The following is a 144,179-nucleotide window of genomic DNA, read 5'->3' as shown; positions in this document are numbered from 1 at the left end:
TCCTGCTCAAGTGGTTAGAGTTGTTTACTATTGCTTACACCAAAGGCTCCTCATTGCTGCAGATTATCAAGTCATAATTGTCATTGATGCCTGTTTATTTTCAAGAAAAGCAACACACATGGGGCAAGAAAATACCACTGAAAGTAAGAATTACACAATGATAATTTGTTCACCTCACCATTCTCCATCAAAAAAAAAAAAAAACCACAAAAACCTAAGGTCTGTCTATTACAAATTCCATCTGAAAGAAATGAAATCAAATGGCAGTTAAAATTACAGAAAGTATTCAACAAAAGAAAAAGCATAAAACTCATATCAAAAAATTTTGCTGAAAAGGTATGGACAAGACGTTTCTATTCCACACAAATGATTTAAAATCCCCTAATAGCTGAGGCCTTCATATAAATATTTGCCTAATGGCCTGAAAGGCACTGAGAAGAAATGGAATCCCAGTGAGTTGAAACCTTATAGATTACAGTTGGTGGCTCCAAACTGTTTGAGGTTAAGAGGATTTATGATTTATAAAAGACCAGTATTGTTAGCCTTTGCATAAAACAGCTACATCTCTCAGGCTCATTTTTACCAGGAGCAGCTCCCTGGAGTCAAAACGATATACAAAATGGAATGCCAGCTTCTATTCTTTGTTCAAATCCCTTCTCCTTTCAAGCCAAGTTATCTTAAATGAAAAAAAAAAAAAAAAAATCAGTTAGAAACTTGGGAAGTCAACTGGTATTTAATACAATCCCACCAGATTCTTTTCTTTCCCCTGAACTCTTACTCACTGAAGAGGTTTTAATTAAGAAGGCAGGGAATTGGTCTAAATGCATATGCGATGTATTAAATATCTGACAAACTGTTTGCACGCTGACCTCACCAGTGAGCCAGGACGGGGCACAATCCTGTGACCGGGCTCGAGGACAGCTTGAAGCCAAATAATGGCTGCTGTCTTTTTAAAACTCTTGGAGGTTCACATTGTAGGTTTCCTTCCAGTTTCCAGTGGTATGAGAGACACCGCCAGTATAAATCTTGTTGTCACAAAAGAACAAGTTATAGTATATATTCAACCACACACACACAAAAAAACTTTCAAATAACATTAACTTAAACCCACAAAACCAAGGAGAGTCAGAAGCGAAGCTGAAGCCCTGTCCTTAAGTCACCCCCATTGTGTTTAGATCTTGAAGAGCAGCAGACTTATCACAAGTATCACCAGGACTGTGTCTTCGGAATATGGAGACAGTAAGACAAATTGGCTTTTAGAAAGAAAGAGAGAGAGGGAGAGAGAGAGAGAGAGAGAGAGAAAGAAAGAGAGAGGGGGAGGGCAAGGATTGAAAGGGAAGGGAGGGGGGAGGGAGGGAGGGAGGGAGGGAGGGAGGGAGGGAGGGAGGGAGGGAGGGAGGGAGGGAGGAAGGAAGGAAGGAAGGAAGGAAGGAAGGAAGGAAGGAAGGAAGGAAGGAAGGAAGGAAGGAAGGAAGGAAGGAAGTCTTATAGTTCAGGTCAGATTGACAAAGAAAATCAAACCAGTCTCCTTTTGTGAATTTCCATGTCCATGTATGGACCTAAACACCATGACTGACCCCCTGAGAGTATCAAATGCTGAAAGAAGGAGACGATGAAGCTTGGTGCAACTTGGAGATCTCTTCCCAAGCATTTTGGGTTCTCAGTAAAGGTTTTTATAAACAAGTTTTGCTGTTATTTGACTTAACAATGTATATCCTCTCCTGATTGATTCATTAATAAATTTTTCAACTATTGTATTTTTCCATGGTCACTTGATCTAAATCATTAGGATGCCTAGGTATCCTTGGGAACCCGAAGCACCACAAGCACTATCAGATATGAGATGGGCTGCTGTTGGTAAGGCAGTAAAGCTTGGTCGTAAGGGCTAAAGCTTTGTAGCCAGAGACCTGGGTTTCAAACCCAACCCAGCAGTCACTTACCAGCTGTGTGACCTTGGGCAGGGAGCTCACCTCTCTGACTGGTGGATATTTTACCTGTAAAATAAACACCCACCTTACAGGGTTGCCACAGAGGATTAAGTGAGATATTTGTGAAGCCTTTTGCCTGGAGCATGGCAAACCTTCCATAAATGGTGTCTACATCTGTGAGCATCAAACATTTCCAAAGAGGAAAAACAGGAGAAGGGCTCTTTAAGGTCAAGACTGGAGGATGCTGAAGGTTTCTAGAGGCAGAAAGAATTTGCTTTCATCACATGGAAAGTAAATTTCACAGAGGGAAAGACTGCAAAACTGAATCATTCATTCCACAAATATGTCAACTATGTGCCAGGCACTGGGGAATTTGAAGATGAACTAGAGAGAAATGGTCCCTGCCCTCCAGAAAATAACAGTCTAGAGGGCATGCAGACACAGCAACAGGCAATTACAGCAGGGGGTCTGGTCAGGGTCCCACTCTTCCACACAGGGCCCTGATGCCCCCCAAACTCCCCAGAAACCACACCAGGGTCCCTCCCTGTGCTTGTGCCCAACTTCCTACCGATCCAGGGGGAGGACTTGAAATCTGTAACCCAGTCCCTTCTGAGCCATAAGAATTTCATAAGATGAGCAAACTGCTTCCAGCCAGTGACTTAGAACCTGAACTGTCCCAGACTGCTGTTATGAGCTAATATCATGGGCTGAATTGTGTCCCCTCAAAATTTGAATATTGAAGTCCTAACCCCAGTGCCTGAGAATCTGCCTATATGTGAAGATAGGAAGGTTTACAGGGTTGATTAAGTTAAAATGAGGCCAGTCTGACTCGTAGCCTTATTAGAAGAGGAGATGTGGACACAGAACCGATAGGGACACGTATGCACAAAAGGCCATGTGAGGACACAGGGAGAAGGCAGCCATTTCCAAGCCAAGAAGAGAGGCCTCAGGAGAAACCAAACCTGCCAACACCTTGATCATGGACTTCTAGACTCCAGAACTGTGAGAAAGTAGATTTCTGTTGTTTAAGCTCCCAGTCTGTGCTATTTTGTCACGGCGGCCTGAGCTGACCAATGCAGCTGCTTTCCTTAATGAAGCAGGGAAGGCAGCGGAGAAATGGAGCCTCCATGCCCACGAAGGGACAGCAGTGTATCGGGTGAAGGACAAGGGGTGTTGATGATTGCAGACACAGGTGATGCCCGGTGAACTGGGCCATCTCTCTGAAAAGGTCTGCTTGATAAAGGTATTGCCCAACATCATTTTTAACCACATGAGCACCTACTCACACGTAATTGCCAACAATCGGTTGGAATATTTTCCCAGCCAAGTGAGCTCAGCCAGGAAGTGCATAGGATAGTGCTGGGCATATAAAAATAATGGCTTATATTGAGCACATACTACGTGGTGGTCGCTGACCTAAGCTTTACCTGTATTCACAAATGTAATCTTTGTACAACCATATGTACTAGTTTCCCAGGGCTGCCATAACAAGTTACTACAAAGTGGGCTGAAGTCCACAGGCTAAAGGCTAGAAGTCCAAGATCAAGGTATCAGCAGAGCCATGTTCTTTCTGAAATTTGGAGGGGAGAATCCTCCCTTGACTCTTCCAGCCTCTGGTGGTTGCCCACATTCGTTGGTGTACTTGACTTACAACTACATCACTCCAATTTCTGCTTCCATTGTCACATGGTGACCTCCCCTCCATATTTCTGTTTTCTGATAAGGACACTGATTATTGGGTTAAGGCCCACCTTAATCCAGTATGACTTCATCTTAGTTTAACCAATTACATCTGCAAAGACATGATGATTTCCAAATAAGGGTACTTTCTCAGGTTCCAGGTGGACATGAATGTTGAGGGACACTATTCAGGCCAGTAGATAGGTACTGTTATTGTTATATCCGTTTTAGAGATGGGAAAACCTAGGCACAGAGGTGAAATAACTTTCCAAGTTTGCCCAGGTAATGAATGACAGAGCCAAGATATAGCTCAAAGCCCATGTTCTTAACTGCTACACTCTGCTGCCTCTCAAAACATACTTCCTAAATGAATGAATAAATAGTTACAAGTGATCGAATGCCGGCATGCCTGATTTTGTTGCCCTAACTTCGTTCCTCCTGAGTAACATCCGTGCTTTATTTCTGCTTTCTCCTTTCTCAAGTCCGCTCTCCACGTGACAATCAGATGTGTCTTTTCAAAACATATATCCGATCATTTTACAATAGTTCTTAAAAATTCAAAATGTAACTTAGCAGCACAGCCAATATCCTTCACCCACTGGACTAAAAGCTCCATGTGGGCAGGGCTTATATCCATTTTTTCTCACCACTGTATCCTTAACACACACAGGTCCCTAGTGCACAATAAGCCTTAAAAAATCATTAAGAGAATGGAGGAATGAATGAATGCATGAATGAATGCATGATTGAATGGAATGAATGATCTGCGCCATCTCTAGTCTCAGCTCCTCCTGCTGCACTTAGAACTGTTCCACATCTCTTACATCTCACCGTACATTTGCATTTTCAATGCTGTACTCACATGGCAACTCATATCATGAATTAAACTGATGCACCTCGGTGCCTTTGTTTATGCTGTGCCCTATGTCAGGTAAATCCTAATCACCCTTCAGGGCCCAACTCAAATCTCCCCTCCGCAGTAGGTACATGTAGACAACACACACACACACACACACACACACACACACACCTCACATTCATAAATTGCCTCCACTCACAAGGGTACCATAGAACTCCATGATGTCACCAACATTGCATTTAGCTTGCTCCATGACATCTAGTTGTACAAGGTTTCTTCCTGACTCCACTCCTGAGAGGTCTTTGGGAACAGGGGCTATGTCTTCTCCATCTGACACCATCAGCACCTAGCACAGTGCTTATCAGAGAGTGGACACTCGACAAACATTTGCTGGAAAACGACTGAACACAGAATCTAACATCCATGTATACATAAACACAGCTTTTATTTCTATTTTCACTAAGGCCTGACTGTGAATCCAATTCCTAAATGATGAGGCAACTTCTTGGCTTTCAAAACCACCCAAGTGCAGATGTCACACAGCTAAGAGAGGCTAAAGCCAAGTCTTGGTTCAAAAACAGACATCCGAGGGGCAAACACTGAAGTACAGTGGAGCCCCTGCCACTCCCTGAATTCCTGTTTGTCTATGTGGTGGGTAAGTGAGCTGAAGAGATGAAGAAACTGACGGCACGATCCCAGCACTCAGGGTTGTTTTTACACAATTGACACAGTTTCATAGCTTTGTTGTTTCTTAATCACATCTGGAGTCCATTTCACAAATCAATAAGCCTACTTATTCTCTTCCCATTAATATTATTATGGGAGATGAAATGGCACAGAGGTGGAGAGCATGGGCTTTGGAATCAAGAGACACGAAATACACCCTGGCGCCCCCCATCTTTAATAGGCAGGGATGTTGTGTGCTCCGATGTCCCTCACTTGGCCACACGTCCTCCACTTTCTACCACATCATTTCATTCCCATGATCTCCTCCGCAGCAAGGCTCTCTAAAGAGTTGCTGACACGTGTTTGTACACATGCCCCGCTTTCTCACCTGGCGCTCTCTCCAGGGCCCTACTTAGGCTTCTGCCCCCTCCCACTGAGCCCACTCACCCAGATTCAACACTGCCCTCCGTATTGTCACCTCCCTGTCCTTACCTTATTTGACTTTTCAGGAACAGTACACACATAAGGATGATCCCCCTCGCTGGAAGCATGTCTCTCCTCTCTTGGCTGCTGGTAACCCCACCTTGTCTTAGTTGCACCCCTTCCCTGTCATCTCCCAGGCTGTTTCTCCTAATCCTCTATGATTCCTCTTCCTCCCTCTGACCTAGAAATCCTGGCACAAGCAGGGACTCAGGCCATGCTTCCTCTGTCTTTCTGTCTGTCTCTCTGCCATTGGATCCTGTCCAGTCTTCATGCCACATGTATGCCGATGACTCTGACCATCCTGACTTTGTCCCTGGACTTCTCGCTAACAGTTCCTTTGCCAGAGAAAGGCAGTATAGAATAGAATAGAGGGACTTGGGCCTCTTGGAGCCAGAGACCCTGAATCCTTACTCTAGCACTTAATTTGCTTCAGAACTTTGAGAAATTTATGGAACCTATTTCCTCATCTATGAAATGGGAATAATGCCTTATAGGATTATTTTAAAGAGGAAATGGGTTGACATATTTAAGGAATGTATACCAGTGCCAAGAACATGGCAGGCACTCAATAAATGATAGCAATTATTTGACCAGCAGTAGTAATAGAAGCATCTTCTCTTAGTCATTAAAAGGGCATCTCAAAGTTAATGTTCCTGAAACAGAACTCTCTATTCTCCAATTAAAACTCATTTCTACTCTATTATCCTTGTTCCCATTATCATATTGATTTATCTTATTTCTTCATATAACTTACTATTTGAAATGTCCTTATTTATTGTTTTTAATTGTTCATTGTCTGTCCCACCCACAGCTAGGAAGCTAGGACTTAAGCTTCAGGAAGGTAGGGCTGTGTCTCTTGTTCACTGCTGTAATTCTACCACCTCAAACAATAACTTGTATAACGTGTAGTAGGTACTCAACATGCAGCTGTTCAATGAACGGATGGAACGGATGGATGAATGAATGACAAGCTGCCTTGGATTTGGTGCCTACACCCAGCACTTACTAGTTATAAGATATTAGGAAAATAGTTTACCTTTATAAGTCTCAATGGGCTCACCTGTGAAATAGGATAGGAATGCTTCCTTATAAGTTTACTAGGAGATTTAAATGCACTTAACATGCTTTGTACAATGCCTATACCTAAGAAAGGTTTCATTACATGGTAATAAAAATGGAAAATATTCACTCCTATGAACCACAGAATGGTCTTTAAGAGGGATCGGAATCTAAGGAGTGTGAACCAAGATATTGCCAGAAAATTTTAAAAAGTGTCGGTATATAGAATCATGGACTTTTAGAATTGAATAGAACCTTCAAGAAGAAATTTTATTACCCTTTGTGTCTAACACATGTGCAAACTGATGCTTGGAGAACTGGGTGGTTTGTACAACATCAGAGGCTTGACTAGCAATAGAACTAGAATCCAGGCTCCCTAACCCCAAGTCCACTAACCACAACCTATTACTTTATCTTTTCCCAACTATTCTGACTTGGTAATTAATCTACATGAAAGACCCTCATACATGAACTTCAGGTTGAATTATTTTTTATATAAGAATATAGTATATTGTAATTATTTGATGGCAAGATGTGAAAAGATATATAGACATGCCCCATATTTCATCATTCATTTTTTGGTCTCCTGCTATGTGTTTAATGCTGTCCTTGATGTAAAGAAAACAAGTAGAAGACAGTCCTGTCACATTCTGTGCACAGACTAGTAGGAAAAACATATATTTATGTTGGTTACTCAACAATTCAGTTGGTTACTCAACAAATATATGTTGAGCCCCTGCTCTGTGCCAGACACTTTGCTAGGTTCCAGAAATGCAGTGGTGACTTAGGGTGAGGCATGGCTACTATAACAGTGAGAACCCAAATAACTCGGTGGTTTGAAGATTGAAGTGAATTTCTCTCTCACGTACCAATCTGAGGTAAGGCTCAGGTCGGTGGGTAGCTCTACTGCACCTGGCCATGTGAAAACCCAGGTTTCTTCCTTCACCTCCTGCCACTCCATAAGAGGCTTTGCCATCTGTCCTTCATGTGGTGGACACTGGGCCCCAATTGGTTCCAGCTGGGAAGAAGAGGAAGGAGAAATAAGTGGCACCCATCAGTTGTGCCCACATTCTATTTGTAGGAACTTAATCATGTGGCCACACATAACTACAAGGGAGGCAGGGAAATGCAGGTGGCGGGCAGCCATGTGCCTGGCTATAATCTATCACTATGGAAAAGAGGAGAATGCACTTGGACAGACAGCTAGCTGTCTGGGCCTCAGAGAGCAAAGCCTTCAATGCATCTCCACCTTTAAGTGCCCACAATCTAGAGGGGAGGTGGAAAATAATGAAATCCTTATAACTTATGGTAAACAGCATGAAGGCAAAGTATACGGGGTCATGAGAGCATAGTACTGGGAGAGGGACCTGGTCAAGTCCAGAGCACTCAGGAAGCAGGAATAGTCCAGGGAAAGGCCTGGCTGCAGTCGGGGAGGGGCAGTTTAGATGCTCAGACTCCAGCCAGATCCAGGCTTGAATCTTAGCTCGAGAATTTACCAGCTGCATAATCTGGGATGAGTTATTTAACCCCTTTGTGCCTTAGTTTCCTCACTAGTAAAACAATAATAATTATTATTACATATTATAGTAGTTATTATCATCACTATTATATCATAGGTTTCCTTGTTATGAGGATTAATTGTACTACATTACAGAACATACTAAATATGACTAACACTCCATAGGGGTTTGGGGAAACATGCATATCCCGAGGTCAGGAGGTTAGCAAGGAGTAATTTAGGTGGGTTATCTAGTGGTGGTTACTTAGGATTTTCTAGGTAAAGGCACAGGTATCAATTATGCCAAGTAATTCAAGGGTTTCCAAGTTTCTACTTTTAGTCTGTGAAGCACACGCCTGACAATGTGTGCCTGACACACCGCATCAGGGGAAACATCAAGCCTGTAAATCTTTGCGCTGCTGCCCAGAGTAGGTATAGATAATGCTATTGGTACATTCTACATTTGTACAGGAAGGATCAAGGGGTGGCAGGCAGGAACCTCCATCTACATGCTCCAGTGAATGTTCCCACTCCTTCGAGGGCTTCTTTGTGTTTTAAAAGCCAACTAAGTTCAGTTCTAAGTCCCCATTACACTGTGCAGTTGGGGTATTCAACCGGGTCATTTGGGGATTCCCCCCTCACACCTGGCACTCCACAGGTTCCAGGGAGCCCTTCATTCCCCAATCACTATGGAGACTGATTAGCTCTGAATGGTTTTTGTTGTTGTTTTGGGGGTTTTTTAAAGAATTTTTTATTGATTTTAGAGAGAGGAAAGGAGAGGGAGAGCAAAGCATCAATGTGAGAGAGAAACATCAATGTGAGAGCAAAACATCAATCAGCTGCGTCCTGCACAACCCCCACTGGGGATAGAGCCCGCTACCTGGGCATGTGCCCTGACCAGGGATCGAATAGGACGATGCCCAACCCGACGCCCAACCAACTGGGCCACACAAACCAGGGCCCTCTGAATTGTTTTATTCTCTGCTCAATGGGCCCTTCAGGTCATGGGATTGTGAAGTGACTCTGAGGAGTCCTGTATTTATTCTTGGTCTCCTCTGCCACTGTCCCCTCTGGGATCCAGCCACCTCCTTGGAGCACTGCCAGGGAGTGATGGCGGGGAGAGGGACGTTGGTCATTGATCACAGAAACCACAGACCTTTTCCCCCTTCCTACTGTCTGTGAATTATTTTTTTATCCTGGGAAGAATCTCACTCTTTACATTTTCCTCAAGGCCATTCCCTCTCTCCTCAAACTTTCTAGACTGCAGCCTGAGAAAATTTCCTTAATGGCGTGGAATTCTGACCACAAGGGCCAGGAAAGGTCATTGTTTGTATCCTTTGTTCTCTGTCAAAGACCTGATGGACAGGGAAGCAAGATCTCTGGCCTGCTTAACTGAGGGACAGGAAGGAAGGCAGGTGAAAAAATGATCTCCTTACAATTAGCACTGTTTCTGTGCAACCACGGAGCCATTTGCATCAGAATCTCTTCAGAAATTGCTTAAGACATTAGCCTTTTCCTCTCTGCCCCAAGGCATCAGGACACAGACAGGACTCCAGTAGCAGCCGGTACCAGAAAAACAGACAAGAGGCTGAAGTGCAGAGGCCCTCAGATATAGTCTTTGTGTGTGTGTTTTAGTTTGCATTTATTTGTTTTTATTAACAGTTGAATTAGTTATCAATGATCAAAATAAATTCTGAAGTTTTCACATTAAACCAGGATAGCTGGCATTTCTTTTTAAAACAAAAATGGACTTTCAAAATACAGAACCTGTATTCCTAAATGGCAACACCGGAGCTGCATGGTGGCGCCCCCATCAGATTGAGCACTGAGCCCGTGTCCTCTGGTTTCCCACAGAACCCAATACCTCTAGTTCCCTGAAATCCAGTTGTGGTGCCAGATGTCAGGTATTATAGTAACTGTGATGTTGTTTTCTAACTGTAGAGTTAAGAAGAAAATAACTATTTTATGGATGCATGTTTCATGTAGAGAAATGAAAGAGACAAAAGGGCGTTTTTTGCTTTAGGAAAAGTGGGAGTGAGGCCATTTCCTTGTGGAAATGAAAACTATTCCTACATGTTTAATATGCAAATGAAGTGTGTCTGGGTCTAAGAGTACAACTTAAGAGTAGGGTTGCCAGATAAAATACAGCGCATGAGTTAAATTTTAATCTCAGATAAATAAATTTTATTTTAGTGTATGTTCCAAATATTGCACGGGACATACCTATACTAAATCAATTGATCAATCAATCATGGTTTTTCTAAGTTTAAATGTAACTGGGCATCCTGAGTTCTGGGAATTTTTGTTTGCTTGTGTGTTTGTTAAATTCAGCAACTCTACTTAGGATGCTATTAGAAAACAAATCTTTTCCCTCACTTATTTCAAAGAACATGTGCTTATGTTTTCTAAGAACATAACAGTAGAAGAGATTCTCCTGGTGACAGGGTAAGAGTCTCTCCAGTAATTCACATAATTAGAAAAAAAGGAAAAGAGAAATAAGTGGAGAATCTATGACCTAGAATAAATTGAATCTCTCTTCTTAATCAGTTACATATCGATCATTTGTAAGTTTGGTCCTATTTCATTCATTCATTCTTTCATTCATTCATGGAACAAAAATGTATGGACTTGGCATTGGGGCTCTAGGTTCCTCCAGGGAGTGACAAATTGTGAATCCATACTGTTCAATATGTAACACTGTTCTGTCTTTTTTGCCCTCAAATGCTTTCTCCCCACTCTGAACGGTGCCTCAGTGCTCAGCAGTTCTAGAATTCTCTGCCGATCCTTCCCTAGGTTTTTCCTCCCCACCACAGAGCAGACACAAATCCAGTTCACTTTGAAGACTCTCGGGTTGGCTCTGGGATGGGAGTGGGTTTGGATTGGTTGTGTGGCGTGAGCTGCAAAAGATGAGAAATGAGCGTATTGACGTGATCCCATATTAGTCAGGAAAATTCTAAGAAACTGTTCCCAAAGCCAGGCGGTAAGAGGATTTTTTCTCCTCTATTAGACTTATGTAACTCGTAAAATAACAGGCTGCCATTTTAGAATAGTTGGTGTTGGCATGCTGTTATCGTGAAAATTACACGAAACTATTCTTTTTAGAAAATATTACTTCAGGTTTTAGGTTAAAGCTTGATGCCAATGGGTTTACACAATTATCGCCTCTTTCTTAGAAATAAGGGCAAAACCTCAAAACATGCCACAGCAGAAAAGCTATTTCTGTCACTGGCTAACAATTGAAGGACATCCACAAACCTTTGGAAATTAATATCCCTCAGGAAAATCTATTTGACGAAAGTCACAAGGAAGTTATTAACTAGAGTTAAGTCACTGGCAAGAGGTATTATTAATGATCTCATCAAAATTTCAAGTGCATTTAACTATCACATTGCAAGCCTTTATTATTGACGACTCAGAGGATATTAAATTATTCTACAGTAGTTACTTGGCTAGAGATCAAATAAAAAAAAGATGGAAAGATTAAGTTCTAGGTAATTCCATAATTCTCTAGGGTTCATACAATTAAAAAGTCACAATCATTAGCCATTCTGTCTCCCTCTGCCCCAAATCTACCTATGGCTAATACAGTCGGTTTCTTTTCACTGTTCATTGTTCCCTGTTTCTCTTCCAAATGCTGACGCAGGAACCATGAAAGTCGGAGAAATCCTCCAAGTCTTGGTTTTCCAAAAGCAGTTCAGGAAGCTCAGTTTATTTTCAGATTGGAAAAGACACCTTCAAGCACACTGGGCATTGAACTGGCAACCCTCAAAGACGTTTTCCACAGGGAAATGCACTCTCTTTCCCACTCCATTCTCTCCTTCTGAGATTTTGTCCCGACTTTCAGGTGGATGCCAGTTTCAACCCCACCTTTGCCTTTGCTAGTGTCCTCCAAAAATGCTAGAGCTTGAGCAAGCACTGAGGTGGGGTAATAAAATTATATGTACATACATAGAGAGAGAGAACCTTTTCAGAAACAGTATTTTATAAGGCTTTTTGCTAAATTATAAGTTTGTCTGGTTACCTAAGACAATTTTCTCCTCGCTTTAGAGCCCCAAGTTTAACCAACATTCATTGAGTTTCTATTATTTGTGTAGCCCTGTGCCAAGGAGCTGGAGAGATGAAGGTAAATGTGAAAGGGTTCCCAGTGTTCGAGGAGGTCTAGAGATAAAAACAGAGTGTTTAGTACAGTGCAGTAAAGGTGATGTGCATGGTATGCCAGGAAGTCTAGGAAGCAGACAGGAGTGGAGCACCTACCCCGAGGTGGAAGGAGTGCCTGGGAAGTGCAAGGAAAGCATCCCGAGGAGGTGATGCCCTCACTGAACCTGGGGAAATAAGCAGGAATAAGGAAGGAAGAAAACTTGCATTCATCAATGTCTACAAAGTACAGGTGGGTCACACATGGTTTTCTGTGAAATCCTTTTACCTACCCTGGGAAATAGTGTTAGGCTCTCCTATTTCTAGCTAAGGAGACTGAGGCTTAGAGAGAGTATGTAACTTAAGTCAACTTGTAAATGGATCCCAAGCTTCTGCTCATGACCACTGCAGTCTGCCATTTCTGGTGTTAACCTATTTTTGCTCCCCAGGTCCACCATTCTTATCTCCACAAAACTCATAGACAATCTCACTACACACACGGCCTGGGCAAACCACTTGCTATAGTTTGTCTCATCAGTGTGCTGTGCGCCACTGTGGCTGGTGCAGAACATCGAGTGTTTGAGACAGAAGACTCCCTGCAGGCTCAGGCACCTCTCTCTTCCATAATGTCTGGGCATTCAACACATGGACCACATCCTCTGGCACTTTATTAAACCAGGCATCCCTTGCTAATTGGTACATTCATTTGTAATGAGATGAAAGATTCTTTTTCCTGTTTGAGTGGCTGGTCAGAGGATTCTTTCAGAGGAAGGACCATTGTTGATAGGGAAATGACTGAGCAACCATCTTTGGGTAGGTTAGTCCCTGAGAGCTACACATACAAGCTGGTGCCAAAGCTTCAAAGAAAGGGGCTTCACAAATTCATGCAAGACAAAGAGAATTTAGTTGCTCCTGAGACAGTGGAAAATTTAGAAGGGAAAGTAAGGGGGTGAGAAGGGCAAGAGAAACACATGGTGTGATGTAACTTTTCTGGGATCCTCAACTTCCCTGCTGCATCTCTCGTCACACTAAATGCTCAGCTAGATTATTGGACATCTTGTGAAATCCAGTGAAGGAGCAGCTTCTGTCTGCAGAAGCCCAAGCCAGGAGGGTTCCAAAAGATTAACCAGAGTTCCCAGCGAGACAGCCAACAGGCAGAATGCCTTTGATTTTTAGAGGTGTGTGTGCTTTGATTCATCACAGTATTTTTCTCCTATCGTCATTGTTTTTAATCTGAATGAATTTGACAACATTGTAAAATTCAGCAGATCTCACTTTTAAAAACCCAGATGTTCGGGTTTTCTGAAAAAAGAGTAAACAATGTGGCAATTCTGGGTCCAGAATACCACAGGGAAACAACCGAGGGGATGAGGTTGCCCAGTTATATGAGGCACAAACATTCTAGTTGCCACAGTCCCCACCACTCTCTATTACCTATACAACTCAGTGAACCTCACCAGCTTTGAGTTTGTGACCCCTGCTGTAGGCTAAGAAACTATCGCAGATCTCTTAGTGGTGGGAATTGGGGTTTCAGCCAATTTCTTCTTGAAGACAAGAGTTGTTTAGTCATGCTTTGTTTCTACAGCTATAGAACAAGGCCAAGAGCTATCAATTATTAATTATTAAATAGGTACTTTCAGTATATTGAATCTTCTAACCCTCATGAAAACCCTGGTAGGTAAATATCACAATTATCTAAACTTTACAAACAAAGAAACTAAGACTCAAAAAGGGTTAAGTAACTTGGCCAAATCCAGTCTTCTGCAGATGAGAGCTGGGATATGAATCTGGCCCTCCAAGGGCTCCACTCTTTGCTTATCTTAGCCCTTCTCTGGGCTGTGAGATCCCTGTGCCTTTGGTGTTCTTCCACACGGCCCCCAACTCATCACCAGCTGGTCGGACGGTGGTGCCCTTTACTGAAGCAGCCAGTGGCAAATAGTGCAGAATGCTCTGGTCACGCTCAAGTCCTTTGGGGGTGAGACAGCTGGTGCTGGGATCTGGCAAATGCTGGTCCTCTCTCCAGGAGCCCCGCCCTTCTGGCCTATGGCTTGTGCTTCTGCACCCATATTTTTCTGTAACATCCACCGTAGTTCAAATAGTAGCGGACAGCAGGAGGATACGGAGCTTGCGATGAGACTTGGGGAGGTGGCCAGGAGGTCAGCCGCTGGGAGGCTCAGCATTGACAACAATATTGAGAAACAACAGTTGGGGAAAAAATGGAAGAAAGAACAAAAACCAAAAGAGCAGCGAGAGAAGGGAGAAACTACTGGATGAAAACAGGGACAGCATACAAAAGAGAGAGAAGCAGAAAATAAGAGAAGGGGAGGAGGAAACAGGAGCGTGTCCAAGTGACAATCACTCTGCAATAACACAAAACCTCCCTCTGGGGAGTTCAGGAAGAGCCCCTAGGAGAGACTGAGCACTTCTCCGTGGGCCTCGGGCCCTCTCTCCCGACAGCTTCACGTCCTGGCGCTGGGGAAATCCTCTCCTTACCTCACTGAACACACCCAACCCCAAAGGCACTGTGCTCCTCTTTCTAGCCCAGGACTGGATAAATCTCTTCTTTGCCCTTCGTTACAAGACAAGCTTTAGTTTTTTGAAGGAATCTGACTAAGAACCGAGGGGAAACAGAAATATATGAAAGTGTGGCAAAATGGCTAACCATGCCACTGAATTATTCCAAGCTTAAGATTGCTAGATCTACTGTGCAAGGTGCCTGATTCAAACTGACCTCTATCTTTCACTCATTCAACTGATATCTACTGATTGCCTGTTATGTGTCATGCGTTGTTCTAGGTGTGGGTATAAATCAGTGAGCAAGACAGGGAAGTCCCCACGCAGACTCCTCTCTCCTGTCCTATTTTGGCCAGGCATCCCACATGACCAATTCAGCCTTTCTCCTTCTGCCCATACCTGCTTAGAATAATTTCTTTGCAAATGACTGAAACCCAATTCAAACCAACTTAAGCAAAACTGGGAATTTATTGGCTCATATTACTAAAATATCGGCTTCAGGTGTGGCTAGATCTAGCCCCTCAATGCTTTTCTTAAGGAGTCCTCTCTTTCCCCCTCTCAGTTCTCACCTCTTTTTTGCTTCACTTTCAGATGGGCATTCTTCATGTGATGGCAAAATGGTTGCTGTCAGCCCTAAACCTACTGTGTCCTTAGTGTCTGTCCCCAAGAGAAAGAAAAAACGTCTTTATTGATAATTCCAATATAAACCCAGTGGAGATTTCTGATTGGTCTGGCTTAGGTCATCATCCCTGAATGAAACCAATTTCAGTCCCACGTTGTCCTAAGATAAACATACAGCGGCAGTCACAAACAGGAAGCCACAAACAACAATCGTTTCACAATAGATATCCTCAAAGATATTCTTATTTTCTCAATTAACTAGAATCTAAGGATCAGAAATTGTGGAACACCACGTTTGGAAATCAAAGGAGGGAGAGAGTATATTCTTAGACAAGACTAGGTTTAAGGATCGACCCCAAGAAGAACAGGCTCACTGACCCAGCTCCAGCCTCACCTCCCCAACTTTTCAAGGTCTCCTCAGTTGACCTAGATGTGTCTTCTCCATCTTTGCCTCTCCTAAAGAGCACTGCATAGTAATTTGGCTACAGCAGGCACTCCAAAAAGATTGGCTGAATTGTCCTGGTGAATACAGGGGCTGGGGGTGGGAAGAGGAGAGGACAGAGGAAGGGAGCAGGAGGGGAGAAAGGCAGTAGGAAAGCACAGGGAAAGGAGCAAGAAAGACAAGGAAGGAGAAAGGGAGCACAGTGAGGCATTCAGGGACTGTACCCTGACGTCAAACATCCTGCTGTTCAAATCCCACACTGCCATCACCTTGAGAACATGGACAAGGCTTCAGAGACTCCGAGCCTTAATTTCATCATAGTATAATGAACACTATGCTATTCTTACTGGAGTCTTAGGAAAATTATGTGCAATGATGGCTGTAAAGCTCTTTAGCTCAGTCGGTTCCTGGTACATGACATTCATTTAATGATAACTTCTAACATTACCCTTATTTAGGCCCAATGTTACCGTATGGGGGTGGGAGTATAGTGAAGGCCAAGGTGAGGCCCCCCAGAGCCCCACATGCTTCTCAGAGGCCATGAACGGCCCTCAGAAGAGGTTCAAAATACATTCTGGGGGGAAAAAAAAAAGTCTGCAACCAAAAAACTCAGACCGTTTCTAGAACCCAATCCAAACCAAATCTTCTTGAAGGTCATAACGTGTTCTGAGGTTTCATTCCACTATTTTTCACTTATACAGTCCTCAGCCCTGCCAAAGCTGAGCTAGGATTTGAGCTCAATGTAGCCAAATACCACAAGGGGGGGAAAAAGTCCAAGCCCTTTGCCCTGAATGTATTTCCAACCCGACAGAGAACTAAAAGCCCTGGAAAGCACCAGGCAGCTGCGACCCCAGCAGCCACCTCTTCACCGCAGCTTCAGAGCATCATCCTGTGGGCCTTGGGGTATGGACCACAGCCCCCAGCCTCCTCTGTTGCCTCCACAGCCACAGATGCAGACAGGGGTGCTGGCAGTCCTTGAGTTCTGGCAATCTACCCACAGGCTTGGTGAGAAAGGAAGGCTGCCAGAATGGGATAAACTGACTGATTTTTCCAGAAAGTATCTTCCCTCTAGAGAGGCCAGTATTGAATGCAGTCACAGAGCTGATCCATGCCCACTTTCTTTATGGAAAAGAGTTCCCCAGTATTCAGTACACTGCGTGTCTACTAGTTTGCTTCTTGCAAAGATATGGGGGAAAAACTATGGAACATAAGATGTGATGGGTTCATTTAAGAAACGGAGTAAGACAACTGCTCATAGAGAGGGAGGAGGGAGGGGAAGAGAGAGAGAGAGAGAAAGAGAGAGAGAGAGATCAGAACACTAACATCTGTTGAGCTGAAATGAAATACAGTGTGTTGTCCTTTTATACCATGTGCTTTCCAGTGACCCCCATGGATTTTTCTGGAAATGTAGAGAGTACTTGTAGGAAGACTGGGTTCTAGGAAACAGACTTTTTGCACTTAAGATGAAAGGAAGAACAGATGACCTGAAATACAGGGATCTCTTTCTAAGATGTGTAGTAGCCATTGATTAGGCCAACGTTCACATCACTGATAAAACTGTGTGTATGGGGTGGGGAGGGAGAGAGAGAGATAACATTTTTTGTCTACCACTTATTGGCTATGTCACTTTGGGAAAGCTATTTAACCTCACCTCGCTCATCTGAAAAATGGGCATAAACAAGAATCAACTGATAAAGATTATGTGTAACCATATATGTAATGTATGTGGTTCCAGGGACATCATAATCACTCAATAAATAACTGTAACGATAAAATTATTATTAATAAAAAGAGTCTAGAACTCTAAAAAGTTACAGACCACTGATCTGGGTAGTTGTTAAGGCCAATTCAAGTTCTTTTTTAAAATTTTTATTTAACAGAAAGCAAAGGGGAGAGAGAGGGGGGAAAAAAAATCAATGTGCTGTTCCACTTATTTATACATTCATTGGCTGATTCCTGTATGTGCCCTAAGCAGAGATCGAACCCACAACATTGGCGGACCAGGATGATGCTCTAACCAACTGAGCTACCTAGCCAGGGCCCAATTCCAGTTCTAATAGTCTGTGTGCCTTCCTACTCCAACTTCCCTACCTGCTCTCAGCCCAATGTCCTTCCCCCTAACATGGAAGAGGGAAGAGGGAGGAGACCAGAATAGCATGCTCCTCTCCTCTCCAGCTTTCCTCTTTGCATCTCTTTCTTTGAAACCTACACCCATATATGCACACCCCTGACCAATTGCAGCAACTGCAAGAAACATTCATCCCATGTCTGCGCTGGGTACTTGAATCAAAACCATGAGGAAGGTCCCTGTAGTGAGGCAGAATCAGGACAACAGCATGACAGGCATGCTCCATAGAAGTGATTCTCAGAGTCCCCTGAGGGGCTTGGAAAAACACAGATCACAGGTATATACCCTCCCCTCCACCCCCACCCCAAACTGAAAGCAGGGTCTAGAACAGATATTGGTACTCTCCTGTTTCCAGAAGCATTATACACAGTAGCCAAGAGGTAGAAGCACCCTAAGCGTCCACTGACGGATGATGAATGAACAAACAGTGTGACACACATACAGGAATATTATTCAGCCTTAAAAAAGAAGGAAATTCTGACACATGCTACAACATGGTTGAAACTCAAAGACACTACGCTAAGTGAAATAAGCCAGTCACAAAAAGAGAAGCATTGCACGATTCCACTTATTTGAGGTACTTACAGTCATCATATTTATAGAGACAGAGAATAGAATGGTGGCTGCCTGGAACTGCTGGCGGAGGGGAAAAGGAGTTGTATAATGTGTAGAGTGTTAAGATGAAAGTAGTTCTGGAGATTTGTTATACAACAGTGTGGATATACTTATCACGGCAGAGTGGTTAAGGTGGTATAGTTTTATGTTTGTGTACATTTTACCACAATTTATTTTTTTTAAAAGGAAAAACAAAACACAGATCACTAGGCCCCATCCTCAAAGCTCTGAGTGGGGTCCAAGAATCTGCATTGCAAAACAAGTTCCCAGGAGCTACTGATGCTCTGTGTTGGGAACCACACTGAAACCCTACAGTCTAAAGTCTAAAGATCAGAAGCGTTACCCCAGGCAACATTACAGCCACTACTGGGAGTTGGCATCTTAGAACAGGGATCCACTATAATGGAACTGCAGTTGAGGTCCTCTGGCACTCTAGTTCAGACACTGGGTTGGCCCCCAGGCTCCTGAGACACTGGGTAAGAAAGGATAGAGGCAGCTGGCTAACATTTCTAATACATCCCTTCTCTTGGCACTTAGCCTGGAAGGCTCTCAGGACAAGGACTATCTTAAGCTTCCCTAGACCTCCCTTTGATTCTAACATCAGGTTTTTACATAGTAGGTGCTAAGCAAAATTCATCGATTCAATCAGAGAAGGTCACTACCTGCAAACTGGACCACAAAAAGCAAATGCACTCAATAAATATTTATGGAATGTCAACTTGGTACAGGCAAGTTCAAAGGGATCTAACCCCAACTATTATTTATTATTACCACTATTATTGTGCAAAAAGACCTAGAGCAGTGCTTAGCACATAATGAATTCTCAATGAATGTAATTTTCCTCCCACCATCCTGTTTACCAAAAGTGCTATTCCAACCTTCACTGTCTTATTCCAAGTGCCTAGCCCTCTTTTCCTCTTTGGGCAAGTGACTTTTGCTAATACTTTTTTAAAGATTATTATAAAATTTCTGTATCTCCTACCCTACTCCCACAACTACAAATATACTCATCTCTCTAAATATTCTTGCCTCCCCCCCCGCCCCCCGTTTTAAAAGGAGAAATGTCCTTGAAGCCTAATCCTCCCACCTGTCCTTTGTTTACCCTGCCGTTGGTCTACTCCAGCACTTATATCCATCAACCATGCCCCTCTTCCTCCTAACCCTTGAGCCTCTCTTTCTCTCCTCTGATTCCCTTGCCTCAGAAAACAAACCCATTCTTTAAAAAGCAAGCAAACGAGCCAATGAAATGCCCCCTCTCTACCCTCCATCTATGTGTGGTTCCTGCTCTAACCCTCTTCTTCCCCCCCCAGGCAAATTCTTGGAAATCTAGGCCACCCCTTGCTGATTTCATTTCCGCCTTTCCTCACCCATAGCAGTTTCGATTCCAGCCACCTCTCTACTCACTCTTCTGTTGTCAAGGTCATGTTGACCTTTATAGTTACAGGTCTAATGGAGCTCCACTTGCCTCACCCTATTTGACCTTCCTAATTAACGCATTTGGCACTCCTCCATGAAACTTCCTCTTCCATTGAACTTTCTATCCGTTTCCAACTGTCTCTCACATACCTCTGCTGGGTTGTCCCATGGTCACTTCAAGATCTGTGTCCAAACTGAACTCTTTGTCTTTTCCTCCAAACTGAACTATTCTCTTCTGCCTCTCATTCTTGATAACGGCACTTCCATTCATCAGCTTACCCAAACCAGAAACTTGAAGGTCACCCTCAGTTTTTCTTCCTTCATTCTCCATATTCAATAGTTCACTGAATTATCTATAGTCCCTTAACAGCTCTGGGAATCATCTGTGTCACTTCTTTTCACTATTGCTGCCTTTTTTCAGGATATTACAACACTCGCCTAGATTATGTCAATGGTTTCCAAAGTGGTGGAAACATCCCCAGTCACTCTTAACAACAAGCTATCTGCCTTGGAGTAGACGGCAAATAGCAAGGTGGTGAAGGCAATAGACAGCCTCTTCAAATTTAGGCTGAGCCCGTTCCCATCTGTGCGATGCCAAGCAAGTGATTTGCCTTCTCTGTGCCTCAGTTTCCTCAGCCATAAAGTAGGGATGATAGTAATGAATGGTAACCTTCCCTTTAGGGTTCTTGTAATATCAAAGGACTTTAACAGGCTTAGAATAGAGCCTGGCAAAGAGCAAATGTTCATTAGTTATCAGTAATTGTTATTATTACTATGATTTACTGCTGCCAGAGTAAACGTTAAATATTAAAGCTAATTAAGTCATTCCCTCATTTTGAAGTGAACTGATTCTACAACATAGCAGAAAGGGGGTTAGGTTCCCTACCTGGTCCTTCATCTCCATCTCCATTTCTTATGGCTCATGCTCCATACAAATTTACACTCCCTTCTTACAGTGCAAACCACGCACTCTTAAATTCCTGGAACTCTGCACGTTGTTTCCCCGTGCCTGGTATGCTCTAATGCTTCTTATACACCACAAAACTCCTATTCACTCCTCAAATCCGCTATGTTGTCTGTGAAATCAGGTTATTTTCTACCACCTCTAATAAAAAATCACTGATTTCTACATATTATTTCCATAGCTTGCAGGTACTTACATGTAAATACACATACATTATGCTGCATTACATTTGTCTATCTGCACGTCTGTCTCTCCTTCTAGAAGATAAGTTCTTAAAGACAGAAACTATCTTACTGGCCTTCAGGTAGACAGACCTGGCACATAATGTGCCCTTACATTATTGACATTTTACATTCCTCTGTGCTTCGTAATTTACAAAATGATATTTGTAGCAGATTGTCTCCAAAGGTGGCCATAATCAATTTCTCCCCTCATTGCATGGGCACACTGCTTCGTCTAGGGACTTTTTCCTCTCCTCCTGAACCTAGGCTGTCTTGGTCTCTCTGCTTTGACCAAAAGAATGTGGTGCCAAGTCACATTCTGGGACTTTCAAGCCTAGACCTTGAGAGAACTGGCAGCTTCTGCTTCCCCCCTTTTAAAAACAAGCCCAACCACTCAGAGACCCCCATGCTGCAAGGGAGCAAGGGCTGTGAACAACCCCAGAAGGCTGTCTCCTCCCCATCTTCAGCATCGCCACCATCCAGGGGAAAACCCTGCCATGCTTCAGAGCCAGCCTGCTCCCTCCTTTAGGGGGGTTAACCAACTAGCCTGATTTACCTGGAAATTCCGTGATGTTAGCACTGAAAGTTTCATCTCCCAGAAACCCCCTCAGTCTCAGGGAAACCAGGATAGTTCATCCCCCTGGCTTCTGGATGCCCACACTGTTAATCTGCTCTCCTGGATCTCCATTGCCCCCAGAGGTCTCTAGGTTGGAAAAAGATATTTATTACCTCCAAGACCAGTTTCCTCATAGTCCAAAGAATCACCCTCTATTCTATTTCCCATCTCCAGTCGTGCCCAGCCACATGGTTCAGTCGAGCGTGCCAAAGGTTATACAATGAACCCAACTAATACAATGAAGACTATTCCAAAGTTATGTAACAGAAACTCCCTCTAATTATTCAATTCCCGGTGAAATGAAAGCCCAAAAGTTAAACCCCAAACGAAGTCTCTTTTTAAAGCTCAAAATACAAGAAGTTAAATACATAAAATCAAAAAAATCCTCTCCTCTGCAATTTCTGTCTCTGCCTAGCCTCAGCCAAATGGCATTTAGGTTCCTTCCCCATTTCCCGCACCATCATCCTCAAACATGAACAAAGCCCCTCTACCTCCTAAGGTGCACAAGTTCAGCTCTGTCTCTCTCTCTCTCTCTCTCTCTCTCACACACACACACACACACACACACACACACACACACACACACAACCTCCACAAGCAAATCTGAGCACTGTGGCTCTGCTTGCCTAGCACACGGTCTCCTCAGCACCATCCACATAGGTAATTTAGGCCTACAGTGCTTGTTGTCAGCCACAAACCATCACAGAGACATGGTGCAACCTAGGACAGGGTGGAGAGAAAAGAGAAATGGCCCAAGGCCGGAACTTGAAAGGTAGTACTTTCATCCAACTCAAAGAGAGGTGTAAGGAATTATGCCAGGGGTCTAGTCTTAGTTTGTGACTCTCCCATTCCAAAGTCCAGGTAAAAGGATCGCCCTCATTTCCTATTCTTGGAGGTCCTGCTGCCTGTAGTCAGAGGGCCTTGACTAAAACACCATTCTTAAGAAATTAATTATTAGGGAAAGGAATTTTCCCTACACCAAAGAGCCCATCCATTTGGTTCCCTGAATTATCATCTTACACAGTTCGAGGAAGCTATCAATAAAGCACTTTTAAGTACAACGTGAAAATGAGCTCTGAGAAAGTAACTGGATAGATAAGAAGCCTGAGCAGAATTTTTTAAATTTTAATGGTTAAATTGCATTTTTACTCATTTATTAACATTTTAAAATATTAACGCTGTGGGATCCATAACAGCCTTTCTATTTTAGGGGGAAGCTTCCACAGACGTGTATCATGGCATGATTTAGGATTTATGGAACTGCGGAATGCTCAGAAATATATCTACCCAGAAATATAGCCCTTATTATGGTTCCCCAACTGCACACATGTGAAGTAGATGAATATGCAACAGATGGACCGAAGGACATTAGATGCCTTTTAAAATAAAATAAAGCCCTCGACGCTTCGAAGATGCCAGAGAAAAGAGATGCTCCATAGTTGAGTGGGGGTGGGAAAGCTGGATCTTGTAACCAGGATGTTTGTCCCCAAAATTCACCTCCATGAATCTCCCACTAAGAACCATCGGCACAAGTGTGCAAGCCTAAGAAAGTGGAGAGGGGCACTTCTCCCCCGTTTCCCTTTCTGGTCCAAGTGTGGACATGAGCCTTTTCTTCACAGTCTGTAACAGCTCAAGACTGAGGTGGAATGTTTAAACAAGACACTTCTAAAGGCTCAGGAATAGCGAAAGGAAAGAAAGTGCATATGTAAGCTGAAGTCCTCCTGATCCTTTTGTTCTAGAAGAAATTCCTTTAAACCACCTGCTACACCCCCTCCATCACCAATTGCCATAGCCTCAGGTCCTTTCTTCCTAGAGTGTCTTCTTCGCAGACGCGGCTTCTGCATTTACACAGAGTCAGACAATACACAGCAACCAGCATCTGTTTCATCCCTAGAAGAGCACTGTGCACACACGACACTCATACAGACACACAACACAGCACCACACAATCCGGGCTACTAAAGAGTCTACATAGGAGCCCAGGGGAAGCGAGGACTTATATCACACACCAAACAAGTGGAAAATTCCTTCTTGAACATTTGTTACCCCAAAGGCCCCTACCATGTTGGGGCCGCCCTTCTCCACTGCAATGCTGTCTCCTCCACTCATCTCCATCTTACTTCTTGTGGTCTCTCAACCCTTTGTCTCCTCAGGAGCCACAAGAAAAGTTCCTTTTCTCGCCTTATGCAGAGCACTTTAGCAACCACCTTCTGCTATTGGAACATACCCTTGGGATCTCACCCTCCCACCCTAGAAATGGATCAGAGAATTTCTTCCACATATGTTCAGTGCATTTCTAAGAATAATTCTGCTGAATAACACTTTCTGTGTCTTTGTATGGAAATTAAACCCAGAGGATAATATAAAATTAGAGAATCCATTTTACTCATATTATTTGCCTTCAATCGCCATAGACCTGATCCTACCCAAGCTTTAGGCGTGCCTCGATGTGGTGGGTGTCACCGTCATCCAGTGGCACAAGTTCCTTGATGTCTAGATCCAAGGGGCCACACCCAGGACAAAGAAGCTTAGCACCCATTTGTTAGTATCTGGTTTTCTATCTGAGGGTCCATCTATTATTCACTTGGTTGACTCAGGAAATCTTTTTTTGAGAAAACCATGGTTTCTCAAGTGGGCATGGTTTTATCAGTAGACTACACATGGGCACATGGTATTGACAGCACCAGGGCCAGCTTCATGGGTACGTGGCCTGGGCAGTCACACAAGGCCCCATGTTCAGAAGGGCCCCATGCTTGGTTTAATGTTCTGCAGTTACTGTCTTAAAATTCTTGGTTGTCACTGAACAAGGGCCCCTTCTCCACATTTTCACTTTTCAATGGATCCCACACAATGTGTAGCTGGCTTTGCCCAATATTTATATAAGAGGTACACACAGAAAGAACAGGGGGTGGGTCTTTTCCTTCCAATGACTTTAGTAACTGTGGCAGAAATGCTTTTAGTAATCATTACATACGAAGCTTCTTTGTCAGATGAGAAAATGGAATCCCAGAGATTCCACTTGGAAAGCAAATGATCCCAGGTCTCACAGCTCATCGGTGGGAGCACCATTGCTTCGCACAACTCCAGGGCACATCCAGCCTCATTATCTTAAGAGTTGCAGAAGTCACCAACGACCTTATTTGCTGTGAGAATAGTGGTCCTTAGAGATGTGTCACACAATGACTCAGAACTCCCTCTCCAAACCAGCACACTCTCCCCCTCCTACCACCTTAGTTCCAGGGCACATCCCACCCTCTAAAGCTTTTTTTCTCTTTTCTGTGTCCATTTAGGAACATGCACTTGGGCAAGGAGAAGGCAACATTGTAAAAGGACATCTCTAGAAACAGGTGCCCAAAGAACTGAGGAGGATGCTAAATGACGGAAGAAACCAGAAGTTCGTCAAGAAAAGGAGGCCCAGAGAACATTTTTGTTACAAATTAAATTTCATAATGCTGGCAGGGAGATGAAAACACTAGAAAGGCAAAGCTGAAGTGGGTGGCTGACAGCTGTAGGCAGCTGGAGTGGAGAGAGAGAACAGGGAGACCATTAATGCACAGCACTGGGAAAAGGACCTGGAAATAATGAACATAAAACCCTACTGAGGAGCGAGGTGACACAATTAGAGCCAAATAATGGGCCAATAACGCAGTTCCTCTGCTAAAGGAGTTTTAATTTGCTACTAATAATACTGATGTGCTAACATGTGCTGCCCAAGGAAGGGAACACAGTGTTCAAATCTCAAGGTCATCTGAGCCAGGTTTTGGGGTTTCTCCAAATAGGGCATATCTGAGTCCACCTCTGGCACAAGGTTTGATTGAGGCAAGACTTGCCTCAGAGAATAATCCTCATGCATTCGTGTGTAGTCATTGCCTGGCCCCCATGGATGCCTCTGGTGTTTGGGAATTCTCTTTCTGTTGGGAGATTAAAAGAAAATTGTTTAAATTTACAAACTACAATGCAGATTAAAGCTCAGCCCCAGGGGGTAGTAGCAGATGGGAAATATGAATTTCGTGAAAAAGCATCTGAACATTTGGAGTAAATTTGAAAACAGAACCATCTGTTAAATAATCGGATCCAGTAGACTCCACACTTTGCACCACCAGCTGCTGTCAAATAGGAGATTATGAAACCTTGTAATAAATGCTCCACTAAGCCTGTTTTCTTTTTTCAGGGTTAACTTGGGGCAGAGCTGCAAGGCTGCAGGGATGAAATTCTGGAGTCCTTTTATATAAGCATTTTGTCCAGGTGTATGTCTTCATTTCAATTCGGTCATCTGCTGTGGGTGTAGAAGTGACTTCAAGCATGATGTGTAAGGTTGGAAGAGAGGTGTAAGAAGCAAGGTCCACCCTGGCCAGCATGGTTCAGTGGTTGAGCATCAACCTATGATCCAGGAGATCGAGGATCAATTCCCGGTCAGTGCACGTGCCCAGGTTGCAGGCTCAATCCCCAGCAGGGTGCGTGTCGGAGGCAGCTGATCAATGACTCATCATTGATGTTTCTATCTCTGTCTCCCTCTCCCTTCCTCTCTCTGAAATCAATAAAAATGTATTTTTTTAAAAAAAGAAAAACAAAAATAGAAGCAGGGTCCACAATAGCTCTGCTCCTTCTTACTGTAAATTCTGACTTCCTCTCCCATCTCCCCTAGTGTTTCTCCAGTCATTCCCTTCTCTGCTCTTCCATGGCCCACCATAGTGGATTAACCTCAGAAATGACACGGCAAGAGAAATAACAGCCAGGATTGAAATGGATGTAAGGGTCAACATTTGGGGTTTTCTTTTCTTTACTTCTGGTTTTGCCCACAGAAACAAAGGGGAATTAACAAGGCAGAGGAGCAGTCAATAATAATCCCAAAGAAAAGGGAACATTCTTCCCATGCTACTCCACAACTTCTCTTCTTTCTTTAGTCCAGGTCCAGCTCCCAAAATCCTTGTTCTGAGTAGGTCTTGCTCACTTTGATGACGGAATTTTCTGAGTGTTACCAAATAAAAGGTCTCTGTTACCTGCAGTCTCACAAGAGAACTGAGACCTGTGAGAATCTGAAGCAAAGAGTTTGGATTCAAGAGGGTCTCAGGAGTCTTTCTTACCTCCTCTCTTTCTCTCATTGCCCACATCTAATCCATCAACAAGTCCTCTTGCTTCTGTCCTCAAAACATTTCCCAAACTTCTCTCCGCCGCCTCACCTCTGGCCTGGAAGACTGCCTCCTACCTGGTTTGCCTGTCCACACTTGCCCAACCTCAATCCTACCTCCAGCCAGTAGCAATAGGGGTCTTTGAGAAGCTTAACTCAAACCATGTTGTTCTCCCACTTCCAATCCTCCAGTGGCTTCTGTTGCACCTAGAATAAAGTCAGACTCTGCCATGTCCTATATGATCTGGTCTACATGATGTGGTCACTTCAGCTTCATTTATCATCATTCTTCCTGACTCACAACACTGCAGATACTCCAGCCTTCTTGTTTCTTTGATAGGGTAGGCTGGTTCTCAGCTAAAGGCCTTTGCATTGGTCATCTCTATGGCCAGATTCTTTTCCTCCTGACTGTCTCCATAGCTTTCTCCTTCTGGCTCTGACCACCTAAGTAAAGTAGCTGCCACCTCCTGCTCCCCAAGTCCACTCTCTCCTCAGCATCTGGACTGTTTCCTTCATGGTACTTAACACAATCTGAAATTAGGTAGCTTATTTATCTGATCGATTATTTGTGTTTGTTTGTTTGTTTATTACCTGTCTTTCCTCACTAGAATACAACCTCATTAAAGCCTGGGAATGTTTCTGAACTGTTCACTCCTATGCCCTGGTCAATGCTTAAAAATACTTGTGAAATGAATGAATTATTGGCTGGAGATGCTGCAAAGAGATTTAGAACTGAGGACACTTAATACATTCTCTCTTTTAAAGGCTCTACGTTCAGTGATTTAAGAGCATCATTTGAAAATTCAGGCCAATATAGTGCATTTGTTCGACAATTACATTCATGTTTGTCAATGGAAATGATATGTGTGGATGATACACATTCCATGTAGAGTCACCACTGGCATGTAGTTATAATCATAGTGAACCCCTGTGTGTGTGAAATGCCCAACCATTTCAAAGTGCATCCTCCCATTAACTTCCTTCACCCTTTCAATGCAGCCCTCTGTAGTCATACTATTTCACAAGTGGGGAAACTGAGGCTTGGTGACATTAGCTAACTTCCCACAAGGTTCAGAGATAGGTAGGGAGCTTCTGCCCAAGTCCTCTGGTTTCCCACTCAGCTGGGCTGCCTCTCATTATCTCATTTGATGCTCACAAAATTCCTGAGAGATCACAAGGGCAAGACAGTAATCCCCGAGACATTCCAGTGAAGCCTTCACATCACACATATGGGTGCCAACCCTGGCTGGAGAACTCATTCTGCACATACCAAACTGGGAAACAGGATTGCAAGGGGTTCTCTTAATGCCGCCCAAACAGCAGGGCAAGCTCTTCCAAGTTGCTGTGTGTGTGCAGCACAGGCAAAAGATGAGCCCATGCTTTCTCCAGCGCCACCTATCTCCATGGCCAAGTCACAGCCTTCAGGTCTCTTTGATTCCTCTCTCTTCTTTACCACCACCCACCCTCCTACCCACTAAGTCACCACATAGGGTGGGTTCTCCCTCTAATCCATCATCACCTCCTGTCTCGCACCACCATTCATTCCTTAGTTGTGAGCCAGTCTGACTATATTCAAATGCCTGCTCTACACTTATTTAGTGGTGTGTGGCCTTGGCAAGTTATCTCACTTCTCTATGCCTCAGTTTCCTAATCTGTAAAACAGAGGTAAGAAGAAGAACTGGACTCACAGGGATATATGAGGACAAAATTTTCCAGTGTCTATAAAGAACAGGGCATAGAGGAAGTGCCATGGATCTGTGAGCTATAATTATCATCATCAGTCTTTCTAGGTCCTTATTAACACTCCTCTGGATTCTTGTTTTAATCTCCTAACGGGACCCCTAACTTCTGTCTTGTCCACAGAGCTTCTTAACATATAAAAGGGATCATTTCACCCCTCGGCTTAGAACCCTCAATGGCACTCCACTGATCTTTTTAAATTTAAAGTTTTATCCACAAGGTCATGGTCTGGCCCCTTCATCCCTCTACCACCTCACCTTATGCCATCTCTGCTTTGCTCATTTGGTTACAGCGTTACTGGCCTTGCGCCAAGTTCTAGAACAAACTAAATTCTTTTATACCCCAGGCCATTTGCACATGATGTTCCTGCTGTCTTAAACTCTCTTCCCTTTGTTCCTCATATCCCTCTGGTCTCAGTTCAGAGCAGTCTTTCTTATCTACCTTACTTGAGAGAGGGCACTCACATCCATTATTTTCTGACTTGGTCCTCAAGTTATTTCTTAAAAGCACTTGTCCCACTTTCTAATTATTACATATATTTGTTTCTTTGCTTATTGTTATTGCTCTTTTCTCTTTCTACAAAATGTAAATATCATTAAGCCAGTGACCATGTCTTTCTTAGTGTAACAGCAGAACTTAGAGCAATGCTTGGAACTTAGGAGAGTCACCATAAATATTTTTGAATGAGTATTGAATCTGTATGAGCATGAACCAAGCAATATTTTCTGCCCACTTCTAGATAGATAGGCTTGAATGCCAGCACCAGAACTGCTATAAACACTGGAACTTGTTTGAGCCTGTGGACATGGCCTATAGGAATGACTGTATTTCCCGAGAGCTCACACCATTTCTAGTCCCACAGATTTTACTTTTCTTGTCGTGTTTGATCACAGCTTCTATTTTAGAAAAATAAGCAACAGAAAAGTTTTAAAGATGCATGCTTTAAGTAACCAGCTTTGAAAAGTGTATTACTGCTTGATACTCACACACACACACACACATTTTAAGGAATGAAAAGTAAAGCTTCCCAGAGGAAGAAACAAAAAGAGAGAAGTGAGAGTTATAGACATATAAAGGGAACAAAACAATTAAAATGTCACCCATGAGTTTCACTAAAGAGAAATTAGAGGGGATTTCATTAAATTTCTCTACATTTTGAAGGAAAGGGAAATGAGGCCTATTAAAATTGGTCGGGTTACTCAAAGGTGAAGGTGTGGCAGCGTGTGTGTGTGTGTGTGTGTGTGTGTGTATGGCTGTAGGAGGGGAAGTGGGCAAATTGTTAAGATCAGCAAAACCTCATGGGACAGTGGTGTAGCCCTGCTGACTAGTGCTTTGAAGACTTCCCGTAGGTTTATAACTACAGAAAAGAGCCAATTAAATTGAGTTCCTCCCTCCCTCCCTTCCTTCCTTCTTCTCTCTTACCTTCCTTTCACAAAACTTGATTGAGTTCCCACTATACACCCGGTACTATACTAAGCACTACTAAAGCAAAGATGATAAAGACCTAGTCTTTGCACTCAGGAGACCCACTTATCTGTAGAGAACACAGATATGTAAACAAGCAACCAGCCCAAAACATCACAGCTACAAAAGGAGCTACAAACTACAGTGGCAGGGTGATGAATTTTATTTAGGGGTAGCTAGAGCACAGGATTACAGCAAGGAAGGCTTTTCAGTGGCAGCGACAACTACTGTGGGCCTTGAAGGTTCCATGGGAACTTGGTGCACAGTCAGGTGAGGACAGGCATGCCCAGCACAGGCAAAGGCCAGGCTGGAGATCCTACATTGCCACCTTGGATCCTCAGCTCTACCACGTTTGTTTATCCACTCATGAGGCCAGCCCTGCCCAGGCCTGGAGCTGGGAGGGAGACAAATGCCCTTGGACAGTTATAATATGCTAAGAAAGCACAAAACAGAAATGGCTTTACATTGAAAAGAAAGTAAGCAAGCAGAAAACAAGCAAACATCAGTCAATCAATCTGAACAGCAGAGAGTTAAAAGGGACCTCAGGGTTCTCCAAACCTTTGTTTTCCAGGTGAGAAGGGGCTTGACTAAGACAAGGCGTTGCAACCAATTCTGGCTCTCCCTGAATCAGGCCGCCCCCCCCCCCCCACGCCAGCCCTTCCCTCTGGGCCCTGCAAAGTCAGCCCACATCTCTGCAGCCGGAGAGGAGGGCACAGCCTCCACCACCAGGCAGTTCAAGGTCAAGGCTTCCCCGCCTCCTCGCCGGGTGACCCTAGCCAAGCTACCTGTCCTCCGCGAGTGCCCGTTTCCTCGTTGGTAAAATGTGGGTGAGGCCGTTCCCGACCACTCTGCAAGACTGTGTGAGCGCGGCAGGTGGCAACGTGCGTGCGGCCGCGCTGGCACTTGACAGGTCTTGTAAAAAATCAAATCAAATCATCTGTACTCACAACTGCAGAGCAGCAACCAGGAGGGAAGGCCCGTGGAGCCCCAGGTAGCGGGCAGGCCAGGGCTGCTCCCCTCAATCGCTGGAGGACTGGACACCCAGAATGCCCTGCGAGCGGCGCTTGCCCGCCCTCGGCCCACGCATGCGCCTCGGGCCCATACCCATTGGACGGGCTGTGGCACGTGGTCCTACTGCCCCGCCCCGCCCTCAAGTGCACCTGCCCGGGGTCGCCCAGATGTCAGGGAAGCGCTCCACCTGGGTCTCAGGCGCAACCTGACACGGGAGCTTTCTCCCACCAGCCAGGGAGGAAACATGTGGAATGAATTAATGACGCCAACCGAGGAGAGCAACTGCAGGAGAACTCCACTGGGCTCCTGACCGAGGAGCAGGGCGGGCCTGGGGGCACCTCCAGGCTGCCCCTGTCCCCCAAAGAGCTGCCTCTCAGCCAGCCCCCAGGCCTAGGGATGTGGGGTTTGAACCCAAGCAGCCTGGCTCGTGACTAAGAAACGAATGGTGCAGGGAGAGAGGGATAAGTGAGCAGGATAGACATGGTCAGGACCTCATGGGAAGAGTGCTTCATGTTTGCAGGTCAGGGACACGAGGGAGCCAGGCCAGGGGGGGATCCAAACTGGGAGACTGGGCACCTGTGGCTCTAAATGCTCCGCCACACCGGGAAACGCCTCTTTTCCACCTACCCTTGCCCGCAGTTAAGTCGTTGTCCCCACAGGTGAAGCACTGGCTTCTTCCCAGCCACACGTTCCCCAGGGGTAATAGAACTGGGCCCTGGGTTTGCTATTGCTCCTTCCCTGTCCCGTCAGCCAAAGTGTCCTCTCTTCCATTGACTGCCCTGACCAAGGGTCAGTTCTCCGTGGAGGCGTTTCGTGTCTGGGCAGATGATGCCCAGTTTGAAAAGGACAGTCTGCACCGACAGGTGTTGCCAGGTGCTCACACCTGCCTGATGTGGGACATGGTCTCCTTTTGGGGGACATGGTGCAAGGGGCTGGTTAAGGAGAGAGGCGGGTGAGAAACAGGATGCCAGGTATCTAACAAGGTACTTGAGATGGAAACAGGGAGGGGCTCTAGTGGAGGTTTCTCCTAACGGGAGACTGCTGTTTTAAATCAGGCTGCCAGATAGCCCATGGCTAAGGCTTTGGTGACATCCTGCTGCTCTGGACCAAGTGGAATGAATTTATCTCCTTCTTGTTTATCGAAGACAGTCTTAAGGGGAGAAGGTGGGAAGTTAAGAGGAAGGTTGAATACAACCGGCACTGAAGTGGAGTCTTGGATAACCTTTGGACATTCCAGTGTGATTATTGCCTTTGCTCCCACCTGCGTTCTGCACCCCTCCTCCCTGCCAGAGCATGCTTCTAGCATTTTCCTGGCTCCACCCGGTTCCCTCTGAAGGGGATGCTTCACAGCAAGGCTGTCTTTGTGGTCTTGTCTCTGTGATGGATGGCCGCCCGCCATCATCCATCCTCGCCCAGGAGCCTGCACATCTGGGCGCACTTAATCAGGTTGTGAGATCAGAGTGGGAAAAGGAACACCAGGACCGCTGCCAGCTAAGGGATACTGGGAGAGGTGGAGCACGAAAGCACCGGTCCTATTTTATAAAGAGTTCCAAGAAGGGGCAGCCATAGGGTGGGGTAAGCTCTCCCTGGTACAATCTTCAGAGGGCTCTGGCCACTGTAAATGGTGTATTTTCAGTCCTTTCTTCTTTCCCCCTCCCTTTTAATTGTTGAAAATATACATAACATGGAATTCACCATTTGAACCATTTTTAAGTGTATAGTTTAGTGGCATTAAGTACATTCACATTGCTGTACATCCATCACCACCATCCACCTCCAGAACTTTTTCATCTTCCCAAACTGAAATTTTATACCCAGTAAAACTAACTCTCTATTCCCCTTCCTCCCAGCCCCTGGAAACCACCATTCTAACTTTCGTCGTAATGAATTTGACTACTGTAGAATCATACAATATTTGTTCTGGTGTGTGTGTGGCTTATTTAATTTAGCGTTATATCTTCAAGGTTCATCCATGGTGTAAAGTGTATCAGAATTTCCTTCCTTTGTAAGGCTGGATAATATTCCATTTTGTTTATCTACATTTTGTTGATCTGCTCATCTGATGACAGACACTTAGGTTGCTTCCACCTTTTGGCTATCAGTATGTGTGTACAAATACCACTTCAAGACCCTGATTTCAATTCTTTTGAGAAGTGGAGTTACTGGATTATCTGGTAATTATGTGTTAAATTTTTGAGGAACTGCCATATTGTTTTCCAGAGCAGCTGCACCATTTTATATTCCCACCAGCAGCGCACAAGGGTTCTGATTTCTCCACAGTCTCTACCAACACTTGTCATTTTCAGTTTTGTTTTGTTTTATCTTGTTTTTCATAAAAGGGCTTGCTTTCTTTTGGTTTTTCTTCCAAATGGGCAATTGATCTTTGCCAGGGTGAAGAATTTCCAGTTCACCTCCTTCAGTCACCACAGGGGGCAATTATCTCACCAACGATATTCTTCTAAATGGTGTGGACACCCCTTTTGTGAACGCCACAGTCCCTGAAAGTCTGAATTCAGGATGGAAGTGCTTTTCCAGAGTTCAGAAACTTCAGGACATCTGGTATCTCTTTCTGTAGGTGATGACCCTTTCCACTGTTGCTGAAAAAAGTTACTCTGCTTTAGGGGAGGGAAATAAGGCACAGGAATGAATAATGTGAAGTAGAAGAAATGCAGGCAGTAGAGGCAGACCTCTGGGAACTTGCCTCCTCCTTTGCCATTGCTGGGCAGCTCTGTGGCCCTGGGCAGCCACTGGACTCGCCCAGCCTCACTTACCCTAGGTGAAAGTGAATAGTCATGTTTCACTATAGGAGTGATGCTATACTCACATTAAAGTTTCTTCATGCAATATGTACATTTACATATATGCAATATTTATCTATCAATTCATGTATGTGTGCACTCACACACAACCACAAATGCACACACACTTTTTCCCCCATAAATGCCTAAATGTGATCAATTCAGACATACCAGTTTTTTAAAATATGTTTTTATTGATTTTTAGAGAGAGAGGAAGGGAGAGGGCAAGAGAGAGAGAAACATCTAGGTGAGAGAGAAACATTGATCATTTGCCTCCCACATGAACCCCAACTGGGGATCAAGCCCGAAACCTGGGCATGTGCCCTGACCAGGAATCGAACCAGCGACCTTTTGGTGCACAGGAGGGTGCTCAACCAACTGAACCACACTGGCCAGGGCTAGGGTTTGTTGTTGTTGTTGTTGTTTAAGAGCAATCTTTTTTTTTTTTTTTTTACTTGGCATCTCTGTTCTTCTTTCCCTGACCCTTACAGACATCACCCCCTCTACCGGTATAGCCCCTGTGAACTATCAAGTATGTATCTTTCCACAATTTTCTCCACGCTTATATGATCATATCAATAAATACCTGTTCATATTGTGTACGAAAAGCAGTGAAAGCCCTTATAAAAATGGGACGTTATATGTGCTTTTCTGCATTTTGGCTTTGTCACTCAACATTTCCTCATGGAACTCCCTCCAAATTGAGCGGCAAGCTCTAAGTCAGTCCCTGTAATGGCTTAATCCGTGGTTTGACTGTGCTGTAATTTATTCCACCACCCCCTCTTGGTGAGCATTCTGTTTTCCTGTGCTCCACGTGGCCTGAGGGCCGCTCATGGACTGGGACTCAGCTGCTCAACGCCCTCCAGAGGCACCTTTCTCACTCAAAATGAGATCCAAAGGCCTCACCATGGCCTATGAGGCCCTGAACGATCCCTTCACCCTCCCTTTCCCACCGTCCTCTGCCCCACTCTCTCTGCTCCAGCCACACTGGCCTCCTTGCTGCTCCTCAAACCTGCCCCCCCCCCCAGGCCTGCCACACATCACGCAGGCAGTTCTATTTTTTCCAGCAAACTTGTACTTGGTATGTACCCTAAACCACCACCTCCTTTCCCTCTTCACCAACAAAGTTAGTCAGTTCTTTGTGTCCCCAGAGTACCTTGTCTTTGTCTTAATTCCCCTTCCCTGGCTCTAGATACTGCCGGTGGCCCCACCTCTGAGGTTCCCAAAGCTGTGACCATCTCTCTCCAAAGCTACAAGGAGACTGAGACCAGTAGAGGTGGAAATCAGAATGTGTCACCACAGGGCCAGAAGCAGAGGACAGAGCTAGAAACTGAAGAGCTAGCTGTTAGCCTCTCCACCTCTTTCTCTGCAGAGTGAGGTTAATAACCATACTGACTCCATAGAGTCGCTGTGAGCACTGAATGAGAGAAACGATGGGAAATTTAGCCCAGCACCTGGCATAGAGTGAGCAACGATGGAGGAATTGGGAGAACTGGAGTTGGGCCACTGGAGGAGCCAGAACGTAAGCTTTGCGGGGCCAGAGCCAGCAAGGGAGTGTGGGGGCTGCTGCAAACTGTTATCTGCTTCTCCTCCCGGGAGGATTGTACTTGCCTGCTCCACGGAGGCAGTCTTGACCATGTGACATTTTTGGTCAACGACTTGTGAATGAGATGTGTTCCCTCTGGGTAGCAGCAGTAAGATTCAGTACATGGTTTGCTATACACTTTCCCCTGCCTCAGCCACCACGGAGCATTTTCGAGATGAAGACTCCATCAGCCTGGAGAGCTGAACTAATGGGATGAGCAGAGTCCCTTGGCTGGCTTGCAATGGACATGTAACACACCTGAAATAAATTTTCCTTTAACGCACTAAAACACGGAATGGTTCATTGCTGCAGCCAGAAAACATCTTGCTATTGCTGGAGTCTGAAGTCAAGGAGAATGTCAAAAGATGCATCTGGTGGGTGGGTGGGAGTCCAGTCAGAGCCCTAGCGTGCCAAGGTGCTCAGACTTTGTCCTGCAAACCATCGGGGGAATTCCTTAGGCAAGCCCTCCTACCCTTGATGGGCTCACAGTCCCCGACACGTTCTTGGCATGGTGCCTGGGGCAGGGTCATATAACAATAACTGATTCTAAAGTCCACAGTGGCTCCTTCTTTGCCAAAAGATAAACTCATAACACTTTCATCTGGAATTTAAAAATGCATATTAATGGCCCTACCTGCCCCACTTCTTGGCACCATGAATTGCCCACTGTAACCGCAATGGTCTGCTTTACCGCCTGCAGAACATGTTTTGGCAACCCTACGCTTCAGCTCGGTTCGCACCTTTCTCTCCCACCTGTATCGGTCCTCTCCTCCTCTCAGTTTATCAAAGTCCCAGTGGAAAGCCGCAGACCACTGAGGAACTGGAGCTCTGGTCCTGGTTAGCTTGATGGCACCCATAGGAACCCTACCACCAACATTTGAAAAGTTCTCTTAGCCACTCGCTCTCGTGAGTAAAATGAAGATTATTGGACCAGATGCTCTCAAAGGTGCTTTCCAGCTATAACACTTAGATTTTAAATTCCAGTTCAGCCAAGTAACTGCTCCCACCGCCAAACTCCTGTTCTCTGTATTTTGCACGTATAGGATGCTGTCTTACGTTATCTAATGTAAAGGCTTTACCTGCCTCCTCTCTCTTCCCACCCCCTCCCCTTGATGGCAGAATTTACAATCTTGGATGCATTCATATTTCCTATGATCAGGAAAACCTCTCTTCTCCAAGTCTCATATTTCCACTTGGAGGGGTCTCATAAATTAACGCTCCTGGTCTCTCTTGGTGCCTCTAGTCATTTCTCCCTTGGGATAGATGACTAACCTGATTGGTGTTTGGGCAAAGGAACAGTATATTGGTGCCTCAGCCCCTTCTGAGTGAAGCTTTTTCCTGATCCATCTGCAGAGAATGAGTTTGACCTTCTCTCTGCCATTAGGTCTGGAGCTGGCCCTGTGGGAGAGGCCTGCCACTGCCAGTATTACTTAGGATTCGGTTTGGCTGAAAATGGCAGAAAACCCAAAATGACTAGAGTTTAAGTCAAATAGAAGTTTATTCTTTATCACATGTAAATGAAATCAGCATTAAGCAGTTCGTGGCCAACCTAATACTGAATTATCACATTTTGTTTTTTATAAGAAGAATTGTATTTATTTTACATTAGATACATGTTATTTTACATATTAGATACATATGTATTAGACATATATTTTATGTGAGATACCTACAAAGCTGCCTGCCACTTTTGTTTAAGGGTACAAATTATTCGGGCGAGACTGAAAACTTTTGAATAAGTAAGATCCCGTCTCTTATTCACAGATGATTCATTTCATGTCACACACACTTCATTTTTGACTCATAAAGTACGTCGAAACAGGCTCTGTAAGACATAATTATTGAGGCTATTTTGGGGCCGCTATTCAATGCCTTTTCCTAGCTTCTCTGCATTAATAACCAGTTTTTCCTCTTTATTATTTAGTATCCAACCAAAGAGAACTGGTGTCAGCCAATCAGCATCTTGGATGATGACTCATGTGCATTCAAAAGCTCTAAAATATTGAGTCCTTAACAACAAAAAATAAGCCTGCTGCTCAACAGGCACTGAGCTAGGTCAGAGGATGCGGTGGAAACTAAGACGTGGCCCCTGCTCCAGTTCTCTCTTGCTAGAAATGTAAATGCTCCATTACATAGTCACTAAGATCCCTTCCGGGAGAAATTTGTATTTTAACACAAAATAATCACTGTCACTGACTGTACAGCTAACAAGTTGCCTCCATTTGCATTGAGCTCATTTGAGTTGCACAGCAGCCTCAACAGAGGTCTCCATCATTAGTCCCATTTAACAGACCAGGAAACTGAGGCTTGGGTTAAAAAGCTAGCCCCCACATTACTCTGAATTTCAACATCAAAACTGTGTTTAAAAATCCCACTCCATGTGTTCCTCAACTCTGGAAATCTTTCCAGAAGGTCTGGATATAAAAGTATGGAGTGTTTTCAGAGTGGTGCCTGAGTTTCCAGTGTCAGAATCACCTGCGGCCCTTGTCTAACAGGCACGCTCCTGGGTCCCACCCCACTCCCCGGTGATTCTCCAGCCCACTGTAGTTTGCGATCCACCAGAGGAGGCCCTCCGCAGGCAGTAAAGGAAGGGTAGAACATTCTAAGCTGGGGGAACTGTACAAACCAAAGGCTGGAGGTATGAACATTCATGGCAAACTCAGAATCCACAACAGACCAAAATTATCCATTGCATCAGTGTCTAGATGATGTCATAGACTAACCACTGAGTTGAAAATCTTGAAGGGAGGGGCCGAAATGCTCTCAGAGCCTCCGTGCCCTGAGTCTCTGCAACACCTTCAGCCTCTTCAATCAGACAGGCTGCAACAGCTGGACGAGCAAATGTCTGCCTCTTGAAACCAAGGACACTTAATTTAAACCCAGACACAATCTGCTGCTGGCTGCAATGACCTGCTTTCTTCTTCTGGGAGGTTTTTCTCCCTGAACTACATCCAGGTTCTAAACAAACTGTGTACGGTAATTATCAGAGGACTGGACTGGAAGCCAGGGGTCTCGTGTTCAAATCCTGCCCAGCCACCATACTCATTTTATCTCTTTGTTTGCAAGTCGCTGAGCTACCTTAAGCTAACAGGGGAAGGCATGTAAAGACACGGGTATTTCATAGATTCCTGAAGGCAGATCTCTATTATTATCTTCCACCTCTCTTGACACGTCTGTTCACTTTTCTTCCTTTGGCCAGAGAGCTTTTTCTGCTGCCCTGTTGATAGTTCCCGCTCTGCTCCCAGTAAGAGCTATGACAGTTATTGTTCACTTACTTAGTCCAGACATTACTCTAAGCTCTTTATAAATATTATTTTACTTAATCATCACAAAAATTCCTTGTAATAGGGATGCCATGATTACCCCTGTATGCAGATGGCAAAACTGAGACACAGAGAAGTTAAGTACCTTGCTCAAGGACACGCAGCTGCTTTTGTTGTGGACTCCAGAGCCAGTAGGTTTATGTCCTGCCTTGTATTCTTTTATGCCACATACGAAGGTTTATTGGCTGTCTCTCCATCTGATTTCATATTCCCAAGTAGAACCAGGTTGCCCCAGTGTGACTGAGGCCTGTGCTCATGGAAGTGGTGGCTTTGGGGAAACCCCCGTGCTTCCTACACAAGTTCGCTCCACACCTGCTAATGCAACCAAGGGATTTTCTACAAGTCCCTCTCATCTTTGGGTCTTAGGTTCTTCTACCACACAATGAAGGCACTGATCCTGCGCAGCATTTCCCAGAATGTGTGCTATGAAACACGGGTTCCTCGAGATGCAACGCACACAAAGAGCTCTGAGGGCCAACGGGAAGTGGTTTTTACCTGATCCCCCTCTTGGACACCCACAATGAATGCTGTGTATTAAAGGCTCTGAAAAGTCCATTGGGGAAGATAGCTGCTAACGTTTAACACAGCATTTCTCAATTATATTTGCCTACAGAAGCTCTCCCCATCCTTGGGACAGACACTGAGCCTCCTGCTCTGCAGTAACCATGGAGGAGTCTAAATCCAAAGTACACTATGTTGGCCCTTGTCTTCCGTCTCCTCAAAGCCTGCTGATCAAGCCCTCTGTCCCAGCAAGTTCTCCCCCTATGGTTTAAGGAACACACTCCTCTCCTGGAGTCCCTCCTACTCCTCTCCCTGCTCTGTCCCAAGACCTGTGGTTGTCTGTCCTGTGTTAGAGTCTCTCAAGGTGAGTTCTCCGATTATTATCACCTACAGCTCCAATTATTATCTCCCCTGAACACCACACTTGTACCTCTTTCTGCCCACTTGACATTTCTACTTGGGTAACTCACAGAGGCCTCCAACTCGACACATCCAGAACTTGATCTTCCCTCCACAACATGGTCCTTCTCCAGTGTCCTCCACTCATGAGAGGTCCTCTAGTTCACTAACGCGAGCAAGCCAGCAGCCTGTGAGTCATCCTTAATATCCTCCTTTCCTCACCGCCCACATCACCAGGTTTTTTATAGTTTGGCTCCTAAATAACACTCAAGTATATCCACTTATTCCCGTGTCTACTTCCACCACTCCAGCTGAAGCTGCCATCATGGATCGCCTGCTCTTCTGCAATAACTGGTCCCCTGTTTTCCCTCCTAGCCTTCTGTGCTTCCTACAGATCCCAGCTAGAATTCACCTACTTAAAACCCTTTGGTAGCTTCTCAGTGCTTTCAGGATAAAAACTGAAATCCTTAACATGGCCTGCAAGGTCCTGCCTCATCTAGTCCCTGCCCTCCTTCCAGCCTCACCTCTATCCACACAGCACCTGGCCCTTGGCACCGTGTGGGTAGAGGTGAAGAATGCTGGTAAACATTCTACAATCTACAAGGTGGCCCCCACAAAAGGAATTGTCCCCAGATGTCAATAGAGCCAAGGTTGAAACCCCTGTCCGAGTTCATTTCATTCCCCCTTGATAAAGATTGGTTTATAATTCCTGCAGCTCATGGTGAGCTCACTTTGGCCCCTATGACAGGTCCAGGGGTGAGCACATATCCTAAACTGATCTGACTGTAGAAATAGACTTTTCTTTCCATGGCTGGAGGAAGGGCATGTTCATTCTAGCCCCCATGTTTCTCCCAACCCTTTTCCTCTTCCTCTATCCCTCCCTCCCTCCTTCCCTCTCTAGTGCTTGGAAACAATAAAGCATGTTACCCCACCAGCTGCTGACAAACACCTTATGACCACATGAAGAAAGAATGCCAAGAACACAACTCAGACATCAAAGATGGTAGAGCAGAGAGTCAGAGAGGACCTGGACTTTGTGGCATTGTCGAGCTACTAGATCACCCAAATCTGAAGCCCGCCTTACTGTTAAACTTCTTATTACATGAGATAAATCACTGTCCTAGTTGCACAAGTTAATATGAATTGTATTTTGTGCTACTTGAGATACTGTCAAATGGATCTGTATGGCTCCTTTCAGTGCTTTATAATTCAATGACTTCGTGATTCTAGACGTAACCAAGATCCTTCCAGTCCAGCATGTATTCAGTGGAAACATACATAAATCTAAGGGGTGCTGGTAGAAGAGGCAGGGAAGACTGCACTTCCACCAAATTAAAGACTACTTGGGCCACTCTGCATTTTCTGTTCCTCTCAGATCTACCTCAGAGCTATTCAGGACACCACGAGAGGCAGGCCATTTATTTTACTAAGATGATGACAGGTGTGTTTGTGACCCCATGGACCTTGCCTTCTGCCTGTTCTTATGGCTCCAGACCCAAGCAGCTGCTCCTTTTTCTGCTCTGGATGTGCTGGATGTTCAGAGTCATCTCTCCACCACCACTATCATCATCATCATCCATCACAGCCCCAGCTGCTGCGGTCACTTGCCATGACCATTAAGTACTGTCGTCAGGACAAACCAACCTAAATTGCTGGGTTCTGTGTTAGGACAGCATTTGAACAATGTTGGTAACAGCTAGGATGGCTGGGTGCCTGTGATAACCAGCGCTTAGCACTTGCCACACTCCTCTCACTGAAAGCTCACAGCCACTCCGAGATGCTGGCACCATTATTAACCCTATTTTCCAGATGAGGTAACAGGCCACAGAAAGGTTAAACGATTTGCCAAGTCTACACAGCTGGTAGATGAAGCCTTTTTTTCCTGGATCATAGAAACTGAAGGATGAAGTCCCCATGCTTTAGTCTTTTTAAATTAAATTGGTCTTTTCTAAAACTTCCAATTAAAAACAAGAGATAGACAAGATAATCTAACCTAACAGTGTGGGGAGTGAAGACTTAAAAGCAGAAGTCTCCCCTGCCTGGTTGCCCCATTCTATGTGGCCCATCCGGCTCTGCCAGGGTAAAAGCTGCTGAAAGTTTCTGGAAGATATTTTTGCAGAAATGCCCTTTGCACCTGCAATGAAGCAGTGCTTCCCTTTATATCATCATTTCCTCCCCCTTCCAGGGCAGCCCTCTCTTGACACAAACCATTCTTTGCCTTTCCCCTGTGTCTTTTCTACCCCATGCCCGCAGGCCTCTGCCCCTTCTGGGAGGGCGGGAACTGCCCTTTGCCAGTGTCAGCAACAGCCAAGTCATCTAAGCACATGACCATCACGATCACAAGATAAGAGGATGAGAGCTCAGCCGCCAGCATCTCGTGATGAGAGAAAGAAAAAGATCCAAATAAATCCTAAAAAGCAGAAGTTTCCTGAACAGTCCTCCTGCGGCCTTGTTGGGCAGCTCTCCCTTCCTCACATCTGAGCTGTCACCCTAATTCCACAGACTGTCTGGTTGCTGAGATGTCAGGGGGAGCCCTCGTCTGGACAGTTAAATAAACACATGAGGTCACTGGCAAAGAAAGACATTCCCAGGGATCTGTGCTCCCTTGGAGATCCCCAAGTGACAAGTGGCGGCAGTCCCAAGTGTGAACTTGGGGTCCCACCCTTTGTTCCGCTGTCACCACAAGCGGCTCATGTTTCTGTTCTTGTTCAAGTTGAAGGGCAGCTCTCGCGGAAAGGCTCTAGGAAATAACCCTTCCAACAGGGTTTCCGATGCTCTCTCCCGTATGCTCGCTCCATCCGTAAGTGGCTCGTATTTCCCAGCCACTGCTAATCCAGGCTCACTCTCCATCTCTCTAGCATTTCTCAATAGCGTCAGCCTAAGTATCAGTTGAGTAACAAGCATTTATTCCTTAGAAAACCAAATGGAAATGGGGCAGTGGGCGGCGCATCTCTCTAGGGCCCAATCAGTGCTGTTCATGCCTGAGAAAGATGTGTGGCTGTGCTTCAGGTACATGAGGTGAGAGCTCCGAGCCCACCCCTGGAGGATTCCATGACATTGGTGACCAGACAGTGACTTTGAGAGGTGCCCTACTTCATCAGGAAGAGACTTGACCAGCTGGTGCAAAACAAAAATAAATCAAGCTACTTCTTCATGACTATTTATACGTCTTGAACCTGTCATCTACCCGTTGGCTTTAGGTAACTCAGGTCACTCCTTCCAAGATAAGGTGTAAAATAGAAAGATCTACTCTTGCTTTAAACACAGCACTATCTCTCCTTCAATGTCCATCACCTCCACCACGATGCCATCTACCTCCTTGGCCAGAGTTCACCACCCCGCTGCAGCCGCCACCACCAGACAAGGCATCTGCTGCTCTTGGTTTGCACCGCACTGCATGCCCAGTTTCATTTGCATTTCAAACAAAAACTGAATATTTTTAGTATAAGTATATCCTAAGCAATATTTGCCCATATTTATCTGAAATTCAAACTCAACCAGGCCTTCTGCATTTTTATCTGCTCAATCTGGCAGCCCTACTCCTACACCACTTACTCTGGTTGGCTTTGGAAAAGGAAAAAGAGGGGCACCCCCACCCCGGCCTCTTAAAGCTTAGGGTCACTTATTCTATCACGCCCTGGAAGAGTTATCTGCACTGAAAGCTTAGAGCATTTGTTTTTGTCAGTCTGTTTGAAGTGATTGCCCAGCGAATATTCTCTCCAAATTCCAAGGCGCAGGGGTAAGGGGACAAAAATATGCAGAGTTGTTTACACTCCACATTCATTTAACTAACTCGAGGCAAGGACCCCGTTTCTCTCTCGAACTGTTACGAAAATCTGTCCGTTTCCAACACATCAGAGGCGAAAGAGAGAGTTAAATACCAGCAGCCACGCACTGAGATGGCAAATGGCCGCTTATCACTCCCCGGTTCGTGGAAGGACCGTATCTCGTGTTGTCAATTTGATTAAAGGCTTCAGCTTCAAAATAAGATTCGTGTCCAAGGGGCTTTCATTTTCTCTCTGATAAACGGGCATAATTCACTTTTCTCTAATGTTATTCCAAAGAGCGTCGTGTTACAATGGGGTTTTTGTGATGCCCCAAGAACACTTTTGAAACTGTTCTTATCTTTGCAGGCTCCTGCTAACAGCCACCGCAGTATTCTCTTGGGCATAACTGTGCCTGCTCTAAAAGGCTCAAGAAGTAAGTTTCTAGCCTCTGGAAGTTGGATCTCCTGGGCAGGAGGCAGGAAAGGTAGCATATAAATGCTTTTCCATAAAAGGCTTTATCAAAGGACTGAAACACAGCATCCTAGGTAACTGGCTCCAGATTCCCTCGCAATCAGCATTTTGTGAGCACCAGCTAGGCACCGGGTGGCTCACAGGCCAGCGGTGCTTAACCTTGACTGCGAATTAGAATCACACAGGGAGCTTTTAATTTATTTTATTTTATTTTTTTGTTATAAATTTTATTTTTGTTTAAAATATTACAGATGTCCCTTTTTCTCCCCAATGACCCGTTCCACCCCATTCCTTCCCCCTCCCCAGTCCCTCTCCCCACCATTGTCCATGTCCTTGGGTTGTGTATATATGCACATAAATTCTTTGAATACTGCTCTCTGGGGCCCACGGCCAGGTTCAGGCTCAATTGGTTTGGGGTGGGGAGTGAGCATTAGTGACTTTAATAGTCCCCCGGTGGTTCTAAGACGGAGGCAGCCATGGGAAGACTGATAGGTGCAGTTTTGCTTATTTACGCCAGCAACCCCACGAGGCAGCAGCAGGATGGTATATAACATGCGAGGGCCCTGCTCCGTGAAAAGCGGTCTCCGTGGCCTCCTCCCCAAGCTGGGGCCCGTTTCATGCTCACTTTCCTACCCTGACAGCTCAAGATACCCGGGGGCTGCCCCACCAGGACGTCTTTTTCATGTTGAGTCCTCTAAAAAGGGTACAAATGCTCAGAGCACCTCAAAAACTGAAACGCAACATATATGTCAAAAATGATAGATCGATTAAACTTTGTATTATCAAGTATTTAATGTATCCCAAAGTGAAGGAACAGTATAATGAACCCCCAAAAGCCATCGCTCGACTCCAACAATTACACGCCTTTTCCCAGCCCTGTTTCCTCTCTACCAGGGGTTTGTTTTGTTTTGTTTTGTTTTTACTCAATCATTTTCTAGCAAATCCGGGTCCTCATGCCATTCACCTGTAACTACCATAGCACGTATCTCTAGTACCCGAGGACCTCTTTTTATTGTGGTAGAATGAAAATGACATAAAATCTACTATTTAAACCATTTCTAAATGTACAGCTTAGTGTGGCATTAAGTACTTTCACGTTGCTGTGTGACCGTCATCACCATTTGTCTCTAGCACACTTTCATCCTGTAAAACTGAAACTCTATCCCCATTAAATAATAACTCTTCCTTCCCCTCCCCCCAGACCCAGGCAACCACCATTCTATTTTCTGTCTCTATGGATTTGACTACTCCAGGTGCTTTGTATCAGTGGACTCCTAAAGCACTTGTCCTTTTGTGCGTTTGCCTTATTTCACATAGCATGTTCATCCATGTTGTAGCATGAAACACCTGAAGATTTCTTTCTGTAGCAAAATCCAACGCCGTTTTATGGATACCATATGATATTAATATGTGTCCTTCAATCTGACAGTGGCCCCTCGTCGAAAACCTCGCACTGTTTTTGTGCCATTCGCTTGTTAACGAAAGCAGGTCATTTGTCCTGCAGAGTTGCTCACGTTAGATCTGGCTGGTTGCGTGCTCGCTCCCTGGGATGGTTTCCACGTGCTCCTCCATCGCATTTCTCCTAAAAGCTGGTGCATAGGTCCAGAGGCTCGGCCAGACCATTATCCAATTTTCTGGCAAGACGACTTTATGGGGAGTCTGACATGGGTCATGTTGTGCCATTCAGGAGGCCAGTCATGTCTGATTATCCTAATGTTGAGATTACTAGGGTGATGTCACCCTGTTCTTCCATCCAACTTCTGTGTGATGAAATTTCAACACTGAAAGAAGCCACTCTGAGTGTATGACCCCCTGCCCAGTTTCTCTCATCTGTTCAAAGGAAGAAACAAGACCAAAGACGTTCAACGTTTTGTTCAACATCAGTTGTTTGTCAACCAATATTTATAAGCTTCTGCTCCTAAGAGAACCCGATGTTCTTTCCATGTAAAGTTTCATTGCTTCTCCCCCTGCTTCCAATGTGGCTCAATTCTTAAAGAAGTTAGTAGGCTCTGAAAACTGCCTAGAGGAGATATCAATCCCCAGGAGGGCAGAGATCTTAACTACTGATCCTCCATTGACCTCCCTGGTCAGAGCACAGTTCCTGGTACAGAGCAGGGGGCTGAAAAGTACTTGTTACATAAAAGGATGAATGAATGAATGAATGAATGATTCACCTAAAAGATGCATGCTTTTGGGGCACTTTTCCAAACATATGTTTCCATCTTCTTTATATACATATATCTTCATAAAAAGATACCCAATAGTTCTTATTAGATTCTATGATTCCATCCCAATATGAATTTTATTTGTAAAGAGCACTGTGATCCTTTGCCAAGTGTCTTTTCTGGGAGATCTCACAAGGAGTCAAGGATTGGCTTTGATTTCCCCCAAAGGGCTTTGAAGTCTCTTACATGGATACTCTGTTGTCCCTCTACACATTCTAGAGAGTGAAAATTTTCAAGTGCCATTCTGATCACGTCATTCTCCCGCTGAAAACCCTCCTCTATCCTTCACTGTGCTTAGAATAAAACCCAGAATTCTAGCTGGGACCCCCAAGTTCCTGGCTATCTTACCTCATGTCCATCTCCCAGCCTCATCTCAGCATCTCTTCTCCCACAGTGGCTTCCTTGCATGTCCCTGACCCCAGAATCTGCATCCCGCTCCCACCCCAGGCCCTTGCACCTACTGTTTCCTCTGCCAGGCCTCCCTCCCCCCGCTCATCCTGAGGGTGGTTGATCTCCACCCCTCAGGCCTTCCTGATCAACTCCCCAGGACAACCTTATTTACAATGGGCCTCCTCTGGTTGCCCTCTATTCCAGCCCCCTGGGCATTCACTTGGTAACACAGACTGCAGTTCCCTTATTTCTTGACTTGTTCCCTCACTATCACCTCTCTTCTCCATTAGCTTGCAAGCTCCACGAGGACAGACAATTTATCCATCTTAGCCTCTGCTCTGTTTTCAACAACTAGCGCAGTGCCTGATACAGAAAATGAGCTCAGTAACTATTCACTAGAGACATGGCAGACTCTTAAAAGCTTGTGAATGCAGGTTGCCTGAATCCTGCCCCAGCCCGCCTGCTCCAACCCCCCCACCTCACCCTAGCAGACAGCTAAGCTCCCTGACACGAGCTCAGCTTGGCCCCAGGCTCTAGGCAAGGCTGAAAGCGCCCTGGTTTGCTTAGATCTCACGTCTAATTCCCTCGTGTTAGGCCTGCTCCCACCTTGGGCCTAAGGTCTACCTCTTAAGGTTGTCGCTTATTTCTGGTTCTAAATTTCCACCTATTTCTCAGGTCATACATAGACTAGAACAAAGAAGTTGTTCTCCCTGCTCCTCCCTCTGTCATATTCTTATTCACTCTCCTCCCACCTAGGAGCTAGTGTCCCGGTCCTATCCCGGTCGCTGTGCCAGGGCTGTGCTGCTGCTGACCTGGTGGGATGCTCTGGGCCTACCCTCACATCTCCCCATCCGATTTTCCCACCCCCCTCCCCCAGCCAGCGCCTGGACGGTGGGCCATATTCTTAAGGGCTGTCCCATCAAGAGTAAGCAAAAATTGACTTGTCCTTCCTCGATGGAAGGAGGCAAGGGTGCCCCCAAGATCTCAAAAAGGAAGAGCAAGTAGGTATCTTTCCAGCATGAACACTTAGAATAAAAAGAAACACCAGATTCTTATATCTGAACTGCCACGGGGAACCACATGAAATGGCCGCTATGCTGCCCACTCAAAGCAGAAAGTCCTTGCCACTCAGCCTGCCTACCCCCCCCCCCCCCCGACGTGGCACCCAAAGCTATTGGAAGCTATTTTGGACTAACTAGGGGGAAGGAAATATGGCCCTTAATTAAAGAATGAAAACGTGTACTAAACAACTCTGTGGAGGGGAATGCTTTACCAATCCCTTTGCCATTGCTAGGACACCCGAAACCAAGGATAAGAGGAAATATTGGTTATCTATTCACTTCCTCAGTGCAGATGCATTCTAGCCCTACTATGCTGTTAGCTTCACTTTATTTGTACATCTTATGTTTAATCCCAGTGTTACTCCTCCTTTCTAGGAAGGCCTTTGTGTTACAATAGAAATATCACTAGAGTCAGAAAAACCATGGTTCAGTTCCCAGGTCTGTTCCTTTTTGTTTGTTTTGTGCTTGGTTTTGGTTTTTGTATTTTTAAAAAATTTATCTTTATTGTTGAAAGTATTACAGATGTTCCCCCTTTTTTCCCCATTGACCCCCTCCACCCCCTCTCCCTCTCAGACCTTCACCACACTATTATCTGTGTCCATGGGTTATGCATATATGCATATAACCAAAGAACTGAACTAGGTCTGTTCCTAATTAGCTGTATAACCATGAGGGGAGTTTTAGACTCTCTCTGTGTGCTGTCAGTTTCCTCATTGAGTACAAAAAATCCGCACACTATACTTTCAGGATAAAACAAGTTGATCCATATGTCAAGTACACTTACTATGGGCAAGTTCCCTTCACTCCTCCTTTTTCCTTAAATGCTTTACTTATTCTTAGGTTTCCTCATGGCAGCCATGGCCTCTGGTTTGAGCAGGTTTGTTCAGGTTGGAGCAGACATTTGCTGAGTGGAATAAAAGTCTGGGGCAAGGTTCACAGACACCAGGTGAAGAATCCCTGATGTATGTCTAGGTGCTTCCATACTCAGTGGACGACACTGACTCCAAATGATCAGTGTCTGTTTGTTTTCTGTTCTATTTTCAGATGTTTTATAAACACACCAATATCAAAGAGCAACACCAGAGTTCAGCTGTCACATTGGACTTTGTCACTACCCACAGCCCTTGGCCAGTGTGATCATTGGTTATGACTAATTGTTGGCAAAGCTGCAAAGAGCAGTCACACTCAAATCCTGTTAGCGGAAGGGTAAATCTAGAACACCTTTTGGAAGAACAATGTGACAGTCCATATTAAAAGACCAAAAATGTATATAATTTGTACTCTAGAAATTCACCACTAAGACTATCTGGTGAGAAGGTAATTCATCAGATGTTTGTTTATAAAAACTTGAGAGGGAAAACCCTCCATATCTAACATGAGAGCCTTGATTAAATCAAGTATGGTTACCCACAAAATGGAATACAATTTGATGATGAAATACAATATCTCATGGTGAAACGAGAAAGTTTAATCTACTGTTAAGCGGGAAAAGCTGATTATAAAATAACACAGTACAATATTTATCTTTTTAACCAAATATGTCAAAGTTTCACAGTGGTTATATCATATATCCCTCATACATATGAAAGGATTATTGGTTTTGTCATTCTCTGTGCATTTCTATATTTTTCAAATTTCCTGAAATCTGTATAAAGTACTTATCAATACTTTCAAAATTAGTATGTGTGTTGGAGGTGGGGGAAAGTATGCATCTTTTTGTTTCTAAGCAGTTAACTCAAAAACAACTCTTTAAATAGTATCCACCACAAGGGAACAGAGTGGAGAGCAGAGTCTTCTGAAGATGGGGACATTCTTGTTGGTGGGGACACAAATGGCCATTGTTACATCATAGTGAGGGAAGATTTGAGAATCAGTCTTTTTGCTATTTCCCTATTCTGTATTGGTACATATTTAAAGAGTGTTGTTGTGAGTTTTCCAGGCTACATGTAAAAAATTGCCTTGACCAGTTGCATTCTGCTCAGTCAATGAAACAATGAAATACTAGGGCAGGAAGGAATCTTAGAAAGAATTTATTTTACTTCTCCCTTTCTTAGATGAGGCATCCAAGCTCCGAGGAGCTTAGTGACTGGTCTTAGGTAGCAGAGTTAGTCATTTTTCTTATATATGGCACTGTGTAGCAAGTAATTGGGGTTCACATGATGAATGGGGAAAGATGATCACAGATTAGGAGCCCCCTTCACAAAACTGTCCATTTGAAACAAGGTGGGGTAGGAAAAGCAGTAATGAGACAAGACAGAAGCTGCATTTGCCCGCATTCCTCTCAAAGAGAGCACAGTGTTTGTTCCCAGGAATGTTGTGATAAGCTTGCTTGGACTAGAAGCAAAGGTCTCCGGGCCATGAAACAGCAGATTCCAAGGCTTCAGGAGGGGCACAGAACCCCTCTGCACAAGAGGAGAGAATTATGTTTGTTCCTTAAAGAGTGAGGGATGGGGAAAGAGGAAAGACATGAGAGATGTTCATCATGAAATGTTGGTGGGTAGGTCACTTTTTGTGAGGACTATGAAATAGTTGAGTTCTATATCCAAGTTGGGGCAACCAGTAGTCTGACTTGTCCCAACTCATCCCAGTTTGCCTGAGACTTTCCCAGTTTTAGCAATGACAGGGCAGTTGATTACCCAAGGGCAACATGTGCAGTGATGGGAGGAGGAGACTTCATCTGAAATGAGTTACAAATAAATTTTTATAAAAATCCAAGAGACTGTCAAATTTTGCAAAACATTCTCAAGTTTTGCAAGAGGTTAAATGAACAAAAATGATTAAGAAAACCTCTCTTCCCACATTTAAAAAATCTATAAGTTTGCAAAAATTAGTTTATAAGCCATAATTATGCTTTAAAATATTTATGAATGTGAAAACCTGAGTTAGAAAGTTTCTTTCTTGCCATTCTTGTGCTTGAAGACCAGGGGTCACATTCCTGCCCTGCCAGTTGTGCAACTCACCAGACCTCGGTAGTGTATGTAGAAACCACATCTCCTGTAAATAAAACCCGGCTTCCATATGTGAAGTGGAAATATAATTGTTGCACTGCTTCAAAGTACTGAAGTTTAAATGAGCTCATGTGTATAACAATGACTTAAAAATTATTAGTTTCTCTGTCTTTGACTGGTTAGATCTGCTGGAGACACCCTCATGAATGGGGTTATTGAGCTTATAAAAGATGTCCCCAAGAGATCCCTTGACCCTTCAGCCATGTGGGGATGTAATGAGAAGTCTGCAGCCTGGAAGAGGTCCTTCACCCAACCATGCTGGCACCCTCATCTTGGACTTCCAACCTCTAGACACTGAGCAATAAATTTCTGTTGCTTATTAGATACCCAGTCTGTGGCATTTTGTTATAGCAGCCCAAAAAGACTAAGGCAAGATTCATACTTTCAGCAGACACCTGTATATTTAATTACTTCCTCAGATAATTCCAATGGGTAGCCAAGGTCGAAGACCTTGACTATAGCATATGTGCGGTGCAATGGGTCTCAGACTGGGCGGGTCTGAGGCAAATGAAATGCAGAAAGCACTTTGAGAAAGACTCTTATCCACTGAAGCTGGGTCAGAAAAGGTGACGCAGCTTCTGCCTAGTTATCTGGGAATACTCATCCTTGGAATCCTGCACCATGCTCTGAGGAACCCAAGCTCCTTTGTGCAGAGGTCCATGTGGAAATTACCAGGCATGTAAGTGAGCCCTCTTGGAAGTTGATCTTCTAACCTCAGATTAACCACTCCAGGTGACACCATGTAGAGCAAATATGAGCCATCCCCACTGAATCTCACCCATATTGCAGATCTGTGTTATAAATAAATGATTGCCGTTTTTAAGTTTTGGGGTATTTTGTCACATAGCAATAAATACCTGGAACACTTAGCGAATGGTGAAGCTCACATTTGAACACAGGCATTCTAACTCCGGGGTCCATATATGCGGTTGCTACAGATGTCCTTTCAGGATGGAAGGCATATTTATTCAAATGCCAAAAGTGTTGCCCACCAACAGCTCTCAACTCTCAGGCCTCTACAGCAATTGTCCTTGGCTGAAAAGAGCCACCTTGCCCAAGGTCATGATTCCCTTCAGGGCAACCTGCACCCAGTATCTGGCTGATGCAGGGATATGAAAGCTCAGCCTCCTTACCCCAACTTGGGCCAACTCTGAAGGTCTGTCCCAGCTTCAGAGCTCTCTGTGGGGTCAGCTAAGGCCTTGTTGTTGCTGCACCAACTTCTCTTTTCCCCCCTCTTCATTCTTTCACTTCCTCCACAGGTGCTGATCCTCAGAGACCTCCCCCAAAGCCTCCTGCACGCAAATGTCCATTTAGAATCTTTTTCTTGGGGAGGAAGCCAACCTGCAACACTCAAACTACGTGAAGAGTTGAATGAGACGTCTACCAAGGTGGTAAGCTGGAGGCACTCGAGCAGAGGCACTTGGCGGGAACAGGAGAGAAAGAAGTTGGTCTATGTAAACAACTTGTATTGAATTCCTACTGCATGGGAAATAAAGATAAGAGATTGTCTTTACCTAGAAAGTTTACCACCTAATAAAGAATGCAGGCAAAGAAACAGGAAATTACAGTACAATGCAATAAGTACTATGACAGAGGGAGTGATTCTAACAGGGCCATGGGAACCCAGAGGGCCAGGAAAGGTATCTCTGAGCTCGAAAATATAGAATATAAGCAGCATATAGGGATTCACAGGCACTGCTCAAAATACAAAGGATGGGAAATGCTAAGTGATGTAGCTAGAAAAGTAGCCATGAGCAGGACCATGCAAGACTTTGAGTACTCTGATTAGTGGAATGTATTTTACTTTATAGGAAAATATGGTTCCACTGAAGGAGTTTAATAAATGGACTATCAGAGTGATACCCACATCATGGAAAGATCATCATGGCCACACCTTGGAAGATGATTTTAAAAGTGGCAAGACTGGAGACAGGGAGGCCCTTTAAGGTTTGCTGTTGCAATGATCCAGATGAAAAATTATCATCTTTTATTATTATTGTTGTTGTTACTATTATTATTCAATGATACTAAGAGAAATGGGAGTTCTGAACCTTCTCCTCTCCAACTCACTGCCAAAGACTGAACCATCTAATCCGGGCAGTCTGTGCTAAACGTGGCTGCCTGTGCTGATTAAATTGAGCAATTAGCTGATGAATCTTCCCCCCATGGAGAGGCTGAGAAAGCAGAAGAAAGAGCCAGAGTTTACCAGTTTCACAAGGACAAATGAGTTCCTCTCCACCCGCCCCCACCCCCAGCACTCTAGAAAAAGCACCAGTTCCTCAAAATGAAGGGCTCTGTTAATTAGACACTTCTTTGACACTCAACTGCCCGGCCAAATGTTGAAACATTCCGGGCACCCCTGCAGAGTGTGTCCCTGCCCGAGAGTGGAGAGTGTCGTGACCACTCGCGGGACTTTCCCCAAGGATGAGCTCATTTCTGCTGGCAAGGTCATATCAAGGGCATCTCGTCCAGCTGGTGCCAGAGCTCACTTGTTGTTTGCGTTTGTCTTTAAAACATTCATCAGCCACCATTTCTTTGGTCCCAGGAGAGCAGAGACCTGAAAAATGGACAGGGAATGAACCCTGGAGGAGGTCCCTTTCATGATTGGTTTGGAATGAAATAATCCCAAATTAGCACATCTCAGAGCTCCAGAGAAGGGCTGGAATCCTTGGAGATTAAATTCCCTTGGGATTAGAAGGTGGGGTGGAGGTAGGGGAAAGAATTTCTATTTTGTTTTATGAACTACAATCTATACACAGTACTCCAATTCATTTAAAATTTTAATTCTTAAAATAGGTTATACATGAACATATTTAAAAATTAGTACAATAGATTATAGTAACAAAAATATGTTTCCTTTCCACCTTGTCTGCCTTTTTTCTCTGGATATATGTATATATCCAGTATTTATATACATAATTTTTATACATATTGCAGCATACTTATTCAAAGCTTTATGCATCTTGCTTTTTTAAACTTAATAATATATGTTGGACATCTTTCTGTATCAGTACAAATAGAATCTTATTTATTTAGCAGCCACATAGGGTTCTGACATATGATTGTGCCATAATTTATTTAAACAGCATCCTATTGATAGACATTGAGATTGTGTCCAAAATTTTGCTACTACAAATAATTCTTCATGAATATTCTTGTGTGTATTTGTGTGTTTGTGCAAATATGTGCATTTATCAAGTATGTAAATTTGTATAAGTGCAATTTCTGCACAGAAGATACGTACATTTAAAATTTGGAAAGATATTAACAGATAGGCCCTGGAGCTTTGCTCTTGACACCCCACCATATCCTTCCTCAATCACTCATGGCTTCCTCCGGCCAGCACCTGGCCCTCTCCCCCTGAGGGATTTCCCTGGCTCTAAGAGTGTGCTTTGTTTGCTCACAGGGTAGGCCAGAAATGGTGGGGAGCGAACACATCCAAGAGCAGTCCTCAGTCAATGACAAATAGGAGCTGATGTAAAAATGTTCCCCTGTCTTCATTTTTCAGCAAGGGACAACTCTGACCAACAACAGTGGAAATCCACAATAATGGGATAGTCTCAACTGTACTTAGTGGCAACCATCTCATTAACATACCCTTTTATTGGCTTTTTTAACCTTTCCTCTCTCACTTCCTCACTCCCTGACCAGTGCCTCATGGGATCACCTTCCAAATAAACTACTTGCCCTCAAATCTTTGTTTCAGGGCTGACTTACAAGGAAGTTCATTTAAAAGGTATCCACCACCACAGTTATAATAATTAGCACTTCCATCAACAATGTCAGTTCCCCAGTCCCAACTCAGAGTCAGTTTTATTGTCTATTTATTCATTTGTTAATTCATTCAGTAGATACTTGTTGAGCATTTTCTATGTGTCAGGCCACTTGCTGGCCCCTGGATACAATTCGAAGAGCTGGAGATCGGACAAACTACCTACATTACCAGCAATTCTCCTCCTTTGAGTTGACATCTACACTTCTTTTAAGAAAGCTAAGTCCAATATTATTCCACTGTTGGGAGAAAGCAATTAAAATGCATAACCTTGACTAAAGCAACACGTGAATGAGAAAGTCCAAAATCTAATCAGCAGCAACCAGACTGGTTATCAAATCCTTCCCAGGTTTGCTGAGGGGTGGAGTTGAAGAGATCAGAGATGCCAGACCTTTGAAGTAGGTCAGGGGGACCCGGGACAGAAGATATTCTTCAGAGATTTGACATGTTGATCTAGACTAAGGTCTGGTCCAGGACAAAAAGGAACTGCTCAGCAATATTGTCATAAGGCTACAAATGGTCTACTTTCGTGATTTATGGACATGTTTTTGTTTTTCAGACTGCCTGTTTTCATAGTAAAGAGCTTTATTCCCGGAGCACTAATTAATGGAGGTATTATTGTTTTTAAAAGAGCAAGAAGGAAATTCACTCCTATCCTGGATAAACTCCACAGTCTGCCTTCTCTGCTCCTCGACCAGGACTGCCAAGCTTTGCCGGGAAGGCGTCCCTCCGTTCTATGATCACAGACTCCAACCACAGCGGGCCCTTGATGCTTTCTTTGCATAAAACTTGCCATTGTTCATGGTCAACTTTTGCCCATTCCTCTCAGCAGCTGTTTCAGACTTTCTCCTTTCTCTTTAAATGCCTTGTTCTGTTACTTCTCCCCTTGCTCTAGGCACATGAACCTCTTTCTGCTTTAAAGACAAAAACTGGCAACCCAAACATGGGCTTCTCCATCCACACAGCTCTCCTCATCTGCCTTCACTCCTGCTCTTGGTTGTTGGCCTCTCCACCCAAGGACCTCACCTATTCCCTCTGGTCCCCTCCAACTCATTATTCGAGGGCCAACCTTCTGTGTCTTTAGCTTCTCAAGGCTTCACTATGGCCCTTTGCCTTCAGCAAAAAAACATGCCCAAATCACCCCCGTCTTTAAATAAAAAGGTTTTCCTGTCACTCTCTCCAGATGGCTTCCTTTTTCATTTCTTTTGATAATTAAGCTCCTTGAAAGAATCATCTATTCGCACTGCCTCCACTTCCTCTTCCAATCATTCTTAATTCCCTGCATCTTCTTCTACTCACCACAACACAAATACTGTTTTCCTTTCCCACATTTTCAAATTCAAAAAGCCTTTTTCAAATCTCATCTTATTGAAAATCTCTATAGTGGGGTTTCTCAAAGGTGGTCCCTAAACCAGCGAAGGGAAGGAAGGAAGGAAGGAAGGAAGGAAGGAAGGAAGGAAGGAAGGAAGGAAGGAAGGAAGGAAGGGAGGGAGGGAGGGAGGGAGGGAGGGAGGGAGGGAGGGAGGGAGGGAGGGAGGGAGGGAGGAAGGAAGGAAGGAAGGAAGGAAGGAAGGAAGGAAGGAAGGAAGGAAGGAAGGAAGGAAGGAAGGAAAGAAGGATATTGTTAACAGAAGGATTAATGAATTCTAGGAGGTAAAAACAATAGATGTGATTCCCAGGTCTCCAACTTTATCCATTATATTGAATTGCCTATTAATCCTGTCACTTAATCAGGGAAACTGAAATGTCCCAAATTGAAATTAGTATGTTCCCTACTTTTAATTTTCTACTCAATTTTCTTTGGATTTTTTTCTTTTAAACACTTTTTTAAACTAACAGGGATATCTTCTCTTCATCTCCTCATATTGGAGGTAACAAATAACAAGGGGTAGTAGAACAGAAGCCAAAAAAATAGAAAGGGAGAGAGGCTACAAAGGCTATTTTTGAGAAGTCAGAGGTGAAGTCTGAGGTAGAAAGGTGTCGAAGGATGTTGAAGGTGGAGGTGGAAAGAAAGGACCTTCCTAAGAAGTCCCCTCCAAATCTTCCAGTGAACTGCTCTGGGTAATATCTCAAACTCAGAATGACTTCATGTGTCCACTGTCTCTAGCTTCCAATAGGATATGAGCAAAACTGATTATCCTATTGCCCACGCCTGTGTTCACTCACCAAATCATGCCAGTTTTGCCTCCCAAATGTTTCTGGAAAGTAATCTCTAACTTATATTCCTGTGACCACTTCTCTAGTCCTTTGAATCTAGTCCATCTTTTCTGAATCTTTCATCTGAATCTTACCCAGTCTTCTTTCTTGTCGTCTTGTCTCCTCCCCCAATTTTCTGCATATTATTTCTGGGAAGGTCTTGGGTTTCCAGGCAGTGTTGAAGGTTGACTTGATGTTTGTGGTCAAAAATCTAGTATGAGGTTCTTCAGCCTGATTACCTGTTTTCTTCAGCCACGCTCAGCTGCTCAGGTGCTGGCAGAGACTTAGAGTTGGGCTTTGCTTGACAAGTATGATGGGAGGAGGGATGGGCGAGGTTTATATACACAAGAGGTTGGATTAAAGTGATGGGTCATGGAATCTAAGTTGGGTAAAGAGGGGAGCAAGAGCATGAGGGGCTATGGTAGGGAACTACTGTAGAATCAAAAGATTGGAGATCCCAATGGGGGCAAAGAATGATCAGAGGAAGGGTACTGAAAGAAGTGAGCTAGACAGAGAGGAGATGGTATGCAGGGTGTGAGATAATTGAAATGAAGATTTTGGAGGTAGTTCTTTCTCTTTTTTCCCTGAGAACATGCTTCTATAGCATATTCTGAAATGGATGAAAAATGAATTGAATTTGATTTATAGCAGAAGCACACTTCAGCATTGGGATTTTCATGTGATCGGATTTGGTGATTTAAGTAATGGTTAACAACCACAGATGCCCCAAAAGGGATTTAAACCCTAGGCTCTCAAATTAAAAGCCTGATAGTCTACCAGCTGAGCTAACTGGGCTGGAGATAATTTATCTAACAATGCCTACAAGGTAAGTATGGGAGGTGGTGGCTGAGGGAGAGTGGAGGGACAGATGAGTGGATGCAAGTAAATCAAGGAGTTCAGAGGAGAGGTTGCCAGATGGACTGTTCGTATGGATGCTTGAAGTCCTCAAGAATGGTGACAGTAACAATGGTGGAAATAAAGGCAAGATCCAGATAACAAATCTTCAACAAACGAAGGGGAATGGCCAGAAAGACAAGGTGGGACTGATGATGGCATATTCTGATATCTTGCAGCCTGAAGAAGCTGGAAGTGGAGCAGCTTAGGGAAGACAGAGCGAAGATCAGAAAGTAGTCTTATGCAATAAGGAGGGCACCATCATCTCCAGACCTTGTTGTTCATGAAATAGAAGGAAAAAGAAAACAATCCCAACGGAAGGCTGGGAAAATCCCTGTCCTCAAGAGGCAGATGGGTTTCAGTTAGAGCAAAATGGGGAAGCAAAAAAAGAAATGGGGGATTTTTCTGAAGACAGGTCCTGAGTTCCAGAGGGTGCATCAGAAGAATTTGGTGGAAGGAATATAGATGAAGCTAGATTAAGGGATGCACACGCAGTACAGAGTCGCCGTGATGAGGTGTAGCCTAGAATGTAAAGAGGGATCACAAGCATGATGGAGCTAGTCCATGCGGCTTTTAGAAGAGAGTTAGTAACCAGCTCTGACCGCAGCCCCCCTTCTGAGACGAAGTCGTTTTCAGTGATGAGGGAAAGTGTGGAAAGCAACACTGTCTTGCTAAAAAGCGTGAGGAGCTCTGTTAGCCTTGTATGGAAGCCCAAAGCAATTCTTACTCAGCTCTGGATAAACTGTAGTCTTCCTAGGGACCGTTTGTATTTTTAAGGGAGGCTGCCTTCCTTTAAGCAGTTCGAGGGAAGGGATTTTGAGCCTCTGCTTCTTGTTTTCTTTGACCCACCTTTATGCTCCTTACTTCATCTCAGCTAATTGTCTAGAGAGTTAATTTGGCAGAACAAAGATTGCAGTTGCAACTCTCCCATCATCCAATCATCAAAATCAGATACATACTAATATTTGATGTCGTGTCTTTCTAAATTACAGCCAGTAAATGTGACGGGAAGGTCAGTGTGATTATTTATGATTTGAATGAAATTTCAGAATCTGAAATTTTGGGAGGTAGTTATTTTTTTAGACTTGGTGCCACTGCGGATTAATGACAGGGATCGTAAATTTTATCGCAAGGGATACTTTCTAAGGGCTCTGCAGTCATTCATGTTAGCTGGCTTATTTCTTAAGGCTTAGATAAATTTGGGAATATCCAAGGCAATTCGAAACAGGTCACCTTGACCTTAAGCCAGTTTTCCAACCAAAGAGAGGCCATCAGGAAAGTCTGTATGCTGATAACACAAAGTAGTTTTCAAATTGGAGAGCTTTATAGGTTAGTGGTTTATACTAAATATATGCAAACATCTTCATATTAATAACATCTGCTCTATTAGCACTTTTTGTGTGTGCAGTCTGTGACATAGGTATTGTTATTCAAATTTTATAAGTAAGTAGTTTGCCAGAGAATAAATAATTTGCCCAAGGTCATTCAAAAAGTCAGTTATATTGCTGGGATTTAAATCTCAGTCTGTCTCAACCTGAGATTGTAGCTAGGAAAGCTCAGAGAGAGTGAGTAACTTGCCTAAGGCCATAAAAGCGTTTAGAGATACTTTTAGGATTTAAACCCAGGTCATGTCTCAACAACTTCCTCAGCTCTTATTTTGGGGGACAGCTATTTACTCTTTCCAACATGATGCTTTTATTCCTCCACCTAGACCGTCCTTAAGCTTGGCCCATCCACCCCAAAATCTGTTTCTAAACTTCCTCTTTTAAGGTGTTGTCTCTCTTTTCTGAGGCACACGAATCTAGAAGAAATGCTTCTCCCAGGCAGGTGCCCATCAATGTGTCCAAGAAGCCACCCTACTTATCACTAGTCTCTTCAACAAAGTACCACATTTGTGAACTTATATAACAAAAATACACATTTCTTCCTGTTCTCTTGCCCAGTTGGGATCATTGTACCTCTTTACTCCACACATCATCACTCATCAGTTCTCCTTTTCTCCATTTCAATGAGGTATCAAAGGAAATGGCTTCTGATTCTAAAATTCCAAACATCTATCGGTATTTCTGATTCTTCTCTTGAAACATGGTACATCAAGCACTGGTAGCAGATACGTGTTTTTGTTGCTCCCTCCATGCTTACCCTCAGCAAAAATATGCATAGGAATTCTTTTAAATGCTGGGTTTGCATTTCTGTAGTTTCTTCTATGATGTCAATTAATAAGGTTTGATCATGAAGAGAAAAAATGGTCATGGTTTTCCATATTTGCCATCCCAGATTCCAAGTACTAAGGGGGAAGATGAAAAATGATGTTAATGGGCTTCTCTTTGAGGCTGAAGACAGGTATCTATTTGTCAAGTTGTTCATGCCCTTCATCTAGATGTCTACAGATTGACTGTTTTAGAAACTGTCTTGGCAATTTACCTGTTGAGCGTTGTCTACTCCAGTTGCTGATTTCCATGATTTTTCTAAAACTGGTACCTCCTTACATCTGACACAATTTTGGTATGGTTCTATAAGATTGATTAAATTATTCCCTATCAACAGACCAAAATTACCATAGTTATAATTCAGTTATATAAGCAGCAGTACCTTTTTCGCCAGTGGTTTGTGTCCCAAATATATATTCATCTACTCCAAGGAATCAGAGCTGCACAAAACTGCATCAGAGGCCTGGGGATATCAATCCACTTGCTAGACTATTGGCTATGAAGTCACAGTACCATACACAAGTCCTTACTTTTATCCTAATCTTTTTTGCAAATACTTAAGAAGTTCCCTCCATTGGAATCAGACCTTTAGAAATCCTTAGCAGTGATAAACTGTGACTTCCTCTGCTCCCCATAAAAGTAATATTTTTAAAATTAAAAAATTAAAACAAAATAATGCTTGTGACAAAAGGAAGGAGAGAAGTGAGGTGCCAGCTCCATGGGGAAGTAGGGCCAGCTCACTTATGTGCTGATGAGAATGATGCAGGAGAAAGAGCTAACTGAGCTTGGCAGGTGTGGCTCAGTAGTTGAACATCGACCTAGGATCCAGGAGATTGAGGTTTGATTCCTGGTCAGGGCACATGCCCAGGTTTTGAGTTCCCTGGGGAGCAGGGAGCATGTAGGAGGCAACCAATCCATGACTCTCTCTCACACCAATCCATATCTCTCTCTCCCTCTCCCTTCCTCTCTCTGAAATCAATAAAAACATACTTTAAAAAAAAAAAGAACAATAAAAAGAGAGCTAACTGAGAGTACATGAGAGAGGAAAAGAATTTCTGGACTGAGGTCCTTGAACAGGCAAGAGGGGATGCAAGTGGTGGTTGGTCCCACTAGGAACATGGAACTTTATGTCTGCTAATAGGAAAGAAAACCATATATGTGGTGACAAAAAATGGTGGGAAAGGGAATATTGTGGGAGGACCTTATAGAAAGTCTCTTATGGCTGCTTCTATCTCTTTGATGAAACAGGAAGGAAAGTCTTCATCTAAGAATGAAGATGGTGGTGTAGGTGGTAGAGAACTTGGGAAAGAAGAGAAAATCTGAAACAGACATCTACAAGAGAAGGTAAATGAATACACATGGGAAATGGCATATGACTGCCAGGCAAGGCCAAGGGCCCATTCCTCCCTCTCTGCCCACCAAAGCAATAAACACATAATAAGAATCACACAATTTAGAAACTGATCATGTGTTCAGTTTAACACTTGAACAGCTTCTCCAGTTTTGTGTGTGTGTGTTTAGTGTCTCCTAAACAAGATAGTAAGCTCCTCAAGGTCATAGCTCATGTCTTGTATTTGTTTGTGTGCCTGCGGTGCCTACCAGAGGAACTGGGCACACCGCAGAGGTTTCATGAATACTCACTGCATTCATCAGAACCACGATGCTACCTCTCGAGGATCAGAAGCTGACTTGGTATGGCAGAGCTCACAAGCCTGATGCCAACACAGAAAGCGAATCTGGTTCAGGATGGTTGATTTAGAGCTCCTTGGGCTTTCTGGTTTGGAGATTTGGGCTTGGGGGTCATGGTCAGGAGGGCACTGACTGAGACACAGATACCCACACTGGAGAGCTGTCTGTGCTGTGTAGACGTTAGACTACAGAGGTCGCTTTAGAAGACTTCCTTGTGTTCATTACAATGAGCTGGCGTGATGAAACCTTATCTGGCCCATGGCAAGGAGAGTAAAATCTTTATCTGTAGCATTTCGATGAGTTAACTGAGGTTTATTCTTAATCCATTTGCTTGCTCATTTTTCAAGAACATTTGGATTTTCATTTCCTACCTCTATGTTTTCAATTTATAGGAACTGCAATTTCAAATGAGAACATTTGATTCAGCTTTTAGTACTAAGCTTCTCTTGCCAGCTCAGGGATTGGAGGCAACTTGAGATTTTAGTGTTTTATTATTGCTTCTTTAAACAAATGATGACTATAACAGGTCATTTTCACATGTTCAATTTTTTTAAAGAACTACTTCTAGATTCTTATATTTCTAATCTTATTTCAACTTTAAATTATCTACCATCCCTCAAGTCTAGCCTATTCTCTACCTGCATTAAAAAAAAATTACCTTGGGTTCATGTTGTTTAGTTAAAGCCCACCGTTAGTGCCCACAGCATGTTTTCTCTTAGTGTTTCTAGGCCTCTTTTTAAAGTAGGCCAGTGCCACAATCAAGTAATCCCAGTGCTGGGTAGAAGAATCCATGTAGAAGAATATAGGTTGTATTTCCAGCTCTTAGCATGTTGTTTATTATGTTCAATAACTATTTTATGAACAAAGGAATAAATAAATACATGTCTACATATGCACATACATGCACACAAGGGGAGGAGGTATGAACAAGGCCATAGGAGAGTTCACAAGGACAAGTCATGCCTTCTAGCTGGCCTAGGAAGAGGGGTTCGGAAGAGATTGCAGGAGGTTTGAAAAACTGGAAAATGTGCCAAAATGTTCAGCCAAAGGGCTGGGGTTGAGGTGGGGGTAAAGATACTTTAGCAGAAGCTAAAGGTACAAACAGGGTGAAGTATGTCTAGAATATAATCAGTAGTCCAATTTGACCAGAAGGACAGATGAACTTATGTAATAGGAGGTACATTTGTTTGCAAAGATCAGTTCAGGCTGAAGTGTAAAGGGCTTGGGAGTTGTATTGATTCCATAATAAAGTCAACAAAAAGTTGGTGTGATTCAATACATTGCCCTCCCGGAAAGAGAACATTGTGAAGCAGGTATCTACAGTCTAAATGTCTAAGTACTTTTTAAGTACTTTTTAAAAGTCTAATACCTTCTAACGAGAGGACTCATTAGAGGTTGCTCAGAGCTAAGTCCTTTTGGAGGAGATTTTAAAATATAAGCAACACGCTCAGCTGGCAAGGCTCAGCAGTTGATCATCGACCTAGGATCCAGGAGATTGAGGTTCGATTCCCGGTCAGGGCACATGCCCGGGTTGAGGGCTGATCCCCAGCAGAGAGCGTGCAGCAGGCAGCCGATCAATGACTCTCTCATCATTGATGTTTCTCTCTCCATCTCTTCCTCTCCCTTCCTCTCTCTGAAATCAATAAAGATATATTTGAAAAAACAAAAAAATACAAACAAAAATAGGAGGACATTTACAACAAGTAAAAGCATCTTTTCTCTGATCAAGGAGGACATTGAACTGTCTGATTTACAAAGGTCAGTTACTCAGTGATAGTCGATCTGATCTACACCTGCATTCACTTTTCATGCCCCTAGATCTTTCCAGCCAAGTCTCAGTTTGACAGTTGATAGTAGAAAAGAGGCCGAACTGAGAAAGACCTCAGATCAAGGTCCTGAAACATTGCCTTTCTTGCTCTTTCTTTCCTTCTGCTCTTTCTTCCCCCTGCTTTGCACGTTTGTTTTGTTTTGCACACATACGCTTACTTAACTGGAACTACGGGGTTAGCATTATAATTCCAAACACATCAGATTTCCAGTTAGTTGGTCTCTGTCTCAAGGTCAAAAATCAGACCTGCTGGGCCAAGAGAAAGCCTCCACTGTGCTCCCAGCACGTGATTGGGACATAATGAACATCTGGAGAGTACACTCGCCTTCTTTACATGATAACTGATAGACCCAATCCCGTTGCCTTCTTCCAGGACTATAAAAATGTGTTAACACGGTTACATCACGCATTTCAGCTGGTTTGCATAAGGCCCGATTTTGCCACATGATATTTATTTAAGAAAGTAAATAACAGTCCCATTCAAAGTGATGCTGTAGCTCAGGGCACCTGTGTCAGCCCAGGCCTGGCATTTCCTGCCCATTTTCTAGACTTAACCTAATTGCTTGACACTGAGCTGTGTAAACTTATTTTCCAGGCAGCGTAGTTCAGTTGTTCCAAGAGAAGAAGGTTTTCTCTAGTTTGGGGTGACTCTGGCTTCACTGTGGGTGGTTGGACTGCCCCAGTTGATGAGAGGCACCTTCCTTCTGGTCACGCGTCGCAAAGGAAATCCCTCTTGTGTACAATCAGACAGCCCCGGCTTTGGCGAGCTTGGGACATGGTTGCCACTGGCAATTTTCAAAAGGGCTCAGTGAAGGCCCTGTGGAGCTGTTGCTTATAAACTGCAGAAATGCAAATTCATCCCCACTGCTGCTAAACGCTGACAATTGCTTTTGCCTGGTTGTTCCTGACTACACTCAGCGTCTGCTCTTGGTTCCTCTCTCCCACTAAAAAGGATCTCATTCCCCAGGAGCTTTGGGTTTTATGTTTTGTCTGTTTAGTGTTTGGGTCCGAAGAGTTGGTTGGGTTTGGATCACAAGAGTCCTTTGCCCCACTGAGGCTGTCCACAGAGGCAACACATGGCAAATTGTCTGCGGTTTGATGACACTTGCTTTATCTGCAAAAGCCACAAAAATGAGTGGGTTGGAAAAGTCCAGATGTTGGAAGGCATGACCTAGATAGCCTCCTGGGAAAAACAGATGCCCTCACTTAGCAGCCCTAGCCTCGCTCCAAACTTTGCAGATGCTACAATTGCCTCTGGAGGTCTCTTGCTTTCCAAAGCGATGGAGTCAGTTTAACAGCTTTGGCACCTTGCAGAGCAGCTAGCCAGTCCAGGATGTGGGATTGCTACCTTGATGGGAACCCAACTGGGAAGGAGCCTGCCAGTTGGATTGGCAGTGCTCTAACCCCAGCGAGATCCAAATCTTAAGTCACCATTTTCCTTGTGAAGAATCAGGGATATAAAGCCAGAGAGCAGTTGATTAAAGGGAACGAGTTCAGCTAGCATTCATTAGCCAGGGAAAGAGGGGGAAAGAAAGAGGGGTAAAAAGACTAACTGGGAGCAAAAGCCAAAATACTAGCTACTGAGCGTATAATCTGGTCAAGTCATCCTACCTTGAATTGCAGGAAGCTCAACAAGCCTTTAGGAACTGTCTCTAATCCGTGATGAGCTCCATTTGGAAATGGAAAGAAAAACTATAGATTTCTGAGAAGCCACAGCTGCACCGATTCTAAGGGATTTCCTCTGTTATCTACCCCACCACAACCTACAGATGCTTCTCTAACCCTAGGAAGTATAGACACCAAAGGTTGAGTTTGCCCTAGCCCCTAGGACTCCTAGTAGAGCATAAATTGTCATTAGAGGAAGTGGGAAATGTTTAGGCCCTCATGTCTCATCAGAACAAAGTGTATCCAAATCAGGAAGGGATTCGGTAGATGGATGTTCGGCAGGGAGACTTGCTCTACTGCAGAGGCCCACATCTAAAGCTCCAGTGAGACTCCCCCCAGTACACCTGTCCTCTGTTGTTATTGTAGCTGGACAAGTATAAGTGGCCTCCTGTCTGAGGCAGGCTTTGCCTGAGCTTCTGGCTTGGACTTTGGTACATCCTCCTTCTGGGGAGTGACTGTCTGTTGCTGCAGCTTTGGTTGCTTGTTTAGCCGTATTAGAGGCAAGCTAGTACAGTGAAAAATCTTTAAGGACTTGTTTTCTTCTCGATGTATTCCGAGGCAGTCGCTCATGCTGGAAGGTAGGAATGAGGACTGGTAAGCACAACCTTCCATTGTTAGATTCCCCTAAATGTTCCAAACGTGGTTTTAATCAGACTCCATCCTAAGTGTTCATCTCTGAGCTTTTAAGATTGCCTATTTTGGAAATGCCCGTTATAATTATTCTAAACTCATGTTTAGAATTAATTATTCCTTGATTGAATACCAATGGAAGTCCAGCATTTTACTGTACAGCATGTAGGGTTATACCACAAAATACTGAAAGAGATCATCTGTCTACTAAAAGTGTGTAAACCTGGTAGTGTTGTGAATTAGACCAACCTGAACTTGAATCCTGGCTCTGTCATTTACTAGCTATGGAACATTGAACATTAGGCAAATCGCTGAACTTCTCTTAGCTCAATTTTCTCTTCATTCATTGAACAGTTATTTTTGAGAATCTGGTATATTCCAAGAACTGAACCAGGCACTTGGAAGTGAAAGTAGATGTAGAGTATCTATTTCGTTGAGGTAGGTGAGAATTAAGTGATATAATTTAAATAATGTGAAATAAAGAATTAAGTATAATTGATACTCAATGCTAATGGGTATTATCATTATTAATCAACAAATATTTATTGAAAACTGATTAGAAATGAAGCACTAGGCTGGGGCTAGGGATATACTGAACAATAACAGGTTATGAAGAAGCCATGATAAGCATTAGAAAGGGCAGAGGCTGCTGAGGAAGGGAATGTTTTGAATGGGAAGAGAAACTAAGCACAGATGTTTATGAGTATGGTTATGTGCATGTGTTAGAGTCCTATAAGTGTGTGTGTGTGTGTGTATTATATGTACACTTATTCCCCTTGGTGGTAGGAAAAAATGAAACACTTTATTTTCTTGTCATCAGTGAGCAGCATCTTGTAAATTATTAATGGCATAATCAAGACAAGTGTCCTATGACTTTTTTTGGCAAAGATCAGAGAACAATAAACGCAGGAGCCAAAAGTTTAAGAAAAATGTATGGGAGGAAAACTTAGAATTGAGAAATATAACCTATTAACTTGAGTGTTCTTCTCTGCCACTGGGTAAAGACTATTATTATTGTTCCGTTTTAGTGAATGAGGACCAGTGAATGCCCTTTTTGAGAACCACTGGTGTGATGGTTAATTATAGGTGTCAACTTGGCCAGGCCACACTACCTACATATTTGGTCAAACATTTCAGATGTTTCTGTGAAAGTATTTTTAGACAAGGTTAACATTTAAATCAGTAGACCTTGAGTAAAGCAGATTACTCACCATTAAATGTGTGGGCCTCACCCAATCAGTTGAAGGCCTTAATAGAAAAGGATTGATCTCCCCAGAAGACAAAGAAATTTTGCCAGCAGAGGATCTTTGGACTGAAACTGTAACTTTTCCCTGAGTCTTCAGCCTACCCTTCAGATTTTGAACTTGCTAAGTCTCCATAATTACATGAGCCAATTCCTTAAAATAAATTGTTAAATGATAGACTAGATAGATCAATAGATAGATAGGTAATAGATATTGATCCTGTTGGTTCTGTTTTTCTGGAGAACCTCACCTAATACAACTGGGTTTAAATACTTATTTTGAGCTCTGAAAGAAGCTGAGGCCTTCACCAAGGTGTGAAAAGGAGCCAAGTGTGTTGTAGGTCCATCTGTAGGTCTGCAAAGTGCACATGGCACCTTTACTCCATGCTCAAGTGTCTGCTGGGTGAAGGATGAGGTACAGTCTCCAAGGGTGTATGCTTACCAGATGGATCATTACTAAGGGCTCCCCTAGATTCTGTACCCTTTCCTCAAATGATTACTCAAACTTCTGTTTATGCAGGGAGCCCTACCAAAAAGTCTGAAATGTTCCCAGCAGCTACTTTTGAGTAAAGAATTGAAGCTGGAGGTTATGCGCCCTGCTCTCAGAGAGCACAATGAGAACTCCTTAATTGACCCACATGAAGGGTGGAGCACTCTGATGAACCAGGTTTTCTAGGAAGTTCAGAGTTCACCAGAAATAAGACCTTTTTGCCTCAACCCTTACAGTGGAAAAAATCTTTATCAAGAGTTATCATTCTGTTTTTCCATTAAAACTTGCCCAAGTATAAAGACTACATTTAAATCTTTCAAAATGGAATCTCTGGCAAGAGCATTGGGCGCTCAATCTACACCACAGTTCCTCTTACCCGGGCCTGCTCAGGTGGACCTGGGTTATAATGTAACCTGGGTCTGTGGGTGCATGTTTACCTTGAGGCACTATGCCATTCCCAGAGCTTATCACAGGTTCAGTTACATACAAGCTTTGTGCACAGAGGAACCGTGAGGGAGTTAAGACTGGTTTCCAGTCTTGCAGCTACGTAAAGTCTACTGATGGGCTGAGAAGAAAGGGCTTCCACAGTGCAGGGGTCTGAGAGGGTGGACACAGCCTCAGCTCCCACATCACCCCAACACTGGGAGCCTCTTCTAAGTAACTTTGTCCATGCTGTTCCCTCTGCCTGGAACAGCCTTTACTGCTCTTGTCCATCTTGAAGGTGAACTCGTGCCTCAAGACTTAACTCAAACGCTGTTCACTCTACCACACCTTTTTCAACATCTCCAAACTATGAAAGTCTGGTATGAAAAATGAGTGTGAGGCTCCATGGTCTCTGAATCATCAAGAAACATAATGAATACATTTATATGGTAGCATGTTTTCTAATATCCAGGATCTTTGTTCCCTGCTTATTTGTTGTGGTAATTTTCTTTTTCCCTAATGCATGACATGTTACACTGCAGGAATCCCAAACACCAGACATTCCAACACCAATTGTTCACATTTTGTCATAACCGTCTGCCACTTGTAATATTACTTATTTACTTTTAAAATATTTTTTCTTAAATTAATTTTTAAGGCTTAGGTGCATATACTTTAAAACTGTTTTAAAGTGTCTATTTCAGAAATAGCATCACTTGCCCTAAATAGAATGTATTCTTAAAAACAAAAAAAGTTCTATTAAATTCTGGATAAAACCACTCACTGTCTGTAAAGACTGTGGGCGTAAGGTCTGTTTGCTTGTTTGGTTGGTTGGTTTTTTGTTGTTAAAAGGGAAGATTAGCAAGTGTTAGGCACTGAGCACAGCCTAGTACCAAGCTGAGAATTTCTTCTTGGTAAATTCAGGATAAAAAGATCATTGAAAATGGAACCACTTCCACACTTGGGCGATTCTTAGAGGTCGTGTCTTTGGCGGTTTCGCTCACATTTTGAACACCAACGTGGTGGAAAGAGTGCTGAACACACAGGGAGACTGGATTTAGGATCCATCTGTGAGCACTTACATTTGTTTCGTTTCAAATAAGTCCCTTTTCTATTGACCCTTGGCTGCCCACTCCCTCACTTATCTTATCTTTTTTTCCTTTTTAGGAAGTTGGTCATTTCACCCTCAGAGAGTTTCTTCTTTATGTTAAATATTTTACCTTTATCATCATTAATTTTCCAGACTTCCATTCACTCAGCACAGTTTTGAGCCCGACCCAGTTCAACATGAGGAACACAGCGTGAAGATGTCTGTGCCCTCGTGAAGTTGGCGATCTTTCTTTCTCCCCTTCGCACTTTCCCCCTCCTCAAAACATAGCTTGCTTGCTTTAAAAGGATTCATAAAACTAAAGCTCAGTGCCCCTTAAAGCATATTTGCATCCAGAGCTTTGCAAAAGCCCACTCCTCCCCAAAAGGCCGCACATCAACGGTTAAGATTTGGTGGCAGTTTCCCCTCAGCCCACTAGAGGGCGCGCACATGTTTTGATTCCAGAAGAAGGCGCTTTGTGGGTACAGCCCCTGAAGTTTGGAGTTGGTATCTCCTTTCCCCACTTTCTACTGAACTTGGGCAATTGCGGCGAACCCCCTGGTTCTCTCGCTCCACCGAGCCATCCTCGCCCCACGCAGCGGCTCCACGCTTTCCTTTTACGAAGAATTCTTTTGCTCCCCAAACCACAGCAGTTTTGCTTCTGACTGCTTTCAACATTTGCCCTTTTGACATTTTAGAAGTAAGATCCAAGTCTGATGTTGAAAAGAAAGCATTGACTTCTTTAGTGAGAGGATTTCTTCTCCCTATTTCTGTTTTCCCTAGCTGTGGGGAAAATGCTCCTTTAAGGATTTAAAGCAACTCCTTTGAGCTACACAAGGCCTTTCTGAGGAATAACAGAGCTCCTTCCAAGCAGATCTTTCAGAGCTGACATTAGTCCCCTTGTTCAGCAGTATGTTGTATTTTTGAGGCCCGGACTTTTCCTCTGAGTTTTACATTCTACATTGACAAGCTCTTGATCTCCAACCTTGGAGAATACACTCCCAGACCAACCCTCCCCACAAACCCTGATCCAGGACACACATCCAAGAGTTTCCCCAAGTTCTTTGCCTGGTGGGTGGCCCCAGAACCTTAGACCTCACCCTTTGTTTGGTTCCAAAGTCCTCCTACCTCCAACTATCCATTCTGAGCTTTTCTTGGGAGTCAGCAAAAACATTAATAAAATACATTGTAAATATGCCCTATTGCACATGGATATGAAATTACGTCTGGATCAGCTCCCCTGCAGTTGGCAAGGGGAAGGCTGAGCACAGGGCTTAAGCAGCAAGAGTGGGACTGGGCCTCGCCCACCCCTTTCTGGGAATCTCAGTCAGCCTGTGCTTTAAGGAGATGAACAACTCTTTTTTTATTCCCAAGAAAGGTGTCAGAAGTCTTCTGAGACTGCAGCTTTATGCAAATACACTACTCAAGAAGCAGGCTTTAGGGCAGAGTTATTTATATGCCATAGGCATGGTACATGCAAAGGTGCAACTGTGAATCTGCATTTCCTGGAGTGTATGCTCTCATGACGAGCACATTGGTGCAGTTGGCTATTTTGATGGCACACAATCCCCATATCTAACTGACAGATTGTCCCAGGCAGGAGACTGCACAGTCCTTCAGTCATTTCAGAATGACCCTGCATGTTTCTCTCCAATGGGACTCCATGACCTGAACTTTTCCTGAGGATTAGATTTACTACCACCTCGGACTCTCTAGTAATAGGTGCATTCATCTCTTTTCTCCTAAACAGGTACAGCACTCAGACACTAAAAGGTAATCACGTGGCACATTGATTGCCTTTCCACTTTCATGTCAACTCTGGAATTAGCAGAGAATATGGCCATTTCTCTAGGAAATTACTGCCCTGTTCTGTGGCGGGCTCACCCTACCCAGACACAGAGACTGTTCCCCACGTTGAAATACACAATAATCGCTTCAGGAAATTGCTTTCCCTGTTGGAAACTGGGAGCTCACACCGGAGTGTTTCCACAGCCCAGCTGATGATAATTACGACTCACTGAAATTTCAGTTTTCTTTCATGGTGACATAAAAACTGGGACATAAATTAAAACTCAATTATCCTTTAAGGGTAATTGGGGTTATGAAACCAAGAGACTGTGAGTCAGTGTGTGGATAGTGCAGGAGCGCAGAGTCTGGGGGAATGGTATGTGATCCGTCTCCCGGGGCAGCCTTTCACAGGACACGGTGGCCCAGGGCACGCCAGAGGGCACGCCAGCCTGGGTGCCAGCCTTGGAGAAAGGCAGTGAGCTTCTAGGGCATCTCAGAACAATTAAAATATGCTAAAAGTGCAATGGAGAAGTCCTGGCCTTCACCTGCGAAGGTGCCTGGTGCGGGGGCAAGGCTCCAGCCAGTACCTGACTCGGTGCCCGTGGGATGGCAGTTCTTCCAGCCTGGGAGATGGGGGCAGCTCTTTGGTTATACGAGCTACATCATTAAAGTCTAGGAGAGGAGGACAGACTTTGTCTTTCACAAAAGCTACAGAAAAAAGGAGCTTTTGGGTAAAGCAAGTCATAAATTACATGCACGAAGGGAGCTCATTAAAGGAAGTCTTGCATTTTTCTTGAGGTTCAGGAATCGACCACCCACCTGCAGATGCCTCCCTGGCCAGCTCTTAATGATGCATATTTGAATTCTCTTTAGGTCAAATCGTATCCACTGAAACTCCCCATCCTAGTACCCAAAGCCCCTCATGATCTATCCCTTCTCTCCATTCTGGATTTTCAAAAGGGTTTTACTTCCCTGTCTTCCCAGAGAATCTGTTCCTCCCCCACAGTGTGCACTGTTCATGTTTTTGAAAGAGCAGATACCCACCACATGACAGTGACGTTTTCCTCTCCATCTCTGCCACTAAGCCGAGAGCCCTGTGGGGCCTTGACCATGGTGCATGTAGTTGGGCACACAGTAGGCACTCACTAAATGACACTGAATTTGTGCACAATTGGAATGGCATAAGTCCAAAGAATTTCTAACTTTTCTTTCTGGAAGGTGAATCTTGCCTCACATTATTAACCACACAGAAGACTTAACCAAACCGAACCCCCTTCTGAAACCAACCAGGTTTTCCTTTGAGGACACTGACACCCGCAAACAACTTTCTATCCATAAGACAACGTAAAGATCCAGATTAGGGTTTCCAGCAGACCTCAGTTTTCAGTGGACAGTGGACACATAGGTATCCCTGTGTCCCCTGACAGTCCCCAGAGGGAAATGCAAGGTCCAGATTATTTCCACCACCCCTGGGAAGCCAGGCCCAGCTAGACATCCAGGGAAAGTGGTATGTCTTATCTGGGCTTTCGAAACCTGATTTCATAATCCACTCTCTTATCTACACCTCACAAAACCAAAGAGAAATTGGTACAAAGTGTATTGACCGGAGATCAGAACTTGGTTCTCAACGGCGAAGGCAAGTGTACATTATAAATAGCAAAACAGCTGGCTTGGACCACGTTGCCGGCCACTCATCCAGTGGAGGGATTTGAATGACATCATAACCCTTGAGAGGGTATTGCTAGCCAGCTGGTGTTATTTAGAATACACAAACATTGGAGAGGGAAACACACACACACACACACGCACACGCACACTCACACGCATGCACACGCACACAGTTTCGAGTTATGCAGAAAAATAGAAACAATGGGAAAAGAGTTTGCCCCTCAGGTGCCCTTCCCCTGGGCGGTCATAGGCAGCCTAGTAGGGGAAGGAAGAAAAATGATTTTATTTTTTCAGTTGGCTTCACAGCTCAGCAAGGTCTTTGCCCTGTCGCGAACAAAAGGCACGAAACGGTGTCGTCCCAAAGGGAGCCAATTGCCACTCTGCCTGCCCCTTTTCTAGGTTCTAGGAAATGAGATCATTCCCTGGCTTGGCAAGTAGGCCCAGGGGTCACCCCAGCGCCATATCCCGATCGAGTTTGCTTCAGTCATTTCAGGGTTAAAATCATAGGTTTTTGCTTGGGGTGGTCTTTCCTTCATTTCTTTTTTATTTTTATTTTTAATTTTGTGCTTGCTGTAGAATGTAAAACTGCTTACCCATCCCCCCCACCCGCTCCTTCAGTACCGATAAGGTGTCTTAACAGATGTGAGTGTCTTAACAGATGTGCGTGTCTTCATGCCCACGAGAAAGTTAATCAGAGAACAGATCCTCGTTTCCTACGGCAGCGTCGGTCTTTTTAATATCTGCCCACCCTGCCACTAACACACATTCTTTTAAGGGAAAAAAAAAAAAAAAAGCTTCTGTGCTCTAGTTTTAAAATGCAAAGGTATGATGTTATTTGTCACCATGCCCAAAAAAGTCCTTACTCGATAACTTTGCCAGAAGAGGGAGAGAGAGAGAAGGCAAATGTTCCCCCAGCTGTTTCCTGTCTACAGTGTCTGTGTTTTGTAGATAAATGTGAGGATTTTCTCTAAATCCCTCTCTGTTTGCTAAATCTCACTGTCACTGCTAAATTCAGAGCAGATAGAGCCTGCGCAATGGAATAAAGTCCTCAAAATTGAAATGTGACATTGCTCTCAACATCTCCCATCTCTCTGGATTTCTTTTTCTTCATTATCCCTGCTAACCAATTCACGTCCAGACTTTGCTCCTCAGACGCAATGGGGAAAACCAGCAGCCTTCCAACCCAATTATTTAAGTGCAGCTTCTGTGATTCCTTGAAGGTAAATATTTCTTACTCTTTGAGCTCATTGGGGAATTTTCTTTACATTGTGTACTGTTTGCTTGCTGCCTAGAAATGTTATTCGCTTTAGAATTTTCATTGTTTCGGAACTGGGAGTTATTTATAAATTGCTGAATGTGCAATTCTGTGGGATCTGAAAAAATAGCTCCCGGAGATGATTGTCTTTGCACAGAAATATGTATGAGTAGAAACTATGGCAAGGTACTTAAGCCAAACCCTCCACTTCTGCAGGGCTTCCGTGGTGTCTTTATAGAGGATTCCTCTGAATCCTGTCTATGGTTTAAGGGCCACAGAGACTGGATATGAACTTGGGGATTTTTTTTTTTTTTTGCAGGTGCAGAGGTTTAATTTTAAGACCTTGTTCTCATGTGTGTATGAGTGTGTGTGTCTGTGTGTGTGTGGGGGGGGGTGTGGAACTTGTCAGGACTTTTATTCCACGGCACGCCATATACAAAGAGTTACATTTTAAATGATATTAAAGCTTTTAAATGTGATCTTTGGAGCTAAGGTCCAGGCACTCTCTGCACTTCTGCCCAGAGAGTCCAAGTTAGAGTGGAGTTTAATTTGCTCTTTCCAAAAAGAACTTGACAAGTCTTGCTGACCTTGCATAGTCGTATACTTTAAACAAATGCATACTGTCTGTGGGAGGCAGAAACTTTCTAGCAACTGCTTGTCCAAGTTCTGTGGTTCAAAGAGGACTTTCCCGGGCGCAGTTCGGGCTCGGGGGCTTGCGTTGTAAAACTCTGAGCTTACACTCGGCGCTGCAAAGTCTCTTTAGGTCAGTTTGGCAGCCACTGTCGTGCACCGACTTCTCGTTTCCAATCACTGGCCCCCGTTCAAATTTCCATTCTCAGCAAAATTATATCCTTCAAGGCTTGTGTTTTTCCAATTTGCAAGCACTTTTAAGCCGCTGTCACCGGTTCCCTGATGAAACTGCCTGAGGTCTCAATTCATAAAATGTCCCTGCCCCCGAGTACAACATTCATTTGCTGCTTTCAAATACTCCACCGCCACGGACTTTGGGGAGCAAGTGGCTTAGGAGTTAAGGATCCACCCTCGCGGGGCGCCTGATTCTGCTGCCCTTGAGATGCCGAGACGCAGGCTGGCTCCCTGCTTTCAAAAGAAATCAAGTCAATACACACATGTGCCGTGTGGTCTGACAACTGGGGCGTTTGTCTCCCGGCTCAGATGATCCTAAAAGAGGCTGTGGCGTGTTCCGTCTGCCTTCACTGCGAGTTTGGAAAACTGCTTCTCCAAATGTACTTTCCGTGCTGTGTGTGCTGAACTTTTCAGAGGCAGAGCTAGCAAGAGTCGGTGCTTTTTCCTGTGCCTGGGGCAGGAAGTGGTTTGAGGGAGGCGAGTGGTCTTTCAGATTAATTCAGGGAGTAAAGGTGTCCTGTCTGGAGGCGAAGCTCACAAGCTGATGGATTGTGCCCGGAGGCTCTAGATCTTTTCCAAGTGTTTGAGTCAGAGGGAAGAGGGTAAGGGAGAGGACTGGAGCCCGGGTCACTGTCTTGGGGGGGGCGGGGGGGTCCACAATCAGCATCCACATCCACACAATGGAAATTGGTGGTGGCTTGATTGAAGGGAAAAGATTGACTCAAGTCCCAGCAGTGTAATTTGTTCATTGTCTGAATGGACAAAAGGCAGTTTACCCAGACTCACAGCATACCTGCCTGGGTGTCCAAATGTAACTAGATGCTTTCACAAACCCCACCCACAAAGCAGCACATGTTTTTAAGTCCTCAGTTTTCTACTCACATCAGCCTCATAATACCCACCCTGACCTGCTGTAAAAGATCTGGAACAAACAAAAATGGTTACACCTACAGTGAGTATTTTCTTATGACTATTGCCCTCAGATTTTGCTGGGCATTTTCATTGCAGCCCAGACATCTGGAATCAATTGATATTCCATTTATTTAAGGTAAAAAGAAAGGTCTTTTGAATTTTGGATTTGGGGGGGGCGTTGAGAAAGGGTGCTCTGATTTTTTCCCTTCTATTTTCTCTTCTTTTTTCTGGTTCTTCCTTTTTTCCTCTCTATCATACCTTTTCTTTCTCTCTCTTCATTTCTTTTGTGTTTGGCAAAACTAAAGGCCAAGGAAATGATGAGCATATGGGGCCACTTGTTTCAAACTTTTAACTCCTAAACAAGTTCATTATTGTTTTCTTTTGAGGGAGCGTAATGTGATAAATTTTTTGGTTCTCTGTGGCTGTGCTGGGCTGTTTTGTGAACTAAAAGAAAATGTATTAGAGGTTCTGTCTTGTCCTAGAACTGTAAGTGCTGGCATGTATCTGACAATATATTTCAGCAAAAGAGAGGGAGAGAAAGCTGTAAAAAAAATCTTAAATTCTTAAATGCTAGAGATTTATATGTATTGCTGGGCTTAGATGTGTTATACCAGAAATCACTATTAAAAATATAGCTTTGACATCTAATGATGTTATCAGTTCACTAAGGCTGTCAGTTGAGTACCTTTTCCTCTGGATTTCATGAGAACTGAAGAGCGTGGAGGCACCTACAGTTGCAGGTGCTTGGCCTGGAGCATTGCTATAAACTCAACAAAGAAGAGAAGGGTGACAAATAAGACTAGTAGCATCAGGACACATTCTAGAACTGACCCACTGCCAGAGTGTGGGGTATGTTCTGTAAGAACAATTACAAGTTGCTCTTTTGAAAAGGGCAATAAAGTCCAGTTGGGTTGGTTTTGTTGAGGTTTCCACTGGAAATATGGAAGGGGGAAAGCCTCATCAATTATTTTATAACTAGGGAAAAAGAGAACTGGATGATGATTTGTTTCTAGCAGTCAGTGGTTTGGGCTTCGTGGGGGTGGAGGGTTTCCACAGGACTCCAACAGAGTCCTATTGAGAAAATGGAAGAAATGTTCAATTGCACTTCTACCTTCTCTTGAATTTTATGTCCATTACTTATGATGATATACAAATAGAGGGCACTTTTGGTGGTCAACTATTTAACAAGAATCAGGGGGTTAGGGTTCCCCCCTCCCCCAATTTCTAAGCTGAAGTTCTGGCCAAAAACATGGAAATCTTAATTAAAAGGATGGGGCACACTTTGTCACTGATGCAGAGCCATTAAGTTAAGAGTGCATGGAGAGCAAGGAGGGTGATAGAAAATCAGTAACAGTCTGTTTCTCCTAAAGGGATGGGGTTGAATGGATCTGCCTCTACTAGGAGGTTCAAAAAAGGCTCTTTTTATCATGATAGCTTCCATCCTAACTCCATCACCCTTTGATAGAGTCCCTCACTTAACCTCTTCTGGTGACTCTTCCAATGCTGCTGAGAGTAGATTCATCTAAGAAAGGGGAAGCCACTCATGTTGGGAGCCTTCCTGGAAGAAACCACATCTTGGTGCCACAAGCAGCAATATGGAAAAACTTAATGATCACCTTAGCCTTGTTTCTACTCCTTAGAGTGAGGATGGAGCTGTGAGCCACAGGAATTCTGCCTCTGGCAGGGCTGCCACTTGGCTGTCCCTCAGCACTAAGTCAAGCCAACCAGGGGTCCCTCGGTATATATCGCTATAAAATGGATCCAGTGTCACATAAGTCCCTCCAAGAGATGAAGTCAGAATTCCTGTGACTTAAAAAAAAAAAAAGCTTTTGTAGGTTTTGAGCCCAGTGCTCTGTTCATGGAAGGCATTCTCTACACACAGTTGATTTGATATTGGGCTTGACACAAAGGGCTTTAGAATGCAGAGAGTGGGGTCGACTTAGCAAGAGCCAATTTCATTCCTAAATCCTCACAGTTTTCCTGTTTCTGTTGTTTTTTTTTTTTACTTCCACTTGTGGTTGTGTTAACTTCTGATATCCCCAGGTAAGAAATCTTTGTCTCTGTGTCTTTCTCTCTTTCTTGTTTCTCTCTCTCTCTCTCAATCTCAAGTGAAAAAAAAGAAAAATTCTATAATGATATATAGTATTTTCACAGGTCTTTTTTTAGCCACCATAAATTCTCTTTAATCAGTAGCTAGGGAAGGCTGTTCTGATGAATTGAATATTCTGGTCAATAAAGAATGCATATGCCATCTGTGGATGGCCAATCTTTAGAGAATTTAAATTAATAGAGCCTATTTGGCACGAAATCTGGCCTGAGCACAATTTAACGTTTGATAATTCAAAAAGTTTAGGAACCCATAAAGAAGGGGTGCGGGGAGGGCTTCTCCAAGGTTCCACAGTAGCAAGGGGATTACACGCAGGTCGCCTGATGCCAAGACGTGCTGGGCCCGGGCGCCCTGCGGTCTCTCGCTCTGGCTGTCGCACTGCTGCGCAGGGTGGCTCTGATCCGGGACAGTGATGGGACGCGGGGGCGGGGGTCCCTGCACCAGTGCCCCACCCCACGCCCTTGCAAGGCGCCAGGAGGGAACATGACCCCCCTTCTGCTTCCCCGCAGGTCAAGGTGCACATCATGTCGTCGTCGCATCTCTTCTACCTGGCCCTGTGCCTGCTCACCTTGGCCAGCCCCGCCTCGGCTGGGCCGGAGACGCTGTGCGGGGCCGAGCTGGTGGACGCGCTGCAGTTCGTGTGCGGAGACCGGGGCTTCTACTTCAGTAAGTAGCCCTCCCGCCCCCAGCCCTGTGCCTTTACAGCCGCAGGGCGTGTGTGACTAGCGCAGGGACTGCCCGTGGCCCCCCCACCCCGGGTGCCTGCCCTCGAGCAAGGCCCGCGTCCGGGGGCTGCGCCGGCTCCGCAGGTTTCCCACGGCATTTTCCTCCTTAGCAGTTTGCCTTTTAACTATTTCCTCCTGAGCTCTTCTGCAGCTATTATGCTCTGCCCTCACTGTCCCAGTCCCTTCAGTGAAAGGAGGGGACGAAACGACCCTCGGGGACTGAGGTTTTTGCTCTTGAGACCCTTGTGTGCACATCTGAACATATGGCAACACGGAGATTTGTTTGAAGGGCTAGATAATTTGGAGTCAAACAGCAAGGTGGACTTGGAAAAGGAACTGAGGGGGCACATCCCAGATGTCTCCGTGGTAATCGCCAGGAACAGACAGAAGGGGAACTTGCCTCAAAGGCACTTTTGCAAACACCCAGGGTCTCCCTTAAATGCAAACAGAAATGCCAGGTTCATTTGCCCTCGATGCAAATTGACCTTGACTTTTCGTTCCTGCCTTCCTCTGGCCTGGCCCTTTCCTGAGGCTCTCCAGTGATATCGCCATCTGGAAAAGGGTTTCTGGCGAGTGTGGGGTTACTTATCCCACAAGGAGGTCTCAGGTGATTAAAAAAGTCGACAGTCCATAAAATGTAGACAGCCAAGTCCACGGGTTGCAAACAATAAACATAAACAAAAGTCAGTGCTGCCCGAGGGAACTCATCACTTACACAATCTACCCCCGAAGCATCTCTTGGTGCGTTACAGAACAGCGAAATCTAAAGCCAGACGCTCATTCTGTATAATTCTTTGGAATTTTAGAGAGTTCCAGGAGACTGACGCTCAGGTCCTGGGTGAACATGAATCATTCTTAGAGATTCGTATCTCTCAAGTGTAGACAGCTTACATCAGTTACCCACTAGGCTTTGAAGAGCTCCTGGGATGACTCACACATTTCAAGTCTTTCTCATCTTCTTCCCAGGGAAGGTGGGGGTGGGGGGTGGGGGGGTGTAGGGGTGGTGTGGGGGGGTTGGGAGGGGCACTGGGATAGGGGGTCCATGTATATGTGTCTGGGTTGGGTGTGGGATTGGGAAGAAAGAGACTAAAAGGAGGGCTGATGATCGTAGATTTGGCAATAAGTAGTGTTCAAACTAGTGACAGAGAACGAGATGTGCTTTCTGCTATTTGAATGGGCAAATAAAGTTTCCAGCCAATACTTTAATTGAGCTAATTCATCTATTTTTCTGGCAATAAAACAATTCTGTCCAGCTCTTGCTTGCAGTGCAGATGAATGAGTTCCTCAGGTGGGTGCTTTTCAAACAGCGGACTTGTTTTACGGAAGGCAAATGTGTCACATCAACATCACTCAGCAATGGGTTGTCATTACTCTTTACTGTGCTGCTACTGGTTCACATTAAAAAATGAATAAGTAGTTCTCACTTATTATGTCCAAGAGGATATTTTTTGCCTTGATAATCCATCTGTGCAGTTTCCTTTGATCCAGTTCACTAGGTGATTGCCAAGCTCACGAGTGTCTTCTGATATGTGCCAGGTTGAATTGTCTTGTTCAACGTGATATGCTCCAGGATTTCCATGCACAGCGCATGGAAACTGGATCCTTCCATGACGACAAGGTTTGCATTAGATGATGAAAAGTGAGAGTGGAAAGAATGATTTGGTCCCAAGTAACCACATGGTATATATATATGTTCATACCAACACTTAAGAGTATTGGACAACTGTGATGAAAACCAACTTCAAGGCACTAAAGGGATCCTTTTATTCTGTTACTACAATGATCAAATTTAAGCAAATGCTTTTAAACTGAAAAGGATACAGTTGTCTGTGACAACTCTTGACTTTGAAGAGGAAGGTGTTTTATAAATTGTGTGTTATTATTGTCAGCACTGTCATTGAGACAATAAGTTTCATAAGTTTTGTCTTCTACAATTCCATGACTTATGTAAATCCTTTCCCTTGACATAGACTCTTAGGCACAAAAGTATTCCTGTTAACTTTCTAGTCAACTGGACAATCCTGTCTGCCCAAGAGAAGTTAGCCCCTTTAAATTCTTTAACTCAGAACGCTGATGGAACATCTGCTCTGGGTAAGACACTATACCAGTCATCAATGAGATGCCTAAAAACGAATGAGAGATTAACTTTGTCTTCAAGGAAGTCACAGTCTAGTTGCTAGTTGGGAGGTTAAAAAAAAAAGCACATAAGTATTATTAAGTGTCGTAAGAGAAAAACAATCATGGGAGATTAGATTATAGTCATTTATGCTTTTCCTGAATATTTTACTCCACTTTTGAAATCACCTAACTAGGATTTACCCTCTCAATGGACTCCTTGATGCCAAGTGCTGTATTTATTTACCATTAAATCCCACCACCTACCTCAATGCCTGGTTGCTATAGTAGCGGCTCATATTTGATTGTTGAATTGACAGGATTGAACTGAATTGAGTCCAGTTGAATGAAATGGATTTACTTGTTCAGGATCTTAGTCTTCAACACCATCAAGAATTAGGTTTGTCAAGTACTTTGGACAATTCTCACCTCATATTTATGCAGCTATTTAATAAAACTGTTTTTCTTCTTTTTTTGAATGAATACAATATATACTAACAAACTTACGGCTGCATTTGAGTCATTGCCCAAGCTACACTGATGGTCTGTTTTGTGTCTGAGCCAATTATTCTTACAGGCATTAACTGTTGTCAACAAATTTTATTGAGTTTCCTTTTTGTCCCTTGAGATTTACTGTGTGTGGAGAAGTCAGCTCTAAGCATTTACAGTCTTTGAAATACTTACTAGAGCAAAGTAGTCTTTGCCACCTCCATCCCCTGTCAATTGACTATTATATTTTTACCCTTATTTTCAAAGTTTTATTGTGGCCATGCCTTTTATTTGAAGCAGCTTAAAATCCCATTTTGAAAGTATGGGTTTGTGTTTTTTTAATAGTGGAAGGCAGTTTTTGATCTTAGTTTGAAATTCAAACATCTAAAAGAAAATTGCCTCCATATCTATCTTTTTTGTTGGGCCAGAAAGTTTAAGAAGGAAAGCTTTTTTTAAACCTCATTAGAAACACAACTGAATAAAATGTATGTCATGCTAATTTTGTATAGATTAACCCAGTGTTGTGAATGAGCTCGTATTTCTCTATGAGCCCAAGTTCCACTGGAGCGCAGTGGAAAGCAACCGTCCAGATGATGTTTTTTTGTGAACATCTTTCCAGCATAAGTGAAACACTTCCTCTATAATTAATGCAGCTTCCCCAGACATTTTCTGAAATGAAAGTTCCAATGAGGAGCTAATTACTGATTCTTCTCCATGCATCACAGTAAGAGAGCGTATCCACCAGTCTTGTGTGCTCATAGTCCTATGAGAAAAATGGTGGCTTAATGGAGGTGGCACATTGGGAGAGAACCAGCTATTATCTTAGCAGATTGATGGAGCTCTCACAGAGAGTGGCTTGTTATAACCTCATTTTGTGTGAAACTGCAAGAGGAAAAGAGCCTCAAGTGAAACAGGAGACATTAAGCTTCCTATAGATATAAATTTTGACAGCCATTAACCATTTTAACATGCACTTCAAGGGCTTGTGGACTTTGCCTCTTTGGAGATACTTAAAAAATTGATGAACAACCAACCGTCTTGGATGGTTTCAGTTAAAAGCAATGAAAAGAAAGCGAGTTTCTGGGGTCCTTTTTAGTTTTCAGAATCCCTTAAATAAATTATATATGCTTTACCTTGGAGGTCTGGAAAAAAGAAAATCAATTAGAAAAGAAAGTTGGATACCCTTCTGGCTATTCCAGATTTATAGCTTTTATAAAACGCACTTCCAATGCCTAGTTATTAAGAACAGGTCTGAAAAAAACAAACGTCATTCTTCGTGTGTTAAAGCGTACTGTTTGTAGAGTTGCAGTGAAACTTCACCATGAATTTCATTGGTATTGACTGAAACAACCTTCCTCGATCTAGGTTATTATGATCAACTCAAGCTCCTTTTATTCTAAATATCATGCTCAGAAAACTGCTCCCAGGCCTGTCATTCATTAGCTGTATGACTTTGGCAAACATTTAAACTTCCTGGGTCAAAATGTCCTTGTCTACAAAACAAGGAGATTTTGTTCAAGCAAATGACCTCTTCTAACTTTAACAGACTCATAGTCTAGGTTGTAATTAACAAAGATGTGGCGCTATTCGAGAAAGGAGAACCTTGGGTTCAAGTAGTGACCAAAGAACCTTCCATCTCCTTTATCTTCTTTACATAGATTCTGCTTATCCCCAAAGATAGGAGATTACATCTACTTAAAGAAAGAGGAGCCACTGGCTTTGTTTTGTTTTAAGTTGGGTTTCAACCCCTCAGAGATGAGCTAGAAGCTCAGTCCTGATGAAAGACACACAGGTCGTGTGGCTAACGGAGCACCCACCACATGAAAACAGATGCCATTTTTCTTTGCTAGGAAGGACCAATGGACAGTTCTCACCTACATTTTCTCACTCTCTTGGACAAGTGAGGTCAGATTATAGCTGCCTTTTATTAAATTAGAGGGGACAAATAAGTATGATAACATTCTAAACCCTGACTGAAAGCCTTTCCCCAGCCTATAGACACTGCCTTTCCAATTAAAGATGCGACTGTACAATTTGGGGCATCCAAAGACATAGTCGCCCACTATAATTAGTTTTCCTCTGAGTGGGGCTGCATTGAAGCTGCGCCATTGGCACTCTTTGGCTTTGTACTTCTTACACCACCAGCCATGCCTTTGTATGGCAGCTGGTCAAAGTTAGGGGTACAGTCACTGGCTATGGAAAAGCTTTTCTCTTTGAAACTAATTGGCACATGTGGCGTTTGACCTTAATGCCCTGACCTCATCATTAGCACCACTAGGCTAATAAGCCACAGATATTTTTAAAGAAAACCAATGTTTTTATGTTGACCTTACGTACTTGTTACTACTCTTTAAAGATGTCTAACAGGACCAAGGACCGCTAAGAAAGTGATGGTTTCTATGCAAAATTAGAAAATAATTTCAATTTTTCTGACATTTCAATGCTTTTAAGACCATCTCCTCCCTGGTGGAAAATTATAACAAGCAAAAGAGTAAAGGGTTCAAGACCAAGAGCATGGTCTCTATTGCCAAGAAGCCAGGGTTTGGATCCCAGCTCTGCAACTTACCTGGGGGTGACCTTGAACAAATTACTTAATTTCTTTCTCAATTTTCTCATCTGTAAAATGGGACCTGCCTCATAGAACTGGTGTAAGGGTTAAATGAGTTAATACATTAGAGCATATTAACTTAGAATTTTTCCTGGCACATGGTGAGCACCATACACATGTTAGCTATTATACTTATTTATTCTGTTCTGGGATTAGTTGCAGAGTCTTTTGCAAAGGTCGAGGTATCTGAACAGCTAATTTTTCTGCACTCATTTTCTCTCCTTATGGGTGGCTTATAAAACCTGTTATTAGCAGCAACACTTATATAGTAAGTTCACTAACAAGAAGAATGACTTATGTTCGACTAATATATTTACTTTTTCAAAATCCAGTGTTAGCAGCTCTCCCACCTTGTCTATACCCCAGTCTTGCAAGGCAAGAATTATTGCTTCATTTGGACAAATGAGAAATGTGAGACGTTGAGATTTTGTGACTTATCTCTCTGGATGGATCCAGAACCAAAGTCAAGGTCTCTTGTCTCCAAAAAAGCATGTTCATCTGGCCATTCACATTGTTTAGAGGCCCAGTGTGGTGTAGCAGAGAGAGATGCTTCCCAAATCCCAGTCCTCTTCTGAGAAATAAAGAACAAGAACCCCTGGGTGACGAGTTGACTTTGAACACGTCTTTGAAAGGAGGCATGAGGGAGATATCCATGTAATTTCACCTTCTAGAAAAACTCAGGAAATAAAAACAGAATTTCCTCAAGGTGCACGAGAAAAGTCTTCTTTGATGAGAGGCTGCTGCTGTTCGAGGGCCTTCCCAGACTGGATTCTTGGGCAGAACACTATAGTTCACCTGTGTATATCAGGATAAGCAGTGTGATCTGGGGGAGCCCCTCCTGGGGCCAACTTCAAGTTTTCCTCTTCTTCTGCCAGCAAACCTCAACTTTCCATTTCTTGCAACTCTTAGTTCTGTTGGTTTTTCTCCAAGACCCACTGGAGAAAGGCTACTTATTGGACCACGGGCCTTTCTCTGGGTGCTATGAAAGGGTGTAAAGGAGAGGCGGTCACAAGGCACCATCATCTCAGTAGCGTACCGGGCAGAAAGAGACTTCCCCAACTTGACCATGAAAGGAGTGGTGGGAGCAGCCAGGGGTTTGGATGCAAGGCTTCTACTTGTGCAGGTATCATTCAACCAGTTATTTGAGGACCATTGATATTGGAACGTCTAATATCTTCAGTGGCTGGTAGGCTCGACAGTTTAGATCCAAAAGAGAGTTCTGGTGTTCTTCAGATTACCTGGGCCGTCACGGACCTTGTCCAGGCATCATGCACCATGCCAGCATTCCCTGGGGCCTCAATTAAGAGCCAGCTCCACCCCTCTAGCAGCCTTGTTTCTGATTTCACAGCCCATACCAAACAATCAGACACACTCAAAACAGGAACAAGATCTCCCAAGGAGATTTCTCATTGTTCTCAGCAACAGGCTACAAAGCCTTTGCTCTTTTATGCAGCCAGACATCTTTAACAACCGTGGTGGCAAAAAATCGGTTTGCACTGAGCTGCTGCTCTGGCAGAGTTCCACCCTACACCTCTCAGTGAGACATCAGCAGGCTCTGACATCACAAAGGATTACTTTGGGTTGCCTGGAAAGTTCAAACCCTCAGGCCTTATTAGCTGTTAGATGAAGGAGATGACAACACAGCATTTTGTTTGTCTTTATCTATATGCGAGATCATGTTTAAAACATAGCAAAGAGCTGTTACTTGACATGCAATTCCTTAACTGCAGTAAGCTGTATGCCTATTTAATGCATTGTTTAGTCTCACATTGGCTAAGGCCACTTAAAGAAGCACTTGGCAAGCTCTGGCTGTTCATTCTTGGCATAGATGCCCCTCTTACTTTTTCACTGAACCTTGAATACCAAGAAAAACCCTTCACTTACTTTGCATCTGGCATACTGCTTTATGCAACTGGCCAGAACTTTTGCACGTGGCCCTCTGCATTTGTCCTCGGGTAATTGATGGCTTTGCAATATTTGATCAGCAGCAGCACGGACACAAAGAGAAATTGTGCAACCAGCAGAGACCACACAGACTATTAAATTAAAACCTTTTACGTTAAATGTTCAGGCATTCTGCAGGGATAAGGGTTTATATGCCAAAAAAAATTGCATGGTGAAGACCCTGGGAAGACACCCAAGAACCTGATTATTGATTAAGTATCCATCTCCGTAATATCTCCCTCTTAAAACTACCTCGTTGTTCAAAGGAAGCAAAGTTGAAAATTTCTACAAGCTTGAAAGCCCTTTAAAAATAATCTAGTCACGCACCAAGAATGAAACTCAGAGAGAAGTGACATATCCAAGGTCACACTGCTAACCAGTGGCAGAGGCAAAAGTAGATATTGTTTTATTCTGTTTTCTGATTCCAATGCAGTGTTGTGCCTTCAGTAGCAAGGAACCATGCCTATGTCAAAGTCACCTGGTAAGGTAAAATCACCAGGAGAGGCCTCCAATCAAGCTCATCCAAATGAATATAGGTCTTGGTGGCTCTCTCATTCCAATAAACTCACCCGAGACTTAAGTTAACACTTTCGTTCCTGTGGGGTAGAAATTCCCTCAAATTGAATTGATTCCCTGCCTATTACCTATACAGTGATCAAAGCCCTCGGATGTGCTTCAGGCATCCCAAGTCCACTTAAGGTCACAACTTAGACTATTATTGTATATTATACTATTCTGACTCTGGTCACTCTCTCCAATGTCAACTTGGGTAGAACTGCTTTGGAATGACTTAGCAAAGCTGTGCTCCTGGAAAATCTGAAACAGTCTGACGAGTTGTTGGGTCAGCTTTTTTTTCTGGAGATTTCTCCGACGGCCCCGAGCCAAAAGAAATTTACACCTGATTTTTTTTTCTTTCTCAGTCTCCCAAGCAAATACTGTATGAATCTCTTCGGACTTTCTTCTTTCGTCTATGGTCTTTATGAGGCACTAGAGAGGCTGTCGGGGGGGGGGGGGTGTCTTTTGAAACTTTGAAAATGTGTTGGTCACAGAGTCTGGTCTACGAATATTGCTGGGAAGATGGTACCACCTCTGTGCCATTTACCCTGATGAAATGGGTCTTTCATCAGAGGGAAGTATTAAGAAAGTTTGCACTGAGCCAACTCACATGCAGCCAATTGTGATTATCTTTGAAACTAGGGAAAGGAGCACAGAGAGTTAGAGCTCTAGATTAAAAAGATCTGGGGAAACTGTAGATTTCAGCCCCCTGGCTTCTCCTCCCTTGCTGCCCCCAGCCTCAGCCTCTTTTTAAGAGCAAGTGGCATGTTTTTAAATCCTACTTGGTTTTCCAACTCCCCCCTCTCCCTCCCCCCCAGTGCCATTGGCAACAGAGTTTCTCAACCTCAACACTATTGACATTTGAGAGCAGATGATTTCTGTTGGGGGAGGAGGGCTGTCCTGTGCTTTTTGGAATGGTTAACACCATACTTGGCTTCTTACCCTCTAGATGCCAGAAGTCCCCTCCTCCCAGTTGAGACAATCAAAAATGACTCCAGACATTGCCAAATGTCCCCCTGGGTTGCGGAGAGAGGGGAAAATCACCCCCCATTAGAAACTACTGGACTAGAGAAGTCTCTGGAGGAGGAGTGACTTGGAGATATGGGAAGCCATGAGCGAAAGTAACACACGAACAAATTATCAGGCACTGGTTAATCAGGAGTCTGTGGCCATCGCCCAGAGTAAGCACTGAGAAGAGTGGCTGTGGTTTTGAAAGCTTTTCTCTGAAAACAAAAAGCTCTCCCTCTAGGCTAAATAAAAGGTGTTTGCAGGCCCTCCCTTTCGCCTTATAGCTATGAAACTCATTTATGTTGGTAACAGCAGTAAAGGGAGACAGAAATGGCACCGAGCAAAGCTGTGTGCTTAGGAGTTTGTGACCATCTGGAACGAATGAAGGAGAAGCTGGTTACCTTTGTGACCTCAATGTTTGTGGCCATTCCCTTCCTCACAAGTGAAAAGGTCGGTTCAGACGGAGTGGCCACAATTTTTCTCCTCCCTTCGTGCGTCTTTCCTACCTGAGTATCACTACAGTCATTTTATTGCCCATAAGCAGCCCACCAGAAAGCAAAAGGAGAAGATCAATGAAGTATTAATTTGGAAATCAGAAGCTCCATATTTGGGCCTCACGCAGCTCCCCTACTTAACAGCTCTATGACCTTAGAGAAGTCACTTAATGTCCTTGGGCCTTCCATTTCTCATTAGTAAAATGGGAGTAAGAATATTACACCTCAGGCTGAACTGTAGAAGGGCTTTGGAGCTGAAAGGGACATCCATATGTGAAACTGTTAATGGATTGAATTGAATAGTGTGCCTTGTCCCCCTAATCACCATCTGCAAATTAATTCAGTGGTCAGACTTCAACCACTAATGACACTGACCCATTAGCTCAATGGTTCTGCAATAATTGCAATCTAGAAAAGTTAATTTGGCAGTGTATCTTCTCAACCTTATTAATGAAAAAGAAAAGCATCCTGGTATCTCCTATTCACGTATTGCTTTGCATTTAGACCACCCAAGAGTTAATTAATGGATCCTCAGAATGCTCACTCAGTAATACTCTTTATTTCCTCATTGGAGGAAGCAGAAAAAATATGGGGCCTATCATTTTACCACACTGAGTGTGCTTGCTCAAAGAGTCTGTCTCCTTGAGATAGTTAGGTAGTCACTGGGTAGGCAAAAGATTTCTATTCTCCCAAGTCAGCTCTTGGTGATTTCTACTTAACCTCAAAAAGCAATGTTCAGCAGACGAAATGTACTCACTAATCAGAAAAGTATCTTTACACTCTCAGGTTGCCCATCTAAACTGCTTCCCTATCACAGCCTGACTTAGGGGAATTGAATTTCTCTGTTTAAGCGTGGCTTTGATGAAATCAACCTTGCCAGCTTCATCACCATGTGGACCAGTGACCATGTGATTCTATCCCAGAGGCTTCACATCTAACAGTTCCCAGAGATGGAACATCTGGCATGGCTAAGACACCTCTGAACCACACAATCAAACACCAGTTACTGCTGGTGGGAATTTTCATCCTTTCTATTTTGAGCTCTTTCAGAAAAAGAAACTAAGTTTTAAAAAAAAATTTCTGTCCTCCAACAGCATCCAGTGGTGGGCACTTAATAAAACTCCTTGACTTGATGTTGGAAAAGTCATTCCAAAAGGCATTTTCTTCTACCAGTCTCCAGAATATACCCCATGGCTTTCCATTACTATTGCCGCCATTGTGGACCTGAGATTGAAGGTGTAGATTTTAAAGATCTACTTGATCTGAGGTGTCATCTCTTGAGGCCCCTTCACGTTTACTCCAGTGAAACTTCTCATAGGTCAACAGTAAGCTAATTCTAGTCCATGGGGAGTTTTCAAGGGCCACCGTGGGAGGCCTCCCAAAGAGGTTCCACCGATGGAAATGGTTATGAAACCACTCAGAGCCTTCACTCAGTCCCTCTATCTTATTTCATCTGAGGTCCTCACATTAAAGGGAGCAGGGGGTAGTTAAGGGAAGATACTCAGCAAAGGGTCCATGCCTGGCAAATAAGCCCCAAGTCTGGGACAAGAGCTGGAGCACCAGCCCTCAGAGAACACAAGTGTTGCTCTGTTTCTGTCTGGCAAAGCATAACTGAAGAACTAGAGAGCTAGAAAGAACCATATAGAGCAATCTGGTCCAGTGCTCTCACTTCCCAGATGAGGAAAGCAACGTCCAGGAAAAACATAACGTGATGAGGTCACAGAGCATCCTGCTGGGAAAGCCAGGACTGCAGTTCTGTCACCCCGTTCTCAGCCTAGAACTCTCTGCACAGTGGAACACTTTAAACTTCACCTTAAAACTCCCAAGAAGGCAGCACCAGCAACCGCAGTCCATAAACACAGAGGGAACTGCTATGTCATACTCTTCTGATGTAACCCATCAGGATAGTCTTTGAAAGCTCAAGCCCTTAACCATTCACAAAAACTTTCCTCCAATTTCTACTACCCATTGAAAAACATCATCAAGTCCAAATCTGATCAACCTGACTATAGGACTATGGATCTTCATAGACTTTAGTAGTTTGATGGATTGGAAGCTTTAAAAAAAGTAATGAGCTAATTCTTTTTTAGAGATCATTTTAATTTGAAGCCATGTCAGCTGGCTGGCAGGTATATACATCCTGTATTGCGTGCAAAGTCAGATGCTACCCGAAACAAAAGGTACTGTTGATGCATTATTTCTGTCTCCACACATCCCTGACTTGCTAGTCTTCCATGAAGAAGCTTAAATTTTCCTACGTATTTTGAGTTTTATGTTTCTTTCCATTAAAGTTTCCAGCCATTCACAGACATATTTAGTTTGGCAGAAAGTAGTGGTGACTCATAGAAAGAAGAAATTTGAAAGCAAAGCTACTGAAAATGGATCTAATTTCTTTTTTGGGTAATTTGGGAGCAAGCAATTGATAATTTGTCTAATTTTTCCTGGTTTCATCAGCTGCCATGATGCCAGATATTTGTTCCATATGGTGCTTTGTTATTCCTGAAACCTATAACACATTTCAGCTGCAACTATATATAATATGGTCAAAGGGTAAGGCTAGTGTTGGCTCATTTTCTCATTGTTTTTGGCCGGACACCCTCAATCAATAGTATTGAGTGAAAATACAGGATCATATTGAAACCATTTTCAGCATGCTCCTTCCCATGGATCCAGCTCTTTCACTGTGAGCTTGTCAAGCACAGCGAATGTTCCCTATTACAGGGATGATTATGTTTTCGGCAAAGACGCGACTGCCAGCTAATTGCATTCATCTTATAGCTCCACTCTCAGTTTGATGTAGAGATGTTTTTGGCTCTCCAACGATTCCTTCTTTTACAGCGGATTCTTGTCTCCCGCTGTGGAATGGATATTTGGGGATAGATTCTGAGAAGATCCATGACATAGTCCTACAATAGGCATCATTTCAGGCTTACCTTGCGAGAGACAGTCTGTGGGCCCTGAGTCATAGGGATCATAAGACTTGTAAAAGGTGTTAGTGCCACAAATCTGGCTGGCATTTCTGTAGATTACCAGCGCTTTGCGTGCAATTATGGAAATCCTTACAGAGAAGCCAGGCGAGGGTTCGGTAACATGGCACAAAAACTCCATGATGTATGAACTAAAGGCACAGAAGGACTGACTTTCTGGCTGGTTCTGAGGTGGGCACTGATCACGCAGTGTCTTAACGTCATTCAGCAAGTGACTGGTTTCAATCAATATAAATTATTTTGATGCCCAAACTAATAAAAAACAGCAATAATAATAAAGAACAGAGAATCTATCTCTTAGAAAAAAATTGGTTTTATTGAAGGCCATGGAAAGTGTTTTGTCGCAAGAAACAACCTCTTGTTTATAGCAGGAAATTTTAGTTAGATTAACTAATGTTCTCAGGGGCACATAGTATAATTGTAGTTTAGTACCTAAAGACAGATCTAGAGCCTTGCTACTTAAAGCTAGCTGACAGCTTGTTAGAAATGCAGAATAAGGGCCCTACTTTGGACTAATTAGTACAAAAACTGCATTTTTCACCAGCTACCCAGAGGATCAGCAAGCACATTAGGGTTTGAGGAGCTCTGGTCCAGGGAATGGCAGGAAATAACAGGTACCTGTTGATTGGTGACTCCACCCGTTAAGAGAGAACACAAAACAGTCAGGACTGAACTTTTGCTGAAGATTTGAAAAATGTTATTGGGGCCAAACGTGCTGGTGGTCGTTAACAATATGTATGCTGATTCAACTGTATCAAGTCCAAGTTCTCTCAAATTGGGGGAGCCTGTCCTGGGAGGAGGTATAGAACTGCTCCAAGGATAACCCCGTGGCCTGACCTTCTGTGAACTGAAATTTGGAACTCCTAATTGCTGTGGCTGCAATTTCCAAACCCATCACTGGGGCCAGAAACTGCGATCCAGTCCTTAAGATCTTGCCAGTTTCTTTTTCAATAGTTACACTTTTTTTTTTTTAAGAAGAGCCAAGCAAGAGTCCTTCAATTTCTTTTTTTCTAATCACATTGAGGGGACAAATGTGTTTTACTCATATCAAATTGCTTCCTTTGTCATGCTCAGCCGGGTTCTAATATTATTTCTTATGACTCGGAGTTGATTAGTTTCGTGAGGGTTGCTATTAGGATTTAAAAGAAATGGTCTTAAGCTAAAAAAAAATAAGCGGGCTTCTGTCACCTATTGGAAGGTGAAGGGTAAACTTTGAAACCGTTTTTTAAAGTGACAGCAGACTCCCTAGGTAAAAGCCTTCATTAGACCTGTTCTGGAACTCAGCACGTTCCCCGGCCTGAGCCCATTCACGAAGGTCAAGTTATCTCAAGGACATGGCTTCAGAAAGACCCCACAGCAGGACAGGTAAGAGTGACAGAGCTCCAGTTTGTAACTTCTCTTCCTTAGAAAAAAGGGAAGGCTTTGAACTTGGGAATTAGGGAATCTCGAAAGAATGTTAACAAGGTAAGGACCTTTCTCAGAACTAACGTTTACTGTCGTTTCATAGAAATCTCTAAAATCCTTTAAGAAATATGACTGGATATGTAGTTTACTGTATGTTTCTTTTTATTAGCATTCTTCTTTCATTACTTTTGCTCAGCGCTTTAGTAAAATGTATGGCAGTAAAATTATGGCCTGAGCCAATTTAATTATGGCATCATCGGCTGGGTCCCTGCTCTGTGCTAAGCAATACAGGGGAGGCTGGAGCCGTGTCTTCACAGAGGTTTCATGATAGCACATGAGGATCCATTAAATATCAATCACACAGCCTCGAGCTTGAGTCGCATAGGAATATTGCTCCCCTATATTATTCCAGTCCACGCCATTCATTGAGCGCTCCGGTTAGCCAAACACCCCCAGTGAAAAGAATGAATAAAGCATAACCCCTGCCCTCACGGAGTGACAAAATGAGGCCAGACCCTACCCCCACCCCACCTGAATCTGGCCCACGAACATGTTTTGTTTGGTCCCATCAATATATTTTTAAATTTTGGAATTGTAAAAGTCAAGATTTTAAATAAAACTATTAACAGCTTCTCTTCAAAAATTGGGTGATTCTAAACTTGCTGGCCAGGACTCCAAGCGGCAGCTGCTGGCTGGGCCCTCTGGGCAGGAGGTGCGCGCCTCCCGCTCACACGGCGCCTTCGGGGCTGGCGCTGGCCATCTGGACGCCCCCCGCCCGCAGGACAGGCCGCCCCCCCCCCAGGCGGCCCCGCCCCGGGATGCACGATCTCTCTGGATATTAACCGTGCGCCCTTGTGCTGTCACCCGGGCACGACACTAGCCACCGCTGCTTCAGCTGAACAAGACACAGGACTTATCTTTAAGGAACTTCGCAGTTCTCCTCAAACGGAACAAGTGTGCAGCTCAGACAGAATTTCAAAGACAATCATGCCCTCCCAGGGAGCAAAGAACCCAAATCTGAAAAACCAAACATCCGATAGTTTAGAGATGATCAAAGAACAAGCGGAGTTTCTGGCCAGCGACCTTGTAAAGCAGTAAGGGCCGGCTCCCAGCCAGTGCGATGGACAAGTACACCGTCACTCAGGGTGTTTGGGACCGTGGGGACCAGCAAACCCCGCTTTTCATACACAGTGCCTTGTAACATTGTAGTTTGTTTTGCACCAAGATCCAGAACAGCTGTAAGGAGTTCACTAGAAGATTACACGTGTCCCGCCTTCCATTCCCAGCACTACTGAGGTCCTCATTACTCACCAAAACTATTGCAACAGCCTCCTCAGCAATTGCTCTGTGTCCAATGCCTCTTGATACCAGCCATCCCACCCATGAGATAATCTTTCTAAAGCACAGTTCTAATCACTTTATCCCTTTTTGAAACAATTTCCAGTGACCACCCATGGCTAAGTAAATCGAATCCAAACCCCCCAATTTAAGGTGAAGGCATTTTATATAAGGCCTCTATCTAACTCTCCAATTGTATTTCCTCATGTTTCCCTTGAGCAAAACTCAACAATGGGTGGCCTGTAAGTCATATCCAATCTTCAGAAGTATTTTGTTTGGCAAATGTAGTGCTTTTATAAAACTTTAAATTATCTATCAATGTTGACTAAAGTATTCTCCCCTCTAGATTGGCTCATGCTTTCTGCTTTACCCAAATCCCCACCACTCTCTATTACTTACTCTGGCCCACTTGACTTCTTTTTATGATTTGCTTGGCATTTTGATAGGCATTGGAGTTTACAAATGCCCCCTCCATATTCTGACATCCAGCCTGGATGACTTAATACCACATGTTTTATTTTCCTGCACTTTCCTTCTGTTCTTTTCTCAAATGTCACCTCCTCTATAAAGTCTTCTATGAGATGTTAACCACCTTTTCTCTGAATAGCAATTACATTATTCTTACAACACTTATAATCTTTCTATATTTTGGTTTTTGGTGAGTGTTCATGCTTTACACCATCTGGTTGACTATAATCTCCTCAAAGATAAGGACTGCTTATTGTCTCTGTATGATCCCCCATATTCCTGGGATACAGTATAGTCAGTGTCTACATGGAATTAATTGTTATCCAGGCCTAGATTAGTTGTATATCTCCCTAAGAAAGCAAGAACTCACTTGAAATGCAGACATAGCCAAGTCGGAAGGCCCCCGTGGACTTGTAGGCATTTCAAGGAGGCAGTGAGAAATGCTGTATCTAAAGGAAACTACTGAGGGAATTTAGGTAAACAGAACATGATCCTTTTTCTTGGAAGCTGGCTGTGATCTTCCAATTAATTCACTATTGCATGTCTCATGAGGAACATCGGCAAACCCTTCGGTATGCTCAACTAGTGTCAGGATTACAGGAGTCAACCCATTCTTGGGGGCCCCACTGAAATAGAGAACTGAGCCAAGTAGAGCTCCAATACCCTGGAAAAAATGAAACAGAAAGAGCTCTGCACGCTGCATTCAAAAGTGCCCATTTCTAAAGGTACCAAATGCCCAGAAAAGAGCTCTCACTGCTGTTTGCCCTGAGAGGGGCTGTCAATGACACATAGAGCTATAGAGTTAAAACTCAGTGGCTCCAGAATTGGATGCAACGTAATGGATTTTGATCAAAATGACTAGTTGTTAAATATGGGCTAAAATGAATAAAGTCACTCTCCTAAAATGTGGTTCAATTCGGGAACATTTTATGAACTACTGTGTACCCAGGACATGAGGTGAGGAGTCTTGAGCACCCTAAGGAGACTTGGCTTTGTGGTCTGTAAGCTGAGTGCCTTTGGGCAATCCTCATGCTTGTCAAATGGGTACAGTCAGCCCTGCCCTGCCTCCCAAAAGGTTTTTTTCTGATTATCAGGTGAGATAACACCAATGGAGTCATCACAAAATTCTCAGGGAATCAAGGATAGCTACAGGTTTCTAGAGACAATTTGAGGTGTTTGAACTGAAGGGCAATAGGACAGGGTACATTCTGAAGCTGCAAGCGGGTTAGCCAAGGTGGCGTTCCTGCACCTTCCTGCAGGGATCGGGGGACTGCCATTCCTTCTAGGCCCTAAGGTGACAAGGCAAAGGGAGGAGTAGCTGTGCTGTTGGCCAGTGCTTCCCTGCTCCACCATCCCGGATTAGGGACAAGGGGTTAATTAAATGCATCTCTTGGGCAACAGAAATGAGCATGGCTGCCCCTGGAACACAGTTGCTTCAAAAAGTAGGCTTTTGTTTCAGGGAAAATCTCCCACAGAGAAACATGCAAAGCCAAAGAGAACTAAAAATAGCACCATCATTTATGTCAATTATAAATAGATTTGTTCCCTTTTGATTAGAAGATTAATGCTCGCTGAAAGTCTGTAGTTGAACAGAAATGAAGGAAAAACTCCCGACAAAATATTGTTACATGTTAACAGTCAGATTTGACACCTTTCCCTCCCTGAGGCTTTGCCTCTGATTTTCCCTAAATGAAGACATTGGAGGTTAGGATTCAGTTTTTAGTCTCTGAAGTACATTTGTTCATACTTCATCAGCTCCTCTGGATTGTTCCTTACCTTCTAGATTAGAAAACACACACACACACACACACACACACACACACACACACCCACCCACCCACCCCTCTTTCTTTATGTGGAAAAATTTACTATCAGTGTTAGGAATTCAAAAGGGGCAAAACTTTCCTCTCAGATGGTCACCATACACTATTACAAAAGTCCTGTTCTATTTTTAAAATTAAATTTATCAGGGTGACATTGGTTCATAAAAGTATATAGGTTTCAAGTGTACAGTTCTATGATACGTCATCTGTATGTTGCATTGTGTGCTCACCACCCAAAGCCCAACCTTCTTCTGTCATATATCTGACCCCTTGACCCTTTTCGACCCCCCCCCTTCCCTCTGGTAACCACCATACTGTCGTCTGTGTCTCTGAGGGTTTTTCCCCTTTTTTGTTCATTCGTTGCTTTCAGTTTTATATCCCACATACGAGAAAAATCAGGTGGTTCTTAACTTTTCCTCTCTGACTTATTTCACTTCGCATGATACTCTTAAGATCCATCTATGTTGCTGCAAATGTATTTCATCTGTCTTGTGGCTGAGCAGTGTTCCATCCTCTCTATGTAGCACATCTTTCTCCGACCATCTAGCAAAGGCCACTACAGCTGTTTCCATGTATATAAAAACTGTATATAAAAAATAATAGCGGGAGATGTCAAGGTAAAAAAAAAGGTTCTTTTCACAAAGGAGACTCTTGACCAAATTACGATGTATGTGGGCCCTCAGCAAACGCCCATTAGCAGTGAGCACAGTGACCGGAGGGAAGGATCAGGCAGAGGAGAAGGGACCACATCCCAGAGGCTGTTGCTACTGAGCACTTGTCAGACAGGCAGCCAGTTCCCTTTCGTCCTGGAGGGAGCGTGATCTAGAAGGACCCCGGTTCTTCAGGCCTGGTTAGCGAACTCCTTGTCTTCTGCTCACGTTTTTGACTCGGCTCTTCCAGGGCCCGGAAGAGAAATGTGGGCTCCCCATCCAAGCTGCCTGCTAGGCTTCTCCTGGGGTGAGAGTTTATGGGTGAATCAGCAGGGCTCCTCCACACTTTACCACGCACCGTGGGATGCCCTGGCATGCGCGTCTCCCACCTGTGGGGACGAGGGATGGAAAAGCCACCTGAGCCTACCCTCCCTGCCTCATGGATGCTCTTGATTTCAGCCACCCCAGGCTCAGCATCAGGAAAGAGGCTGTGGTAGGGGTGACTGGAAAGAAGGGGCAGGGACAGTGATCAGGGACCCTACTCGGAAATTCCTCCCCCACTTTAAATGCCCTATTCTGGTCTCACTGTGAAATATTTATAATGAGCTTAGCTTGCCCTGGCCGGTGTAGCTCAGTGGTAGAGATCTACTGAAGGGTCTTGGGTTTGATTCCCGGTCAAGGGCAATTACCTGGGTTGCAGGTTCATTCCCCCAACCCCAGTCGGGGTCATGTGGGAGGCAATGAATAGATATGTCTCTCACATTGATGTCTCTCTCCCTCCCTCTGTCTCTGCCTCCCTTCCACTCTCTCTAAAAAAAAAAACAAAAAAACAACAATGGAAAAAATATCCTCCAGTGAGGATTAACAAGAACAAAAAAGTTTAAAATGAGCTTAGCTTGTCTAACTGGAAATTCACTGCCTGACCCGAGATTCAGGGGAGATTTCTGGAAAAAATCAGACTAATTAGGGATTTGGAAAGCCTGGGTCCCAACACATAAAGAAATATATTGAACATTTTTAAAGATATAAAATTCTTAGAACTGTTGGACAGGTTTCTGTGTCTGACCTCTCTCTTCCAAGTGGCATTGCTCAACAGCCCAGCTCCCATCCGAAGGCTGACCTCATGCTGTTGTGCAACCCAGAGCCATCGAATGTCACTTTGCTAAGGCACTGGCTGTGCATTCGACCACTGAGAAGCCCAGCAGCTTTAGGTTTTGAGTCAGAAGTTCTGAGTAGTATCGTTTCCGTGAAACCCGAGCTCTTGGTTCTTCTAAAAAGTCAAAATACATTTGGATCTTGCAAATCGAGAATGCCAGAGCCAATATTTTCCTCTTTAATCAAAACTCAGGAACGGCAAGGTGGGTGGCTGGGACCAGGTCCTCCCTTCCGCTCCTGCCCTTCCCCCCGGCTCAAGCTCAGACTCTCCCGGCCTGAGAGCTGAGTGGAAAGGAGCGTGCTCAGTCCCGAACCTCTCTGCCAAGCGCTGCATTAATGTGGACTCTGACACAGTGAGATGTGGAAACGTGAGTCGGAGATCAATTTGTTCCCAGACTGATAGGTAAACACAAAATAGGAAAGGCTTCTTCCCACTCATCCCCGAGTTCCCAATCAAATATTTGAGGTTCTAGCCAACGGCCGGACTCTACATCCAATGTTGGCCACTGACTCAGTTGACCCTTTGGTGGGAAATCTTCCATCCATGTTGGACCACTCCTCTGGCTCAATCTATGGAATGATTTTCAAAAGAGGCTGTCCCAGAGTGTTCTTGGGAGTTTCGTAAAGATCTTTGAGTCCTGGCTTATCACAAAGATGGCAATGGCCTTGAGATCTGGTTAAGGGAAACACTGGCACACACAGGTGGCCAACTTTATCTTGCTCCTTCTGTGTTGCGGTCATCTTTCAGGGAAATCTAGAAATAACAGGACTACTCCCCCCCTCTCCCTGGTGCATGCACTCTCCTCCGGGGAGAAGGAAGGGAAACCGTGACATTCCCCAGACTTCATGAATCACGCCAGAGGGTCGGTAGTAGCCTTGGTTAATGGCAAGGTCCAGAAAGGCAACCTCTAAAATTTGACGTGATGCCTGTTAAGTGTAATAAGGTTTACTCACATTTGCTGGGAAGTCATATCTTGTGTTTAAGATAGGCTTTAAATAGATAGGATTTGGATGGATGGAGGCATTCTGGGTGGAGAAAAAATGGAAAAGCACATAGACGGCAGAGACTAGGTCATGTGCACATGTGCATGAGCCAGCCAGCCAGGTGTTTGGGTGATACGCTCGTGGAGATAGTGCAAGATAAGCCCAGAAACAGAGGTTAGAACAACATTTATATTACACAATAATAAAAGCTAGCACTTTCTGAGCTCTTAGTACATGCCTGGTACTGTCTTAAACATGGATGTGTATTAACTCTTAATGCTCACGACCAACCCATAAAGTGGATACAATCATTATTTTCACTTTACAAGGGAGGCCACAGAGGAATACATGACTTGCCTAAAGGCACATAGTTTCTAAGTGGGACAAAACCAGGCTTTCAACTCAGGCAGCGACTCCAGTGCCCATGCTCCTTGGCCGCCCATATAGCACACTGCCTGTAGCAAGCCTCTATTTTGCCTTTTTTTGCATCCCCTCTTCCCTAGGTGTGAAAATACCAGGGGATAGCTAAGACCAAGCTTATCTATTCCTTCCTAGTGAGACCGCTTCCAACTCCATCAGCAAGAATTTATCTTTCCCTAATCCAGACTTGTCTTTATATGTACCAATAGCAATGTTCCAATCTTATGTTAGAGATAAGTATGGACTCATTTGTAAACTTCTTCAGTTCACAATGGACATCACATTCCCTTTTATATCCTCAGATATTGGAACAGCACTATGCATGTAGTAAGTGTTCGATTAGCATTGTGTGAATTGTATTGAATATCAGAATCCACTGGTTGAAGCCTGAGGAAATGTCCCCTAGCCCCACCACACCTCTTTAAGATCATCTTACCTAATTTAAAAAAACAACAAAAAACAACAACAAAGAAACCTTGAGCCCCACAAGGAACTCTCCAACTCCCCAAAACATACAACCCATAAAAAGCAGTATGGAAAAGCATAGTGTGGATAATCCCCAGCCACAGACCAAGAACACCATTCCAGGTTTAGCCCTGCTTGGCCGCAAGAGAATGCTAATGGTAACAGAGCTTCCAAAGGCAAAGACATGGCCACACAGGGGTGAAGTACATCACCAAGCACCATGGGGGTCCAGGATTTCTGAAAAGGCTCCCTTTATCCTGATAAAAGTCTCAGTTTCTTGACCCCCCAAATCCCACCTCCCTGTGGGAGACTCAGAAACACCCGATTTAATTAAAGCCTCTCTTTTTCACATTGAAGTCACAAGTTTTCACAGGGTGCAACGTGTTGCTAACCCAGCAGTTTCCAAACCAGGCTGCTCAGCAAGGCAGGTGCTGTTCTCTTTTCAGGGCCTATGTCCTCAAATTGCTTTGCTGCTTAAGTGTCTCCAAGAAAGATATGCTTTTAGATTATCTGCTCCGGGGGATTCCAGCCCAAGCTCTCCCTCATTTACCCAATTCTCTTCTGGCCTGCGAGACTCCTTTCTCCCATAGATGAAGTTAACCAATAGGAAGAGAATGCCTTATCTTTTTTTAAAAAGCACACTTTTAACATTTGACATTACTTATCTTCAAGTTCAGAGAGTCATGAACAACAGCAAGCACAGGACTATGCCTTGTGGAAAGATGGCAAATAAATATTTAAAGTGGCCTACAGCTGTCTAATCAGCAAGACCAGTATTAGATGGCACTTTACAGAACTACAGTTGAGTGCTAAAATGTGATGGGTGAGTGCACAGATATTTACTGAGCATCTATTACATGCCAGGCTCTGTAGTTGTGCTTGGGATACTGAGTCGAACCGAACTGACAGCGTTCCTGCCTTAGGTGCTTAGATTTAGCCAGAAAGGTACAGATGGCTAAGAGAACAGGAATGGTAAGTCCCTGCACCCTGGAAACATCTGGGAAAACTATATAGTACATTCCCCAAGCTTTCTTTTCTTTCTAACCATGGGCATATCTTTCTCTTCAGCCTCCCATCTTCTTCTTTTTATCTTTCCTTCCTCTGATTGTCCTCTACAACATGCACTGTTGCACACCCATTGTTACAGCCGTTGGTTTTAGATTCTTTGTGGCAAGGAAGCCTCACTGTTAGGTTCATTTTGGGCTCTTGGTCCTTCCTCTTCTTATCCAACCAACCAAGGGAGGCAACTTAAATTGTGTGACATGTTGGTTTCCAGCTGGAGTCAGATTCATTTTTCCTACACATCATGAGATATCTCAGGTACATTGGAGTCTCTTGTACTGAGAAGGCCCACAATTCATGAGGTATTAAGGAAAGGAAACCATACAATGTCCATGGGCCTATATCTTGGCGCCTTGATCTCAAGGTGCTGGCTTCCTGAAAATTTATTACCCGCTCTGTGTACACAAACAAAACAGAGAATGGTAGAACACAGTAGACAATTCTCAAATTACTTGTTTGAGAAATTCTCAAGTGTTCTTTGGAAGAGAGAGCAATTGTTCTCTGACCCTTGAAGATGAAGTCCACAAGGAAGTCACAGATACTGATATCATTTCATTGATTAGCTCAATTCCTATCAAGGAGTCAACATCCACCTAGGAGAGTTCTGGGAGTAAACAAGCTAGACGAGGTATGGGGAATGGAACCATTGATCAAGTTCCAAATATGAAACTGTGACTCAGTTGATATGACGTTAAAATGGATATTTTGACACTTGCTTATTTTCTTACCGGCAGCCTTTCTGAGTTACCAGAATCCTTTTCCTTGCTCTCCTCTGACACTATCAGACTAATCTTCTATAACAAGATCATCGGAAGCCTCTTTCAAGGCTGAACTTCTGTAATTCTGTATTCCTAGATCCCAAATCCTGCAAATAACAGAGGCTTTAGAGAAATGACCCAAGATCCTTCTTCTGAAAATCTACCCAAGGTATTGGAGTCTTATTAGAATTGGAAAGAATTAATCAAGGTTAGATGCATAGATAGAAGAGTAGTATATTGAGAAAAAGCACGTAGATCTTGCAAAAAATGAAGTAAAAAAATAGCAGAAAACTTGTTTAAGTGCACCAAATGAATTTGAAAGAAACAAACGCAAATGTGTCCTTTATCTACATTCGCCAACATAGAGTAATAACCACAATCTCCCATTTAGGTGATGCATAGCCTTGGCCTCCAAACCCAGAGTGAAAGAAATTGAGAAATCCAGAAAAGCAGTATTTTATCAGGTCTAATTTAGTCCTAGAGCTATCAGGAGTCCATTTGTCTCCAAGTGGAGCATTGCCTGGTGGCTGTGTTTCCATTCATGGCAGGAAACTGCTAGGGCCATCAGAGCAAGAGAGAATTCACAAAGAAAGTCAGAAAGCAGCGCCAAAAGGCAAATACAGTTCCTGTCACAGCCAAAATAGTTCACTTAGCTCTTTGTGTTACTCCCTTACTCTTTGTAATGGAGCAATTTCTATGAGAGCTGTGTAAAAATAAGAGTTTTAGCTTTGAGCAGTAAGTGAGTGTATTGGGCAAGAAGAACATGAAATTTAATGAGGAAAGGTGATAAGGGAACAGTATAAAAGCTCTGGGAAAGAGTGCTTCCCCTTTAAAGAATCTACTAAGTAAAAATCCACACCTGGATGGATTTTCTCAGTTCAGAAGAGTCCATCACTTTACTAAAAATACTTTTAAGTGTTCATTTGGAGACTTCACATTTGACATAGTTGAGCACTTCCTTTTGGACACTCTCTTTGTCTCTAACTGGAAAAAATGAAAAGGAGAATCCATGAGGTGGGGGTACCTTGGAGATCTCTGTGCCAGCCCATGTTTGTATTTCACTTCTGCCAAGTGGATATAATATGACAAGACTTAGAAAAACTAGGAACTCCAGAGGGTAAGAGTTTCTGTCAAGAATAAAGGTAGAAGAACTATGGAATTATAGGGTTGGAAAAGGCCTTCAAACTCATAAAATCTCTCTATTGAGAAGTAATCCCTTTTTCAAGGTCCTGATCAAAGGCCTCTGCTAAAATCCCCCCAGTGGTAGAACAACTTTACTGCCTCCCTTGTTCTGCAAACAGAAAACCATAGCAGTGGGTGGTATAGAGAGAAGTGATGGCATCTCTCTCATGAGTGGAGGTAGCCCCTCAGCAGGGGCTCCTTCTCTGAACTTCCATTGTATCTTGTACCTTCTAAGGCACTTACCTCATTCTGCTTTGTATTATGGTTACTCATGGGTTATTTCACCCCCTGCAAGTTGATAAACCCCTTGAAAGCCAGGGCTTTGCCTATCCAACCATTTTCACATACTCCACTACACTTATCAGAATATACCAGGTAACCAATAGTTTTTTGTTTGTTTGTGTTTGTTTGTTTTGCTTTTTAAAATTACTTGTTTTTAAATTGAATTGCATTTTGTTCTGCAGAAAAACTAACTGTGTTTAGTTTTGTCACCATAGATTTAAATTTCCTGAAAATTTTCTTAATGTATAATCCATAGAAAGCATGTCTGACAATAGTAGACAGTCAGTAAGATTGTTGAATGAATAAATCAGTGAATGGCTACTCAGAGAAGATGCTCCCCTTTTCCCTTATGAAGCTGAGGCAGTGTTGAGAGAATTTTTTATTCTTCTGACCTTACTCTCCTGTTTCAGTCTAGTACTGCTGATTCAAAGGTATCATCATCACCATTAATTCAACACTGATGTAACCTGAACTTTTGCTCTGTGTAATCACAGATCTGGGTGAATTTCCTAGAAAAGAACAGCCCCTGAACTGTTAAGTAGTCAAGATGGAAATTGTGCCTCTTCCATATTGTTAAAAGCAAGGATGGCCTTAACTCTGCTCTGCCCCTCTCATTTTGGCCCCTACACTCCATAGCAGCACCTGCAGAGGCCAGATACAGATTTATAGGCACTTCAGACTTGCCTATTTTTGTGCCTCCTCCTACTCCATCCATGCACCCTGGGTGATCTGTTACCTTCCTTCCTAGCAGCTCTGTATAAATATATCTTAATCCAATGGGAAAAACCTATAATGGGGACATTTGAGGTACTAGTAACCAGCCAGTGACCTTCAATGAATTTTATTCATTCAGTAAGTGGTTATGATTAAGATATTTTTGCAAGTAACAGAGTTCCAGGATTATTTTGGCTTAAACAACATGGACGTTTATTTCTTACATACTTTAGGGTAGCTAAACTATCTGCTGAACAGAAGCTCTGTTCCACAAAATCTTCAGGGATCCAGGCTTCTTCTACTTTTCTACTTTAACATCCTAACATCATGGCCATCATCTATATGGCCCAAGATAGCTGGTGGAGTATCTCTGAGCAACATTCCAGCCAGCAGGAAGATTGGAAAAAAGCAAAGGATGCATGACAATTGTCTTTTAAGGAAGGATCCCAGAAGTTGTCATGTGACAGTTTCACTTACATTCCATGAGCTAGAATTTGAGCAAATGGCCACATGTAGCTGCAAGGGAAGCTAAGAAAATTAGTGTTTCCATTATTATGGAAGGCGGAAGAATGGATATTGGACAATGAGTAGGAATCCCTGCCAGAAGGACCATCCCAGACCTCTTTAAGTCATGTCACCTAGGAGCTCACCTATGCACCACAAAATCAAAGGTTGATCTAGTGTCAGCCAGATCCAGATGCCAATTCTGGCAGCACCACTTGATGAGCTGTATGATCTCTGAAATATTTCCTATGCTATTAATATCGGGAATAAAACCTCCCCCTTAGGCTCCTGAAGGATGATGTGAGATGACCAGTAGTGCTTAGCACAGTTCTTGGTGCATAGTAGATGTTCAGCCAACATTTTTTATTATTATTATTATCATTCTGCGTGCATAGAAGGCTGGCTCTGCTCCAGGCTTTAGACCAACTTGGGTGTAAAAACATGAAGTTTGCTCCTGATGGCTGTGTTTCTTGAGCAATTTCATACTCTATCCATTAGCCAGATGTGTTAGAGCAAATGAGTGGCTGCTCAAAAGAATGGCTTTATCCTTAGTTGCCCTTTCCTTTCTGTCTTTGTTGGATGCTATCAAACAAGACAAAAGCAATTAATAAACTTCTCAGCACTGTAAGAAATGACAAATAATATCAGCAGAGCTCCAAAAGGAGCCTAAAATTGGGGCGGGGGGAGCATGATGGGCTTTTTAGAATGCAAACAGCATTCATTTTCACTTCGTTGTTTATCAGGCCAAGCATACTAACATGGAAAGTGACTCTGGAAAAGGGAAAAGAAAAATATACCACTTTTGGTACCTTCTGTTATGCCATATCAAGTATATGAGTTAAGAGACGTACTGAACTTTATTTTTTATTGTTTCATACTAAGTTTCTCTGAGAAGATGCTATAAGATGCACTAAGCTCATCCCACTGGTTTCTGTCTAGGCAGGAAGTTTCTACTCAAGCTGAGAAGCAATGTAGTAGAATGATTTAGTGCTTGGACAAAGTTGAGTTTGAATCTTGGCTTGGCCACGTAATAGGTGGGTGATCTTGAGATAGATTAATAAACTTTTCTAAGGCTCAGTATTTTCAACTTTAAGATGGGAATAATTACAATGCCAATCTCACAGAACTGTGTAAGAATTGAATGAAATAGTGTATGTATAAACCAGGAGTCCCCAGGTTTTCCAATCTCCTTACGTCACACTTTTATCCACTATCTACATAAAAAGACTCCTTTTCACATACCATGGGAAGACCATGCACTTCCCTAAAGCTCTGAAGATCTGGAGCACCACAATTCTCCCAGTTCGTTCACTCCACAGTCAGCTTGCCAACTATTTCCCACTCCTAGTTTTTCACTCTTAACTCCTGAACCTAACTCCTCCTCTATCACCTTTCCCTTTCCTATAGCTACTCTAGAAGATGAAACAAGGGTAGGAAAAAGCTGGAGGCAGGAAAGTCATGAGTGCCTGGGATTTTGCAAAAGTGGGAGACACGAGAAGTCTTAAAGGGACTGAGCATCATCCAGTTACATCACAAATTCTCTCTACAAAGACTCATCCCTTTAGCCCAGTAATTGAGTGTTTCTACTCATCATTATTTTTGTAACTAAAATTTAGAATCACAGAATCATAACATATTGCAGTTGAAATAAGAAGTAGTGTTATTGGTCCAAATGCCTCACTTACATATGGGGAAACTGATCTGCTAAAAAGTATGGGTGACCCATCTTTGCTCCCTCAAGCCAAATAATGCTGCCAGGTAGTCATAACCTACTAGTAGAACGTCTATTCTTCTTTGTTTATTTTTTCACCTGCTGTTCAGCTACCGATGATAAGTTTTAGACATTCTACCTGCATTAAAAGTGTTTCTTCCAATTGAAGTACAAACACAGGTAGTGAGGAGATAGTGTGGAATAGGAGCCAGAAGGCCTGGAGTTCGGTCCCAGGTGGAAAGAACTGGCTGCTTCGCGTGGAGAGACTCATTTAATCCTTTAAGACCTCAGGTTCCTCATTTAGCAGCAAAGGGATGGGTCCGAATGGGCTCTGAAGTGCCTCGGAGCTCAGATGTTCCTTGCTTCTTGGCGGTGTCAACCGTCTCCAACTGGATCCATGTCTTCCGATCCCACACAAGAGGGAGAGCAGGCCTATCCCAGGATTTGGGAAGGCCCATCAGGACAAGAATTGGCCTCTCTCTGTGGGGGCTGGAGAAGGGAAGCAGCTGAAGCAACACTATCCGTTTCCTTCCCGTTCAGAAGAGAACAATCCAGCTCCTCCCAGGGGACGCCATCAGGATCTTGACAGTGTGGGGTCTGTCTTATGATGGGAATGGAGGATTATTGGAGAATGGGGGTGCTCAGTGGCCATGATTCTGAACACAGGATCAAAGATGGAAGGAAAGCCAAGAGGTCCTTAGGTCCAGTCCCCTGCTTCTGTCTAAGCCTTCCAAGGCAGATGGTTGTCATCCTACATTTAAAAATCTCCAGGGCAGCTTCCCACAGTACCCTGAGGTCCGCATGTTTCCCCCCTTACAATCAAGAAATTCTTCCTGAGGTTGTAGTGGAAACACGTTCAAAGTAGCACGAGTCTGTTTACCCCTGTCGAGTCCTGGAGATGAGGTGGGATACCCTGTGTAATAATAACCCTTCTCATACCTGGCAGTGGTGAGTAAGTCACCTGCTAGCCTTTTCTTTCGGGGGTGAAATCTTAATTTTCCATCCAGTTAATCATTTCTTTTTACTCCTATCTGGATCCTTTCCAGCTTCCCCAAATGAGTCTTAAAATAGGAAGATGAAATCTGAGTCCCCACTCTAATTAAAACCTCAGCGATGCCAAGTTCTGTGGGAGGATTACTCTAGGCTTTCAGTTCATAATTCGCAACATTCGCTGGCCTCATGTTACAGTTTTGTTGTAGTGCTTTCTTGCTCGCTCAGGGCCCAGAGCTAATTTGCTATAGTACTTGGCTCTGCCAGTTGGAGCCCATTTTTGTCCATTTTAAACATCTTCCTGTTTTTAATGACCTCCCCCATCTCTAAATTGTTAAAGGTCATTTTAAATTCTAATCCTACCTCCTAATGTTTGAAGATCTGTTCCTGCCTTAGTGCAATCTGAAAAATATTCCAGTCTGTTATTTCAGTTATTGAGGAAGGAATCTCAATTTATATCAATCCTAGAAGGGCCTGGATATCACTTATTTCTCCCAAGACCCACAAGTATGGTTGGAGCATGAAAAGCAATGCAGACCAACCCTCTCCCATTCATTTATTCAACAAACACCTTTTCCAGCACCAATGATATAGGCCCTGGGGCTATGAACAAATCAGTTTCTCTACCCATTCAGGAACAGGTGCACACAAAGTATACAAAATGTATTCATTAAGCACTGACTCCCTGCAGAGCTGTGGTGGGCGTTGGCTTTAGAGCAGCAAAGAGAACATAGAAGGCTCGTCTTGCTTTCCTTTCCTTTTGGGAATCTCACATAGACAAAGTACAGGTCAACCGACAAACTCTACCACGTCAAATCCTGATTAAAAACAACATTGTTCCATTGTTTTCAAAGAAACAAGGGAATGATAGACCTCAGAGTAGCGCTGCCTTAGATGCTGGAGACAGGAGAGACCTCCCTAAGGAGGGGGCTCTAAAGACCTTAAGCTTAGCAGACTGGGTTCTGCTTTTCTGAAACAATCCCCTTTAGTAAACCAACTTTCCTCTAGTCTCTTCCCCCAAGACCTAGAACTGACTTTTGCTGGGATGCTAATAGACAATAATGTGCTGTTTCTAAAGTTAATCGTTCACATTTCCGAAGGACTCTATCACTTCTTTAATCCAAAGATGTGATAAACAGAAGGAATTTCAGGATGCAGGTGCTTTAGTTCCTCGGAGAGTTAACAGGCATTCCTGGAAAACGGCCCCAAGGGCCATTAAGCGAGGAGAGTGGACTCACTGGCATCAAAGAGATTTCTTCACCGCAGAACTTCTCAGAGCCTTAAGCAGGCTGGTGAACTTTAAGACTTGCCGGTGTGATGACGTCTGCAGCAGATTCCTAAACTTTTCGGATGGAACCTCTAGGAACACGCTTGCGTGAATGCTGGGCTAGGAGCTACCTTGGGTCCTTTGTAGTCTTTTGATGTTGGACTTGGTATTTGGGATATGATTCTAATCACAGGAGTCAACGTGCAGGCCAGCCCTGGGTGTTTCTGAAAGGTATGAGTACACAAGACTAGCTTCTCTGGGAGCCTGGTCCTGTATTTCTCTGGTTTCCTCAAGTCATGAAGCCTTTAGAGAATCTTGCTTTTAAAATTAATTTTTGGGGGTGATATCGGGTAATAAGATTACATAGGTTTCACGAGTACAATTATTCTATGATAATGCATTGCATGCCCACCACCCAAAGTCAAATCTTCATATATTTGACCCCCTTTACCTTTTACTGCTCCTCTGCCCCCCTTCCCTCTGGTAACCACCACACTGTTGTCTGTGTCTATGAGTTTTTGCTTGTTTGTCTTGTTTGTTCATTTGTTTCTTTCAGTTTCGTATCCCATGTATGAGTGAAATCATAGGGTTCTTTTTTTATTTAATTTACTGGGGTAACATTGGTTAATACAATTACATAGGTTAGCTTTTTCTGTCTGACTTATTTCACTTAGCGTGATATTCTCAAGATCCATCCATGTTGTTGCAAATGGCAGTATTTCATCTTGAGAATCTCCTGTCTGAACTTCCTCTTTCCAGGAAAATCCACAAACATGCATAACTGTACACCATGCAGAGGATTCACGGGCCTCCTTCCCAAACTCATCCATGGACTGGAGGGTTCCTAAGGACCTACTGGTGCTAAAGGCTACTAAGCTTCTGCTCTCACATCATGTTGACCTCTTGGTCCACATTTTTGATTAGCCTATGTGTTTCCTGGGACCAAACCAAGTGTTCTACCTCCTCCCAAGCTTCTTGCAGCCTTGGTAGAGTGCCCAGTACACAACAAGGGGCTGATAAGCGTCCCTGTGCCTGTAGCCACCTCCCCAGAGGGTCCCACATGATTTCTGCCTGAGAAACAGCCGCCAGAGAGGGTGGGGAGACCCTTCAACACAGAAGTATACCCACCAACCCTGGGGATACCCACTTGGCTTCCCAATTAGTAAATGAGGTCATTGTCCCTCTGCTCTTTTCCAGAAATAGGTCTGTGAAGAAGGCGTGTGCTGAAATGGCCTAGCGAGGCAACAGGAAGGAAGGGACTAGAAAGGGAGTCATTAAAAACCCAACTCCTTCTTTCAAGGGAAATGGAAACGGGGACCTAGAGGAAAGTTATAATTGCCAAGCCAGCAGTGGCCCCTGCTTTCCTCCCCGTGCTCCCAATATGGATTTCCTGCCTGCGGGGCACCATTTGATTTAAAGCTATGGGAGCCTCACACGCACTCTCAGGAGAAGGGCTCAGAAAAGAAATAGAGCAGCCTTTGCCCCCTTCCTGCCACTTCAGGATGGAAGCAGCTGGTTTCATTAACCCTGTCTCCTCTGCAGCATTGATCCTGACACTTGCTGGAGAAATTTTGGTGATGATGTGTAGCCTGAGTGACAAATAACAAATTACGATTCTTTCTTTTTGCAAAATTGAATGTCCTTCAGTTTATGCAACCACCTCTGTTCTATAGGCAATCATCAGTGCTGTGTTTCCCTTTTGCTCTCCTTTGCCACGAGTTTTGAATGATCCGTGAAAGGATGTTTTGATGATGTGTTCCTGAAGGCGTGCCAAAACCCCACTCCACCTGTTCAGCTTCTCTGCGTTACCCTGGGAAGTTACATAAAAGGTGAAGGCACAGGCAAGGTAGATTTGGGTCGTCGAAAAGTCTGTCTTCTGAACTAAGTTTTAAAATCGTGCAGACTGGTTCAAATACCTACCTGACAATTTTGAAAGCCTAAAAATAAATTGAACCTGGTACTTGGTAAAGGCTGCTTTCAATACCATAGGACATCCCTGTGCTCCTAGCTGTGCATTTGGCCGGGGAATTTGCTAAGGCTCTGCCTTCCTTCCCTGTGACCTAGCTCTTGTCCTCAGGTGCTAGCTGGAAGTCAGGATGACCCAGACTGAGCAAATAAAAAACGCAGGAAAGGGGGAAAGGCCAACATGTGTTTTTCATTTCAGTTTAGTTTCTTTGGAGGGCTCTGACTTTTCCTTCTTGCAATAAAACAGGTTCTGCTACTAGACTAACATATGGATACCTTTATCAGGCAATTATCAAAAGAGACATGAAGCCTTTCTGGAGTTTTTTAAGGGTAAGAGGTCTTTCCCAGGGCTGCAGTCCTCATTGGCCCATTCCTCCTGTGCTCTACTACTTAATCATGTATTACACACACATGTTGGAAGGCCACATCACACGGAGGCATTGGCATCACCTGAGAACTTGTTGGAAACGCAGATAGTTAAGTGCTAGTTTATGATACACAAAGACATCGGTTTACACCTTCAGAGAGGTTAGTGGGAAAGAAGTCCCCAGACAAGAATTCTCATGAGGGCCTAATGGTAACTTCTCTTGCTAAACTCAAACTTAGTTGCTCTGGGCAATTGTCATTAAACTGTTGAGTTCAGCAACCCCATACTACAGTTTCCTTTAAGGTTGTCCCAGTCATCAGGGTTATAAAGGGGATGATGACCTGTTACCTCATGCTTGTCTGTTTTGTTCACTTCGGATCCTCAGTACTGAAAGGAGTGTCTAGAACATAGTAAGTGCTCAATAAACATTGGGGATTGGTCTGGCTGGCGTGGCTCAGCAGTTGAGCATCGATCTATGATCCAGGCGATCAAGGTTTGATTCCCGGTCAGGGCACATGCCCAGGTTGCGGGCTTGATCCCTAGTGGGGGGCGTGCAGGAGGCAGCTGATCAATGACTGTCATCATTGATGTTTCTCTCTCTCCCCCTCTCTCTTCCTCTCTCTGAAATCAATAAACACATTTTAAAAAGAAAAAAAAAAACACAAAACATTAGGGATTGCATGACTTATAAGCAGGAGAGAAATAATGTGGCCGAAGGAGGACAGATGTAGTTGGGCAAATTTGGGGTTCGATGGGGAGGCAGACTCTCAGGGATATTACTCCCTGAAAGGTTAAGAGACTGCAGATTGGGCAGGAGCCAGGTGACCCAGAGAGGACTTGGGTCCAGAAGGAGCTTGGAAACAGTGTTTGATATTTAGAACAGATTCCCCACTTCATATACTGGGGTGTGGTGCTGTCTTGGCTCCTTGGGCTCCCCCTGTCCCAACCTCAGAGAATAAAACTCACAGGTACTTGGTGATTTTGAAAGTTGAGAACCAGGGTCTCTTGTCGTCAATTTTATGTTCCCTGGTTTTTCTTCTACTTGGCAAACAGTTGGATGCCAAGCCCAAGTCCTGGTTACACCCCGTTTCCTTCAGAGGAAACTGCACTAGTAATTGAAAACAGAGATTGGTTCCTTTATTCTCATTCATGGGATGCAGGTGAGATTCCTGTTTGTGTTCCACCTTGGCTGTCTCTTTTCTAGTCCTGGAGGAAAATCTGGATATAATTCTCTGCTTTGGTCCTTTGGTCTTCCCTTCTGGTCCTTATGCAAAATTGTGAGCTTTCATCAAAAATATTAAATGTAAAAAAAATAGGATTGTCTGATAATATCCTTTGACTCAGTAATTCCACTCCTGGGAATTAATTCTTACAAGTCATCTCAAAGGGGTAGAAAGTTTTGTGCACAGAGACACTGCCATGTTAGTTAAAATCATGATAAAACTGGAACTAGCCTAAATGTCTAATAATGGGAGAGCTGTTAAAGAAATAAATGATGGCATATCTACTCAATAAAATATCCTGCAGCTTTATAATTATAATTATGAAAATTATGTAGCAATATGAAAAATGCTTGCAATATAATGTTAAGCGAAAGAAACACAATACTTCATTAAATTTAGTCTGGGACTGTAGCTATGTCAAAATGTGTACACTAAAAAAAAAATTTAGAAAAATGAAGATAATGTGATTTGTTGGGATGCCAAGATTATGGGTAAAATGTTTATATTTCAATTTCTGATAAAGTTTTTATAACTTAGTGCAACTCAAGGAGATCGGGGACAAGCTTGTCTGGCTGCATGACAGAGCCAACTGTCCCTTCTGAAACTGAAAAGAATCCCAGTGTACTTGGTGAGAAGTTAGCCTCCGATACCCAGCTTTGCCCTTAACAGCAGGATTGCACAGACTTCTCTCTCTGGCAAAAGCCATGCCTGACATCCTTTCTGGCATTCTCTGGAGTACCTAGCATAAAACTCCCTGTCTACTGCACATGCTCAAGCCCTGGCCTTGCTGGGCTGACTCAGATGACCTCACTCCTGCCTTCAGGGATATTAGCATAATGTACCTGTGAGAATCCCAGTAACAGTGTCAACTTCAGGCTTTTTTCCTCACCTGGGAAGTCCCCCTCTTTAAAGATGTCTCCAATTAAGGTGAAGTGGCTCTGCAGCTTACTAGCTATATGGGTTGGGTGACGTTACTAACCTTGCTAAACCCTAGTTTCCTCATATGTAAGAGAATCATAATAACAATGCCTACTCCATGTAGTTGCTGTAGGATGGAAATGAGATAAGGTATGAAAAGTAATATTTGTTATAGTAGCTTAGTAGAAAGCACTCAACAAAAGGAAGCTATTGGTAGTGTATTATGCAAGGCCTCCTGTTGTGCTACATGTCAAATAAATAAGTTGAAATATAACATGAACAGAAGAATGAAATGCCTCATTTCAATCTCAGGAGAAACTTGTGTTTAATGGAAAAGTATCCAATCTCATTTGATTATATCTTTGGGTTTTATTACAGTTTCTTCTCAATCATTAGCTAATCAGTGTCCTCTAGGCTTGTGTCTTCTCAAGTGTTCTTGCTGCGTGGAGGTATCTGCGCTACAATGTTTAAGTCATGGTAGGGAGCTTCATTATGCTCAAACCAGGTGGCATGGTCTGCACAGTAACTCTGACACTTGAAGAAATACATAATTTCAGATAGAAGGCTAGGAGAAAGAGACACTCTTGGTGAGGCTACAGATGACTAACCCAGACAGGGGAGATGAGAAGGCTGGGAGGCCAAGAGCCACAGCCAAGGACAAGAGGAGAAATTGGTTGAAAGGAGAGTATTGAGACATCAACAGCTTGCAAAGAGAAGTCCAGGGTGATTTGTGGCCTGTTGAGTACCAGAAAAAAAAAAAAAATGTGGCAAAAGAAGGCACAGATGTTCTGAAGAACGCAAGGAATTCATGATGGTACATAGTCTGACTGCAGGAAATGCCTGCCAAGAGCAGACATCTGGGGACAGTGGGAGCTCTGGTTTAATGAGAAGATGCTAGAAGACTAAGACCTCACAAGTGACCTTTACCAAAGTCTCATCTTGAACCAGAAGCAAAGAAGAGGAAGAGAAGGACTGGAAGCTGCTTGAAAAGAAAGAATCAATAAGTTAGCAAATCTTAGAAGTAGATTAAAATGTTTCTAAGCCAACAATGCCTGTTTTCCTATCATTCTTTTCGTTACAAGTCACTGCCAGTGACTTGAGCTCACAGTTCAGGAAGGAGGATGAGCGTGGCCCTCTCTCCATTCTCTTCTCAGAACCTACGACGCAGTCAAAAAGCTTCCCTTCTTTCCTCCAGTCCTACTATGCGGAGCTGTGACAAGACATGGAGGGTCATTTCTTCTCACCATGCTAGCGGTTTATATATGCAGTTTTCATACAAATATGCATTTAATGGGCATCATGGTGACTGTGGAGACCAAACCTCAATTGTGGAGGTCCACAGATTTCATATTCTCCTTTCTCACAGGTGTGAGAAGCTTGGAGTGGGTTTACAGGGAAGCAGGCACAGAAGGTTCTCGACTTACTATGGTTCAACTAAATGATTTCTCAGATTTACAACGGTGCAAAAACGATATGCATTCAGTAGAAACTGTACTTTGAATTCTGAATTTTGGTCTTTCCCTGGGCTAGTGATATGTGGTAAGCTACTCTCCTGATGCGGGACAGCAGCTGCCAGCACCAGCTCCCAGCCAGCCACAGGACTACAAGGGTAAACAACTGACCCTCTTCAGTGTAGTATTAAATGCGTTTCGAATTAAGATATGTTCAATTTATGATGGGTTTTTCGAAATTTAACCCCATCATAAGTCAGGGAGCATATGCACTTACTGGAAGTCTGGGAAGAGAGAATGGAGGCTGCCCTGCTGAAAGACTATCAGAAGAGAGCACTTGCCCCTGAACTTGGGCCCTCACTTATAGCTGGTTAGGACAGAGCTAATTATGCCTAAATATTAGCACAAGCAGTGCCTCCATACAGCCTTCCCAACACAGACCTGAGCCAAAGAGGGCAGACAGAAGGCAAGTGTTGAGGGAAATAAAATGTCCCACAAGCAGTTATCCTGGCCCAGTGTCCCTGCCCAAAGGAGCCTCCCCAGTTCTATGACACATTAGGCTTCACATTGCTGATTCCTCATGAAGCTAATTAATTCTGTAACCATGGACAGATTTTGTGATCATTTGAAAATGACTGCTGGGGCAAGTGTCCCCAATTCTCAGAAAGGAAATTCACAGAAGTGAGTGACTGGCTAGACAGCCAAGTGACCATTGCCTCAGAGTGGGGTCCCAGAGCGATGCGGTCATTTAGTGTGTTTGAGTAGCAAGAAAAAATAAAAATAAAAAAGAGTGTGATTTTTTTCAGCTAATGTCACACACTAAAAATATGTCTCTTTGCTGAATCTAGTAAAATAAATAAGAGGATTAGAGAATTTTCTTGATTGATGATAATATTTGCTAAAAAACACTTAACAAGGTTTGGAGATGTAAGCATGATATTGGTCCCAGATGAATTAAAGGTGAGACCAGGATTTAGCTTGGGGACAACTAAAACAAACCTCTCTTTCTTCTTATGCATAGTCATCTCTTCAGTTTAAAAATAATAGTTTTGGGGGTGGGTTGGGGGGGGTGGCTAAAAGCTATCAGGCTCAGTGATTGCCAGATTACTAAGAAGCCTCTTAAGTTGACTTTGAGTTTGCTCTCATGTCCAAAGATATCTGAAATTCTACAATACAATAATTTGAGGAAAGCACTTAAAGTCTCTTGGTCATGTTTAAGCAATCAAATATTAAGGGGAAAGTTATAGCAGCAAAACTCCATAGAAAAAAGAAAGGATGGTCTGAAAAGTCCAGATTTCAGCTGAAAGTTCCTGAAATAATAATACAGTCACTCTCTAAGTAAACCATTCAGCCTTCGTCTGCATACCTGCCTGGTATTTTGATGAATAATACTAAAACTTGTTCGTGAACTCCTTGTGTAGATTTTAAAATTTTAATAACCTTAACATGAGTTTATTTTACAAAAAAAAAAAAAAAAAAGGGGGGAGGTAGCATTTAAAAATCCATGTTTATAATGGTCATCTTCTAATATTTCCTCTGGGCATAAATTGGGTACCAATGGCAGAGATGATGACCTGCCTGGAAGCCCATTCATACTATTGGAGATGAGATAACACATAGTCATAGCTGCAGTTTCAAGGGAAAGTATGCCTCTATCCCCCTGGAAGGAAATGGAATTGTACAGAGGATTCATATACCATTGACAGGCACCAAGGAAACTAGTGAAATAAAATGTTGGCCACTTTAAGCTCTAGGAAGTTCAACCTTCTGGTCAACAACATGCACACCCCGCCTAGGGCTTATCACTTCCTCGCCTTTGAAAGTGCAGCTTTGTGAAGCGCCATGGTAAGAAGCATGCCCAGGGGTTTCCAGAAAGAGCCTTCTCACACTCATTCTCATTTCCACGCGCCCATGCAAGCGAGGGCCATCCCTCCTCATCCTCAAAGCCTTCGGGACTCTGGTTTCCAACATGTAGTTTGACTCTTTCTGTGTTTCCAAAGCAGCAGCCCATGACTCTCACCCTTGGCCCTCCTCACTGCACGCCCTCCTGTCCTGAGCAGACCTGTGCAGTCCGCACAGATAGTCGTGTCCCCTCCCCTTACTCCAGCCCACCCCCACATGGGGCATTTCCCCCAGTTTCCTCCACCAACCTCAACACTGACCCCCGCTTTCCTTAAAGTCAGCCTACAAATCTTATTTTTCTCTAAAATTAAACCTGACAAAGAGTAAACCCCTGGGTCTCTCATCAAACTTCTCTTCGCTGTGTATCTCCCTCACTGGAGGGAGAGACGCTGATACGCCGGAGATTCCTTCTTGATGAAAAAGTGGGAGCACAACCATGCGGACAACCCTTGGAGTCGTATTGTTGGAAGAAGTGCTTGATCTTATCATCTCGAACTTTGGTTGTCTACGTGAGGAAACTGAATCTCAGAGAGTCGGGATGATTTGTTACTGCGTGCAAAGGACCTGGGGCAGGAATCCAACGCTGTTGTCAATATACCATGTCGCCTTCTTTGCTGTCCCTCTCCGCACACTGCTCTGTGCTGGGTGCTCTAGAAACACTCCCCACGCTGACTCGCCAGCATGAAGCGGACATCACACACAACCCAGTTGGCACCGAAGTGCACACCATGCAGTTATTTATATCATGCAATGCCTTCGCCGCCTTCCCCTCCCTCCCTCCCTCCGCCTTCTCTCCCTTCGTCGCTGACTCGAGCTGTTTCTGCTCTGCGGTGGTGCCAAGGACTGTCTCTGCCGCCTTCCGACAGCTCACCCCCCGCTGCAGGCCCGGATGCCTCTCCTCGGGGCCTCCGCCTCCTGACTCTCCCTTCAGACACACCAGACTGCCCTGGCAGCCGGTCCCCCTTCACCTGCCATCCTGACCGTGTCACACCCACCCCTGGGAAAATCTCCAGTTGTGCCCTGAGCAGAACACAGAGGCCCGAGTGAGGAGACAGACAGGCAGCAGGGCCCCTGAGAACACAGGGCAGGTGCCAAGTTGCAAAGAAAAGAGAAACGATAGACTTTAGAGTGAAACCAAAAATAAAGAGAATGTGCCTGAATACCCCTTTGGCCGGTTCATCTTTCTGTGGCACCAGCAAGAGGGGCGTTACCCTCTATTCACGAGGCCCCTCTGTTTTGCCTACAAGGCGTCTTGTCCCACATCTGCAGGAGTAAACTAACAATAGCCGTGTAAGCAGAGGAGATAATGCTGGTGGCAGGCGACAATCTCCAGCTTGGAGCCAGGCTCATCTTACAACTTCCGTCACAGTCTTTCTAAACACAGAGAGATAACCAAGGTCCACGTATGCGATTCCTCAACATCCCTTCTTTTCCTTCCGCGGCCTGTTTTCACGCCATTCGGGCGTGGGTCCGAGACGGAGTAGCGATTCCGCAGGCCCTGTGACACTGTGTACCCGGGGGCGCTTATTCTCAAAGTGCAGTTGGCAGGAGACGGAGCCTTAGCTCTCAGTCATTCCAGGGAAGACACTAAACCCTAATTCCTAGCCCACCATGAACTCCACACGGCATGAGCTTCTGCCCAGAAGCTCATCAGCGAGTAAAAGGAATGCCAGCGGCTGCCCACAGCAGGGCACTGGAGGTTCAGGTGAAGAAGGGAAAGGAAAGAGGCGGTGAGAGATGGAGAGAAAGGCATAGGCTGGTTGGGAGGGATTGGAAAACCCCCCGACCATGTATTTCACCCATCCCATGCTTGGCAGCGTCGTTGTCAAATAAGCGAATGGATGCTAACCCTGAAAACCCAGTTATTTTAGACAGGGGATTATTTGGGAGGAATCAAAGGCAATAAGAGGTCAAGAGAAGCCCACTCGGCTTTGCCTTGTTTGACTTGATTGGAGGATTCATTCTCATAAAGTGTCTATTTCAGATGAAAGCTACTCAGGGCAGCCTACAGGGGTGGGCAAAAGTAGTTTTCCAGTTGTGAGTAGGCAAAACCCAGAGGTCATTCTTGCATTGTTATTTATTAATTTTTGTATTATTTATTTGTATTACAGCTGTAAACCGACTTTTGCCCACCCCTCTTTACAACATAAAGCTTGGATAGATAGCCTTTCAAAAGAACAGTTATTCGTTCATTTTAATGGAGAACAGTCCTCCTTTTTCTAGAAAGACCATCTTTTTCAACCAAACTTTGGAAAGGGTGCATTTTTAGGAGAAAGAGAGGAAGGGGCTACCTGCCAGCTAGCTGTGTTAGCCAGCTCAACTCCATAACAGTAATAATTGCTAACGTTTATTGAGAGTTTACTACATACCAGGCATTGCGCAAAGTACTTTACATACATCCTCATACATTCTTCACAACAGCCCTGGGAGTTACTCCTATTATGTCCATTTACATACAAGGATCTGAGTCTTAGACGATTTGGTGCCTTGTCCAAGGTGAACAGTGAACACGTGGCAGAAGCCACATCTGCCTGACTCCCACGCCACATATGGCCTCCTTCACTGGTATGACAGATGACACAGGCAGATCAAACTCAAATCCTATAAGATGTTCCAAATACTTGAAGCCACGTAACTAGAAGGTGGTAGCTAACCTACAGGGCCGACCCAACTGAAATAACTCCAACAAAAAAGTGACCTCTTGGCATGTGTTTATCTTTTACCTTAGACGTTGATAAACCAAACCATTCCCTTAGGACAACATTTCTGTGCAGCAAAGCGTTTCTCTTGCCAAAGTATAATTTTGTTGGCTGTGTCTATCTCCTCCAAGCCCTGGAAACAGACCTAAGCTAGGAAATTGTGCTGTCCTGGCAAGTCGCTCGTCCTCCAGGGCATTGTATCAGGCTAAATAATACATCACGTTGCTTCCCGCTCTGCCGGCCCATTTCTCCAAAGAGTCCTAAACGGCCGTGTTTCTCCTCTGAACCTCTAGTCCCCTTGTCCCTACGCCTTACGCTTTAGCTCCCTGGCCTCGGAGACGCAGGCGGACTGAGCAGCACAATTTTCACACCTGCCCTTGAGTGGGAACTTCCAAAAGGAAGGAGGGTTTGAAGCCAGGGGCAGCACCCTAGAGCTCTGCTTCATTCCCTTTAGACCCAAAGATACACAAACATTGACTTGATTGGGCAACAGGAAGACTTTGGTCTTTTGGGTTATGAGAATTTAGTAGCTGCAAGAGAGCTGCTGAGTGCTGGGGGTGGTGGCAGGTCCAACAGAGTCATGATTCCTAGAAAAGATGACCTCGTCCAATTGAGAAGCAGCGGGAGCAGCAAACACTGGCAATTAAAAATTAACACGGGCCAAAGTGAAATCGATGCCTACATTTGATAGGTTTTCAGGAAAAGCTTATGACACCCAGTTCATAGAAGAGAGAACATTTTCTGTGCTCACTTTTACAGATGCCAAAGGTCAATCTTACTTGGAAAAAGCTCTCTGCAGAAATGTACAGAGTCGCTAGCACTGTATAAGGCAGGCAATAGGTATATACTGTAGAGAAACTTCTTCAAAAAAATTCTAACTTCATAGTGTCCGGCAGGAGCTTTGATATTAATGGTAAGTCACTGAATTCCTGATATATGTTTGAATATGTGTGTCCATACCCATGTTAATCTAAGCGCGTAACAATGTGGCCAGTTCACAGGAGCAAAAGCTCCTTTCCACATCTTTACTAAGCACATTTTAACTCAAGTGTGATTTCCACAGAATTTTTAAAAGGTAAAATATGACTTATCAAAAGACTTTAAGTAAATGTGAATCCTATTTATTCAGAAAATAATAACCATTCAAGGGACTATTGCATTTTGGGTCTGGATAATCATATTATCACAATTTTTTTTTTCTATTAGGAATTCATGAAAGGGGTCCCATTTTCTATAGAAAGCCATAAAATGTGTAAGAAATATTAAGAAGGGATTCTCATTTTTTTCAGAAATGAAAGTAGCAATTGAAATGCTAAGATGGAGACAGCTTTAAAATTACTCACACTTTACCTAACTTTCCTGCTACTATTCCATGCAAAATTATGTCCACTGAGCGAATTTTTATGAGATAAGGTGATCCATGGAGCAATGCTGTGCTAAGAAACTAACCATACTGAGTTATTCTAATTTGACATCATGTCCAGAAGTTATAGATAAATCACTGGTGCAGGAAACCTAACTTTCTGCCTTCTGTAGGTTTTAACTATAATATTTGATTGAGTAATCAAGCCTCAGTTAATCAAAGGTAAATGCAAATTAGTTTTTTATAAGTTAATAATCCCATTTCTGTTTTTCATAAGAAACATAATTGTGAATTTTCTAGAAATAGCCCTTGAAATCCAACTTGAATTTCCTGACTTCTTTTTTCCTGCTTTTGAAATATGATCGAATTTAGAATGTCCTTTAGTTAGCAATTTCTAGAGCAGAATTTTATTCCCTGGAACCCAAAGATTAAGTGATATCTTCAGAACTGCATAGTTCCCTATTTGGAAAATGTTTGCCTTTTTCATGATTTAAATACCCATTCTTCAAATCAACGTCTCCGTTCTTTAGTGGTAAAATTAAAATAATTAAAGCATTCTCAATAAACAAGAGGGGATATTTCAAAGAGAATTAAAGTTTAGCATAATGTACCAGTTGCATCCCCAGAAACCTGGAAGAAACCCAACCGTACCCAGCCCCAGTAGAGGCTGCACAGTTTTCACCAGTGATGAATGACCAGAGCGCTCTGCTCGAGAAGCGATGACCCCAGTGAACTCTCAGCCTTACACCTTCTCCTTCAGGGATGGAGGGAAGCGGGTAGCTTGCAACCAGGACAAAATGTGAGCCTCAGCTAATTGGTGTGGTTTTGATGATGCCACATTTCTGCCCCAAACCCTTGTAACTAGCAAGTTTGCCCTGAAGATTATTGAATTACTCCACTGATCATGCATTATTTAAAGGGAAGTGCTATTATTATAGAAGCCAGCTGTTTAACCATTGGAATTCTGTCTGTTGGCCAACTTTCAACATAGAGCCGTGCACTGTGACTACACATGATATCTACACACAGAGGGGTCATGGGCCCAGGTTAGGGGGCGGCCAGCTCGTCTGCTAAGCCATCTTTGGTTTGCATTCTCTGGAGAAAAAGTTACTGACAAAATAAATATATAAATATGTACAGTGTCAATGTTAAGACTTCGTCAACAAGAAAAATTCTGTTAAATGTTATAAATGCCTGTCCACTCTAACGACTGAGTGTGTAGACACTTCATAATGCCAGTATGACAGATCGCTGGGACTGTACCCAGTTGCAGAAGGGACTGTCCCAGTCACCTGTCTTTTGTTTTAGCATCAAGTAAGGAAAAGTGTTTAGAGCATCTTGGGGGGCTCAAATGATAAATAGAAAACAAATTTTCACTTTCTAAGTTAGAAAATACTCCAACCTTTTCCTGGAAGACAGTGTAAATGGCTTTCAACCATATTGAATATTTGGCCTGGGTGGGTTTCCTTCTGCATGTCTTCACTTGTCACAGAGTCTTCGGAATAGAAAGGACCATGACCGTCATATACCGTGTTCAATACAGGAATATGATCCTAGGATCTATCACAGGTGTTCGTACGACCTTTACTTAACTGCTCCCAGCAATGGGAAGTTCATTACTTTAAAAAGAAGTCTGTCCCATTTTTTAAACTTTTGAGTTCAAATTGTTAGAATTTTTTTTTCTTATATTTAGCCAATATTTCCCTTTCACCTACCAAGTTCTGATCCCACCCACTGGAGCAGAACTGCATGGTGCCTGGTGGGGAGTTTTTAAAGGAAAAGATGAAATAATTCACTCTATCACATTTAAAAATCAGTCATAATGACCATAGCTGCAATTTAGAAGTCATTAAAAATACTTTTTTTTTTTTTCCAAAATTGATACTGGAGCAAATTAGGTTACTGCCTTTCTAGTAAACCACATTGTCTCAGGTTTCTAGTGTTAGCCCGAAGCAAGTGTCTTTATTTTGGTTCTGAAAAAAAGTAATGTGAAGCATTTGAAGATAAAGGGCAAAACTTTGACCCTCAACTGTGGCCTCTCAATTGGTGAGAAATGATTTTTTAAATTAAATATCTTGATGTAGAAACAGAAACCAAGCCTATAGGACACTTCAAAGGACTAATTGAACTTTAAAAGGCAACAGGTAAACCCTGTTATATTCATATATTCCCAATGAAGTTCAATTCGTCCACTGCAGATGCTATGAATAGACAAAGGAAAACATCTTTAAAGGATTGTAGTAGAATAACTGATAGTTACATTTATGGCAAAATCCAAGTCTCTATACCACTATTGCAACAACATTTAAAAAAAAATATGGACATAAGGTAAACTTTCCTTATAAAACATTACAGAAAAGTCCTAAATGTCTCTGTTCCTAAATTCATTGATTATGGACTAAACATGCACAGCTATTTTATAGACTCAGTGAGTCTTCTGCACTAGCCGATCTCCCAGTGGCGAGTGAAAGCCCTGCTCAGGCTCCAGAGGGGGCCAGCTGCCTGGTCCCCTAGACCCCTCAATCCCGAGGAGCCCACAGGGTTTGCCCCCAGCGAGACCAGCAGACCCCACCCAGAGAGACCACAACTGAACCCTCACTGAGTTACTGCCCCCTGCTGCCCTAAGAATGACAATAGACCTTCCTTCTGGGGAGGAAGCATCCCCAGGCTCCTGTGCCAAACACCAGGAAAACATCTGTGTTCTCAGAAGATGCCACTAATGGCTGGCCCTTCAAGCAGCAAGGCTGCCAGGCTAGCTTGGTGATGGGCTGTGACCCTGGGTCTGATCTCCCCAAACCAGAGTTCAAAAAATACATGAGGGATTTTGACTCTCAAAACTCCATCCTAAAGAATGGTGTCATTATGCAAACATAAGACTTTTTTATTTAAAATATAATGCTGTCTTCCATGTCAGGAGTTAAGATCAAATATATGTCAGATTGACTAACTGAATTCTTTTGGATCAATGGTATACAAATTTTCTTCCATGAAGCCTGAAAGTCAGTGGAGAAAACCCAGGCCCCCTACCTCCCAAGGGAGTTAAAGGGACAGGAGAGAAAACTGAGACTTGGTCCCCTTGCCCCCTCCTGAGTCAGGGCAGTTTTACTTTTGCCTGTTTTACATATGGGTGTATAAGTAAGATTTGGTTTAACAGAAGTTCTATTACGACAAAAAGCTTACAAAGAATCCAGGTACATTTTAAGGTCCATGCGAGCTTGTTTTGCCCTTTCTTTTCACTCTAGAGCCAGGAAAAGTGTGTTCAAATCAAAACAAAAAATGAAAGCAGACCAAAACCTACTTGCCAAGTAGAGAGGTCTAATTGATTTGCAAATATCAAGAGAAATTTGACTCACGGTTCCCTATGGGCAATCCAAGCCACACGAAAGGGACATTTAGTTCATTTTGTCTCTGTTTAATAATTATTCTATAACAAGACAGAATTGATTACCCTGGTCTCTCTGGGGTGATAGGAGAGGGAGCCCTATCACATCGGTATTGTCATCAGTTCTAAGTTCCAAGGTTTCTGGATGCAATCAACAGTAACACTGCTTCTTTCACAGACCACATAAGATCCTGGAAAGGGGTGCGTAGAGGAAGCAAACCAATATTTATTTAGGACCTACTACGTGTGGTGGTACTCTAAGCACTTTCCATACATTTTCTCACATAATCCTCAAACAGTCCTTACAAGGAAGATATCGTTAACCTCACTTTATTAATAAGTAAACTGAGGCCCAGGAAGTTTAAATGACTTGTCCAGAGTTACACAACAGGCCTCCCGGGCTCTATGAAGCACTTGGGCTTTGCAGAGGGAAGATCTGAGTTTAAATCTTGATTCTACCATTTACTGCGTAATGACCTGGAGTAAATCATTCCCAACTCTGACTCTCAGTCTCCACATCAGGAAAGTAGAGTCTTTCTAGATTTAGACCCTCACTGATGCTCACTCTGATTTTACAGTGGAAGCAATTCAGCAAAAGAGCAAATATCTAAGCCATCCTGCCTGGAAAAACTATGTAGATTTGCTAAAAAGATCAAGGAAACTGAATATATGATCTTCTATTTAATTAACATCTCTAGCAGCCTCTCAACTAAGCCAATATATAAGGAAAGGCTAGCATTGGGCACACACGAGACGGTTGACTAAAGGCTGCTGAGAACTTCAGGAGAATGAACACCAAGTGCGTCATGAATGAGCTAGTGCTAACGAGTGTGACACAGACTCCGGGAGACATACTGGAATCCAGAAGCATCTGTGGGGACAGGAATTGTTGGAGAAGCTTCAAAAAGAGGTTGACATACACATGTGTGGGCAGACTAGGCGCGAGGAGGGGAGGGTTCTCGGAGGCCGGGTGGAAACGTGGAGATGGACTCTTCCACTCTAAAGCCAGGCCACTCTGCGTTTCGTTTGCACAGACAAGCCCACAGGGTACGGCTCCACCAGTCGGAGGGCCCCCCAGATCGGCATCGTGGACGAGTGCTGCTTCCGGAGCTGCGACCTGAGACGGCTGGAGATGTACTGCGCGCCCCTCAAGCCTGCCAAGGCGGCCCGCTCCGTCCGCGCCCAGCGCCACACCGACGTGCCCAAGGCTCAGAAGGTAAGCGGGGGGGGGATCGGGCCATCCTCTAGGGATCTGTGTCTTATACGTGTGGGTGGGCCAACGGTAGTTATGTCCCCGCAGTCTCCCGGCTTATGGGTCAGTTCAGCCGCATTCCCACCCCAGATGCCCATCCCCTTGGTCACCGTGCGTTGCAGTCTCTCTCGCGCTGCTCTGGGCGATCTGGTAACCAGGAGGTGGCGGAGGCCAGTGACTAAACGTGGGCTTTGGGATCAGACAAAACTGAAGTCCTCACTTCGCAATCACCAGCTGATCGCCCTAGCGAAATAATGTAACCTATGCGAGCCTCGCTGTCATCCGTAAAGTTAGGACAACGGTCATAGCTACCGCATCAGGTCGCTGTAAGAATTAAGTTAACGCACGTACGGTGTTCTCCACGTGTCTGCGCAACACAGCTGTTGGACAAGTGTTAACATCTGTCATAACTGTAATTAACAACAAAGCCTGGAAACTTTCAAGTCCTAGTATTCTACAAAGGTGCCAAAAAATAAATAAATAAATCTAAAATGGGAACTATTGGAAATTCACATTCAGGGGCAATCGTGATTAAAGAAAAGACATTAAAAATACAAATTTCTGTTTGGCTCAAAGAATACCTAGAAATTTCTAATGATCCAAATTTGCAGGTGCCTTGTTTTTAAGAGCTAGACTTCAAAGAAACCTTAGAGGTACTGTCTCTGCCATCAAAAGTCCGTAAATCATCCGATGCACGTTCGTCACCTGATACGTTCTTGTTGAGTGAGTGAATGAATGAGTGTACAAATGGATGTAAGTGATTAACTAAAATTTTAGTCATGAGGTAGAAAGAATGAGACCGAAAAAGAAGGTGAAGGAGGGAAAAGAAAGCGAGGAAGACTGAGTAAAGCGTCTCCTCGGGGACTCTGTTGACAAAATGAAAAATAATACGAAACAAAAACCCACCACCTGAGGTTTTAATCTTTGGAGCCCAAATAGCATAGTGCCGAAATCCCAAGAGGAGAGGCCGAGACCTTTACAGTGACACCTTTGCTGCTTCCTGGTCCCGAGGCAGGAGGAGGCCCAGGGGGGCTGAGCAGAGATGTGTCTCCGGGGAGCCACCTTAAGGGGTAGAAAGGGACCAGGCACAACTTGGTGCCCAAAGAACACAGCAGGGAGCAAGCGCCACAGAAGTTGCTTTGAGGCAAATGAGACTGGAAAGTTGCGCTGGGGATGCTGAAGGGAGGTTAACTCTTTTTCTTCCCAGGTGACCCAGTGCCTCTCAATTTCTAGTTGGGGACAGGGTGGGGGTCAGAGATGTTGAGCCTTGTGACTGAGGTCTAGACACCCGTCCAACACCAGTGCCGCCTCCCGCGGCCCACGGAGCCCGGGCATTCTGGGCTGACTCAGAGGCTCTGCCTGCGGGACACCGAGGGGCCCGCCTGTTCTCAATGCCATTATTTTTGTGATGTTTACAGTATCAGCCCCCATCCACCAACAAGAAAAAGAAGTCTCAGAGGAGGAGGAAAGGTGGGCCAAAGAAACACCCAGGAGGGGAACAGAAGGAGGGGACGGAAGCAAGTCAGCAGATGAGAGGAACGAAGAAAGAGCAGAGGAGGGAGACTGGAGCTAGGAACTGACCACAGAAGCGGAGAGGACAATGAGGAGGAAGCAGACGCGGGACAGAGGAGTGGGAGTGCGGGACAGGAGACGAAGACCGGTAGCCTAGCCGAGCCAGAGACCGAGCCTGTGTAGGGTGTGGCTGTTAAACGTGGCGAAAATGGAAACGAAGCGTGCTGCCCCCAAGAGAGTCCAAAGAAAAGCAGTGGCGAAAATGCAAAAAGAACGAAAATTATAAAAGAGCCAAATAAGCCAGTTTCCTTCCTCCGAAAAACAGTTAAATAAAAGAATTAAGATTAAAAAGCATCAAGGCTTTTATATACATTTCAAAATGTTGTGTGAATCTATTACAGAAGAATTGCTCATGTCAATATATGTCCAGAGTTAAATGTTAGCCCCAAATTCTCCACAGGACTGAATTGTGTCACAGGAGTTCCCAAATTTACTTTCCTGCAATGGCCTTGGAGGCCGCATTTCTTAGTCAAGCCCAGGTTTGGGCCAAAGGGCATCCAGTATTTGCCTAAAGGCCTGTGAGGTAACCTATGAGAGGAGGTCATTGAACTTTTTATTTTTTTGCACTTTGGAATCAGATATAAAAGATGTATAAGTTTGCTAGGGCTGCTATAACAAATACCACAGACTAGGTGGCTTAAACAACAGGAAGTTATTTTCACATACTTCTGGAGGCTGGAAGTCCAAGATCAAGGTGTCGGCAGGGTTGGTTCCTTCTGAGAAATATTAGGGAAGGACCTGTTCCAGGCCTTTCTCTATGGCTTGTAATTGGTCTTCTCCCTGTGTCTTCACATCATCCTCCCTCTATGTACATCTTTGTGCCCAAATTTCCTCCTCTTATAAGGACACTGATCATATTGGATTAGGACCCACCATAATGACCTCATTTTAACTTAATTGCCTGGATGCTGACCCCCCCGCATCTCCAAATACAGTCTCATTTTGAGGTACTGGAAGTTGGCACTTCAACATGTGAATTTTGGGGTGGGTGGCACAATCCAGCCCATAACTGGAGACTTCTGATGTATGGCTACTGCCGTCTGATTCCACCTCCTAAAATATTCTCTCTTGTTCTGTTTCTCTCACTTTCACACACACACACACACACACACACACACACACACACACACACACCCCTAGCTTTTAGATCTGAAATCCTAAGAGTTTCTGCTCCATGGAAATACTAGGACATTTATAAGGCTGCAACAGGCCTCAGAAATCATTTGCTTCAATCTCTCCATTTTAAAGATAAGGATACTGAGATCCAGAAATGGGTAAAGATGTGCTTGGGTTCCAAGCTGCCCTCCTCCTGGCCAGCAGAGAATAGCACATAATCCACATGGACTAATAAGAATTCCAAAAGAAAAAGATGGGGCAAAAGTGACCCCATGAAGTCTCCCACTAATTTAATATTTTTTCACCAGAAGAACAGAATGAATGAGAGCAGGCATGCTGGATTTTCCTGAGGATAAAGAAAAGCTCAGTAGAATCACAGAATGTAGGTCTTAGAGATCTTCTCCTTTACCTTCCTTGATTTAAACAGTAGGGCTAGGTCTTCATAGATAATAAAGCATAAAGTCTCAAGATCATCCAAATTATCAATTATAAGAGCTGAGAGAGGATAAGTGCTCAGCCGAGCCAATGATGACCGACCGTTGGGGTAAGAAGATGACTAAACCAAGAAGCAAGGCATTGTATCTAAGTAGCCTACGTTGACAATGTCATGGTAAAAAGAAACCTCCTTTTGGCCTAGTCCTTCATGCCCCTGCCATGCGTTCTACTTCAGGGTCATCCTCCATGGTTCACTGTAAACCCAGGCTATATAACGTATGGATATGACCAAGGCTCAGTCTAGGAGAAAAGGTCCAATCAGAAGCATATCGAAGCCACAGATGAGAGCCAAGCCACTGCTGTTGTGGTTGCAAAGTGGATCCTGGGTTATCAGAGCAGACAAAAGCCAGCCTGGTGCCTGAACACATCTGGCCAGCCACCTTATTCAGGAGATGCTGAGTTCTCCTACTAAGACATCATGAGCTAGAACCAGCTTCAGGCACAGGCCAGTACCTACTGTGACTACCACCTGAGAGTAGCCGGCAAACACACATGGCTCTTCAAGGGACCACAGTTGAGCAGAAGAATGAACAGGTCATGTCCTATGAAAAGGCTCCTTAGAGAATTATCTCTTCCTTCTTTCATTAATGATTGAATAAATGTCAATTATGAATCAAGTCTTTGGATAAACTATAATTATACCAAATGATGAACTTCACTCAAGAAGAAGTAAGACAAAGACATTAAACGAAAAAACGTAGAAAGGCAATAGAACTTTCTAGTTAAAGAATGTTTAACTCCCAGATTGTTGATTAAAACTCACTTCTTTTTGGAATGGGTTTTTATCAACTCTAAAGCAAGTCTCTTGAATGGCTACATGTGACTTCTGAATAATATGAACTAAGTAAACAGGAAGAATCTATTAGTCTCTTTCCATCTCCCCCTTTCTAGTATCAATACTAAGCACCTAGTGATATATGGTATATAATGATGGATGGATGGATGGATGGATGGATGGATGGATGGATGGATGGATGGATGGACTGATGGACAGATGGGCAAATGGATGATCTAGGCAGGTGAATAATGGTAGAAAGACAGATATAAAAATACATAGCACTGCTGAGATGACATGATTCCTCTCATCCTTGCATAGGATAGTGAGGCAAGTACAGAGTGAAAAAAGAGATGGCAAAGGAGTTGTGCTTAAGTAAGTGTTACATGTTTAGAATTTCCTTCTCTGGCCTCAGCTGAAATCATTCAAGGACCTACTGCTAAAGGTGGCATCTGCCACCTTTAAAATCAGATGTACTTTATAGCAAATGTTATACACCTATTAGTCCCCTCAATACTTTCTTGAAGTAGGCAGAGTATTAGTCATCAGTTAAAATTCTACTGTTTTAACTGTTTCTCTTAGGGCAAATTGATGATTATATGTAAAACATAGGAATATGTAAAGAATCAGGATGCTGAAATAAAATTGTTGAAGAATATTTTTTTATTGAGTACCTACAATATGCAAACCTCTGTATTAGGCAATGAAGGAGAATTATAAAGATTAGAGAGGCAGTAAAACATAGTGGGTTAAGGGTACAGAATCTGTAATCAGACTGCCTAGGTTCAAATCCTGACTCGCTTACCAGTGGTATGACCTTGGGCAAATGATGTAACTTACCTGTGCCTCAGTTTCCTCATCTCTCAATGGGAATCTACTCAATTGAATCTATCTAATTGATTCTCATACAGTTGTGAGGATTTGAGATTTTGTGTGCGTGTGTGTGTGGGCAAATATATATTATAGTGAATGCATTGGTGCCTAGTACATAGTAAGCGCTATTAACGTTTTTGTTAATATTATTTTACTTAATTCTAAAAATTTGAGTCATCTGAAAAAGAAATAGGTCTTTTCAAGTGGAAGTAGGTCTCATATCACCCAAAACTTCAAGCCCAAGCTGCCAACACTTTTCAGTGACAAGGTAGTGGGTTTCAAGCACATGATGGAAAAAGAAAACTCAGTAACCTAAGACCCCTTCCAAATAGAGAACCCAGTTCTACAAATAATTACAACTTAAAAAGGAAGCTCGACCATCCCATGTGAGGATCCCTTAACTTTTATTTTTAGGTCACAGAATGAACTTTCAGAAAACCACCATTTTTCTCAACCGGTTAAAGTCAAATGTAATATGTGTTTTCATTTCATGGTGCCTGAGGAAAATTTAATTGTAGCATGAACTCCAGCTCTTACTAGTTTTAAGTCAGATTGCCAAAATAAATAGAAATGTGGGCTATTTCCGGGCTCACACCGCTTCCGGGACATTTCGGTTTCTAGGGCTGCCGATCCGGTGCCTTTCACGAGCATTTGATCTCCTTTCAAACATCTCTTGAAAACAAACAAAACCTCATACAGCTTCTAATGCGAGTGCTGTTCGGGTGTAAGGGTGGAGGCGGCGGAGAACTGCGCTCCAGAGAGCCTTTCCCCGCCTCCCACCAACCACCGCGGGAGAGGATGTTTTCCTAAGCAAAACATCTCGCACTTTCTCAAAGTCATTAGCATACGGGGGGGTAGATGGGGTTTATTTCCTTTACTTGCCTCTAAGAAAGGAATAGGGCTTTTTGCAGTATTTACTAGATAACAGGGAGCTGACTTTTTAAAAATTTCTATTGAATTTATTGGGGTGACATTGGTTAATAAGACTATATAGGTTTTAGGGGTACAACTCTATAGTACATCATCTGTATATTGTATGTTCACCACCCAAGTCAAGTCTCCTTCCATCACCATTTCTCCCCCCTTTACCGTCTCCTACCCCCCCTTCCCCTCCAGTAATCACCACAGTTGCCTGTGTCTATGTGAGCTGACTTTGAATCCAAGACATAGCTGATAGTCTGAAGTCCGAGCGCAAGGCCTTGGCGGGACGCGTCTTTAGATGAAGCAGAATGCCCTTTATGAGGTTGGGAATGCCCATTGTAGAGGTCCTCAGCTTGTATGCCCGCTGGCTACTGATTCCTTTGAAAATCAGTGAATATATTTATTGCCCTAAGCAAGGTAAGGCTATTTTTTAAAGAAGGAGCAGGTGAGGTTAGCAAAGGTGCTTCAGTGGCCACTGACCTTCCAGACCTACAAGGTCAAAGTCAGCTTCTCCATTCTCAAGGGCCCAGCTGAAATCTGAGCACCTTTTCCTACCGCCCACGTATTTGGGGTTCATGTTTAGGGAGGCCTTAATGCTTTTAATGCTACCTCATTTTTATCCAGCAGCCAAAAGAGATGACTGAGAAATAAAGACTTAGGTTTAAACTCAACAAGAGAGAAATAGACATTGAGAACAGCACAGAAATAATGAGAGACATGGGACGATAGGTCTGTGAGTGTATGCCTGGTACTTCCAGAGAGCAGCTAGGAGAGTTCTCACCATACTTAGAACTCAACGACAGCTCTGATGGGCTGTTGCTGGATAAGTAACAAGAGCTAGAAAACATCTTGGAAAATAGTTAATCTTATTAACTAACGTAGTTATAGTTTAAAGACCCATTGGTCAGGAAACTAACTCTTGAGAAAGTAGAGATTTGATAAAAATAAGAATGCTAAAGGTGCATTCAACTAATTTTAACTTCAAATGCCCCTGGTGGTAATATATAATCTGTAATTAACTACAGCAAATAATTGGGGGGGGGGTGGTGGTGAGGGTGTATTTTCTCTTCTTTACTTTCTCTCTCTTTGTGTATGTATGTGTGTGTGTAATTTTGTTTGTTGCACCCACTGGGGATTTGGGGTTAAGCACATACCAAAATTATAAGTAAAAACAGCTTCCTGGCTTTTCTTTCAGTGAAGGTAAATTACTCTATAAAATTTTATCATCATTCAGGGAATGCATCATTCCTTTGTTTTCTCAAAGGTCTAGTCCTAAATTAATTGTTATTCATGAAATAAAGGGAATATTATTGAAGGGGCAGAAAGAAGTTGGTTTCCTTTTTATTGCATCTTCTAAGGATCCAGGGACTTAACCACATCCAATTCGACCTGTAGTGATCCTATAGATCAGAATCCAATAACTTTCACATAGAACCAATTTGCAACTTAGAAACTTTCAGGTCTAATTCTTGACCCAGCATAATTGATGGTCAGTGGATCCAGCCAGTTTTCCTTCCAGCTTCTACTAGAGAATGAGGTCACTGGCAAAAACTATCAAATGCCGTTTCTACCACTTTCCCCTCTGTCACCATTAACCTCTAGCTTCCTCTCTTTACTCTGGCATCCACTGGATTGGATAAAGGAACATACATTTATTTGAGTAGCACAGGCCATTGTCACTCTGGAGAAAAGGTGGCAATGGTTTATACTGTCCTCCTTGGCTCCTCTGACTGGCAGAGTCAGAATTTTCATTGGAAAGTGGGATGTCAGGAGCAAAATCTATGAAAGGCTGAGCATGATGGCAACTCTTCTCTTGGGCAAAACAGCCCCAATGAAAGACTAAGAGATTTGACATCAAACCCAACTGGCCAAGTGGCCCGGGCTTCCAGGCTGGGATTCATATGCCAAAAATTTTTATAAAATTCTGTATTAAATATATAAATGTTTTATGGGCTTTTCTGCCTGGCCAACCCCAAGAGGTCAAGTAATCAAAGACCAACCATCCCTGCCATCTATGAAAATACAACATGCAATTTTCACAGCTGTGGATAACAACTACAGTAGAACAAAAATCCAAAATGATTAGGAGCGAGCCCATGCCTAGGTGAGAGTTGGGTAGGGATTCCTGATCAGCTGACAGCTGTAGACTTGGGAACACGCAATATTTGTGTGATGGTATGAGTATGGTGTGCTGGAATAGTTCACGAAGCATTGTAGGACTAGAAGATATGAAAGGTACAAATGGATCAATAAGTACACAACATTATTATTATCTTCAGTATTGATTGACTGAGGCTACTATTGGATGCTCTGGTTTGTCTCTTGGGTAGACAACGATGTTGGTTTCTTCTTCGAAAGGTCTCTAGGATGAAGGTAGTGAGTGCTTTTGAAGTGCTTTTGGCTCAGTGCAACAATTCTGATTTTTTAAAAACTGTATACACGCATGGATTGTTCTTGCACCATTTTCTGTCTTGGAAAAGCACTGGCTGGCACCAGGCATGTTTACTTTTCTATGCTGAGGGCTCCCATCAACCTCAAACAGATGCAAATCACTTCAACTTGTCAGAGTGTTATTTTGTTCATCCTCAAAGTTCAGGGGAGCCTTCCAAACTTCCAAAATTTCTCTCAGTTCAGGGAGGAGGAAAAGTTAGAACACAGTATTCTTTTTTGGTTTTTTATTGGATTTATTGGGGTGACACTGGTTAATACAATCACATAGGTTTCAGGCATACAATGTATGATACATCATCTGTACATTGTATTGTGTGTCCACCACCCCAAGTCAAGTCTCCTTCCATCACTATTTATCTTTCCTATTCCTTCCTCTACCTCCCTCCACTCCTCTTCCCCTCTGGTAATCACCATGCTGTTGGCTGTGTCTCTGAGTTTTGCTTGTTTGTTTCTGGCTTAATCCCTTCACCTTTTTCACCCAGCCCACAGCCACGCTCCCCTCTGACAGTGTCAGTCTGTAGAACACAGTATTTGAATGTCCTGCCCAGATCTGTCACACACACCAAGAATGAACAGAAGAGGGCGACGCCCTTTCCTGCTAATCCTGTGAACTCATCACTATTGTATTGAAATGACCCCAAAAGGTAAAAGCTCTGGCTTCACATCTCCCCAGCACGCTGTAACGTAACTCACTAAACACACTAGTTTATATATTCCAGCAGAGGTTGTACATCAGATGAAATAATCGCATTTTGGAGGCTTCATAGAAAAAAGTAATCAAATTCTGTTTATAGGTAAAAATGTGCTCAATCTTTAGCACATATCAGTGAGGTTGCTAGAATCTGGTGTTTCACTTTTTTTAAATACTTTCAGCAATTCCAAAGTCAACTCCCTCTGGGAAAGACAGTGTGCTTCAACTTTTTTCTTTAATTTAAAACTGTAACATAAACACAAACAGCTAACTAAACAAGCTGCCCCTAAAATCAACAGTCCAAGCAGCCCTGAACCCTGAGGTATTGTACAGCATCCTTCAGGACCGTTAAAGGCAACAGAAATACTTCTTGCCAGTGAGGGAAAATGCCCCTCGGAATTTCTTTTTTCTTTTCTTTTCTCTTTTCTTTTTCTTTTTTCTTTTCTTTTCTTTTCTTTTCTTTTCTTTTCTTTTCTTTTCTTTTCTTTTCTTTTCTTTTCTTTTCTTTTCTTTTCTTTTTACTTCTCTTCCCTTCTCTTCCCTTCTCTTCCCTTCTCTTCCCTTCTCTTCCCTTCTCTTCCCTTCTCTTCCCTTCTCTTCCCTTCTCTTCCCTTCTCTTCCCTTCTCTTCCCTTCTCTTCCCTTCTCTTCCCTTCTCTTCCCTTCTCTTCCCTTCTCTTCCCTTCTCTTCCCTTCTCTTCCCTTCTCTTCCCTTCTCTTCCCTTCTCTTCCCTTCTCTTCCCTTCTCTTCTCTTCTCTTCTCTTCTCTTCTCTCTCTTTTTCTTTTCTTTTCTTTTCCTCCAGGCTCTTAAACCATTCTGTTAGTGATTTCTTACATCATAGGCAGACGTATTTGAAATCGAGTTAGGTGGTATCCTTTCAAGAGTAAGAAAGTTGCTAGGTCGGGATAATTGTGGAAAAATGATGGGACAAATACAAGTCCTCTAATTCCTGCCCTGGGAGCCAATCCGCTATGGCCAGAGGAGAGGGTCACACTAGAAAAAATGGCCATTTCCACCATGACCCCATAAAAGATAGGATGTGGTGATTTCCAGGAAAAAAACAAGAGGCTGGGCTGATGAACACTGTGTCCGGTTTACATACCTCTCATTTTCTGTTACAGAGGCAGCCACTCCGTCAGGAGCGCGAGTCTCTCAAAATGTGCACCTTGACCTCTGGTTTTAAAAGTCACATTCCGAAGCGATGAGCAATCACAGGGCACCCCCTGTGCGTGGCTCCCAGAGACGAAGGCTGGCCTAACCCTCCTGAATTTGAACTTGTGATTCCCTAAAGTAAAGAGATTTCAAAGTCGATCCTGACACATCTAAATTGTCCTCCACAGTTTCACATGTCTCCGGGCCAAGCCGGCAAACTAGCCAGAGCACATCCCTTTACCAGGTGAAGAGCTGATGCCTGGGCCATCTTTTCAAGCCTCCACTGCTCATTTTTTCCCTCTATTTTTCCCTTCCTAGGAGAAGGTCAATGCTGAGCTGGGACCTTATGCTGTATAACAGATGATTATTCCATGCTGGACAGTATTTTCCCAGTATTTTCATAGGTTGCCAGGCCTCTTTTAGACTTTATGTCATGCAATACTCAGCTTGTTTGGAGTGGCGGAGGTGGAAACATAGTCTATTGAAAATATCACTGCTTCCTCCCTGAAAATGAAAGGAGCCTATTACCATCCTTCCTTTAGATTCCTTCTCTCAGGCAAAAATCTCATAAAGATAGGCAGGGAGGAAAGAAGGGTGTATAATACCCATGGGGTTAGCTTTTGCTCACTGAATACTGTGCTACTAGCCTCTGCCAGTGGTTACGTACAAATGGGGCTCACACTCCTAGTTGGAAGGCCACCCACCCCCTAAGCCAGTATCTACCACCATCTGGGATCATGGGCAACTCATGACATGATGAACTACAGTTATTTGGGAGAGATTTGGGCCTTGAGGCACCAGGCGTTGTTTGACCTCTTGGGGAGGCGGTATGGCAGAGCAGCCAGCTGGTGAGCTCCAGGGTCAGAAGGAACTCATGCAAATCCCAGCTATAGTCACATCTGCACTGCAAAGAAATCAGGCAAATTGTTTAGCTTTCAGCAGCTTTCTATTCCTTAGAGGTAAAATGGGCCCGGCACTAGTACCTGCCTCCAAAAAAAATGGCAGAAATAAATAAGAAAATACCTTCAATTAACATACATAATGCAGTGTCCAGCACGTTATATGTGTTCAAGTGATGAAATTGTTATTCTTTTGTTAAAATACTGCATTGTTTTATTTTTAGTCCTAGGTCTATCAATTTGTTCCTATGTGACCTCAAGCAATTTACTAAATCTTAGGGAGCCTCAAATTATATATAAAAGTGATGATGCAAATGATTTCCTCCCAGGAGGTTATTCTGAGGAGTCTATGAGATTACTGGGTAAACTGTAAAGTGTCTGCAATGTTATTATCAATATTATTATCATTGCCATTGTTACCAGCTCTCAGTGACCTTCTTAATCAAAAAGTTCGAGCACAGCTTTCCTTTGAAATGCCAGGAGCTAGGATTAGAGCCCAGAGGTAATGGGAGAATGTGAAGGACCCCTTCAAGGTGTTTTCCAGCTTCATAAAGATCCGTGGAGAGTACACAATGTGTAATCATGTATATTGCAAATTAAGCCCTTCTCAAACTGATTCCGCGATGAGTAGGTCAACCCTTTCTTCAGAGAAATAAATTTCCTCAACCAACCCTGGTGAGCTAGAGAACCAACTTTTTTTTTTTCTTTTTAAATAATCTTACCTTCCCTGGTGTCAATAGGAAACAGTATTTACTCACTACTGTTTTCCTTTCAAAAATCTGTCTAGCTGCATACTAGAAACTGCTCGGGCTGGCTTGTTTGTCTTGGACAAGCTGTTAAAGTGAAAAGTTTTTGCTTGGCCGAATGTGGGACAGTTTCATAACCCTTCAAGAAGTGCACAGAAAGCGGGTGCCAGTTCCGATGGCTGCCTCGGCCATGCCTCCACTTGCTGCCCACTGTCAAGGGTGGTCAGCGTAATTAAATTAAGACAATGAACAAAGCAACAGATGCAACTGAGACCAAATCCCCGAGTGCTTTTGTTTGGTCCCTGTCATTGTCTGCAACAAAGAAGTCACATGTGAGAGCCTGGGAAAAGAGCCAAATGCAAACCAGGCAACATCCCAGCTGGTTGTGAACGGCCCCCACCGAACATGTGTGTGCATGGGAACCATGCTCCTCAGGGCAGGGGTGCCTTCCTCAAGTGAGCTGCTCCCATGGCTCTGCTGTGCTGACAGACCCAGAAGGACTAGGCCGGACCCTTAGTCCAGACTTTCCACCTCACACCTCAGCTTTGAGACAAAAGAAGAAGAATGTCCCTGTGGGAAAAGGGATGCCATCTGTATGGCTGGCCAGTCTACCCTCAGCTGTCTGTGCTCCAGCCCTCATGAATTTGAAGAGTGAAGCTCAGGGGATACCTGAATTTCTTTTTCTGCAAATCTGGGATTTAATTTGACTTGAGAGGAAGACTAAAGATTAAACACCTCATGTGTCTTTCTTTTAATTTGTTAGTTCATTCTTGACTAGTTTCCTAGTTTAGGTATTTCCCCCAGTCTTAAAAATATTTTTTTCTAAATTGGTAGAAAAAAGGTAAAACTCAAATTAGCATATTTTCAGACCTGTTAGTTAATTTAGTCAGTATTTTGATAGAGTAGTATCCTTAGTAATAGCTATTTGGAGTTGTGATAGCCACACAGCTTATCAGTAGGGTCTGCTGAGAATTGATGAGAAATGCATCAAGGAGTTTGGGGTGACAGTGATCCTACTGTGTGGCCCCATATGTCTTTCTCCCATTTTTCTGAAGAACTCCTTTATGAAAGCAAAATAAGATGTAAGATTAGGACTGCACATTTACTGGTAATTTAACAGTAGATGTTTTATTCAGCAAGAAATACATATTAAGTGGACTTAATAAAAGGCGTATGATGTTTGGAGAAAGGTGCCAGGATTTTAAACAGATGGCATTTCACACTATCCTCTACAAATGCCCAGTTTCTTCCCACAAGCTTTTTGTTCAGTGGCCATTGAGCTATTTTCATGAACACTTATACACAGTGATACCATCTTCCTTCTATTCAGTCCCTACTGGATAGTGACCATCGACTTACAAAGTGCTAACTGGCTTTTATGAAGGACTTGGTGATATAATGTTCCAGGTAGAGCTGAAAAGCATGTGTAAGGAAAATCACCAAATCCCTATGAGCCTTAGCTCAGGGATTAGGAGTTGATTCTGCCCCAGCTTCTCGTCCTCTCCAGGTATCAGGTCTGAGCAGCCGTAAAGGCCCCTTATGATGATCTCGAAGCACCTAACAGTGATTGGGTGAGTGGTCATTACCTTAGCCAGAGGGAAGAGTTTGGAGATTCCAGCCACCATGGAAAGAACTCTTGATTTTGGTCTTGATGGAAACATGCTCTCAAAAAAAAAAAAAAAGGCCTCTGTAGATCTTTAAACCCTATTCTGTCCCAATGTCCCAGTAATTATCCATTACATTCTCCTATACCTGCGTCCTGGCTAGAGGTGAAACCAAGAGAAAAAGCACCTCGTATTTATGGTGCAAATGCCCCTTCCTCCTGGATTTCATGTCACATCTTCTTAGTCTGGATAAACTTTGCTATTGAAATGTCTTCGAGGATAAAATAATAACTATGGGGAAAGTATAACAACTTGATTCTGCACATTACCAGAGTCCATTAAACTCATTTATTCATTCACTTAATTCATTCTACAGCTATGTAGTGAACACGTGCAAAATCCTGGGTGCTGTGCTAAAAATGGGGCTGTGATGCTGAGCAGGAAGCCCCTGCTACTCTGGGGCTTCTGCTCTAAGCAAAACTCGGTATCCCTCGGATGAAAGCGTTGCTTGTTGATGAGCGAATGGTAACATCAAAGCAGGGAACCCTGGAGTTTTAGTCCAGGAATGGTTCCTCTCCAATAAAGGGGAAATAATGATAAGAAGATGACTAAGATAATAATAATAATAATTAATAATAATAATTCTTATATAGTGTTTACCATGTGCCAGACCTATTTATTGTAAGTGCTTTTACGTATTAATTCTCTAATCTTTAATTCTACGAGGTAAAAACTATTATTATCCTACTTAACGGGCAAAATTGAGACACAAGAGATTGTCACTTGAAGTAGTGCACAGAGCTAGAAAATGGAAGAGCTGGGATTTGAGCCAAGCTCAGTATGTCTGTGATTTTACAGACTCTAAATCAGTTACGAATTTTCCTGCTCTTCTAAAGCTCTGTCTTTCTTCAAAGAGAAAAAAAAAAAAAATGAAAAAGAAATATCCTCTTTTTACAGAAATTAAAAGAGAGCAAAATGCAATAAAACAATGGAGAATCACGCCAAAATATGATTTTTTCCCTCACTGAGAAAAGATGCCACAGGCCAGGAGACTGAATTTTTAGGACCTCCTTTCTATCAATGAATCTGTGATAGCAGCAGATGAATACAAACAGAGTATTTTGTGTGGTTAGAAAGCATCTGTGGACCCCATGCCACCAGCGCACAGAGAAGTAGCTTGAGTGAGGTTTAGCTAAACTAAAAACTGAGAGCCTATTTCCTTAAATACGTCTTTCTCAGAAAACCCTGGCCCAGGCTCTCTGTTAGGTCGACTCGTGAGGCATGAGCTGTGAAAGGCAGAGACCCGATGGGAGAAGCGGACGAGAGGGTGCGTGAGACTTCACCGAGTTAATGTCACTGTTTGTCCCTTGTTTTCAGGAAGTACATTTGAAGAACACAAGTAGAGGGAACGCGGGAAATAAGAACTACAGAATGTAGGAGGACCTTCCTGAGGCTGAAGAAAGGCGTGCCACCGGCAGGATCTTTGCTCTGCATGAGTCACCAGTTAAACACCAGAAGACCTACCAAAAAATAAGTTTGATAACATTTCAAAAGATGGGCATTTCCCCAATGAAATACACAAGTAACCATTTCAAACATTGTCTTTAGGAGTGATTGTTAAAAGCTTTGCACCTTGCAAAAACGGTCCTGGCGTTGGTAGATTGCTGTTGAAACTTTATCAATAACATTCTATAGAGAAAAATATATCTATCTATCTATCTATCTATCTATCTATCTATCTATCTATCTATCATCTATCATCTATCATCTATCATCTATATATCTTAGTCCCTGCCTCTCAAGAGCCACAAATGCATGGGTGTTGTCTAGATCCAGTTGCACTAAATTTGCCTCTGAATCTTGGCTGCTGGAGCCATTCATTCAGCAGTCTTGTCTAAGTGGTTTATTAATTTTTTTTCATTTGCACTTCTTTCTACACAGCACAGGCTAGTTGTTTTACAGCGTCTGATGACCTTGTCTGTCTGTCCCTGCCTGCCCCCCTTCGTCGCCGTTGTGTTTGCTGAAGTCGGCCTCCTCCGTAGCGGCAGTGCGCAGTCCAGGAGCACGCCAATATTACCCACGAGACCCTGCCTGTGGCATTTGTACCAAATATAAGTTGGGTGCATTTATTTTCGACACAAAGCTTTATTTTTCCACATCTTGCTCAAAAGAAAATGCAAATAGTTGCAACTTTGAGGCCAAACGTTCTTAGGTGTTATGTGTTAAGCACAGAAAGTCTCAAACTCTCAACAGTTCCTTCCAGTGGCGAGTTAGTGTGCGACCTAATTAGTAACTTCTCTTTGATTTTTTCCATATAGAGCACTATGTAAATTTCGCATATTGACAATACAGGATATATCAGACAGTATGTAAAACTCTCTTTTTTTAGTACAATGGTGCTATTTTGTAGTTTGTTATATGAAAGAGTCTGGCCAAAACGGTAAGAGGCGAAAGCAAAACCAAACAGGATGCCTGGAGCCAAAGGTGACACAGAGGGGAAGGGCACTAAGAATCCGTCCACCTGGGAGGAAGGCAGAGTACCCCCATCACGCCTTCCAAGGGACACCGAAGACGCCAAGTCCACCGATGCAGATTCGTTTGGCGAGTCCAGAGAGGAGTGGAAAAAGCAGAAGGCTAGGAATTTTGCAGTCCTGGTTTCTTTTTCTCACAAAAGAAACAAACATCTGAGGACTCGGCCATGGACTCACCACTTTGTGACCTTGGGCAAGTCACTTCACCTCTCTGTGCCTCAGTTTCCTCATCTGCAAAATGGGGCGATATGCCATCTTCCTACCTCACAGGGGTGGTGTGAGGATTAAAAAGATAAAGCTCCAGATTATTATCCTGGGTTGCTATGAGGGTGCAAGGTCAGAGCCCCTGAGTTGCTGGGATGCAAGGAATTCTATAAACAGCCCATTCAGAGCATAGCTAGAAAATTAATTAGCCAAATGCCCCTGACATGCCAATTTTTGTCAATGAAGCTATCCAATTAAGTATCCAACTTGCAAGTTGCTAGTTGCAGCTTGATCTCATTTAAAACAGTTTTCAAAATAAGTTAGAAACATTTGATTAACAACTTGATTTTGAATTCTGCATTTGGGTTCATAAACACAAAATGGAAAGAGAGAAATGAAAAGAAAAAAAGAGAAAAAGGAAAAGATTTCTACCAGCAAAAGGGTGATTATTCGATTTGTTAGCACTCGCTGACTGTTTCAGGCAGTTACTAGAAATCTAGTAATAGTTCTTTTAATATTATAAATGATACTCTATTCATTTTGAAAAACACAGTTATTCCTTCTTTAGGCAATCTAAAATAATGGCCCAAGATTTCAACTATTGAAATAATATCTAATAAAATGTCACACTTTCTTTAATAAATTTTGCTTTTATCTTTGGCATATATATAAAAAATTTGGTTTTTGTTAAAATACTTTTGATTAGAGTTACTAGTTTCGAGGCAAAAATTTCCTTCACAACTAGGAGTTTTCCCTCATGTCTACTTAGGAGAGTAACCCCTAGCCCTCCATGGATGTGTCTTATCCATTCAACTAAAAATTTGGTATCAAGAAAATCTAATGGTGAGGACAGGCCATGGTGACCTAAAAAATGTTTCCTGTCTATGTACCAAGATTTTCTTATTAGAACAATGAATCATCCACCATTCAGATCTTTTATCTGCCTTAGAGCTTTTTGGTGAAAAGCAACCAGGTTTGATTATTTCACGCATATTTTTATCTTTTTACTCTTGGAAAGTACATCTATATGGGGGGAAAATTACCATGTTTACTTTTCATCTCACTTATTCACCTCAAGGTTCAGAGGCCAGAAATAAAAACATAATAATAAAGATTTCCTAGATCTCAGAACATATGCAAGAAGAAGGCCTCTTCGGATGTCAAAGGAACTATGAGTCATTTTTCCCTTCATCTGTTTTCCAGGCATGTGGGTTCTGTGAAGTGAGGTGCTGGAACCCTCTTCCCCAAATGGCACTTCTATTTTTTATTTCTTGTTCCTAGAGTGCACCTTTTTAAACCACTAACTCCTAGCAACACTTTACATGCAATCTTCTGCCAACCTATGGGTTTCCAGACCTAGCTGAATAGGGCAATTATAAGAATGTCTATGACTTGATTCGCTTAGTAATTCTGTTCATAGCCCAGATGCCCCAGTGAGGAAAGCTTAAATAGGCAAAGATATCATCTTTCTTAACTTTTTCAACACATAATCCTCTCCAACTGTATCATAAATTAACTCATTAAGAATTAACTAATTATTACACTAACCCACTATCTTATTTTCAAATGAATAAAAACTAGAAGACGATTTGATGTCAACTTTAAAAGTCAGTTGGTCACCATGTCCTACAGAAGAATGAACCAGAATTGACAGAGAGGGAGCACCTAAAATTTCACAACTCAAAACTTTATAAGTTTTGCTTTAGAACTTTAAAATGAGGCAATTTCAGGATGCTTATGAAAGAGCCATAAATATTGGTGGGAATTAACTTTCAACGTATAGGCTTATTTCCAATTTAAATGACAGAATACCTAGGTCAAATTTCTGCTCCCACTTCCCCAAATAGTATAACAGCATTATTTGAACTTTTTAAGATGAGGAGTCTCCACTGAGAAAGCTAATGTATCTTTCCATCAGAATCCACTCTTCTAGGGCTAAAGAAAAACTCCCCAACACATCACACACACACACCCTTAGAGTCCAGTGGAATACTAAAAAAAAAAAAAAAAAAATCACTTCCTTGAAAAATCCGTTAAAAAAAGAAAGCCTGGCCTCCCTGAGAATCCTTCCCCTCTGGGAATGTCAATGTTTGTGTAGATGGAACCATCTCATGCACTGTGGCTCCAGGGGTTCGGTTACTCGTCCATGCAACTTGGGAGTAGGATTAAATTGGAAGACGTAGCACAATTTTGCTTTCCCATTTATTGTTTGGCCAGCTATGCCAATGTGGTGCTATTGTTTCTTTAAGAAAGTACTTGACTTAAAAAAAGGAAAAAAAAGAAAAAAAAGAAAGCATAGACATATTTTTTTAAAGTGTAAAAACGACAATTCTATAGCTCGACGGCTTAATAAAGCAGCACTAGGTCTAGTCACCACCACCTCTCCACTTCTTATCACTCACAGGTAGCAGACTATTCACCAAATTGTGAGTTTGGTGGTGTGGGGCAGAAGATGGAAATTTTTTAGAATCACAAGGCTCCATTATTTTGTTGGCTCTCAAATTTGGCAAAATTAGCACTATGTTACCCAATCTGAACACCTTGATCAAAAGCATGGGATATAAGTGGGGCAAAAAACCCCACAAAAACCTTATAGGCAAATGGCAGAACTAAAAAGATGATTAAGGCACTTATTGATTTTTTTGTGTGTATGCTCTCTGCTCAAAAACAGATATTCAGCAAGTAGAGAAGATACAAAGAGAAAAAAATGCATAGATTCACCTGCTAAAAATAGCATCTGCCAGGTCTCCCTTGAGTAAATTTTGGCATTGACTGGTTTATAAAAGATGTATTTTCCCTTCATCTAAACATTTCAAGAGCAATCACTGATATTATGGGGAAGTGTTGGAAAGTATTTCCTTATGAGATGGGGGTTATCTACTGATAAGGAAAGAGAAGAATTGATGAGGAAGCGTTGAAAGAGATGGCTAACAATCTGTGAAGACTTTTTTGTTTTTGTTTTTTACTTTATACAGTCTTTATGAATATCTTCATGGTCAAAAATGACTTGGTTCTTTCTTCTTTTATATTGGAATGAGGGATGATACGTTAAACCCAGCAGACTCTTTAAAACTATAGGCTAGATAGAAATGTATGTTTGATTCGTTGAAACTCTAATCAGACTAATTAAAATGTTTTTGCTATTTTCAATCTTAAAGGATTGTCCTAAATTATTAGAGACAGATCCTGTTGGGCTCTCCTCTTAGGAAAGAGCATTCCCACTCAAATCACCTGGGCTTTCCCAGCAATGTTTTCAAAAGATAAATCTGACTTATGCATCATTGTGGCATCATTTACTTTAAATAGAAGAATTGTGATCTTTACGCCCCTCTCCTGCAATGATCATCAAGTCCAAAATCTGAGGAGGCAAAAACAAGAAGAAAACTTTGTTGGTTCTTTGTTTTTGGTTTGTTTGTTTGTTTTCAATACTAGTGTTTAATCCTATAATACATATTTGCTTATCAATATTTTAATATGCTAAAAGACTTTCCTGTTAGGTATTAGAAACTGATGCATAGATATCTTTTTTTGTATGATTTCTATTTAAAAAATAAAGGAGATGAGAAGACCATCTGAAGCTTTAAGTGCGAACGGTACAAGATAAAGATACCAATTTAAATAACCAAGTCCCATCCGGAACAATACTTTCTTTTTTAGGAAACCTCCATAGATAAGACAGAGGCCCAGGGAATTTTGGAAACTGTCTTCGTTCCTCCCAGTCCTTATTTTTTACCATCTGCCTCGAAATTTTATGGAGGGCTGACCAAGCTGGAGCCCCAGAATTAAAGGGACTTCTTTAAAAACATACATTTTACATGTTGCCTCTTAATTACTGATTATGCATTGATCTTAAGCATGGTCCCTCTTTCCCCCCATTCTTCAGCTGTCATTGATAAGGTCTTTTGGGGTGGGGGGCGGGAGGGAGAGAACATTTTTTTAATTTAAAAAAAGAGAACACAACAGTCCAAATATCACTGTCCAGGTGAAATAGGAGTTAACATGGAGGAGACAGAGTTCCTCCTACTTAACCCCCGCAGAATCACCTTCAAGATGACCTTTCCTGACCCTTAGACCCTGCCCTGTTTTAA

At 43.3% G+C, this 144,179-nt stretch overlaps 1 protein-coding gene across 4 annotated transcripts; it reads left to right on the top strand.

Annotated features, from left to right (window-relative positions):
- Positions 1–73,191: 73,191 nt before the first annotated feature.
- Positions 73,192–142,085, top strand: IGF1 (insulin like growth factor 1). Of its 4 annotated transcripts, XM_081130810.1 has the most exons (5): positions 73,192–73,518; positions 77,946–78,102; positions 123,843–124,024; positions 125,479–125,530; positions 138,734–138,843. In XM_081130810.1, exons 1-5 carry the CDS (start codon positions 73,456–73,458, stop codon positions 138,757–138,759), a joined length of 480 nt encoding a protein of 159 aa, XP_080986936.1. In that variant the 5' UTR covers positions 73,192–73,455; the 3' UTR covers positions 138,760–138,843. The 4 variants fall into 4 exon arrangements, with proteins under 4 accessions (XP_080986936.1, XP_080986937.1, XP_080986938.1 ...); XM_081130811.1 differs by lacking the exon at positions 125,479–125,530 and having other exon boundaries at positions 73,225–73,518; positions 138,734–142,085; XM_081130812.1 differs by lacking the exons at positions 73,192–73,518; positions 125,479–125,530 and adding an exon at positions 75,235–75,369 and having other exon boundaries at positions 138,734–140,488.
- The last annotated feature ends 2,094 nt before the right edge of the window (positions 142,086–144,179 follow it).

The sequence above is a fragment of the Miniopterus schreibersii genome (assembly GCF_964146895.1).
Source record: "Miniopterus schreibersii genome assembly, chromosome: 2".
In the NCBI taxonomy this organism is placed as follows: Eukaryota; Metazoa; Chordata; class Mammalia; order Chiroptera; family Miniopteridae; genus Miniopterus; species Miniopterus schreibersii.
Note: the sequence above shows the minus strand (reverse complement) of the source record. Positions and strands in the feature narration are given on the sequence as shown.

Excerpts from the sequence above, each read along its gene's own strand:
- IGF1 (XM_081130809.1), top strand. Across the intron at positions 78,103-123,842 it reads AGACCGGGGCTTCTACTTCA|ACAAGCCCACAGGGTACGGC; the intron begins GTAAGTAGCCCT and ends TCGTTTGCACAG. Across the intron at positions 124,025-125,478 it reads ACGTGCCCAAGGCTCAGAAG|TATCAGCCCCCATCCACCAA; the intron begins GTAAGCGGGGGG and ends TGATGTTTACAG.